At 34.5% G+C, this 142701-nt stretch overlaps 15 protein-coding genes and 1 long non-coding RNA gene across 30 annotated transcripts in view; 11 read left to right on the top strand and 5 right to left on the bottom strand.

Moving 5' to 3' along the window:
* Positions 1-5022, top strand: part of LOC108202900 (acyl-CoA-binding domain-containing protein 4) — a 13950-nt gene extending 8928 nt beyond the window's left edge. The window contains exons 11-18 of the mRNA XM_017371504.2: positions 200-326; positions 434-548; positions 796-884; positions 1667-1750; positions 1833-2018; positions 2150-2305; positions 3146-3205; positions 4544-5022. Coding sequence (XP_017226993.1) covers positions 200-326; positions 434-548; positions 796-884; positions 1667-1750; positions 1833-2018; positions 2150-2305; positions 3146-3205; positions 4544-4729 — 1003 coding nt within the window. The 3' untranslated portion in view covers positions 4730-5022. The remainder of the gene's footprint in view (positions 1-199; positions 327-433; positions 549-795; positions 885-1666; positions 1751-1832; positions 2019-2149; positions 2306-3145; positions 3206-4543) is intronic.
* A 516-nt stretch (positions 5023-5538) lies between these two features.
* Positions 5539-6093, top strand: LOC108201157 (protein SRC2 homolog). Its single transcript, XM_017369458.1, has one exon. The coding sequence runs from the start codon at positions 5539-5541 to the stop codon at positions 6091-6093; it is 555 nt and encodes a 184-aa protein (XP_017224947.1).
* A 15461-nt stretch (positions 6094-21554) lies between these two features.
* On the top strand, positions 21555-26308 carry LOC108202881 (respiratory burst oxidase homolog protein B). Its single transcript, XM_017371479.2, has 12 exons — positions 21555-22271; positions 22355-22514; positions 22641-22689; positions 23111-23224; positions 23312-23740; positions 23890-24273; positions 24375-24470; positions 24561-24676; positions 24778-24880; positions 25069-25145; positions 25212-25729; positions 25996-26308. Exons 1-12 carry the CDS (start codon positions 21746-21748, stop codon positions 26103-26105), a joined length of 2682 nt encoding a protein of 893 aa, XP_017226968.1. The 5' UTR covers positions 21555-21745; the 3' UTR covers positions 26106-26308.
* An 18697-nt stretch (positions 26309-45005) lies between these two features.
* On the top strand, positions 45006-53877 carry LOC108202573 (uncharacterized). Of its 2 annotated transcripts, none has more exons than XM_064084260.1 (8): positions 45006-45576; positions 46965-47042; positions 47194-47336; positions 49805-49875; positions 50336-50431; positions 52975-53067; positions 53164-53258; positions 53424-53877. In XM_064084260.1, the coding sequence occupies exons 1-7, from the start codon at positions 45076-45078 to the stop codon at positions 53244-53246; spliced, it is 1065 nt and encodes a 354-aa protein (XP_063940330.1). In that variant the 5' UTR covers positions 45006-45075; the 3' UTR covers positions 53247-53258; positions 53424-53877. The 2 variants fall into 2 exon arrangements, with proteins under 2 accessions (XP_063940330.1, XP_063940331.1); XM_064084261.1 differs by having other exon boundaries at positions 53449-53588.
* Positions 53878-54205: 328 nt separating this feature from the next.
* On the bottom strand, positions 54206-61949 carry LOC108202574 (serine/arginine-rich splicing factor SR30). 4 transcript variants are annotated; one of them, XR_010287496.1, is made up of 15 exons: positions 61800-61949; positions 61113-61203; positions 59863-59928; positions 59601-59675; positions 59397-59502; positions 59255-59301; positions 59094-59160; positions 57348-57397; positions 57071-57127; positions 56890-56993; positions 56587-56685; positions 55291-55417; positions 54793-54826; positions 54623-54697; positions 54503-54534 (listed from the first exon to the last, which is right to left on the bottom strand). XR_010287496.1 is itself a non-coding variant. In XM_017371035.2 (14 exons), exons 1-14 carry the CDS (start codon positions 61868-61870, stop codon positions 54520-54522), a joined length of 957 nt encoding a protein of 318 aa, XP_017226524.1. In that variant the 5' UTR covers positions 61871-61949; the 3' UTR covers positions 54206-54519. The 4 variants fall into 4 exon arrangements, 2 of the variants coding, with proteins under 2 accessions (XP_017226524.1, XP_017226525.1); XR_001803150.2 differs by having other exon boundaries at positions 56587-56682; XM_017371035.2 differs by lacking the exon at positions 55291-55417 and having other exon boundaries at positions 54206-54534.
* Positions 61950-72371: 10422 nt separating this feature from the next.
* Positions 72372-76412, top strand: LOC108200385 (uncharacterized). Its single transcript, XM_017368509.2, has 3 exons — positions 72372-72647; positions 72767-72857; positions 75978-76412. The coding sequence occupies exons 1-3, from the start codon at positions 72572-72574 to the stop codon at positions 76117-76119; spliced, it is 309 nt and encodes a 102-aa protein (XP_017223998.1). The 5' UTR covers positions 72372-72571; the 3' UTR covers positions 76120-76412.
* Positions 76413-78752: 2340 nt separating this feature from the next.
* Positions 78753-81095, top strand: LOC108201925 (high affinity nitrate transporter 2.5). Of its 2 annotated transcripts, none has more exons than XM_017370267.2 (3): positions 78753-79097; positions 79571-80310; positions 80393-81095. In XM_017370267.2, the coding sequence occupies exons 1-3, from the start codon at positions 78810-78812 to the stop codon at positions 80877-80879; spliced, it is 1515 nt and encodes a 504-aa protein (XP_017225756.1). In that variant the 5' UTR covers positions 78753-78809; the 3' UTR covers positions 80880-81095. The 2 variants fall into 2 exon arrangements, with proteins under 2 accessions (XP_017225756.1, XP_063940174.1); XM_064084104.1 differs by having other exon boundaries at positions 80407-80557.
* A 114-nt stretch (positions 81096-81209) lies between these two features.
* Positions 81210-82930, bottom strand: LOC135149149 (uncharacterized). Its single transcript, XR_010287310.1, has 2 exons — positions 82443-82930; positions 81210-81390 (listed from the first exon to the last, which is right to left on the bottom strand). It is a non-coding gene; the product is annotated as an uncharacterized LOC135149149 (long non-coding RNA).
* Positions 82931-84745: 1815 nt separating this feature from the next.
* LOC108200580 (high affinity nitrate transporter 2.5) lies at positions 84746-87081 on the bottom strand. 2 transcript variants are annotated; one of them, XM_017368785.2, is made up of 3 exons: positions 86668-87081; positions 85612-86351; positions 84746-85301 (listed from the first exon to the last, which is right to left on the bottom strand). In XM_017368785.2, the coding sequence occupies exons 1-3, from the start codon at positions 86953-86955 to the stop codon at positions 84815-84817; spliced, it is 1515 nt and encodes a 504-aa protein (XP_017224274.1). In that variant the 5' UTR covers positions 86956-87081; the 3' UTR covers positions 84746-84814. The 2 variants fall into 2 exon arrangements, with proteins under 2 accessions (XP_017224274.1, XP_063941134.1); XM_064085064.1 differs by having other exon boundaries at positions 84746-85287.
* Positions 87082-89177: 2096 nt separating this feature from the next.
* LOC108200954 (protein PHOTOSYSTEM I ASSEMBLY 2, chloroplastic) lies at positions 89178-91660 on the top strand. Its single transcript, XM_017369230.2, has 4 exons — positions 89178-89370; positions 90825-90921; positions 91088-91142; positions 91252-91660. The coding sequence occupies exons 1-4, from the start codon at positions 89233-89235 to the stop codon at positions 91448-91450; spliced, it is 489 nt and encodes a 162-aa protein (XP_017224719.2). The 5' UTR covers positions 89178-89232; the 3' UTR covers positions 91451-91660.
* Positions 91661-92305: 645 nt separating this feature from the next.
* LOC108200740 (uncharacterized) lies at positions 92306-96026 on the top strand. Of its 4 annotated transcripts, none has more exons than XM_017368990.2 (2): positions 92306-92458; positions 95521-96026. In XM_017368990.2, exon 2 carries the CDS (start codon positions 95523-95525, stop codon positions 95865-95867), a length of 345 nt encoding a protein of 114 aa, XP_017224479.1. In that variant the 5' UTR covers positions 92306-92458; positions 95521-95522; the 3' UTR covers positions 95868-96026. The 4 variants fall into 4 exon arrangements, with proteins under 4 accessions (XP_017224479.1, XP_063941690.1, XP_017224480.1 ...); XM_064085620.1 differs by lacking the exon at positions 92306-92458 and adding an exon at positions 93846-93911; XM_017368991.2 differs by lacking the exon at positions 92306-92458 and adding an exon at positions 95172-95415.
* Positions 96027-102611: 6585 nt separating this feature from the next.
* On the top strand, positions 102612-104535 carry LOC108202958 (dormancy-associated protein homolog 3). Of its 2 annotated transcripts, none has more exons than XM_017371600.2 (3): positions 102612-102829; positions 103154-103324; positions 104135-104535. In XM_017371600.2, exons 1-3 carry the CDS (start codon positions 102712-102714, stop codon positions 104257-104259), a joined length of 414 nt encoding a protein of 137 aa, XP_017227089.1. In that variant the 5' UTR covers positions 102612-102711; the 3' UTR covers positions 104260-104535. The 2 variants fall into 2 exon arrangements, with proteins under 2 accessions (XP_017227089.1, XP_017227090.1); XM_017371601.2 differs by having other exon boundaries at positions 102613-102829; positions 104149-104535.
* A 9787-nt stretch (positions 104536-114322) lies between these two features.
* LOC108200555 (folate-binding protein 1-like) lies at positions 114323-121250 on the top strand. 4 transcript variants are annotated; one of them, XM_017368751.2, is made up of 5 exons: positions 114324-114484; positions 117507-117865; positions 120112-120425; positions 120711-120865; positions 121066-121250. In XM_017368751.2, exons 1-4 carry the CDS (start codon positions 114397-114399, stop codon positions 120835-120837), a joined length of 888 nt encoding a protein of 295 aa, XP_017224240.1. In that variant the 5' UTR covers positions 114324-114396; the 3' UTR covers positions 120838-120865; positions 121066-121250. The 4 variants fall into 4 exon arrangements, with proteins under 4 accessions (XP_017224241.1, XP_017224240.1, XP_063940386.1 ...); XM_064084316.1 differs by having other exon boundaries at positions 121033-121250; XM_017368752.2 differs by having other exon boundaries at positions 114323-114484; positions 120714-121171.
* A 1073-nt stretch (positions 121251-122323) lies between these two features.
* LOC108200186 (serine/threonine-protein phosphatase PP1 isozyme 9) lies at positions 122324-125051 on the bottom strand. The gene is made up of 4 exons (XM_017368241.2): positions 124670-125051; positions 123235-123794; positions 122895-123080; positions 122324-122801 (listed from the first exon to the last, which is right to left on the bottom strand). The coding sequence occupies exons 1-4, from the start codon at positions 124860-124862 to the stop codon at positions 122775-122777; spliced, it is 966 nt and encodes a 321-aa protein (XP_017223730.1). The 5' UTR covers positions 124863-125051; the 3' UTR covers positions 122324-122774.
* A 5567-nt stretch (positions 125052-130618) lies between these two features.
* Positions 130619-139302, top strand: LOC108200418 (lysine-specific demethylase JMJ29). 2 transcript variants are annotated; one of them, XM_064084947.1, is made up of 14 exons: positions 130619-130990; positions 131116-131231; positions 131842-131941; positions 132048-132189; positions 132488-132551; positions 132636-133371; positions 133986-134315; positions 134597-134890; positions 135952-136024; positions 136109-136194; positions 136577-136696; positions 137076-137137; positions 137796-138012; positions 138123-139302. In XM_064084947.1, the coding sequence occupies exons 1-14, from the start codon at positions 130889-130891 to the stop codon at positions 139005-139007; spliced, it is 3327 nt and encodes a 1108-aa protein (XP_063941017.1). In that variant the 5' UTR covers positions 130619-130888; the 3' UTR covers positions 139008-139302. The 2 variants fall into 2 exon arrangements, with proteins under 2 accessions (XP_063941017.1, XP_017224045.1); XM_017368556.2 differs by having other exon boundaries at positions 137760-138012.
* Positions 139303-139447: 145 nt separating this feature from the next.
* Positions 139448-141067, bottom strand: LOC108201900 (uncharacterized). Its single transcript, XM_017370237.2, has 3 exons — positions 140399-141067; positions 139956-140197; positions 139448-139842 (listed from the first exon to the last, which is right to left on the bottom strand). Exons 1-3 carry the CDS (start codon positions 140861-140863, stop codon positions 139596-139598), a joined length of 954 nt encoding a protein of 317 aa, XP_017225726.1. The 5' UTR covers positions 140864-141067; the 3' UTR covers positions 139448-139595.
* Positions 141068-142701: the final 1634 nt, after the last annotated feature.

Here is a 142701-nt window from a genome sequence, read left to right as displayed (position 1 = left end):
ATGACTAGGAGCTCATCACATAATTAAGTTTTTGCAGTAAATAGAATTATACATTTAGTTCTCCACTGGTGAATCATATTTAATAATTCTAGTACAAGGACATAAAGTTATTATCAGCACCACTTTGCAAAATGACTTTTTAATCTTGAGTTGCCAGATATTTTTTTATTAATCTGTCATTGTTCTCATTATTTTGTAGTGGGGTCCCACCTTCACCAAGATCTGATCATGCTGCTGCAGTCCATGCAGAGCGATACCTTCTTATATTTGGTGGGGGTTCACATGCTACCTGTTTTAATGATCTGCACGTCCTGGACCTTCAAACTGTGAGTTATTTGTTTCTTTTAATAAACTTTTCTTATTGGATGCCTTCAATTTGATTATTAAACATAAATAGATTAATATTAAACTTGTCTCGTTAATGTATCTACAGATGGAATGGTCAAGACCTACACAACAAGGTCCGGTACCAAGTCCTCGGGCTGGCCATGCAGGTGCCACAGTTGGGGAAAGCTGGTTCATTGCTGGCGGTGGTGACAACAAGAGTGGTATGTCTTTCTGTGTTTCTCTAATATTTGGACTCTATACTGTTTCAATAGTTGGAAGAGGGGTTAATTTCAAGGCTTATTAGTTGTTTTTTTTTAATCTCCCATTTGGATGATCGGTTCCTCATTCCACTCAGTGCACTATTGCTTTAAATTTCTAATTTGAACTTTGGGCAACTGATATTAATTGATTCCATGAATCTTCGTGATTGTCTTTAGTGTGCTCTTATTTCCCTCCGATTTGTTTCAGGTGCGTCAGAAACTGTTGTCCTTAATATGTCTACACTGGCCTGGTCAGTCGTAACCACAGTTGAAGGACGTGTTCCCCTTGCAAGTGAGGTATTTACATCCATTTAACAAGTTATACCTACTTCGGTTTTCATGTCTGTGCCACTTCCTGGGAAGGGCTGGGGCAGGGGGTTTAACTTGCCAAGCAAGGGAGAAAGCTATGCCAATCAACAAATAGTATGATTCAGTTTTTGAATCGCCATCATATATTTTCTTCTTAAAGAAGTACACTACAGATGTAGCGTAGCTCAAGTGATATTCTTAATTTTAAGTAAAGAAAAAAAGTGAAATGAAAATTTAAAATATATCCTGGTATCCTCAAAAGCCCAGTATAATTTGGCTCCTATGGCCCAGTTTACACAGAAAGTGCATCTGTGACCTTACACCCTGATGAAACAATTTTTGTCTCTTCACAAACTTATTTTTTCATGAATGTTGTTGCAATGATGCAGCTATAAACTTTTACTAGTAAACATCTTCTGTTTAAAATATGGTGTATGGAAATTGTACATTGTCAATTCCAATATTGGATTAGCTCATTAAGCAATCTGAGACCAGCTCTTTTTTTCCTTTTCATTTGATCGAATGGGCTTTCTCAAGAATAGTCTTTCTCTTTGATATATGCATTGTAGTTACGTTGCTGTATACGATTTGACGGGTAGTATATGGTTGGTGTATGTGGATGTGCTTTATATTTCTTTTCTTCTTAAGCATGTGCTAGCTTTTATTCTTTTGACTGTGGTGTTGTGCTATAATTGTAGTCTATGAATATCGACTTTTGTGAAAGCTCCAGTTGACTTGTAGCTCAAACTTTAAATTTGTTTTCATCACAGGGTCTGAGTTTGGTTCTGAGCTCCTATAGTGGTGAAGATATATTGGTATCTTTTGGCGGATACAATGGACGCTACAGCAATGAGGTTGGAAATAATCTTTTTACCTTCTTTTCATGGCTTCTCCTTTATTGTTGGCATCTCAAATTTAATATTATATTGTTGATAGGTTAATGTTCTTAAGCCAAGCCACAAATCGAGCTTGCAGTCAAAGTTGGATACACCAGTTCCTGACAGCGTTTCAGCCGTTAATAATGCTACAAACGCAACAAGAGATGTGGAATCCGATAATGAGGCGGGCCAAGAAGGAAAAATAAGGGAAATTGTAATGGACAATGTTGATTCAGAACCAAAGGTATTGTAATATTGAAAATTTATCTCCTGAATTGTCAATGTAACACAGAAGCAAATATTGATAAATCAATTCTATGTTTTTTAGCCTAATAGAATATTATACCAGCTTTTCCCTAATATGTCATTACACAGGTAAAAAATATCAAACAAACCAGCGAACAGATGCTAGCCGCCTTGAAAGCAGAGAAGGCTGACTTGGAATCCTCTTTGAGTAAAGAGAAGTTGCAGACAATACAGCTGAAGCACCAGGTAGAAGAAGCAGAAAGTCGCAACACAGATCTCTACAAGGTAACTTCGTTGCTATTAAATCATAAAAGTTGCAAGTTTTTATTCTCATCTAGGAGAAGAAAAGGAAAACAAGAAATTTCGGAATCTGCGGTCCGACTTGTCTACACAGGAGATGGATTATATGGAATTTTATATACTTAGATGCAGCACTCAGGAACTATATATGTTGTGCAACATAAATCATTCAGTTCAAATTTTAACGAAAGCTTGTCTCCAACAAAACCAATATATTTTGAGTTAAATTTGCTGTACAAGTCTCTTCACACGGCCAATATAGATCCATCATGAAATTTGTTATATTTTTTTTTCCATATTCACACTGAGGGTGGTTGGGATATTATGATGTATATTGTTTTTGTTCTTTTTTTTGGGTGTATATTCTGCATCATAGTTGAGAGACTATAAGTAGCATTGACAGTGTAAAGGTGCCGATGTGTCCTAAGTCTCTTGTGATTATTATGAGGTACTATGGTTTAGCACTTCATGCTTATGCTTTAGTTAATCTCTGTATCACCTAGGCAAAGTGCTGAAGTATAAATGTTACATGAGCCACTTACCCTAGAAATAGCACATTATTGGTCTTCTAAGAGTTAGTATCAGGATGCGAGGCTTGTATTAATAATGTAATGTTTAACAATTAATTTTATTGATGCTGTATTAGAATTAGTAATTTCCATTGTCTGGTCCTGTTCTCATCACTCATCAGACTATACTAATTGCTTTTTTCCAATTCAAAGTTGTTGATATTTAGAATTTTTTAATTTCACCAAAAACTGTACCTTTCATTCCATTATGTTTGCGCCTTTATTTAAAATATTTTTAATTCTTTTGACACTTCAGGAGCTCCAGTCTGTACGAGGTCAACTTGCTTCTGAGCAATCCAGATGTTTTAAACTAGAGGTATCTGTTCATATGTTTTTTTGCCTTCGTCTAAAGTTTTGATATGTGCTTCCAGTTTTATTAGCAACAAGTAGTTTACATCCCATACAATGCACAGGTATCTTTAATATTTTACTTATCAGTTATACGTATTTTTGTTATTTCAACACTTTATTATATCTTATTTAATAATATATGTAGATATATTATTACTATACTTGTAATCATATTAACTGGCTGTATATATATTTGTTTCAAGTATGCATGTTATAAAAATATCTCAATATTGTTTTGAATGTGTTCTTTTTAGTTATTTTTTAATTTATATCGCATTTAACAAAAACTTGCATATTTATCATCTATTCTCTATTTTTACTTTTATTCTTTAATCTTATTTTTTAGCTATGTGAGTATGTATGTGGGACCCAAATCCCTTAAAACATTTTTTTTATCACATAGGGCTGTCAGACGAATAATTCGGATACGGATCTGCCTATATCCAAATCTGAAAATGTGAATTTGTATACGAATTGTATCCACATTCGGAAATATTTTGAAAAAAATACGACTCCGACGGATAATATTCGGATCCGTTTTAAATTTCTTGATTTTTTTAGTTTAATGGAAATATATTAAATTATGAATAAATATATATATTATTAATTAATTATAATTATTATATATTAACGCCAGAGCTCAGATGTACCTACATGTACCTTTAATGTTCATTCTGAAAAAACTGATCACATTCATATCTAGAGCTGTAATTCGAGTCGGGCGGCTCGCAAGCTCGCCCAGCTCGAACTCGTTTAAGTGGGCTCGACTCGACTCGTTAGACGAGCCGAGTTCGGGCAAAGGTTTCGGCTCGTTTAATTAAACAAGCCGGCTCGACTCGACTCGTGAAATAAAACGAGCCGAGTTCGGGTAGAGGTTTGGGCTCGATTAAGTGTAAAATTATACGAGTTGGCTCGCTCGACTCGTTAAAACCGGCTCGTTTAGCTAAACGAGCCGGCTCGACTTGAGTCGTGAAATTAACCGAGTCGAGTTCGGGCAAAGATTTAGGCTCGATTAGTTAATCGAGCCGGCTCGGCTCGACTCGATTAAACTTAGCTCAAATTAGGCTCAGCTCAAAACTCGCCCGGCTCGGCTCGCATTACAGCCCTAAATCACATCTATTCAACTTACCATCTTTTCTTCGCATACTTAAAAAATGAATATGCTCAAGTTCACAACATCTACGATTATTCAGTTGGAGGTAAACAAGACACTGTTTTTCACTATTCTGGTTAAATCCTGTAGAAAACAATTTATTGCCGTTTACCTGAAAAGGACATGATGGTTCCTTTTATGTACCCACAGGTTGATGTTGCTGAACTAAGGCAGAAGCTACAAAATATGGAGACACTTCAGAAAGAACTTGAACTTTTACAGCGACAAAAGGCCGCATCCGAACAAGCAGCCTTAAGTGCAAAACAGAGGCAGGGTTCAGGTGGTGTATGGGGATGGCTAGCTGGATCTCCTGGTCCAAAAGCTGATGATGCGTGAGAAGTAGGATATACATAGAAATCACCAGATTTGGTCATTTTTTTTGTTGAATATATGTTAGTGTTTTCTCAACCTTCTTTGAAGAGATGGAAATAAGATATTGAGTTGAATTTTAGCCGGAGGGAGCATAGTGAGTTTTAGCACATATACATCAGCTGTGTATCAATTTGTTTATTATCCGTTATATATTGTTGCTTTAGAAATTGTATTTGGACGAAAAATTATACATGTGAAACTAGAGATGCTTTCTTGTCATATTTAACAAATAATATTATACATACACAATACTCTTATCTTGTTTGGATTACCGTCGAATGTGAATATATATAGTCAATTGGATTGAGGATGATAAAGGTAAAGGTGAACTACCAAGTAACTTGGACTTGTGTATTGCAAATTAGACTCAAATGGCTTAATTGTTGTAAACATCTTTTCAAACATTTGAAATACTCTGTTTAGGACCAAGGATTCAATTCCTCAAGATATAGTATATCGAAAAGATCGATGGTAAATAAATATCTTCTAGCACACCCATCTACCGTACACGTTTAACTGTCATTAAAACTTGAGCATACTGATTACTACCATGATTATGACTCGATTAGAGTCCTACTGATTAAGAAATCCCAAAAATAAATGCCAACACATATAATATTATAATAATTAGGACTCTGAAATCCACAACTAAATTCATGAAATATCAGTGTTTGAGTTTGAACAGGAAACTTGAGAGTCATGATCCATTAAGGCTCATCAAACATTCAAACATGTATATAAAGATAAGAGCAACTAGCTTCTTTTCAAACGCCATGGATTCCATTCCCTTAGAAATCACTGTAAAATCTGCATGCATTTTAAAAACTGTCAATTTCTTCAACAGAAGGAGAATTTACATAGTTGTATCACTCATTGACAGCAATTCAATCTCTAAACAGAAAACAAACGTGGACTTCCATAATGGCTCGAAGCCATGTTGGTGGTTTAAGATGAAGTTTCACGTGGAGGAGTCGAAAATGCATGCAAACTCATGCATGCTTGTGTTCCAAGTAAGGTGTAGCAAGGCCTTGGGTGATAAAGACATCGGATATCTTTATATTCCGGTGAGAGAGCTTTTTGAAGGCGTTCGAGGTGGGGAGAATGCGAGGGATGTTGCCTATACGGTGACTACAAGCTCCGGTAAGCCTAAAGGGATCTTGTATTTGAAGTATCAATTTGGAGAAAATTTTATGGGTAGGAGTGTTGAGAACGAGATCATTAGGGTTCCTCTGCCTCCGTCAGCTCCGCCTTTGGAAGGTTTTCGGGCTGGTAATCCTTCATTAGCTCCCTCAGCTCCTCCGTATGAAGGAGAATTAGAAGCCATGTAGTTTTGTAACTTTGTTGAAGAGAGTCATAAAAATCTCTTATTTCTCTTAAGAGGGTTAATTATTGTAATTTATATAAATTTGAAGCTGTTGTTGATCTCCATCTTGTATTTGGTCCTTTTTTAAAATAAATCTTGTAGTTTGCACAATTTGTTTGGGTTGATAGTGGTAACTTTGGGTTCACAAATTTCACATATTCTTCGATTCTACTTGACATAACTTAACAAGGATGAAATTGAAGAGGAAGAGTTGTGTCCAGGGAAAGGTCTTTCAATTAAGCCGAGGGCAGAGTCGAGTACAAAGTTAAAGCAATTCGAAATCAAAAGTTAGTGTGCGTTTTATGATACTTGGAGAGTAATGTTTACACAAATAACTCTAATAATATTCTGGGAACTGATAACCGAGGTTTGGGCTCTAACTTGGGCAGAGCGAGCCAAGTTTTGAGCCGGACGTAATTCGAGTGAGCCGGCTTAACTTAATCGAGCCAAAACGTCTGCCTTGTTTAATTTAGGATTTTAATTTTAGAAGTCGAGCCGGCTCGTTTCAAACGATCCAGCTTTAACGAGTCGGTCGAGCCGGCTCGTTTAATTTTACACTTAATCGAGCTGGCTTGTTTAATTTTACGCTTAATTGAGCCTAAACTTCTATGAGCAGAGCCGAGCCGGCTCGTTTAATTAAATGGATATGAAATTTTATTCAGGTTCGGCTCGTATACGAGCTGTAGTCGGGTTGGGTCTTATTAGTTCGAGCTCGAGTGCTCGCGAGCAGCCCGACTTGAATTACAGGCCTAGATGTATGATATAATAACGAGTGATTTTGCTAAGAATGCGAAAATTAAACAAGTTGAAATGTAAGTTTGGAAAACCATATGAGGCTGATGCCAAACAATTACTTGAATAAATAATTTGAAAAGTTTTTATACCCTGAAGAACCTTTCTGTATAATTGGTTTTGCACTTTGCTCAGGCAGAAAAGAAGATTAATTTGTAAATATGCTGAAAGAAATTTCAAGGATTAGGAGTGAAGCTCAGTATCAGAAACTCAGCATCAAACTGTAAATGGATCAGATAATTAAGAAGTTCTGCAGGACTAGGTGAACTCGTTGTCAAAGTACGTAATCCTCGTGTAGATGTAAGTTAATTTCGTTCCCCTGATTAGCTGATATGCCAATTTTTTATTTGCTTTTGTTTTTCTTGCATCTGTGAAAAACCTATTTCAGTGCTTTTTATGGCTAATGATAAAATGTGGTTGAGGTTCTAGACTGTTAGAATCTGATTCAGTGTTTCCTGTTCTAATGTAGCTTCAAATTCCGGTCCTGCATTTTCACGGAAATTTTATTTCTTTACTCCTGTAAAGTTAGTCGGATTCTTATGCAACTATAAATGTGGCTGATAGACAATGTATTTCGTTTGTTCTGTGTATACAACTTAATTGAATAGGCCAATTTCACTTTTATAAACATCTCAGTGACACATTCAGAAAATTGCAGTGATTATTAGTTAAACTTGTTTTAATTGAATCGGCCAAATTCTAAATTCTGAAAATACTTTTTGAATTCAAATATTTCAGCTATCATAAAACATGAATTATCAACATTTTCTATTTATTTTTCATAACTTACAGATTTTTTTTACCAAAATTGGATATTCAGACAGGCAGATATTGAAAGATGGGGTAGAAAAGTTTACTATGCAGTTTCATGGAACGTTAATTTTGCTTGGGCTGAGGTAAATACTCGAATCGAGTTGGCCAAACTAACATCATTTTCTACATACCCCAGATTATGATATGTTACCAGCGAGGTTGGACAATGATCCACAAGTACTTACTTCGCGGGCCGCTTAAACAGGCCTTGAAATCCCTGTACTAAAGTTCAATTTTGTTTATACCTCTATATGCCATCATATTGATTAGGTGAGTGCCTTATAACACTTTACAGAAACCCCACCATGCAGATTGCATTTGTAAAATATGGTGTACTCTTTTTGTTTGATACATTTTTGGTTGCTTGATAGATATCAGGCTGCAATTTCCTATTTTTACTGCTGTCTCATAGCCGTTCTTGTCAAACAGTATGCTTATTTGGACTTAAACTGTAACTCGCCAAACTATATCAGAATTTATTTGTTTAGATAGCATTTGTGACACATAATCTGCCCCGATGCACTTCTTAGAAGTTAAATTTATACCTCGCTAGTACTCTACAGCATGATCAAACCTCCAGCTATTTAGCTACTCAGACAACAAGATGAGAATTTTTGAACGAATCTTGTGGTCCTGCAGTTGATTCAAATCTTATAATGTGAATAGTATGTGCCTGAACATCTTTCCTTTTCCTTGATGCAGATAAATATGAGAAATGCCTAACTATGAGCCCCCTTTTAAATGCATCACACGTTACTAATAGGGACCTGTATTTATCTTTCTTCGCACTTGTGCAAAGAAAACTACAATGTCTAGCTAGTATGATTCCATTAATATTCTGTGACATGATAACCAAAGGTTTTGCTCCTCAAACTAGGATGTATGATATATGAACGAGTTTTGATAAGACTGGGAAAATTAAACAAATTAGAGGGCTTATGACTTTTATACCCTGCAGAACTACTTTGTATGATCAGTTTTACACTTTGCTCAGGCAGAAAAGAAGGTTGGATAACTTGTACAATAGAAGACTAATAAATAAATAAGCCGAAAAGAAATTTCAAGTAAAAGTAAAAGTGAAGCTAGCATTATCAGAAACTCAGCAAGTATCAAACTGTAATAGATCAGTTAATCAAGAAGTTCTGCAGGACGAGGTGAACTCATTGTCAGAGTATGTAATCTTCATGTAGAAGTAAGTTAATTTCTGTACTCCTGATTAGCTGATATGGCAAATATTTTTTTTAATCACTTTTATTTCCTTTGTATCTATGATAACCTATTTCAGTTCTTTCTGTAGAATATGGATGTAAGGCTTATCTATGCCTGCTGAAGTTGATTAAACCATACCTTCCGATTAGTAGACATTTGGACACACTCTTTACTGTCCTGCAGTTGCTGGTACACAATTGTAAACTATAGCTCAGCTTTTAGAAATATAATTCTTCTACTTCAAGGCTGGCATTTCATCGCATACATTCTACACCCTCAGTAAAAGAACCTCTGCGCATCATTATTCATTATGGCTAATGATAAATGAGGTTGAGGTATTAGAGTGTTAGAATCTGATTCAATTTTTCCAGTTCAAATTCCGGTCCTGCATTTTCGCAGAAATTTTACTTGTTTACTCCAGTACATTTAGTGGGATTCTTATGCCCATGAAGGCTAATAAGCAAAATGCTTTCTTTCTTTTATGTATACAACTATACGAGTGGTCACTGCAGATCCAAATATAAATAAATGATAAAGACCTATTCTGCAGTAGGGACCTGCAATATCCCAATTTTGCTTTTATAAACATGTTAGCGACAAATTTAGAAAATGTCAGTGTTTATAGATACCTTATTTTCTGTCAGAATTTTATTTAAGCTTTTATTTATCTGTATTGGCCAGATTATGAAGTCTTCTTTAGTTTTTCGATTTCAATAATTCACATCTATTACAAAACATGGATATCAACAAATTTATATTTTTCTTTTTCTCAGCTTGCATAAATTGTTACCTCAATTGAAATTCAGACAGGCAGATATTAACAGATTGGCTTGGGAAAGTTTAATTATGTTAATTTTGTTGGGGGTCAGATGAATACTTGAATTGAGTTGGCCAAAGTAACATCAGTTCCTACGTGTCTATCGGATTATGATATGTTACCAGTGAGGTTGGACCATGATCCACAATTACTTATTTGGCGGTTGGCTTAAACAGGCCTTGAAATCCTGTGCCATGCAAAGTTCAATTTTGTTCATACCTCTATATGCCATCATATTGATTAGGTGAGTCCCTTATAACACTTTACAGAAACCCCACATGCAGATAGCATTTGTAAAATTTGGTGTACTCTTTTTGTTTGATACATTTTTGGTTGCTTGAAAGATACTAGGCTGCAATTTCCTGTTTTTACTGCTGTCTCATATCCGTTCTTGCAAACAGTATGCTTAATTGGACTAAAACTGTATTTCGCCAAACTATTTTAGAACTTCTTTGTTTAGATAGCGATAGCATTCGTGACACATAATCTGCCCCGATACACTTCTTGGTAGTTAAAGTTATACCTCGCTACTCGCTAGTCCTTTACAGCATGATCAAACCTTCAGCTATTTAGCTACTCAGATAACAAGATGCGAATTTTTGAACGAATCTTGTGGTCCTGCAGTCGATTCAAATCTTATAATGTGAATAGTGCGTGCCTACATCTTTCCTTTTCCTTAGTGCAGATAAATATGTGAAATGCCTTATTATGGCCCCTTTTAAATGCATCACACATTACTAATTGTGACCTGCATTTATCCTCAGCTTTTCACGCTTGTGCAAAGAAACTTAAATTTGATAAGCTAGGATTCTTAATTCATAACTTAGACAAGTTTCATTTATATGAAACATATTAAATTGCATCATGCTCTGAAGTTGCAATCTATAAGTTTCCTTGTTCGTTTATTCAGAACCTTTTTTTTTTGTTGCAGTATCGAGCTAAGAATCAGGAATTCTTTTATATAATTTTGCAGCATGTATTAATCTCTAGGTTAAAAAACTTGCGTGTTCTAGTAAAAATTGAAGACTTCTCAGTTGTTTTTACGTGTTTTAGCTAGGATTCCTGTTTGCTTGAAGTCATGGAATTTTCAAGCTTTCGTTGGCTAGTGTTACACCGCGTAATTCTTAGTAAAAAACCTAATTTCTATGTGAAAAAATATGTTCACAGGGGAAAAAGAGTTTCTACACCGAAAACCAGAAATAATAATAAGAAACGTAGTTTGCGGCTGGCCTGGTATTGAAAAAAATGTTTCTTCCCAGAAGAGGGAACTGCCCTACGTAGGAAGCTTCGTCGATAACAAATGGAGATTACTACATTTTGTCGTTAAGGTTGTTCATGTTTTAGTTTACTGAAGAATCTTTGTTGTTTGGTTAGCATTTTGAAAGAACTGCAGACTGCAGTTTTAGGTTTTACTGTTTTTATTTAACAGTGTCTTCTTAAATTCAAATTAGTCCCAGATAAAAGTGTCTAGGAACTTTATTAAAGTTAAACTTCCCAATTGTTACTCATAAGATACTGGGCGTTTGGGTGAGCTTAAAATAAGTGCTTCTTGCTTAAAATAAAAAAATGAAGTAGAAGTTAGAAGCAAATTAAGACTTATAAGTGATTAAAGTGTTTGGGAAATAAGTAGAAGTCCTGAAACAAAAGTTAGCATTCCTAACTTTTTATAAGTGCTTCTTGACTTTCTACACAAAAGATATGAATAAGTGCTTCTAACTTATAAATCTAGAAACTGGGCTTTTAAGCCGTACACAAACACTCACATTGTCTTTAAAACCTACATCAACCCCAATTCATTATCATCCCTGCACATGCTAAGACAATAAGTCATCAAATTCCATAAGATTGTTTTGAAACATTAATTTTATTTCAAATTTTGAATTTCAAATAACATGATTTATGGTGTCAATTTTATAATACTCCCTCTATCCGTTCCTTTGTAATAGACGTTTTTGATCATTTTACGTATATCAAGAATGAGTTAATGTTGCTATATAATTACAAAACTAGCCTTTTGATTAATCCATTAAACATGAATAGAATTGAAACAGAAGGGTTTTTGATATTAAAACTTTTCATTAACTCCATCTTGAAACTAGAAAGCAATAAATAAAAAGGAATATAAATAAAAGTTGAGTAGTCCTAGACAGACCATAAAATAGTAATTCACCAATTCAGTGTGTGAAATGCAAACATGTTAAGAAGAGAAGAATAAGATAGTCCTGATATATAATACAAAAAGTTCCATGACCTTGTTGCAGTTTCTGGGCTTTTGTTTTTTTAATGTTAATCAAGTCTTCTCCTTTACCTTTTCATGACTTTGTACTTATTCACTTGTGACTCTACATTCACCAGCAAGGCCTCCTGCAGTTTAATAGACTGATACTAGAGTAGGGGTTAAAATTATAGGGACAAAAATTGACAGGAGGGCTAATCAAGTCAAAAGGAAAGAAATTTAGTTCTGTGTTGTCAATTTTTCAGACACAGATTTTCCACAGCACTAGAAGTATGATGTTTCACCAAATTAATGATTCCAAAATCATGTTTAGGCACCTCAGAATACCTAATTACTTTTTCTAATCTCTTTGAGATTTTTTGTAATTAGGAGAATATATGTATGGGATAAATTTGACCAAAAAATATGAAAAACATGAAACATGTAAATGTAGCAGAAAACAATTTTGATGTTTGTGGGAATATGTGTGGATGTGGATAAGTTTTACTATGATATTTGCAAATTCACATGTAACTAAAAAGCCAGCATCTTTCTTTAAGTCTTGAATTTTCAGCTAGTCAGGGGTAATGCTAAACCACTGGCCTCTTGAAATGACAGATTAAAATGTAATATTGTGGTTCAAAATTCATGAGCCCAGCCTGGTTCTAGAAACCAGGGGTGGTGGTGCACAGTAAACTCATTTAAACAACAGCTTGCCTGCTTATTTTGGGGGATTCTGATTATTATCTTTTGTTAATACCAACCCATGCATGCTAATCTCAAGTATAGGTAGAAGCGGGTGAACCGGGCATAGTACTTCCCGACCTAACTCCGCTATCAAATTAGGGATATTGAACTCGCACTCATAATAATAATAATAATACTCCCTCCGTTTTTATAAATATAGGTCGTTTGATTTTTTGTCACACACTTCTAAGTCCTTTGACCGTATAGTTAAAATTATTATTTTTAAAATTTTCTTTTTCTGAATTATAATATTAATCATATATTTTTATTCAGAAAACGAAAATTTTAAAAATAATAATTTAACTATACGGTCAAGAGACTTAGAATTGTGTGCCAAAAAGTCAAACGACTTATATTTCAAAACAGAGGGAGTAATAATTACATCACGAAATGACCAAATTAAAATTAATCATTTATTTGTCACATGATTTGAGAAGAATATATAGAAACAGAATTTGGGTTATGTGGCATAACTTCACGGCCTTTAGTCATGATTTTAGAAATCTGAAATCAGAGTTAATTGACTAACATGCCAATTTAAAATTTATCAAAGATTTTATTGATAAATTAGAAATTTTCTTCAATCTAAGTATTATCTGTAAATTGTAAATTAGTAAAATATTTTTTGAAGTGGCTTAGTATTTGAATCAAAATTTGCTGCTGTACATGAGACTAGGAGTATAATACTCGCCCTAATCAAATTTCTAAGTTTGCTTAAATAAAACCATAAAGTAGGTCTTCCCAATTTAGGTCAAATTTAGAGGTTGTTTATGATTAATGTCAAATTCGTTGCCTGACAAAAATATTTCCATGCCAATGAGTTACAGCTGACAGAAATCAATAATATAATATGTAAAAAAAATTCCCTGCATAAAAACAAAACAAGAAAAATTATTTATTGACTAAAAAAGGTCTTGTCATGCATGAGTTTGGCGAGTCTTTGGATAAGTTTATTAATTTAGTTGATGTTTTTAATAGCATGCGCCTATGAATCAAGTTGAATATATGAACTGTTTTTTTCAATATAGAATATTTAATTCATATTTAAGCTCATATAATATACGATTAAATCATATTATTAAAATTTGATCCTCAAAGTTTTATGATATTCCTTTATTTAATTTTATTTAATGACAAAGAATTTTTTAAATATTTATACTACAAGAAAACGGGTAAATTTACATGCTTCTACAGCGGTGCTAGTTTACTAAATCTAAAATTGAGTTGTAACATATTAAATTTAAACATGTGTAATTATTTTTATTATTATTATAAATATTATTATTATGGTATGTATAGATATTTTAATAATAACATATATCTTTATTCGATCAGAAAAAAGAAAAACATATATCTTCATGTTAAAACATTATTATTAAATAATAAATATAAAATAATTAACATATATAGATATGTGCTAAGAACATCTCCAACTAGAGATGTCAAGAAAATGTGAATTCTTATATTCGATCTGGAAAGAAATCTCAAAAACTGATCTGAAAATATTCGGTCTGTCTCAGCCCGATCCGAAGGCCTAAAACAGACCTATTATATCTGGATTTTATGAGGATTTTTGAAAAATTCAAATTTTTTAGAAGTAAACCGTGTTTATTATTTTCAAAAATTTCCGACCCGGTCTGGCTTGATTTTAAAAAAAGCTTCGCCCGGACTGCTTTTAAAAATCTGAATTTTATTTTGCCCGATCGGGATCCGGGCGGAATAGATCTTTTTTACATCTCTATCTCCGGTCATAAAAAGCTTTTAATTAAAAAGTGAGTTGTCATATAAAAAATAAAACTTACAGCCAACTCTCTTGAAAAAATTACACTCCAACCATACTCATCTTTTATCAATAATTTTATTTCCATATTGAATTGATATATTATTATATTTTAAAATTTTAAAAATTAATAATATACTGTTTTAAAGTATAACCAATTTATATAATTAATAATATTGAAACACAATATGTTTAGAAGTTCAGCAAATTTCACATAGTATTTTACCGGTCTAATTTAGTAAGATGAGATACACTAAAACATTATAATTTCGTCCTCATTCTTATTTTTTACTATGACCTAGGCGCACACATAAATAGAATGTATTTGTGTCGTACCTGGATAGCACGTTACTCTTTTTTTAAGGCTTTCTATACTTTTAATTTTTGTATTGACCTGCATGCTCTACTGAAATACTCCCTCAATTCCAAAATAATAGTCGCTTTGACTTTGTGCACGTAGTTTGAGGTGTAAAAAAACATATTTGTACATATTATTTTTGAATTTTCTTTTTCTGAATAAAAGTTTAACATATTTAATTTTATTCAAAAAAAGAAAATTTGAAAAATAATATTTAAAAATATGTTTTTATGCATCTCAAAATACATGCAAAAAATCAAAACGACTATTATTTTGGAATTGAGGCTTATTTCAAGTTTATGGTGAACTTTATAAAAGAATTCAGGGAGATGCGATGAAACTCATATTGAGGTTAGGTGAGTATGTGAACTCCTTTTGTTGTTAGTTCCGACTTCTAAGCATATAGTCATACTTTATATGTTTATTTAATAGGAGAATTGTAGCCCTCTAAAATCTTAGGGTGTTGGAAAAGATCTTATACTTTATATTTCAACACTCCCCCTCACTCGAAATCCCATTATTTGGGTTGAAGAGTGGATCATGGGCGTTCATCTTTGGAGTATAAATTGACTTCATGTCCATTTTAAATTAGGAGAATATTGGGGGTGGCAGCGGCTCGAACCCGAGACTTCCCGCAAACCTCGCTCTGATACCATGCAGAGAACCATTCTCTCTAAAACCTTAAGGGGATAGAGGAGACCCCTTTATGGATCTTATACTTTATATTTCAACAAGAATGTTATATATCTGTTTTCAAAATATATTGTTATATGAAAAAAAAAGTTCTATAAACATTATTATTTTATCCAAATCTCATGAATCATATTTCTGTATATGAATTATTATAAAATATACGCTTTTGTAAAAAATGTCTAAAGAAAACAAATATCTCTTAATAATCTTGAATATTATGTATATGTTAAACGTCTAACTTGGTCTAACTTGAATTATGTATATGTTAAACATCTAACAAAGTTTCTTTTGCGGCACTTACATGATTTTAAATGTTTTTCTTGTATGACATATAGAGACTTGAAGATTTTCACATAGTGATATTTATTAAATAATCATTTAAATAATATGTTTTAGAACAATTTTCTTGCAAAACATACAAGGTCTCCAATATAATAGTTGTCTTCTAAAAATTGACTCATGTATAACTTTTATTTGAAATTTTTGATTTTAAATTTTTGTGATATAACAAAGTTTCTAATATATAATATTTAATTCCAATTTTAGAGATAATAATTCAAATATATCTAAATAAATAGATTTATCGATGTGTTAAAATTAGTACTCCCTCTGTCCCATTTTAGTGGTCACCTTTGGTATTGTGCCGGTCAAATTGACCAAAATTTGACTGAATTTTATTAATATTTTATCAATTGAAAAAATATGTCACCGGGAGCAACTTTTAATCTACTTTAAGATGTGATTTTCAGTTTTTTAAAATAATGAAAGAATGACCTATAATTTTTGGTCAAAAGTTAGTCAATTTGACCAACAAAAATAAAAATGTGACAACTAAAATGGGACGGGGTAGTATATCAAAAGAAAATTTATAGTTAGGTTCACTGTAGTTAACTTAAATAGAAATAGGTCTAGATAACGTGTTTACATTATCACATTTTAATTAATTTTGTTAGAATGAAGTATGTCTCGCAGAAAGTATATTAAAACAAAGAGTTAGATCAGCCGATCAAATTGATTAATTTTTTTGATATTTTAGTTATTTTAATTTTTTTGAAAATATTTATAATGATATAATATAAATATACATATTTTTTGATATTTATATATATATATATATATATATTATAAATATACGGGTGAGTGACGAAGTCTTCATTTGAGCCGTACAAATTAGAAAATGGAATCTTCAAATCATTGGCACCTTTCCCTCAACCAATAATGGAGAAATGATTTGATAGAAACTTGACATATCACGATTACGAGTTCAGAGACTAAAACAGCGAGTAAACTATTACTCCCTCTCTGTCAATGAATTATGTACATTATTTTTAACACATTTTTTAAAATTTTTTTAAAATATAGTTTTGTAATATTTTTTTTTAATTTTTTTAATGGAAGTTTGAATTTTAAATTTTTATTCAAAAAAATGAAATTCTTAAAAAATCATTATAAACTATATTTTATAGAATCTTAAAAATGCGTGTAAATAGTGAACGTGCACATCTCATTGAGATGGAGGTATAATATAAACAATTAATATTTATCGAAATTATATAAGAAAAATTAAATTCTAATGAAATTATTATTATTGTTTATAGTTTCAGTGAATCTCTTATTTTTGTCATATTAGATCAAACTCTGAAGATTCGTAAAAGAAATTTCACGTCATCTCTTATTATATTAAAACAATAACCTGAAATAACAATAACGTCAAATCAACGTATACGACAGTTTATCAAATTTTACGCAATATCTTAATGATCCAATTTAACCTACCATTTTTTTTTTATTTTTTTTTTTACGTAGGAACCCGCAGCCGCTACCCTTCGGATGCGCACTGGGTAAACCCACGAGCTCACGCAATAACCTGCAAACTACGTAGAGATTTTCTTATGACTTATAGTGAGTTATTATAATTTCTCTACTCAAATTATATGTTTGGATAATTTTACATTATTGATAACGTATTCGAACAAATTTCCTCTTCAGTTTCCCGATCTGACCAGCTAATTTTTTTGGCACTGGCTGCTTCATTGTTTTCTCCGCAGTCATCGAGGAATTCAATAGGGAAGTTTCTATTCCGCCATAGCAACAGAAGCTTCTCGAATCTAGGGTCTCGCGAGATTCTAAATTACTTGCGGGCGGTGAAAATTTTTTGAGTATCAGTTTTGTGACCTATTGAAGTCTCATCGTCCAGTTCTTGTTGAGTTTGTTACCACTTGATGGGGTCCTTGCTAACTGATTTTTCCGGTTATCAAATGGGTTGCTAACTGATTTTTCCAGTTATCAAATGGGCGGCTAAGGTTTAATTTCTACCCTAGTCAATCGATTTCATTGAATTAAACGTTTTTCTCAACTAATTGTCTGGCCATTGTGTTGATTATTTGTTAGTGAATGTGAAATGTAGTGTTGGTTTAGGCTTTGCAAAATTAATTAACAGTGCTAATTACAAACTAATCTAACGCCGTTATGTTTCAAGTGTAGGATATGAAAGCATGATATTAAAAGTGGTGGAACGTGTGAATGCGAGTACATCCAGTGCACCTCTCTCCTAAAATATTTATCCAAAAAATTTGTCGTAGAGCCGTGGAGTGACAGAGGTAACAAATAATATGCATGTCCATCCGGAAGGATGGATGTAGCTCACTATTTAGTGAGATACTCATGTTATGTAGCTGATCGTAGGTGGAAGGAGGGTGAAGCCTATCCGGAATTCGTTTCTAATGTTGAATGATTTGAGAAGTCAATGAAATCGTTTTGTTCTCGTGGCAAAAATAAAAATAAAAATGCATGTCCTCAGCGAGTTGTTCCTGAATGATTTGAGAAGTCTATGAAATCGTTTTCTTCTCGTGGCAAAAAAGCATGCACGATGATTCGTAATATTTATAATTTTATGTTTTATATTTGAAATTAAATTGAAATACAAATCGATCATATTGATTGAATTTTTAATTATCTTGACTTTGTTGATAATAAAAAGATGTATTAGGATATGACCAAAAAAAATGTATTAGGACACGTTATATTAAGGACACCCGTAGAATTATATCGACCGGCTGATAAATCTCGACTGACTAATAAAATTATTAATATTCCAGTTTTAATAAAATAATGATGATGATAATAATAATAATAATAATAATAATAATAATATTATTATTATTATTATTATTATTATTATTATTATTATTATTATTATACTATAGTATAAATAGATAGGATAGATCTATGATATCACTTTTAAAGTGATAGAATGGAGTAATTAAAAATAATATTAACGTATTTAGTCGAAACATAACATTGTTTATATATTAATGATTATATATAATAATATTTTTATTATATGTATGTTGCATGTGTTATTTTTTCGAAAAATCGATTTTTTAGATAAGAATCTGAAAAAGATAATGTGTTTTAGTTAAAAAGAGTAATTGTATGCTTTCCAGTTAATGTTAATTTTAGAAAATTGAGCTCTTTTAGCTAGAAAATGTAAAAAAGATAATAATTCTAGTTAAAAAAGAAAATTAATTATATAAGTAAAGTAGATCCATAATTTGGTCCAAGTACCGACCGACTAATTTTTTAATATTTCACCTTCCGACCAAATTTTTAAAATTTACCTTTAATATAATATAAGTATAGATTATCGAGCAGAGTTGACATCATAACTTATCATACTAAAACAATAATTAGATTTATTATAATTTAAAATGATTTAATGCATTATTTCTAAAACTCTTTTAATTAATATTATTGAAATGTAAAATTTAATAAACTCAATAAATTTTATATGAACAATATTTCATATCATTTAAATCCAGAAACCCTCTTAAAATTTATAAAACTACTGAATATATACAGCTTTCATCAGAGAAGAAACTATTCCTTGAACGCATGAAATGCACCGCGTGAACCTCTCCCGTTGGTCAGAGTAGAATTTTATGTTAGGTGGTACTTTTCTGATAATGAGGAACAAAATTTGATTTTTAATACTAACGAATAATGTATATTTAATAATGAAAAGATAAATTTTGAATTTTCTTATTAATAATTTAACAATTATTTAAAATTATTAATTTTGAAATACCGGAGGTGTGCGGGATCAGATCAATCTCACGTATTCTCCGATATTCGGATTTTATAGAAAGTCATTATATATTATAAGTCTATATATATATATAGGGTAGCACTCCATAGCATACCCTCTTGTATGGAGTTATATAGCACACTATTATAAATATACATAATATATATTCTATTACATTTTTTATGGAATATAATTACAAATTTTGATTATTAAACAAAAAACAAAGTTATACAATTTTTTTATTTCAAAAATCATCTAAAATTATGCAATATCTCAACATGATTCTATAATAGAATAATAATCATTCAGAATTATTCTGTTGTAGAATCAGTTTTGAAAATATACTTTTTTCAACAAATTTTAAGTGTTAAATTACTTAAAACATATATATGTTATAGTATTTTATATTAGAATAACGTTTTATATGTATTCTATAATTGAATCTATAATAAAATTGATAACTTACAATAATGTACTATGTAACTTCATATAAGGAGTCCCTCCCTGGAATGTTGGCATATATATATATATATATATATATATATATATATATATATATATATATATATATATATATATATAAAAGTTGGTTTCACGGAAAAAGTTGTCATTTTAAATTTTGTTCAAGCGTTTTTGATCCATAAAATCGTTTTCGACCGAAACTAGTCGAAAATAACTGAATCAAAACTAAAAATATGGTCGAACTTTTATAATTTCAACAACTTTTCTTGACTGTTTTTCAATCAAAAACACGGTTGAAGCTATCTGGGGCAGAATTTTGACCATAATTTCGAGACTAGACAAAATATTGATAATTTAAATTGGATACCTAAAATTTGTTGAAAAATTGAATCTCTTCCCCCATTTTAATTGAAATTATAGTTTCAAGAAAATGAAATTCGAGATCCGGCGCGTAGATATTATTTCGACTGTATATAAAATTCAGATAGAGAAAATTATATGTTTGACTAATTTTATATTCGACCGGATAAGATCGTTTTTAATTAGTTCGACTGTTTAAATTTGATCGTTCTTAAGATTGATCGTATACGATCAAAATAGTGTTCGGTTAAAATTAATCGATTTTCTTCCGACGCTTATCGTTGAAATTTAACTTAAGAGGAACAAAGCACAAATTATATAATACTTTGGTCGATTAAACTCAATTCGCGTTATTTACAGTAACACCGTTACAACTTCTGACTAAATTACTTGGTAGGCAAACACATATTTAAATTTACACGAAGCGGCTCTCCAGGACAAAGTCACAGAGATTTGTTGAGTTAGTAGTGATTTGCGAGGTGATGAATCCTCGACATGCATCTGAATTAGTAACATTTGAATCCATTGCAATTCTGCAATTCCTGCGTATACCATCCATACGCAACAAATTTACGCTAGTTCAATCAAGCTACGACCAAGAAATTTACGCTAGTTCGGCTGCTTCAATCATTTCATGCACATTTCTTAAACCTCAATGCATACGCGTATATGTAATCCCAAAATCACTAGTACTCCGATTCTTAACTCTGAACAGAACTTCTGTTTTCTCGATAACAAGAGTTGTAAATATCACAATTGACCGATATGTGTGCGTGAGTATTTAGAATATGTCTGTTTAACTATTTTTCACAAAATTCTCCTTATATATTTGTTTAATCCCCTTCAACAATATACTCTGACACCCAACAATATTGTCGATGAAAATTGAATGAAACAAAAACATGCATGATGAAAAAATGAGCTAAAAGACCTTCTTGCCTCATGTGCATGCAATTTGCATGCAGACGACTTTGCCAGTTGGAAAGTTGGTCATGATATTTTTTTTTTACATATTTCTCACTTATTTTTTTCTCTTTTGGTGGGGGTTTCACTGCAGAATCTTGTATAGGGGGCTCACTTATACAGATTTTTTGCTACATAAATTTGTTTGTCAACCCTCTTTCTTCTACCTAATCTACTCCCATCAACTCTTTCACCTTATATATATCAAACTGATATGATCACCAGCTTTTACTTTTAACTTTAGAAAAACTACAAAGCCAATAATAAGGCTAGCTATCATTCATAATTATCAGAGAAAATCCTCTTCTGAGAGCTTGAAAAATGGAGAATAATCATGACTCTCAGGTGAAGGATTCAGAGAGCCGAGGGAGCTCTAGGCGAATCTCGTTCAGTGGTCCTTTAGTCTCTGGCAAGAAATTATCAGGGAGCCGAAGAAGTGCAAGGTTCAAAGATGAGACTAATGGGAACAATCCCTACATTGAAATAACTCTAGATGTTGCCAATGATTCTCTTTTGGTACATAACATAAAGGGCACTCCTGATCAAGAAGCGGCCTTAATAGCTAACCGAATAGAGAAGCATCCTTCATCCTTGTCGACTCAGCTCTCCTCTAAGCTGAGACAGATTTCAAGAGATCTAAAGAGCAGCTTTTCGTCGTCTAAGAGAAGTACTCACTCGAATAACAAGGTTAAGCATAGTGCTTCAGGAGCTGCACAGGCCATTATGGGGTTGAGGTTTATGCACAAAAATACAGGGAATGGTGATGGATGGTCTGAGGTGGAGGCAAGATTTGATGAACTCTCCGTCGATGGCCTGCTGCCTAGATCTTCCTTTGGAAAATGCATAGGTATCGTTAAGTACTTTTTTTTTATTGGACTAATTAGATTGAATAGTTACTTAATGTGTGCTTGTTGGTGATGTTCTGATCAGGAGTGAAAGAGTCTGCTGAATTTATGGGGGAACTGTTTGATGCCTTGGCTCGAAGACGGGGCATAACTTCATCCCATGTTACCAAGGATCAGTTGCATGAATTCTGGAAACAGATTACAGACACAAGTTTTGATGCTAGGCTGCAAACCTTCTTTGACATGTATGTATTCAGTTTCTCCATTTATTTCGAGATTAATGATCTATTTTTTATCAAAAGGACTATTACCATACAATATTGTAAGCTCAATACAGATTAATTGAGTGAATTTAATACCAAATGTTGCAGGGTGGACAAGGATGCTGATGGAAGAATCACCCAAGATGAAGTTAAAGAGGTAAAAAACCTGCATACCTACTCAACATAGATATAAAATTTGTTTTCCATCGCCCAAATATTTAAGAGCTAGATATAAAAGATTTATAGATATTTAAACCAAAACCAAATATACACAGTGTATCCTGCTCTTAGAGTAGGGTCTAGAGAGGATAAGATGTACGCAGAACTTACATCTCTTCAAAAGAGCTAGATTCACATACAATATATATGATATAAACAAATTTTCAACTGAATGATTCATCATTCTCAGTTTTTATAAGAACTGTATTTTTTTGACAATCTATAAGAAATTTTCAAATATGTTTAGTTCCATGAAGTTTCTCTTTTATTTATATCCATTTGGTTTCAATATTTAGTGAGTTATTTGAATTACACACACACATGACATATGATAATGATTAATGTGTTCACTACTCCAGATCATTACATTGAGTGCTTCTGCAAATAAGCTGACAAAAATCGTAGAGTGTGCGGATGAGTATGCAGCTCTGATAATGGAAGAACTTGATCCTAATAATCTTGGATACGTCGAGGTGTGTAACATGAACAAACTCATGTGTGTTACAGTACTAATTTCAAACAGATCACTGGACTAATTAATTTTCCTCTATTCTGCATAGATGTACAATGTGGAAATGCTCCTACTGAGAGCCCCTCATGAGGCAGCCTTCTCTGGAACAGAAAGTAGGATGTTGAGCAATTTGATAAGCGAAAAACTTGTCCCACCAAAAGATGAAGGCTTGATCAGAAGAGGTTTCCGGAGAATTGGCTACTTCATACATGACAACTGGAAGAGACTTTGGGTTCTCTGCTTGTGGCTTTTAATCTGTGTAGGGCTATTCACATGGAAATTCAATCAGTACAAGAATAGAGCAGTGTTTCATGTCATGGGCTACTGTGTTTGTACTGCTAAGGGTGGCGCAGAGACATTGAAATTCAACATGGCTCTCATTCTTTTACCTGTTTGTAGAAACACTATCACATGGCTGAGGAGCACGACTAAGTTGGGTCGTATTATTCCATTTGATGATAATGTTAATTTCCACAAGGTAAGTTTATCTTTGGTAGTTTTTAATGATTAGATAGTCATTTGATTCGTTTGTTAGAAAGCAAATACCTTTTGCTTGCTTGTGTGCTTGCACAACTTTTATGTATTCTAACATGAAGCTAACTAATTAATCTGGATAAATTTAATCAGGTAATTGCTACTGGAATTGCTGTTGGAGTTGGCTTACATGTTATCCCCCACTTAACATGTGACTTCCCTCGCCTACTCCATTCCACAGACGAAGAATATGAACCTATGAAGCGTTTCTTTGGTCATCATCCACGTGACTACGAGTGGTTTGTCAGAGGCACTGAGGGTTGGACTGGCATAACAATGCTGGTGCTTATGGCCATAGCCTTTACATTAGCCAACCCAATGTTTCGACAAAATAGGCTTCAGCTCCCAAAAATGATCAAGCGCCTCACAGGATATAATGCATTTTGGTACTCTCACCATTTGTTTATCATTGTCTATGTTCTCCTCATCATACATGGAACTTTTGTTTATCTCTCCAAGGAATGGTACCATAAAACAGTAAGTACATTTAGCCAACATTTTACCCTTTTCTTAGTGAGCAACATTAGGACCATTTCATTTTTTTCCTGCTAATTTGCCTTATATATGGTTGATTTTAGACATGGATGTATGTTGCTGTTCCGATGATCTTATATGCTATCGAACGATTAATCCGAGCATTTAGGTCTGGCCACAGAACTGTGGAAATTCTCAAGGTAACTAAATTATTCTAAGCCTATATATGTGACACTATAGCAACATCACATATATGAGGAACTGATGCAGTAACTTGACTCGAATTTCAGGTTGCTGTATACCCTGGAAACGTGATGTCTTTGCAATTCACTAAACCTCGAAAATTCAAGTACACTAGTGGCCAATATATTTTTGTCAACTGCTCAAAAGTTTCTCCAGCTGAATGGTATGGTAATATATTTAGTAATCAGTTTACAGACTCTTTAATCCTCCAATTCCAAATATATCAGTCCTTTAGTGATGAATATGTGAAATGCATATGTACAGGCATCCATTTTCGCTTACTTCAGCTCCACCAGACGATCATCTAAGCCTTCATATCCGAACAGCAGGTGACTGGACATCACAGCTGAAAACAGTTTTCTCTCAGGTACTTAAACTCAAACTGCACTTGTTAATTACTCTGCATAAGCTATCGCCATTTAATAAGTAAAAATGTGGGATTGTCCTTGTCCAACATCAGTTTCTGAGGGCCGAATTTAGTTTTGTGTAATTATTGTTAGGACAGAGTGCCACCTCTTAGATTTCGGTTTCTTACTCAGCTTCATATATCATTAGGCATGTCAACCTTCTGGTAATGATCAAAGCGGACTCTTAAGAGCAGACATTGCACAACAGAACAATAATATACCAAGGTACATATTCAATTACCTCTGTTTAAATTCACACTTCAATCATAAACTAATTTGTACAAAGTACAGGTTGCCTAAGCTCTTAATCGACGGTCCCTATGGAGCTCCTGCACAAGACTACAAAGAATACGACATCCTCCTCCTCATCGGCCTTGGTATCGGTGCAACCCCTTTGATCAGCATTGTCAAAGATGTTCTTTACCACATCAAACAACAGCGAGAAGAAGAATTGGGAATTATTGAAAGTGGCACAAATAATCATAAGGCCAAAGAGCCATTCAACACTACAAATGCCTACTTCTACTGGGTGACTCGTGAGGAAGGCTCATTCGAGTGGTTTAAAAATGTGATGAATGAGGTCGCGGAAAAGGATACAGAGCACGTAATTGAGCTGCACAATTACTGCACAAGTGTCTATGAAGAAGGCGATGCACGGTCCGCTTTGATTGCCATGCTTCAGTCCTTCCAGCATGCTAAAAATGGCGTGGATATTGTATCAGGCACGCGTGTCAGGACACATTTTGCCAGGCCTAATTGGCGTAACGAATTCAAGCATGTTGCAGTTAAACATCCTGATAAACGAGTTGGTAAGTATACACATGAATTAGTACTTGGTCGCGGAGTTTAATAAAACCAGTGATGGAATCAGGATTTTAAATGATCCGAACTGAACTAATTCTAAAATTTTAACCACTACTGAAAAAAAATTGGACTCATTCTTAAAATTTTGCTCGGGTATACTTGACTCTTTTCAGACAGCCTAAGCTAGCACTCAGTTACCAGTAAACTCGAAAACGAAACAATGCTGCAGTTTGGTAAATCAAATGTTTGATGGTAAGTATGTTTTGTGCAGGAGTGTTCTACTGTGGTGCTCCGGCTTTGATTCCGGAGCTGAGGCACTTGTCCCATGACTTCTCTCGAAAAACAACAACAAAGTTTGATTTTCACAAGGAGAATTTCTGAAAACTACATATGTACAAGTACATTCTATCTCTATTTTCATTGATATCATGCATGTAATATTAAAGCATGATATATATATGAGTTAGCTTATTCATGCCTTGTATTGGATTACATACAAGTGTGATCAAATATAAATTACTGTAAAATACTAATATGAATTATCGTAAATGTTTATCCAATAAGTATGATATAATGTTCTTCTTTGTACTGTGCTCAGCAACAATGTTGAGATCTTGCTAATTGCAATGCAGACATTTTGAGTTTGATAGGAATATTGAGCATCCATTATGTAAAAGAACACTTGATGACAACAAAAAGTGGCAAAGTATTAATTTCACTGCAGTTCATAGATCTGTCTTTATTTGACTAGTTTCAAATGATGCCAAGACTATGCACTATGTATTACTAATATTTAATATTATTTGTATAATTGCTTATTATACTATTTTGAAATATAAGATTTGGATGGTGTTTCAAAATTTCTTGATGTAGTAGATTGATGACATTACCGGATAATGATGTTGGGTTATTTTTAACTTGGTGATGCAGTGATACCAAAGTAAGAGAACATGTACGAGATTGTTTTAGCTAAATTTACAGTGAAATTGGAATTAATACTTCAAGTAAAATTTTGTTGGAAGGAGATAAAGACGGAAGTACCAGTAACTTGTTTAAAACCTAATTTGAGTTTTTATTCTTACTAGCGACTCCTCTCAAAATAGCCCAAGTTCAACAAAATTTTACTAAAATATGAATATTAAGTAGAAAGAGGCTCCAAATATACACAAGATACTTCACTATCGTAGGAGTACCGGGATGATGATACGCCACAACCAGTTGATTATCAAAAGATAATACTCCACTAGAGGGAGTGTGGTACTTTGTGACGTGTCTTCCCAACAGGAGGACCAACGTCCCAAGCGCAAACTTAGACCATCTGTTAGGATACAGGGATATCTTTGAAGTGAGGTCAGAATTAGTCTAAAATTTGGTTGGCAGTGATAAATACAAGATAATTAGAATAGTATTAGTTGTTCATCTTAGATGTTTGAAGTATTAGGTTAGGTGCTTGAAGTTATCATATTAGGTTTTTCATTTATCAAATCACTCTTATCTTTTATAAATAGGATTCTTTTAGGCAAGATGATTATGGTAAATTTAGTATTGTTTTGTCTTACATATTTCCTTGGAAAATAGTTTTCTCGAACGGACAAACCTGACATTGGTGCTTTCATTGAGTTAGACAAACCTAACACTTTGTTTATAATATTTTAAGAACAACTATTTCTAACTCAGATTAACGATTAGTGCATCGTTCAAACAATAGAAGACATGTTTGCACCGCACTACAGAACAAAGACCCAGACCTAACACAACAATAAACTCTCTATCATTTGCATTATCGGATAATGACAAGACTAGTAACATGCATCCATATATGCGTATGTGAACATGCTCGTGCCTCGCATGGGCTACAGTGCTAGTTCTTTTTAATATTGTAACTGAATATCCTTGTTTCTAAATTTCATTTTCTAAAATTGTGAATAATAATGAAAGAGCGAGTGCTTAACATTAAACACTAAACTTTAAGAATGTAAATATGATGTTTTGGAGTCACTTCTCCTTCGCAAGATTTATACAAATAATCAAATGATGCCAAATAAGCTTTTAGTTCATAATTTAGCATCCTCACAATTTCTTACGTATTATATATTGTAAAATGTTAAATATATAAGTAGGGTTGTAATTCGGGCCGAGCGAGCCGGGTTTCGAGCCGGGCGTAATTCGAGCCGAGCCAAGCCGGCTCGTTTAACTAATCGAGCCTAAATCCCCGCCCGAACTCGACTCGTTTAATTTCACGAGTCGAGTCGAGCCGGCTCGTTTGGCTAAACGAGCCGGGTTTAACGAGTCGGGCGAGCCGGCTCGTTTAATTTTACACTTAATCGAGCCTAAAACTCTAACCGAACTCGGCTCGTTTAATTTCACGAGTCGAGCCGGAACTTTTGCCCGAGCTCGGCTCGTTTAACTAAACGAGCCGAGTCGAGCCTAGTTAAAGGAGTTCGAGCCGGGCGAGCTCGCGAGCCGCCCGACTCGAATTACAACTCTATATATAAGATAACACATTACTGTTCCACCTTATTAAATAATTTTCTAATATAAATATATGATACTAAATTATGAAATAATTTATAACTATGATTATCTCTTGATATATTTTTGTTGGAGAAAGATCATAATTTGAGAAAAGTATGATGCCACTATCATGACTTATAATAAAAAATGATCATGTATAACATGGCGTAATTATTTTAAACTACTTAACTTAGAAAAGAAATAGTAGGTCAGAGCACAACCAAAAGATGTTGTTTACATACTGTTTTTAACTAGCTTTATAGCCCATGCGAGGCACGGGCATGCTCTAAACATTTCTATATTTCAGTTTATACAGTTTTTTTGTATGTTTTGAAAATGTAATGCAGAAACAGCCAAAAAAACATCTATCAAAGTGGATTTAAAAAATCACCACAAACCAGTTGCTTGGATGATGCCTCCGAAAGAAAATTAGAGAAGAACTGATGATATTATATACTATACTGTGAAATAATCTTATCGACAACAAAACTCTAACTACACTAAATCAAATCAGCATGATCAGAACCCTTAACATTCATGCATGCAACCCTTAACATTCATGCATATGAAAATTCATGGAACAATTATCTATTATTGTAATTATGTGTGCATAGTCCTTTTGACAAGATAACTAATTTAATCTATTAAGAAATATGATAACTACTTTATATCAATTCTTTACTAATCATTAAAAATAACTACAGTTGCCTAACTACATCATATCAATTCTTTAGTAATCATAACATATAACTCGAAATGCCTTTGACGATCGTATATTGGTTCATTCTTTGATTTGAGTGCCTTAGCTTGATGAATTAGATAAATTCTTTAGTAATCATAACATATCACTTGAGTTGCCTAACTACGTTAGATCAATTCTTTACTAATCATAACATATAATTCGAGTTGTCTTAATCGTAACTAAATCAAATTAACATGATCAGAACCCTTAACATTCATGCATGATGAAACCCTTAAGATTCATGCATATGGAAATTCGTAAAATAATTACCCATTATTGTAATATTATGTGTGCATAGTCTTTTTGGCAAGACACAGTAATTTAATCTATCAAGAAATACGATAACTACATTAGATAAATTCTGTTAACGGAGGAATCTGGTGATAACAAGATTCGGGGAGGGTTGCTGGAATTAGTGGTGGTTGATAACGGTGGACGACGGAGTAGGGGTGTTGATTTTGGGTTTGGCTGAGATCGTTCGAGGAATCGGGGTTTCTCACAAGATCGAAGGAGTATTCGCTCTTGCAAGGGTTGTGACTTATCCCCAAACGATGTGCCTACGTACCCTATTTATAGGGATCAAGCCAGACGTAGTTCTTGGGGAACAAGTAACCTAATCAGAATAGGTTTCTCATTCCTTGGTTCCAGCGTTGGGCCACCGCCTTAGATCAGACGGACGTGGGCTTCTGGAGCCCAGCCTCCTCCGAGGAGCATGGAACTAGGTGGGCTGACCAGCACTAGCCCACGTGGACCTCCTCAGACTCAACTGTATGGGCTAGCCCTCCGTCCTCTCTTAGGGCGAGGCTGATGGTGGGCTTGGGCCCAAGATAAAACAATAATAATCAGGCCTGCGGACCAGGCGTATCAGGTCCTTTCTGCATTGGGCGAGGAAGAAGCATATTGACCGGGTCTTTCCTGACGCTGGGCCTTGTGCCCTGGACCATGCTAATGGCGAGGAAGGTAAGCATTGGGCGAGGCCTCATTACAGAAAGCGAGGACTCCTTGAAGACTAGGGCCTCCAGTCATTGGGCCGCGAGGTCTGACACGTACCTAGGACGAGGGTCCGTATCGGGCGAGGACCCTTACTGGGCGAGGATCCTTCTGTTGACCCGGATCCATCTGTTGTTGGGCCTTATGCCCTGGACCATATAGATGGCGAGGATCATGAAGTAGGCGAAGATGATCCCGAAGATCGAACTTTCCCGCTGATTAAGGCGAGGTTAACGCAATCATCTTCCGAGTTGATATTTGGCCATAACAACTACCCCCCAAGCCCTTGAAGCATAAGTGCGAAAGGGTTTAAAGAAGCTTCAGACGAGGAAGATGGTTAGTTGACTGGTTTCCGGTAATAGTACTCTGGTGAGCTCCATCCTTGGGTGAGGACTCCATCAAAGAACCAAGTCGTTTAGATAATCAAGTATCACGTTCTGGACATGACTCTAGGAAAGAACTCATTGAAGGCAAGGATGGTATAAGTCTTCCACTCCGGTTAGCTAATTGCTAGAATCAGCAACGGGCGAGGACGCCCCTCAGGCGAGGACTCCGTTAAGGGGTCAAGCTGAAGGTGAGGCTTAGCTGAGCGAGACGATCAGTTGAAAAGACGGTCAGCAGCTGAGTGAGAGGACGATCATCAACTGCGGTAGACGAAGCTCATCAGCTGAGTGAGAGGACGATCATCTGCTGAGGGCGAGGACGATCATCAGCTGAGGTAGACGAAGCTCATCAGCTGAGGTAGACGTTGATCATCAGTTGAATAAGAGGACGATCATCATCACAGGGCGAGGACGATCATCCGCTGAGGTAGACGAAGATCATCTGCTGAGGTCGAGGACGATCAACAGCTGAGGGCTAGGACAATCATCCGCTGAGGTAGACGTTGTCTTCGAAGGATGACACAAAGTTTGGCTATAACGACTACCCCCCAGTTTCTTGTAACATAAGTGCAAAAAGGGCTTCCTGTAGTCAGGAGAGGAGTATGATGAAATTCTCGCCCCATGTTTGCTCAAAGAAAGAGAAACAGAGATGGCGAGGCTCCTACTCCTTGCGCTGTATCTGTGGCCTTCGGCGCTTTGGCTGAGGACCACTTCCATCCCGAGGACATCAAAGTTTGGTCTGAAGACGGAAGCCTCCTCGGCCGCTACCAAGGCGAAAAATCTTCAGAAGAAATATGACGATGAGGATCGAGCAAATCAAAATCTTTTCAAAGTCGTTGAATGACTTCAATACTTCCTCCTCCAGAGCTCTCAATCAAGCTAACGAGACTATTTCTTTGCTTCAGAAGGAGTTAGAAGTTGAGCGGGTCTCTAAAGGAAAAGAACAGAGCGACGCCTTTACTACCGGGTTCTTAACCTATCTTGTCAACTTCATAGCGGCCGACCCTGAATATGATTGAGAAAGCCCTTTGGTCCCGCCACTCCTGCATACATGGTAGACTTCAAAGTGGCCGGGGCAGATGAAATAGAGGAGGCGAGGATCGATCCTAAGGCGAAGATTAAATCCGACACCGAAGCTATGGAGGAGAATAAAAGTAGTGGTGTCGAGGTTGAAAGCGAGGATGTTAACCCCGGTGGCGAGGAAGCTCGTTCTAATGATTAGAATAATTAAATTTAAGCTTGATCTTTTGAAGTACATTTGGAGTGCGAGCCCTTCGTAATTGGCTTTGCCAGTTGTATTTGAATTCTAACTCTTTTGTTGTTGTGGTCCCGTGCTTTTAATTTACCTTGCTTCATCGTCTTCGCCATGTCTTTTTGATAATTTTTATATCTGCTTGCACCTCGAGGGTTCATCCTTCCCTTGACCACTCATCTTTAAGATAGCTGCACAGGGCGAGGATCCATCCTCGGGCGAGGCTCTCAGCCTCTTATTTTTATTCTTCCTTGTACGCTCATAAATGAAGTCGAAGATTCACCCCTCCCTTGACCACTCATCATTAAGATAGCTGCACAGGGCGAGGTCTTTGATATCAGGCGAGGACTTTTCTTGTCCTTGGTTGCTTTCCTACGTTTGAGATAGACAGATATGGCGAGGACCTTGATGGGGAGCGGACTTCAATCCTCTTACTTGCGAAATTTAAGCGGGCGAGGACTGTCCTTCCCCTTGTTTACTTTCATTCTCACTTCACGCATCTCCCATATCCGAGTGTCCTCGTCCTCGCCTTTAGCAAAAGGTGAAGTTCTCCCTTGTTCTCATATGCAGTCGCCGTCCTCATGCATCCGAACATTGCTTCGCTACCATTCAGGGCGAGGACTCTTCCACGGGCGAGGACTATGTCTCTGGTCCTTGCGTCTTATTCTTGCTTACTTACTTCATCTTTTCCTTTGTCCACGCCTGTAGCAGGGGGCGAGGTTTTTTTTTTTTTTTTCGTTTCAAAGCTTCTCCGAGCTACTCAACGGTTGGCTTCCCTTGAAGAGTCGCGACCTTTCGCTGAAAACGAGTTCAGAATACGAAGAGTTCAGCCGTACCTCCTCCGGGACAGTAGGGACCACGTCTATTTAAATCCCAGGCATCGAGGACAGTAGGGACATCATCTACTTGAATCCTAGTCATCCAAGGAGGTGGGTCGTCGCCCTCCATCTTACTTAGGGACGAACAACCTCCAGGACAGTGGGGAAATCATCCACTTAGATCCTAGGCATCCAAGTAGGTGGGTCGTCGCCCTCCACCATACTTGGGGACAAACATCCTCTGGAACAGTAGGGAAATCATCCACTTAGATTCCAGGCATCCAGGACAGTGGGGACATCATCCACTTAAATCCTAGGCATCCAAGGAGGTGGGTCGTCGCCCTCCACCACACTTGGGGACAAACATCCTCTGGAACAGTAGGGAAATCATCCACTTAGATTCCAGGCATCCAGGACAGTGGGGACATCATCCACTTAAATCCTAGGCATCCAAGGAGGTGGGTCGTCGCCCTCCACCACACTTGGGGACAAACATCCTCTGGAACAGTAGGGAAATCATCCACTTAGATTCCAGGCATCCAGGACAGTGGGGACATCATCCACTTAAATCCTAGGCATCCAAAGAGGTGGGTCGTCGCCCTCCACCACACTTGGGGACAAACATCCTCTGGAACAGTAGGGAAATCATCCACTTAGATTCCAGGCATCCAGGACAGTGGGGACATCATCCACTTAAATCCTAGGCATCCAAAGAGGTGGGTCGTCGCCCTCTACCACACTTGGGGACGAACAACCTCCAGGACAGTGGGGATATCATCCACTTAGATCCCAGGCATCCAAGTAGGTGGGTCGTCGCCCTCCACCATACTTGGGGACAAACATCCTCTGGAACAGTAGGGAAATCATCCACTTAGATTCCAGGCATCCAGGACAGTGGGGACATCATCCACTTAAATCCTAGGCATCCAAGGAGGTGGGTCGTCGCCCTCCACCACACTTGGGGACAAACATCCTCTGGAACAGTAGGGAAATCATCCACTTAGATTCCAGGCATCCAGGACAGTGGGGACATCATCCACTTAAATCCTAGGCATCCAAGGAGGTGGATCGTCGCCCTCCACCACACTTGGGGACAAACATCCTCTGGAACAGTAGGGAAATCATCCACTTAGATTCCAGGCATCCAGTACAGTGGGGACATCATCCACTTAAATCCTAGGCATCCAAGAAGGTGGGTCGTCGCCCTCCATCTTACTTAGGGATGAACAACCTCCAGGACAGTGGGGAAATCATCCACTTAGATCCTAGGCATCCAAGTAGGTGGGTCGTCGCCCTCCACCATACTTGGGGACAAACATCCTCTGGAACAGTAGGGAAATCATCCACTTAGATTCCAGGCATCCAGGACAGTGGGGACATCATCCACTTAAATCCTAGGCATCCAAGGAGGTGGGTCGTCGCCCTCCACCACACTTGGGGACAAACATCCTCTGGAACAGTAGGGAAATCATCCACTTAGATTCCAGGCAACCAGGACAGTGGGGACATCATCCACTTAAATCCTAGGCATCCAAGGAGGTGGGTCGTCGCCCTCCACCACACTTGGGGACAAACATCCTCTGGAACAGTAGGGAAATCATCCACTTAGATTCCAGGCATCCAGGACAGTGGGGACATCATCCACTTAAATCCTAGGCATCCAAGGAGGTGGGTCGTCGCCCTCCACCACACTTGGAAACGAACAACCTCCAGGACAGTGGGGATATCATCCACTTAGATCCCAGGCATCCAAGTAGGTGGGTCGTCGCCCTCCACCATACTTGGGGACAAACATCCTCTGGAACAGTAGGGAAATCATCCACTTAGATTCCAGGCATCCAGGACAGTGGGGACATCATCCACTTAAATCCTAGGCATCCAAGGAGGTGGGTCGTCGCCCTCCACCACACTTGGGGACAAACATCCTCTGGAACAGTAGGGAAATCATCCACTTAGATTCCAGGCATCCAGGACAGTGGGGACATCATCCACTTAAATCCTAGGCATCCAAGGAGGTGGGTCGTTTCCCTCCACCACACAAACATCTTCTGGAACAGTAGGGAAATCATCCACTTAGATTCCAGGCATCCAGGACAGTGGGGACATCATCCACTTAAATCCTAGGCATCCAAGGAGGTGGGTCGTCGCCCTCCACCACACTTGGGGAAAAACAAATAAAATTTAAAATAAATAAATAAAACTCCAACCCCTGAGGGTTCTCCAAAGCTGCACCCCTGAGGGTCTTCCTGATGGTTTACCGGAAGTACGGGCCATCAGGGCATAGGAATTCTTTCGAACCATCTTGTGAAGATGGTTGTCCAGGCATCCCGAGGGTGTCAAACATGTGTCTCGATTACACATGATGACGAATTCCAAAGCAACAGGGAGGTTGTCCCTGGTCTTCACGCATTGCTACCCCCGAGTCTTGGGAGTGATCTTGTCGGTTCCAGGACTGTCACGCAAATATCAAAACAGAAAACATATAGACAAATTTAAAAGTAAAAAAAATAAACATACACTTGCTCGATAGTACTTCTTCTGACGTCCAGCGTTTCTTGTCATCTTTTCCTTCAAGGACTTCCACATAAGAGGTTCCTCAAGTCATTTTTAAAATAGGAGCGGCTTCCACAAATATTTTTATTCCGATGTCATCTTCTGGAATTTTGGATATCGTCCGAGGAAGTCTTCTCACAATCCATCTTTCCGTTTAATTGTATATATTTCTTCCTCTGATCTTCTCGACCATCTTTACTTTCCTAATCTTGACATGCTTGGACGTACAAAGTGAACACATGATTAAAAATATCAATGAGTCTTCAGAGCTGACCAGTAATGCGCAAAATTTGGCTGTATATTCTTCTTTTTTATTTGCCCAAGCTAACCTCTTGCTCGTGACTCTTCTTACCCTCGGTTGTCAAAAGTGCCTGGCCTCCATCTTTTGATAACGTTGTAAATGTGATCTAACTCTACTGTGTTGGACGCGCTTTGTCTTCTGTTTATATAATCACAATTCACACATGCCTTACTAATTACAAGATTAAAATCCATCTACCCTTGCGATTATATATGTCTGCTTGAGTACATCTTATCACTGAATAAGCCTCGCCCCGTAAACTCGTCTCGCCACTTTGTGCATTACCCAACATTGTCTTACCAATGCAGCTCGCACCTTTGTCAACATAACTTTATCAGATGAAGGCAACCTCATTGTTACCACGTATTCACTAGTCACGTGTCTTCGAAGGCATAAGTATATAAAGTTCCTCATCTGACTCTTTCTTCCTTCCCTGTTTTAGAATTTCTATAATGCATACGATGACAAGTCTTTATCTCTCAAATTTCAGTTTCATGTTGCAGCCTCGCGATATACTCAAGCGTGGCGTCTTCTTTTTATCAGACCCTCTGCTTGATATGGGCGTATATTACTTGCTTCCTTGGGGTGATATATTATATGCGAAATAACAGCTACTACGTTCCATCCTTGCTAGTCCATTTTATATATATGTATATATGGCCACCAGCGTCGCCATCTTCCTTTCAACAGCCTACATGTAGTAGTCTCGCATGTACCAATGCCCATGCTCCAACCCTGTTGCTTCTTGACCATCTACAGCTTTTATAAAATTTTGGCGTGCTTCCATGTTCTCAGCTTTCCAGTTTACCTTTTCTTTCAACAGCCTCGCCTTCATTGCTAGCTACGAGCTGACCAGTCTGCCTTCCCTCTTTTATAGCATCGCATTTGCCTTGCATGTAGGCTGGCTTCCGTCTCTTTTATGTCTATGCACAGGAAACTAAATAGCTAGTGTAGGCTTCTTGTCTTCAAGAATATATGTGTAAGTTTAACATATTTACAAAGCTCTGCTGTAACAGATATGCCCTTTCCTTGTTCAGCAACCCATATCTTTGCCAGGTCACCTTTGTCATCAAGACAAACCTGCTTGAAAAATTAATAACTTCCCTCTTTTTATCACCTGTAGTTATCACATCCATATCAACATATTTGTTTTTCTTTCTTTTCAGATTTTCCTGACGACACAATATTAAGAGCATGCCTTGATTTGTAACCTCGCCTAACTCTCACAGTCCCGGTTCATATATGTATGTCTTTAGCCTCGATTCATGTACAGTGTAGTATTGCCCTCTTATAACAATCCAATGCATACTTTATTTTTGCTTTCTAACTAGCGTCACCTTCAACTTCATCAGAATAGCCATGCCTATTATTAGGCTCGCCCAAAGCGTTACACATAACCTCTTATTCATTTCTTTCATTCTTGGACATAACAATCAGACACAATAATATGAACACGTCCCTGTGTTCTGAGCTATCAACCATCATATGCCACCCTTATTATTTGTGTACATCGTCTGTTTGATGTTCTAGATATATAGCCTTTTGCTTCAAACTCCAAATTGTTTCGTGTTTCTCGCTCCTCGGGTACGGTCCAGTTATATACAAAGTTTCATAGGAACTCGGCTCCGTATCCTTCCTCTGTATTTGTCTCAGACTAGCCTCTTGCTTGTGACGCTTCTCACTTAAGCTGTTCAGATCGCCAATAACTTTTGAAAAGATTGTCATTATGACCTCATTCTTCTACTTGGTGCGACAATTGTCCTCTGCTCTGTTGATGGTCTTACTTTTCGACCAGCGTCGCATTCATAAACTTCAGATATACATTATGATTTCTTCAGGTTGTATTGAGGTTATAAACTTCTTATAGCACAAACCCCCTGAACGTCGCCTTTTTACACGAAGTTAATCGGTGTAGACCTCGTGCCTTTATCTTCTCACTTTACACTACTGCGGACCCCGCCACTAACATTCTGAGTGTTTGAGATACCCCCTTTCCTCAAAATAATTATATAGTTTTTTTTTTCAATATATACACTATGATGGAGAGATTTATAATCCACACGTGATAATAAACATACAATTATGCATGAAACAAAACTGAAAATAAAAAGGGAGGTAGAAAAACTTATCTCTTGTAAGGCTGTGACATCTTTAGTGTGGTCCATCCATGCATTTTAGTCGCATGTAGCTTAGCCTGTACATACTCCCATCTACGCAGTCGAGTCTACTGATAATACTCCCGCGGTCTCTCTTTGAGATAATTTTGCACCAGCAACGCCTACACTGTAAGCCTCTTCATGCTAATTACCATTTTTATAGATACTTCTACTCTGTCACTAACTCTTTTCTCGCCGGTCGTTCACTTGCAACTTTATCTTTTTGAATGTATCACTGCGTCTCGGCTATCTTGATACCCATGATGCAGAGTACTGAATCCTTCTCCATTTAAATACTAGCGTAGACACCTTTGTATTAGGCCAGCGTTCATGTGTGGCTGTTTATCCTCGCAATTCTTCATTCCTGTGCTGCAAATCTTGTAAAAGAGTTGAACTAATTATTATATTTATGACAATAGTTAGCTGATGAGTTGGTCTCTATCTACTTCGCTTCCTCTTCCTACGTCGCAAACTAATATTTCATTTCTTACAACTTCGTAGTTCTGGTTTTTGTTAACCAGCAGCCACCCAATATTATATTCTTTGCTGGTAAACTTTATACATATATCTGACCAGAGTCGCCGTCTTCCTTTAAACAGCTTCGCCTTCACTGCTCGCTACAAGGTGTCCAGTCTGTCCCGCCTGTATGTGTTTATCGCACCTTCAAATTTTGAAGTTCATCCTCGCCTTTAAGTATAATAACAGGTTCCATTCCATCCTTTTTACAAATTAAGGAGGCTTTCAAAAGTTTAAAATCCTTTTTGGGTTGATTTTGAATGCTCCTCGCCATCTGTCTTCGATTTGCATGTCACCGAGCTAATTCTTGTGACTTGGTGTTTAAAGACAAATTGTTCCCTGGCTTTCCTGCTTTTATTTCTGTGCTTCTTCTTGTATATATGTAAACCATCTTGTCCCCACTTTTGTTTTATTCCAGACGAGATATACAAAATTTTGTGTCCAGGTATTTAACTTTTTAGCCTCGCCGTCGGTTGCTATGAATATGCAGCAGCTTGCAACCACCTAACTAGCAGGCTGATTTCTTCCTCTTTTTTAATTCATTTGAGGCCTCATCATGCTACGCAACTTCTCATTGATATCCTTATGCCTATACACCACCAGAAATTAACTAGCGTAGACTTCCTGATTTTGTCTTCCCACTTTACAGTTTACACTAATATTATCAATGGACCCCGCCACTAATACATTGCATGCTATCTTTGTACAGTATAAGAGAAAGTCTGGCCAGATGGTGAGATACGTCCTCTCACCATCCTCTCATACATACAATAGCCTGGCATATGTCAATACTCCTTGTAGCTTGAATATATGATTCCACGCATGTCGAGAACATGGCCCACCAATTGTCCCATTAAATCTCTATCAACCTCGCCTGTAGTAGCTCCTGCTATTGCACATATCTTCGTTTCTTTTTAACAAAGTTTCGCCTTCTCAAACAATTCACACATATAATATACAACTGAAACAATAATCATATTATTTCTGAACACATGCACCACACTAAAATAAATCAAAATGCATGAAATAGGCGCATTAGAATTCTATTCTGGAATAATAAATTTAAGAGATATCACATGCGTGATTATTCTAGCATGATATAATCAGAAATTAATTATAAAAGTCAAAATAAAAGTGAAGGAGAGAAAACTTATCTCCTGTGCATCCCTCTTCGTTATTTTGGTTTTCTTAACCATGTGGGGACCACCATGCAAAGAAACCCAAGTCATGTTCATCGTCAGTGGATGCTTTTAATGTTTCTCGCCTTCTTTCTTTTTTCTTTTCTTTTTTACTATTTGTGGACCCCGCCATTAACACTTTGCTTGTAAACTTCTAAATAGTCTCGCATGCTTCATACCTTCTCCTGTGTGACCAGACAACTACAGAATTCTTTCGATATATATATATTTATGTTAGCATGAGATTTAATACATACGGATAACAATCATGTAAGAATGTATAAGAAATTCAATTTGAACGGCTAATCTTAATGACTAAATCATAAATATATGTACGATTTAATTATTCATAGGTTCTTGAAGTAAATAAATAAAGACTAGAAAAACTTATCTCAAACAAAGCCTAGGTCTGATTTAGGGAGAGAGAATGGCGAGAATATTCTCTTCCTTGACGCCGGTTAAATCTTAGACGTAGGCTGATCTTTAGCACAGGCTGATGTCATGAGTCTCCAAACAGTTCCTCTTCCATCCTCCATCTAACGTTACTTATCAACAATTTTGTCTGTGTCGGACATCCTTCCTCCAATAGATGTCAAAAAGCCCCTCCTTCTAGCGCCAATTGTTAACGGAGGAATCTGGTGATAACAAGATTCGGGGAGGGTTGCTGGAATTAGTGGTGGTTGATAACGGTGGACGACGGAGTAGGGGTGTTGATTTTGGGTTTGGCTGAGATCGTTCGAGGAATCGGGGTTTCTCACAAGATCGAAGGAGTATTCGCTCTTGCAAGGGTTGTGACTTATCCCCAAACGATGTGCCTACGTACCCTATTTATAGGGATCAAGCCAGACGTAGTTCTTGGGGAACAAGTAACCTAATCAGAATAGGTTTCTCATTCCTTGGTTCCAGCGTTGGGCCACCGCCTTAGATCAGACGGACGTGGGCTTCTGGAGCCCAGCCTCCTCCGAGGAGCATGGAACTAGGTGGGCTGACCAGCACTAGCCCACGTGGACCTCCTCAGACTCAACTGTATGGGCTAGCCCTCCGTCCTCTCTTAGGGCGAGGCTGATGGTGGGCTTGGGCCCAAGATAAAACAATAATAATCAGGCCTGCGGACCAGGCGTATCAGGTCCTTTCTGCATTGGGCGAGGAAGAAGCATATTGACCGGGTCTTTCCTGACGCTGGGCCTTGTGCCCTGGACCATGCTAATGGCGAGGAAGGTAAGCATTGGGCGAGGCCTCATTACAGAAAGCGAGGACTCCTTGAAGACTAGGGCCTCCAGTCATTGGGCCGCGAGGTCTGACACGTACCTAGGACGAGGGTCCGTATCGGGCGAGGACCCTTACTGGGCGAGGATCCTTCTGTTGACCCGGATCCATCTGTTGTTGGGCCTTATGCCCTGGACCATATAGATGGCGAGGATCATGAAGTAGGCGAAGATGATCCCGAAGATCGAACTTTCCCGCTGATTAAGGCGAGGTTAACGCAATCATCTTCCGAGTTGATATTTGGCCATAACAAATTCTTTACTAATCATAACATATAACTCGAGTTGTTTAACTCATTAGATCAATTCTTTATTAATCAAAACATATAACTTGAGTTGTCTTTAACTACCGTATATTGGTTCACTCTTTGATATGAGTGCATTAGTTTGATGAATTAGATAAATTCTTACTAATCATAACATATAACTCGAGTTGCCTAAAATCAATTCTTTGATAATCATAACCTGTAACTCGAATTGCCTAACCGTAAATTGGTTCACTCTTTGTTGTGTTGTGAGTGTATTAACTTGGTGAATTCCTCGAAAAGAATATTTTTATTTTGAATATGTAGTTATTCGTAATTAATAATGTATAATGATTGACGAAATGAATGATATTTATGAGTATTTTATAAATATATTAAGGACACATTCATTCAAAAGTATTATTTTATAATAATGTATTAGATATTATTATTAATAAATATTATTCATGTATTTATTAGTAATTATCAATGTATGATGGAAATGACCTAATGATAAATGAATTATTATTGTTAGTATTTGTTGGATACTCCATCTATCCCAAAATAAGTGTCGTTTTGATTTTTTTCACGTAATTTTAAATGTAAAAAAAAAACTTTTACACATTATTTTTCAAATTTTCTTTTTCTGAATAAAAATATAGATGTTAAACTTTTATTCAGAAAAAGAAAATTTCAATAATAATATGTCGAAATATGTTTTTTGTGCACCTTAAATTACGTGAAAAAAGCCAAAGTGACACTTATTTTAGGACAGAGAGATTGATGAGGATATAATAATTAGATATAATTAATAACATATATTAAATATGTAGTTATTAGTAGTTAATAATGTATAATTGTTGATGAGATGATATAATGATAAATAAATTACTCTCTCTGTTTTTTTATTTGACGTTTTGACTTTGGGCACACACTTTTAAGTTTTTTGACCAGGTAGTTAGAAATATTATTTTTTTAACGCTCCTGCAAAGTGTAGTTGTGTAAATTTTTTTTACAAATTTTCTTCTTCTAAATTAAAGTTTGGGATATAATCAATAACATATATTAAATTAGTAGTTAATAATATATAATGATTGATAAGATGATCTAATAATAAATAAATTATTCCCTCTGTTTTTTTATTTGACGCTTTGACTTTGGGCGCACACTTTTAAGTGTTTTGACCAGGTAGTTAGAAATATTATTTTTTTTAATTTTTTTTCTCTTAATAAAAATATATAACTAAAAATTTTATTCAGAAAAAATAATTCAAAAATAATAATTTTTACTACCCGGTCAACTCATCTAAAGAAGTGTGCCAAAAATCAAAACGTCAAATAAAAAAACAGATGGATTATTGATATTTGCTACATACTCCCTCCGTCCCCTGATAGTTATACATTGAGGGACGCGGACCCAAACACGGCAATGACTATAATGCTCCTGCAAAGTGTAGTTGTGTAAATTTTTTTTACAAATTTTCTTTTTCTAAATTAAAGTTTGGGATATAATCAATAACATATATTAAATTAGTAGTTAATAATGTATAATGATTGATAAGATGATCTAATGATAAATAAATTACTCCCTCTGTTTTTTTATTTGACGCTTTGACTTTGGGCACATTTTTAAGTGCTTTGACCAAGTAGTTAAAAATATTATTTTTTTTAATTTTTTTTTCTCTTAATAAAAATATATAACTAAAACTTTTATTCACAAAAAAATAACTTAAAAATAATAATTTTTACTACTCGGTCAATCATATCTAAAGAAGTGTACCAAAAGTCAAAATGTCAAATAAAAAAACAGAGGGATTATTAGTATTTGCTAAATACTCCCTCCGTCCCCTTAGATAGTATACATCGAGGGACGCAGACGCGAACGTGACACGGCCTTTAATGCTCCTGCAAAGTGTAGTTATTTTTTTTAAAAATTTTCTTTTTCTGAATTAAAGTTTGGATGTTAAATTTTTATTTAGGAAAAAAATCCTCAAAACAAAGTTACGGATCTATATTTTATAAGAGTATTGAAATGCGTATCAAGCAGTTGAAAATAAACGTATAGAATTAAATGGGACAAATGGAGTATTAATTAAGACATAATAATTAGATACAATCAATGACAGATATTAGATATGTAGTTATTAGTAATTAATAATGTGTAATAAATCAAATGAAATAATTATTAGTGTAGATATTAATGAGAATATTAATGATTAAATTGGCTCACCAAAACCTATGTTGTAGTATTATATATATAATAGATGCGCAAGTGCATTTTAATGCATGTTATAGAAATTATAGAATTATCCTTTAGGAATACCAAGAAGGTGATCCAGTGGAGCATCATCCTCATTGCACACGAAAGTAAAATGAACTTGATACTTGATCGGTTTCCATTGTAATTCTTGGCTTCCATCCATAGTGATTCTTTGCAAATTTACCTAGTATATCTAGATCATCTGCTCCTAAATCAGTATTTTGCTTTTCCAAATGTTCCTTAAAAAGCTTAAAAAATACACTAAGCTAGGAGTATCGCCATGACTCATTGTCTTGGATTTTGCTTGCATAAGATCTTCAATCTGCTCAATTGGTTAGTTGTTTACTCACCGGATCATTATTTTTAAGGGTGATCAGGACACTTTCGTCAACACGACAGCTCACCTGAATTAAAATACATATAGAATTCATCAATCTGTCGAAATAACCATAAATCAACCTATCTAATGTTAACAACTACCTCCCAAAAATCAACATCATTGAAAAATAAATTACCGATTAATCCTTAAAAAATATTTTACCGATGCAACAATTACACTACGATTTGATTAAAAATTCCTAATTTATAAAAATAAATCCAATAAACCCTTGATAAATCCAGAATCGATAGGTCAACCGATTAATTCTGAGTTTCGATTAAAAAATCCATAAGCATAATTAGAAATCAGAATTTGAAGCAAGATTATGTGTGTACGTGTGTTAGGTTATAGCTTAACGGAGGCAATAAAAGACTATTTTTATTATATTTTGAGTTTAGCTTTTTTAACATATATAGAGATTGGGATTCGAACTATGTGCACATATGATTTGTGTGTTTGTAAAACAGATTATTCGCATTAACATTCAACTTTTTATTTAAAATAATGATGACATGGAAAATGTAGCAATTAGTAGAGAAAAATAAACAACGTAATTAAGCATAGAATTACTAACCTTCTTACAGTACAAACTACAGACTAAAATTAAAAAATCTCCAAATCACATCGAAATATAGACGTATGGTATGGAAATTGATCGTTGGAAGATGAAGAAAAATACAATGAAGTCGAATTTCGAAAAAAGTTCATCGATTGACAGGAAAATTCAAACTAAAAACGGAGGGTATTATGTGGATCATGTGTGGGAGTGTGTATATCAATTAGTGTGTGATAACTTATAGGAGGCCGCATAAGTGGTTGGCCAACGCATGTTAGTTTGTAATAGTAGTCAAAAACCCTAGCTCTCTCCTGACAATGGCTTTTCGAATGTTTGCGGTGTTGGCGCTAATCATCCTGAGCGTAATTGCTATTCGCGTTAAGCTCCCTTTTCCGACGGGAAATTTCGCTGCTCCGATGTTTCTCACTTCTCCAGCGGCTTCTACCGACGACGACGAAGTCCACGACCTTGTATCAAATGTCATCTCTGAAATAACTCCATTTCAGGCAATATCTCCGTTTCCGGTACCGTCTCCCGACAACAACGATAACGACCTAATCTCAAGGTTATCTCCGTCTATACTACCTCCATTTCAAATTAGATTACCCTTTTGAGAAAATTTTTTATCCCAAAATACTTAAGCCTCTCTCTTTTCAACGCACATTTATCTACAATCTTCCATACTTACCCTTACTTATTTATCATTTCCAATATAACATATAGCTAATACAATTGAAAGTCAAAACAATAAATATGGGTAGAGATGGAAAAACGAAGAATCATTTAATACTCCTTAATATGTGTGAAATGAGTAAAAGACTTATCTAAATTGGGATTGAAGGAGTAATATATATAGATCTATTTGCTTCGGCTAATAGTTAAATCGGTTTTTCTATGGTGTGCCCATGGGCACATGTTAAGCACCAAAATCTATGGATTTAGAGGGTTTTGATTGGCTTACACTCTTCAATAATGATGGCCCCCCTGCATTTACAACAACCACACCAATCAAAACCCTCTAAAACTATAAAATTCTGTGCTTAGCATGTGCATTTAATAATATTTTACTGACTACGCTACATTTAATAATAATAGTCGAATTAGTGGAAGGTTAAAAATGTAACTTCTCGTTAAAAATTTACTGCATTAGTCAATTCCTGCCGCTCCATCTGCCCTTTCCAGAACATGGCTCCTAAAATACCTGTTTGAGTTTGTTTGGTAGTCTCCTCTCATTGAGCAGTGAAATGAGAAATCATCTTCACCACCACCCATCTCTCTCCCTCACTCTCCTCTTCTCTCTCTCCGTCGCCGCCGGCTCTCTCTCCAACCCCAACTCCAAACACTCTCTCCGTCGCTTCAGACCCGTCTCCTCCGCCACCCCTTCTCATCTCATCTCCCTCCTCGGCTCTCCTCAGCAAGCTTCCTCAGTCAACGCTTACGAAGCTCGCCAGCTCCAGTCTTGCTTCAAGTTCATTGTTCCCTTTGACCCGACCCGACCCGGATTGGATTTTGGATCTGGGGTTGACCCCGTTCGGCGTGTGCTGAGTGGGGGAGGTGTGGAGAGTGGACTGGTCGAGGCGACCCGACCCGGGTTTGGGTCGGGTTGGCCGGAAATGAGGAGGGAGGAGGAGAATGAAGCTGTGTGGTGGCCACCGGAGGCGGTGAGGGAGCTTGCGAGAATTGCGGTTGATTCGGGCGGGGATGTGGGGGCTATACAGTGGGCCTTGGACCCAAGTATTATACCTGTAAGTTTGTATTGAGTATATAAAGATTAAAGTGAGTTCTGTTAATGTAATGGGGGCCAACACCCAAAATGTGGAGGCCAGAGTAATGTATATTTATAAACATTATATCAGCAAGGAAATGGCACAACTGAAAATAGATAAAGATGGGATAAGTAGTGCCTTGAAATTAACTAGGGAAGTAAGGCATAAAGCACCCTACACTACAAATTACTCTACCACTGCCATATCCTTTACATATACTTTAGCAAACGACCGTGTAGACTACTAAGAGAACAAGCAAGAAATTATTGGCAATATGCAATAGTTTACGCTTGTTCTTCGTTACATTTTCCGAAAGTAGAATTTGAGTTCTTTTCTGTTAGTGTCAAACTTAGATTTGTTTTTAATTATTAAATACCGAGTAAAATGAAGTTCCTGATATTATAATACTCGATCACACATTCTGATTAATTATTAAATACCGAGTAAAATGAAGTTCCTGATATTATAATACTCGATCACACATTCTGATTAATTAAGCATTACCCTATTGGACTTTCTTTGAACTAATCCATGTATTGGATATCTTAAAAATTATGTATGCACCGTTGCATTTCTTGATGTGAACTTGTATTGGGACTGGCTTGTTGACATTAATGAGAATATAAGGATGGATGAGCGTGTTGAAAAACGATGGAGTTTAATCATCTCATAAATAAGATTTGTGCGTAATAAAGTAAATTTTCATTTCATTCCATTTCCACAAAACTCTCTTCTGTCCAACCAGATATAACATCCATCTGGATAGAATGGCTAATAGGTACCATATGATAATATTGACGTGTTACGGTTTTAACTGATGGTACGTCACATGAAACATTTTTGCTGTTGGTATTTATCTGTTTCGTATATATTACTTGTGCTATTTGTTTCTTATTGTTCAATGGTCGAAACAATCACCTACAACTATTTTAGTCTAAAACGATCTTTATCTCTAAAAACAATTCTGCCTAGTTGTTATATAAAGTACGTAGTCTATATAAATTACTTTTTGTAATATCTTATTCTTGTATCTCTAAATAAACTAATTTCAAAGGCTAAAACTTTTTATATATGTACCATGTAGTAGTACGTGCCATGGCAATCAAAGTGCTAATATCAAGTCCAATGAAAAAAAATAAAAAAAATCTTTAAGTATTTTGCTCTTGGCATTTTACATTTATTTTTCTTTTTTGAATAAAAAGGTTTAACATGAAATATCACCAATCATAGGTGAAGCACAACGTTGTTGAATCTGTTAAAGAGGTTTGACAAAGCTGATAAAAGCATTTAACTGATTTGCTTGGGATGTAGTATGATATTATACCTTTTTATGTTGTCCGTTATGTATACCTAGGTTAATTTGATAGGTACCTGATATTGAAGGATCAAAGGAAAACCGATGTGAGCTAACAAGAACCCCTTATGGACTGCAGTTTATAAGTGAGGTTAGTTTCAAATTATATATTCAAATACTCACTTCTAGTTGGTAGCAAGTTGTGCACAAAAATGTGTTCTGTATCATAAGTATGTTTTGTGTTATTTTGTAAAATAGTTGCTAAAATCTTGCTTATTATCTATCTTTTTCTGATCATGTAGGATTTGAATTCATACCTAGAATTTTTATTCAATCTTATTGCTGTTCGAGGTCCTGATGTGGGGTTGAATGTATCACTTAATCGCTATGACTTCTTTCATGGTCACATTTTTCTTGCCTCTGATTCAGGGAGGCTTGGTATATTGTAAGTCAGTGTTAGACTGCCTGCATACATTTATATGACTGTATTTGTTACTGTTGTTATGTATAATGTGTAAAACTGAAAAGGAGATTTGGGGAAACTGGCATGTTTGGTTTTTACAGATACTTTATATGACTTGCAAATAATATGGCTGTGTAATAAGAGTCGAGAATTACACTTTTATAATAAGCTTTCACTTTTTCCAGTCTATTTATGAATAATTAGGATATTGTTATTGAGTCTTGGGACTACAACTAGGGGCTTTGTTACGAACTCCGATTACTTTTCTGCCTAAAGCCCTTGGAAAACCGAAAGTGTTGCCCGACACCCGAAAGCCCAGAAGTGCAACACTAGCGTAGCCAACTTGACAACTAGCCCATTATCATTATAGTTGATTGGGGTTAAATTCTACAACATTTCATAGCTTATACAACATTGATGTGGTACTAGTGTTGTTAAAGGCGATATGCGCACCGAAGCACAAAGGCCTCACAGGGCATAAGCGCAACGCCCGTATTCATCGAAAACATGTAAAATTACATATATAGGCAGTAGATATTGTAAATTATTATATACTTATAGATAATAAAACATTTATAAGCAAAAGTCAGTTATCATAAATAATAATGCAACCAGATTACATAAATTCAAAGCCTAGAATAGTTTAAAGGTACAGTGGCAAAGAAATGCGAAGTTATCCACTAAATCACTAATCATCTTCTTCAATATTCACAAAATCATCTTCTTCTTCATTATTTTGATTCAGATCCTTAACAAATTCAATTTCTTCTTCATACTTGTCCTCATTCTCGATGATTACTTCATCAATCAAACGTCTTTTAGATGATGATCCCAGAGAAGTATGTTTCCCTTTTGAGGATCCCTTCGAGGCACGCGACCTATTATTAATATAGAATACACAAATAAATATAATTTCAAGTTATTAATATTTTGGAATTTTAAGAGTTGGGATTACATCTACAAAGTCCTAACTTCTGAATTTGACCTAGCGAGTAACGAGCCTCTCCGGCTCCGGAAGCAATTTCAATATCCTTGTATGTTAATCCGTCCACTTCCGGGAAAACATACTCGTTCTCATTATTTTCACCATATCTGTCAAAGCTTCCAACCAACCATTCATTGCTTTCGTCAATTACGTGCAATGAGATGTGATCAATGCAGTTATAGAGTTCATATCTATGCTTCAAAGGTCTATTGTACTTGAGCTTGACAAACCAAATCATTCAATTTTTGTTGTTCAAGTCGGTTCTTTTTTTTGCTATGAAGGTACACAGAGTAAACAAACACTTTGGCACTTAAATATCATAGCATAGAAAAGTTACCGACTTGAACAACAAAAATTGAATGATTTAGTGTTTGTCAAGTACAAGACCTTTGAAGCATAGATATGAACTCTTTAACATCATTGATCTCATCTCATTGCACGAAATTGACGGAAGCAATGAATGGTTGGTTGGAAGCTTTGACAGAGATGGTGAAAATAATGAGAATGAGTAAGTTTTTCCCGAAGTGGACGGATTAATATACAAGGATGTTGAAATTGCTTCCGGAGAGGCTCATTACTCACTAGGTCAGATTCAGAACTTAAGACTTTGTAGATTTAATCCCAACTCTTAAAATCTAAAAAATTAATAACTTGAAATTATATTTATTTCTATATTATAATAGGTCGCATGCCTCGGAGGGATCCTCAAAAGGGAAATATAGTTCCATGGGATCATAATGTAAAAGACGTGTGATTGATGAAGCAATTATTAAGTATGAACAAGAATTTGTTGAGGATCCGAATCAAAATATTGAAGAAGGTGATTTAGTGAATAACTTTACACTTCTTTGCCACTCTGCCTTTAAACTATTCTAGGCTTTGAATTTATGTAATCTAGTTGCATTATCATTTATGATAATTGACTTTTGCTTATAAATGCTTTATTATCTATAAGTATATAACGTTTTATAATATGTACTGTCTATATATGTATATCTTACATGTTTTTTATGAATCCGAACATTGCGTTTTGGTGCGCAACACTGTTTTAGCCCCAAATATGTTGTCTAACTTTACAGTTTTTTACTCTGATCACGGGGCTCATTTTTCATTCTGGTCAAGTTGCCTAACGAGGTTCAGGATGTTGAAAATTAGTGTTAGCGGAAGAAATATGATGTAGTTGTGGAATCTTCTTTAAAAATTGAGAGGAGTTTTTATTAATGCGTTCCATATACTCATTATCGCTATAGCATTAGGATATAACATGCACAGATGCACCTCTTTGTGGACCTCTTTTATGCTGGTATTAGTATTTCTGACCTATTGCCAAACAATACAACAATAATAAATAGATGCATTTGGTTGATGAGCAATAAGCTTCATTGATTTCCTATATCTCTTTGACTGGAAATAAATTTACTTACTATTATGATGATCTAATATATTTCTGGTGCCAAAATGTCAGGTTTCATGCAAAAGAGTACCCAGCCTTTGACAAAAATACATTTCCCTACAATATGGGCTACTGTCAAGCAGGTACTTTTGGCTTCTATTGCATCTATAGTCTATTACTCTATAGTCTATTACCCTGAAGTTTTGAACATACCTAAAATCATGAAGGCGTGATGTTGACTAATTGAGTTTATAATGCTTGGTTCTTGCAATATATGTGTGTTCATATATAAACAGTTAAACTCTCATTGAATGAATATCCTTCGGACCAACAAATTTTATTAATTTATCGAGATTACCAATATATTGATTATTAGATTGTCGAGGTTCCACTTATCATGCTTTTCAAGAATAAGAGAACGAAAAACTAAAGATGGGGTATCTGTATAGCCACCCCTTTCCTAGAACTATATTTTTTTACTTTGTGATTCTTAAAAAATTCACCAAGTCATAAAGTGTTGACTTTTAAAAGGCAAACTATTCATTCAATATAAAATCTGTATGATGAACAAAATTGTTTTAAATTCTATTATTTAATTGTCAGGGTCAAATGTGCAGTACGATGAATCAATGAACCTTCGGAATATTTTGTGGCTGGCTCCATTGCCTGATACATCCACTACAGCTTGGTTGGCACCTGGTACCTGTTCTCTTCATTTGGTTCAACTGCTGCAGATAATTTTTTGGCTCTTGACTCTGTTTATTGATAGTCAATGTTCTCTAGTATTATTTAACAATAAGGAGTAACCTATAATGGACTATCTTCAAGGATTGTGAATGCGGTCTTGCCATTTAATTATTTTTACAGTGTATTATCAACTGCCTTAGTCAGTTATTTGCACACTGCACTCACAATTAATTGCTCACTGGACTTGAGATAGTTTAAATTATACACACTCACAGAAATTACGATAATGGCCAAACTCTTCAGGTAATCCCGAAGAAAATAAACCAGAAAGAGTCTAGCTCCTTTTCTCACTCCTCGTTGAATAATGGTTTAAGAATGCCTAGCAATTTGACTAGTGACCTGGGGTGTACTCAGAAGAAGGGCCTGAAGAAAATTTAGGACTTTTAGATTTGACAACATGGACACATGTGGTTAATGCTACATAATGCTGGGGTCAAGAACCAGCTGCTGTCTTTTCTTCCTTATCAATACTGAGTATAGAAATTAAGTGATGTTAGAATATATGAAGGAATGAAACGTAGAATACTTGAGACTAAATAAATGACGAGCGTAATTTAAGCATGTGTGTATTTGTGTGGATGAATTTAAGTTTCGACTGCAGTTATGAGCTTTATTGTATTCACATTAGAGCCAGTACAATGCTCTATATACCAAATACCTATTGCTATTGCTAAAATATAGCATCAAAAAAGTGTTTATTGGTGCTAAAATAAAAGTTGCACTCTAAAGCTAGTTTCAAATTTAATTAACTTTTTTAACTTTTATCCAATTTAATATGCTTTTGGTATTTAGTGATGGACAATGCAATATATGTTTGACTCAACCTCAATTTGTAGTTATTTAAGATGTGCTTGGATCCATCCTTGACTTTTATAGACCAAGAACCAAGGATGCATCCAAATATGAAACCCCTTTTATGTTGGTTTATTTGCAATTGTTGCCATAATATAGCAATAGATGTAAGTATAGCATTGCATTGAACTAGCTCTTACACAATCGAATATATAAAATTCTGGAGTGTCAACGGGCATTATTCTTATTCTTTTGAGATTTGAAGTCATTATAATTCGAATTTAAATGTTTTCGTATGCTCATGTATATTTACTTTAGTTCATCATTAAAACTGTCACGATCTTGTCTTCGGTCAATATCCCTAGTACTTAACAAACCAACCAAATTTTTAATCCTTCGGCTTTATTAATGTAGTATAGATAGTTTAGATATAATGGGTAGCACTCCATAGCATACCCTCTTATATAGTTCCGTAGTACACCACTATAAATATATACATAATACAAATATTTTTTATATTTTTTAATGAAATATAATAACAAATTTTAATTAGTAAATCGAGAACGAAATTATACAAATTTTTTATTCCAAAAATCATTGAAAATCATGCAATATTCAACATAATTCTGCAACAGAATAATATTATTCAGAATTATTCTACTTTAGAACCAGTTTTAAAAAATCAGCTTTTTTGTTCAAATATTAAGTGTTAAATTATTTATAATATATGTATGTCGTAGTATTATATTAGAATAATATTTTATATTTATTCTATAATAGAATTTATAATAAGAATAATATTTTATATGTACTACGGAACTCCATATAAGAAGGACCTCCATGGAATGTTGGCCTAGATATATATGCTAATAATCAATAGAAACCTTTGTTAAACTAAAAAGTATAAATTTATCACAACCAGTATTATTTTAATTTTGAAATATCTGGACTACTCATTCTTGTTACTCTTTTATCTCTCTAACTTATCTTTGTCACTTCCTGAATTAATCACATGCCTGCTACCTCCGGCTACCATGTTTATTATTATGTGTATATGGTGTATGTATATACTTTTATAAACTATTTTTTTTTTACCTTTTCTACTTCTCTTTCCATTAGTCTCCACCCTCTAAAAATAACCATAAAAAACCATCGTTGACAAAGCAGTATATTGAAAGAGTTTATACAGCTTAGAGAAATCAAAACCAGAAAAGAGAGAAGACCTGTTCTAGTCAGAATGGTCTGTCGCAATTCAGGAAGATAGTAATTGTCACAGGTAGGAATAGTTTTGGAACATTATAGAACCTAGGGCAAATATGAGAACAGATGATTGGGGAGAATGTAAGGGGTAGTTCTGCGCTTGTGCAGAGATAAGAATAGGGAAGTCCACTTAGAGTTAATCAGTTACATAAAGTAGATGAAATATAGTGATGTTATCAAACATAAGTGGATAACACAAATTCGGGTCAATTTTCATATATGTATTGTTTTCATTAAAAGAAAGTGTGTTGTCACCACTCTCCTTAGTTCCATGGTGTGTGTGTCCCTGTTCCTGAGTCTGTAATTGTGCATGATTGTAATTTGTATACTGCAATCTCAACTTTTCCTGGTTGCTTTACTTTGTTATGATATTTAAAAGTTTGGATTTTGCATATGGACCAGATAATTGGCCTCATTTGGATTTTTTAATATTCTTTTTATAGGAGTCCTGGTAGTCTTGGATGCACGTCCAGATGGTATCATTTATAAAGATCTCATCCCTAGATATGCTCATTACGTAAGGACCTTATATGAAGGTATTTATTCTTCTTTATTGCCTCTTAGAAGTTCCGTCAAACAATTATTATAAACAACAGATATAATCTTATATATTCATATTATTTCTCTGCCAGAGGATTTTGGAGAATGTGTAGCTGATGTCAACTACCTGAATTGTGGAGGCGCAACGCCAGAATATAAGATATTTATATGTTGACACCCTTGAAAGGTATGGTATACTTTCTTTTTGTTGGTAAAGCTTAGTTACAGAAATTCAAACACACACAACCCTCCCACTAGGGCTTTAAACTCCCCTACTCGAAGCAGATAATATAAAATACTTTTGAGTTTGTTTATTTATTCAAATTTTGTCTGATTATGGTTTCATCCTCAGGGATGTAATTCAGTTGTGTTTACAGATATATGTGTACGAGACACCAACTTGTTGCTGACTGCTTGTTAAAGATCATTCGAATCTCAAACTCCTGGAAATGTACGAGTAAAAGGGAACTATGTTGCTGAAATATATAGCAAAGGAAGCTGTTTCCAGAGGAAGATGTTTGTCGTCTTTTCTTGACCTTCCAACATATGCAACATGTATGCAGGATGGCTGAGCTCTTGAGCGACAAATGCGACGAGTTTTAGATATATATAAGATTGCAAGAGGTTCAAAAACTGTTGGACTGCGCAATATGAACAAGATAAAATTATATATGAACTCCCGACTAAAGTTTGAAATACAGCAAGGAAAGTGTAAAGAATGTGAAAAAATGGTAGTACTTGAGCGTCCATCTCGGCGATGGTACACATTTTAAAACTTTAATGACAATGTAGGTGGTATTTACATACATGAGTTCAGATTGTGTGGCCACATGAAGGGAGATGTGGTACAAAACGAAGACTGATGAAGTGAGGGAGCTTTTATACAAGGAAGATTCAAGAAGCTTTGCGTCGGTTATCGGTTGTGATAACAGTAAATAGAGATACTAAAACAACGCTTGCTTTGAATCATTCCTTCGAAACATATTTTCATATAAAACAACTGCCTCTTAACATGTTTTTATAGCAAACATATCAACTGGGAATTCATGAAATCACATTCATGCAAATTCAAGACATCTGCAAACTCAACATATAGCATCAACAAAATTTGAATCCATAATTGTATGCCACTGATTAAAATATAATAATTCCATCTCCAACTCTTGATTATTTCTATCCATTGCACAGTAAGTAAACACAGTCCTGCTCTCTAGCAAGCACAGTCGGGAACAATATTCAAAGTCTAGATCTGACCATAACCTCCGGTTCAAATTTTAACACAAACGCCTCAAGTATAACCACCAAAGTGTAGTACCCCTAATTGTTTTTAAAATCCAAGTCATACATACTAATAAGGCTATTTCTTTCGCTCCTGAAGAAAGAAACTAAGAAACAAAGACAGAGATCTGTCCTACTCCATAAGCAGCCACTCATGTTAACGTCTTGGTTCAATCAGATAGCACCTGCGACAAAGTATAACACAAAGGAGTTACAAAACTAGAAGCGTGCATGATGAGACCCACTGCTTGCAGTTAAGGGCAAAAAACATACCGAAGGTGAGCGACGGGATCGGGAAATGCGTCTATCCCTGCTTGGACTTCTGCTAACCGATCTGCGGCGACGAGACTATAAAGCACACCATGTTCAGACACAGAAAATAAAACTAATCCAAACAACAAATATATTCGCATCTCTTCTACAAAACAAGTAATTTGACTTACAGCATAGGCTGGAGATCTAGATCTTGAGCGAGACCTGCAAAAGTTCGAAGAAAAAACCCAAATCAAAGTCCATTTTCTATAGAAATACTTCAAAACCTCTTATCCGAGGAATCTTCTCTCATTACACAAGTGAAAAAGAATTTTTAATCTTTGGCATCGTTCTAAAAGAGAAATGAGCGTGTTTGACAAAGATCAAGACATTTCTGTTTCTAGGTACGTTCTATAAAATGCCCAAACTAAAAAGTAGGCACTCAAATTTCAGTACCATGTTACAGAGAGAAGTAATCAGCATTCACATGTCTCACCGTGGTAGAGAAACACCAAGCCAACTAAAAAAAAAATCGAAGGGATCTACTGATTCATCCAGCTTTCAACATTGGTCCTAGTAATTAGATCCTAATCATCGATCTTTACAGAACAGTTTATTGTCTTTTAGTTTATTGTGTTCAGCATGCCCATTAGAGACACACACCGTATTACATATAAGAAATAATTTACCATAAGGGGATCAAGGCTGGCTAGAGCTGCCCATCCCTTAACAGCATAGCGCCACAACCAAAAGTCTGAGCACCATACCCATCAAAATCCTAACATGATATCCCCAGATCGCCGCAGAAAGCCAGATCTAGAAAACAAACAAGGGAATTCTTTATAATCGTGGCAGCATAACAGGGCAGTTTTAGATCCTTTCTCAATTAGGCCCATCTCACTCCGAATACTATTAAGAACTGTGTCGTGGCAAAACCATCCCTCTGTAGTCGTCATACCATTTTTCAAGGAACTTATTAAAAAAAATGGTGGTTCAAAATCTAACACTCTTGGGAATAATTATTTTGGCTAATTCATATCAGTTCTTAAAGACCATGTTACTTGCAGACTAGTTAAAGATATACTGACCAAATGTCTCGGAAGCTAATAACTATTCTCTCATTTGACATTTCCCAATGATGAAAAAGAGTTGGGGAACAGAAAAAGGAAGGGAATAAATTAATTCCTCCAGTATCTACTAGTGACTGTAGTTATTTGGAAATAAAAAATAAAATAAACTGTTGAGAATGATGTATTATCGACTTTTCTCCATGTTATTGACGATATACAGGAAAGAAGACAGATAGGCAGTATATATCTGACATTCAAGAAGAAGGTATGTGTGCAATTCCTGTAGTGTTTTCGAGTAAACGACTTGGGGAAAAATTATAGACATGAAATCAACCTTCACACAATCAAGAAACGATAGTTTGGCCAGAAGTCAGCTTAAAATTAATAATGTGAATGTGACGATGGATTACACTTGACTTTCAACCCAATTACATGTCAACCTTCAAAGCATGCAACATTTAAAGCATGTGCCACAAAGTGGCTATGACCCGGCTATTAAAAATAGCATTCGACTTGCAACACATTTTCAACTATCGCAAGTATTCAAACATCAAATCGATTTGTTCCGATGGTGTACATATTAAATTTCAAATGAGGAGCATATATTAAAAAAATAAGCTAAAGAATGAATTCGTAATAGCATTTGATTTTATGATTATTTAAGCATATCCATCAACGAAAGCAAAAATCAGATACTAAAACAAAGTAATGTGTAAAAATGAGAAACAACAGTATTTGCCTCACAAAAATCGACAAACTTAAAGGTCATAAAACTCATTTGAGCATAAATACCAAAAAGTTATGTACAAAAAGATATATATACTTAATAATCAGTCAACAGATGCAATAGGTGAAAAGACTAAAATTTGCAACTGAACGCAGGGAAGATATATACAAACATGGGTGAATACATACCGAGATATTGAGCGAGATGATTCAGAACGAATAGACCTTGAACGAGACCGAGTCCTGGATCGAGCACGACGAGGATGTTTTGCCCTTGGAGACTCGCTGCTAAAAACCCAGTTTTAGTCAGTATTCAATAAAGAATAGAACATCCAAGAAACTACAATATAATAGCAAACCCCTAACTCACTCTATACAATTTAATTTTGGGTATGCTGGTATTGAACTACATCTACAAATATATTAAAACAATTTTTTATGTATAAAAAATGTTCTTAATATGTTTAGTTCACAAGTGTAAAAAAATTGAACCTTCTGCTCCGGCTGCTATAACTGCGGCTCCGGCTTCTGCTTCTTGAATACGGACTCCGACTAGGACTCCTAGAGTAACCACGTCTCTCATCATATTCCTCAACCTATAATTAGTTAAAGAAAATTAATCTAAAAGCTTTGAAAATTTTGGAAAGAACTTGGACCATCCAGCACTACTTACCCGTATGTAGGCCTTCGAAAATTGATTTTTAAACAGAGAGTCGTCGAGTTTCCTGATCTGTAATATGATACGGTGAAGTTCAGATTAAATATATATTTGTGTATGTAGCAAAAATTTTAGGAACATGCAATACTAAACTTATGCATATTTCTTTTACAGTACATCTATCAACAATAAATAATTTCAGACACAAAGGTAAATGTAATATGCATAGTTACATTATACAGATACGTACTATGCCTAATTACATTATACAAATACAATGTAGCTAACTTACCGCATATTTCATGTCATCATAGTTTGTATAGTCTACAACTCCGCTGACACCTACAATTAAGAATAATAAACAACATCAACAACATTAAACAGAAACCTAAATCAATTTTAGTACTTCGATTTCAATGGAGAGCAAACATTAGAACCATGTAAGCTTCACTTCTCTATATGTAACAATCTTCTCTTTCTGCTAGATAAGAGTAATTGATTGCATTAATGGAGCGCCCCTGGAGTGATCTAAGCATGGACATCTACCAATAAAATTTACTTGATTAACCATTTATATATCAAACAACAACAACAATTATCTCTGACGAACTGCTACAACATCCAAATACTGGGCCAATACAGAAAAAGTAACTTGTTTGTATTTGAACTATGATAGAACAAAACAGGGAGAATACTTCTTTTATTAAAGAGATGAAATGAATACGTTTACTGAAGCAAAATAATAATAGTGCAATATATCTCTCACAAACTGTAAATATTTTGCTCTTCTATTTTTTTTGGAATCTGCCAAATCTTAGAGAGTACATAACAAAATTACAAAAAAGAGATAGTTCCCAAGTATACCAGAAAAAAAGTCATTGTCAGACTTGAACTCGGGAAACAAGTTCACAGAACTATAAACACAAGACAACAGATTTTTTTTTTTCCTAAAATTTGGTCGCTATGAACTACACTTACAAAATTTTAGATCCATTTCTTCGTCAAATCACCATAAACAACTCTGTGGATCTTATTTGAGAAAAGTCAAAACCAAAACAGAAAAATAGCAAGTCAAGAAAAACAGATTTCAAACAAGGATTGAAGATCAGTCTTTCTACGAAGCAAGCTTATTATTGTATATCTTTCTTCCTATTATCTTCCTCAATATGCATATAGTTCTAAAAAAAAAAAAAAAGACATGCAAAGCTGGCCAATTTATAGTTCGAATATTTGATCTTGTTAACGCAGGCCAACACACTTATATAACTGTATCACATTACTATCAATTACAAAGTATAGTCCGACCATATCTCTATTATGACATTTCATAGAACACCATGTGTCTTATATTTTTATGAGGAACCTAAATGATCTAAATATAGATTAAACTTGGTGAAAATTTTAATTGGATGGAGAACCTGAAAATTGAAGTCAGAGGTTGATTTGTAAAGGAAACAATAAAGACTTCTTTCTTTTTTGCAATTAATGGCGTGTCACTTGACAAATTATGCACACGTGTATGTCCAATACTGATTACAGGCATGCTATCCAGTCGATCAATTTTATGCCAACACACTCAGTCAATCAATTTTATCATGAATTACGACAATGTTAACCATTTGACTATGAGCCATAAATCATCATTAACTATCAATCATGACTCCATTACTAAATATGAACGTCTAATTCTAGATCAAATAAGCAAAGTACCGATAAAATCCTATGATGTATAGTACCCACTGTGTAAGGCAAATAGATGACCCGGTATTAGCATACATCATTCCCAAACATGTTTTCGACTGACTTTGTAAATTTGCAAGTTTAACAAAACTTTCAAATTAAGGAAGTTCCAAATATAAGCTACCCTTAAAACGTGATAAAAGGAGTGGAAAATTAATATCCAGCACTAATCTCATTTAGTTTTACCCTGAAATACATGGTCAGTGTCCTTCGCATAGATCCGCATACCCGAAAGGCCAATTTACAATTACAAAAGGAAATATTACTATCTACAAGAATTTTGACAAATTCAACATACCGCGTCCATGACCACGTTCTGGGTAAACTTGAGAGAAGCAAACATCCCCAGCACGACGCATGTGATCCTACAGTTAGATTTTATGAGAGAAAATTCAAATCCATATACCCAACAATATGGCCAAACAAGCTAGTCCATGGGACAGGAGCATCCATCCTTACCTTCAAGTCTTGCCACGAGGCAGAGGAAGGTAATCCAGTGACCAAAACTGCGAAGTAGAGGACAGGAAGTCTTTAGCACATGCATTTCCACCGATACCAAAGACAGCAGGTTATATAAACATGAAGCTCAAAATGTGCTTACCGCGATACTCAGACCTTCGAGAAACCCCACCACGGCTCCCACCACTACTGTAACTACTATAGCGATCCCCTGATGATGATCCTCGGCCACCATGTGCAAATTCAACCTTCACATAGACCAGAGGAACATGAACAAAAAAAAAGCATTTATAACCATTGTAACATTAGAACAGAAAGCAATAAGATCTGACATGCCAACACTAACCCTTAGCCGTTGCCCGTCAAATTTGTAGCCATCCCGACCTTCAATAGCATCTTCAGCATCACGGGCATCTTCAAACTGGATATATATGAAATGCAAGAACACTTAGAAAGAAGGATGACCTTGAAAAGTTAACATGCATTTTATTAATCAAGGTCCCCGTAGCAACTTTGCACTGCATATTCTTATTACAACGCAAAATCTTTCCAAATACAAACTTAACAACATAATTAAACCATATGTGAGCAGAAAACAACAGTCTGACCTCAACAAAAGCATAACCAGGCGGTCTGGGTGGGATTTTCAGATCAATTTCCACTATGTGCCCATACTGCACCAAAAGTAATTGAGACACAAACTTATTAAAGTAAGATTATTGAACAGTCTAAACAACTAAAGAAAACCATATGCTAGTCATCAAATCGTCATATATCACCTAGAGTAGCAGGAAATATATTTTTAAAAAGTTAGAATAGATTGTTGACTACAACTCTCAAATAGTGCAAAGTTACAGATACATGTTCGTATAACAAAAGTGATTGAACTATATTCTTATATGCTACGTTACCCGGACTCTTCATTTTGCCTCGAGTATCCGTGTCGGACACTCGACACTCGGACATGGGTATGGACACTCTGACACTTATTTTAGGCCAAAACATGTAAAATTTTAAAAATATTGCCGAATCCGACACTCGGACACGTATCCAGTTTGGACACTTTCAGCCGAGTCCGGGTAACATAGCTTATATGCAATTCATATGGCCAACAAAAATGATAAGGTTAGTCCTCTCATCTTAAGAATAATGCAATGCTTTACCAACCATCAGGATATATCCACCCCACTGAATTACAGACACAACTTGACCTTAAGCAGTTCTTTCTTATCATTTTCTCAATTCATCTGATGCATCTGGGGGTGACAGCAAATCACCAGCACTGTGTCCAGCTGTGGAATAACTAATAATATCAATTGACTTCTTAACATGTAGGAAGGCATCCAGTTATAAGAATGTGTATGTGCTTCTTATGTGCACAGAGATGAGTTAAAAGTTAAGAGACCTTGATATGCCCCCCTGCCTGCAAAACTACGAGACCTGGCTCGATGACATCCCTTATATGCCACATAATGCTTTAGCATGTGACATTAACTTCTAAAAAGGGGCCACCAAAGACGCAACTCTAGTTCGAAACTTTAAAGAGGCAGACCACGAATGTAACAAAATTTTGATATTTTGGTACCCCCGCTGTTAATTTTTTATAAAGTGCTTCAGTCCTTTTCACTAAATTATTAGGAAACCAAGATATACATGGAATAATATAAAATTAAAAAAAGTATAAAAGTGATTTCAGACGGAGTAGGGGTAAGACCATTATCAGGCATATAAAGCTTGAACCTTCATTGTCATATTAATATACATCAAAACACTGAGATGCACTTATCAGATATGTCAGCTACAGCTTAGAAGTGTATCAGACTAAAAATGAATGTAAATAATTGATTGAATAAATAACCTTGTAGAACAAATCTTCTACTTCTCTCTCCCGAATATCACCAGGTAGATTGCCAACATAGATGGTTCGACTTAATCTTCCACTCATCTTCCTGCAAAATTCAGAGTGCACATTTGTTAAAAAGCGCAACTTTAACATGAAAGCTAATTCTACGAGGAATCGCATTTGTTAAGGAACTGATTCTTGTTTTGTAAAACTGGTAGTCTTGCAGCCAAGTAAAATTGAGCATGCTCTTTAACAAAACCCTACTTTGGAAAAAAAAATCATAACTTTGAAAAACAATAGCAACAAATTTCACAGCACACGCATGCATTATTTTACGGAACATATCAGTTCCACAAGAACCCCTATAAAATTAACTCCAATTTGAACCCAAGTCCAGATAAACATAAACAGTATATAAATCCACTGAAAAATCTACAACCATGCTCATAATTCCCACTCATCAACACAAACCACAATCAAATAACAACAAATAAACATACAAACGCAAAACCCAGATCAATAAATATAATTACGCATACAATCATGCAAAACAGAAGAAGCCCAGATCAAAAGATCTGATAAAAACCTCAAAACATCAAAAAAAACACAGAATTCAATCAATTAAGATAAAGAAAAGTGATTAAAAGGCAAAAAGATGATAGCTTTACAGATATATAGAGAGATTTGAATGAGAATTGTAACCTGAAAGTGTGTGCAGGAGAGCTTTGTGATAGTTTGGGAATTCTTGTATGAGGCTCAAACGTAAGGAACATTCGAGAGTGAGATATACATTTGTTATATATATGTACACACACGTGTACACCAGATGTTGGGTGCAGTTGGGCTCGGGCCTTTTACTTTTCCCTTTTCTTTTTTGCTAAACTACTTTTCTCTTTTCATTCTCAACTAGCTTCTTAACCCGTGCAAAGCACGGGTTGCTTTAAATCACTTTCTTCAATATATGTTATATCTCGTTATTTATCTTTTTTTATATTTATTTGTATTTTAAATCATAGTATGTTGATGTCTGTATATACACATATCCTCACTTTTATGATATTTATTAAAAATATAAATACAAAAAATATATTAAAATTCGGTTAAATCGATGACTAATTGGTCGAAAATTGGATTAATAGGGTCGAAAATCAGGTAGAATATTAAAAATTTACAAAAATTTTGGGGAAAATTTAAAATTTTAAAAATGATTATATATATATATATATATATATATATTATTTTTACATATATAATATTAAATTAATTTTGAATAATGATCCTATTAATCATTCTGATTAATCGTTGATTTTCTGATTCCCGCTTTTTACAACACTAAATATTTATTTATTTATTATTAAATCATAATTATATATGATATATCCAAAAAATTATAAAATATACATTTTTATAAAAACAAATAAACATTAAGGCTTAACTTTCGTAGCCAAACATAGCCCCATAGATACTTAATTCCTACATTATACATCAAGCCAGTCCATTGACTGCAATATCAAAATACATATTTTTATATATAGAGAGGTCATTATTGACTTTTAAAACTAACTTATTTTATTAGACATTAATGTCCAATCATTAATATACATTAATTATAACATGATTTTGGAATTAATTTAATATTATACATATAAATAATATATATCTAATCATTTTTAAAATTTTTTATTTTCCCAATCTTTTCTTTTTTTTATAGACGTACGTTCAAATTTTGTGAATGAAAAATATCTTCTTCTTTTTTTTTGAAACAAAGGTGTTAATCTAATAATAGAAAGTCATACGGCATCTACACCAATGATCGAGTCGAACAAACTGAATGTATTTTGAATAAAGGATAGTTTAGTCATTTTGGATTAAATTGATCAAGATTCGATTAGTTACCGGCTAATCACTATTTCAGGCTTCTGGTCATTAGACCCTGTACCGGGATGCTTGGCCAAACTGCTTCTTTTATCATCAACTATGGTATATATTACATGATGTTTAAACACAATTGGAAATATAACATCTCATTATGTCAGCAGCCAAACTGCTTCTTTTATTATCAACTACAGTATATATTACATGATGTTTAAACACAATTGGAAATATAACATCTCATTATGTCAGCAGCCAAACTGCTTCTTTTATCATCAATTATAGTATATATTACATGATGTTTAAACACAATTGGAAATATAACATCTCATTATGTCAGCAGCCGCGCAGCAATCGTCAGCTTAGAGTTTTGACTATGACAAAATAGTATACCTTCACCTACGATCGAACATTAAACTGCTCAGAAAAAATACCATCATTTTGACTCTGTTTTACATAATTTAAGGGTCTATTTTATGTAACTTTTCGCAAGGATTTCAAATATACAATTTGTTTTAAGTTTGTAATCAATAGAGAGTAAATAAAAAGTACACGAGTGTACCATAGAGAGTAAATTAAAAGTACGAACGTACCATCGGTTGAAGTCAAAAATGCGATGGTACCATTGAAAAAAACCACTTCTACGAGGGTACCATCAAGAATTTCCCTATATATAATTTAAATTTATATTTACTTGTATTTTAATTCTTATTATCTTGATGTCTAAATGTACATATATCCTTACTATGATGATATTTATTAAAATGTAAATATAAAAAATATACACTATTTAAATTTTATTCTATAATTAAATTATCATTCACCTAAAATTATTGAAAATTTGATAAAAACAAATAAGATTCTTGTCGAATCAGAGTCTTTGTCGTATAGTTAAAAAATCATATATATGATTTTATTAAATCATATATATAATTTTATTAAATCACAATAATTAAATATTCTAAAAATCGGCCGATTAACCGAATAATCGATAACAGACGAATTTTTAATACGATTTGGTAAAATTCGATTAAATCGATGATTAATTGGTCAACATTGGATTAATCAGTCAAAAATCAGGTAGAATATTAAAATTTACAAAATTTGTGGAGAAAATTTAAAATTTTAAAAATGATTAGATATATATTATTTATATGTATAATATTAAAATAATTTCAAATAATGATCATGTTATAATTAATGTGTATAATAAATACATTGCTTAGACATTAATGTATAATAAATGCGTTAGTATTAAAAGTCAATAATAACTTTTATATATATATATATTAAAATATGTGTATTAAGAGAAGGGTATATTAGTCATATCGAATTAATTTACAATGATTAGACATTAATGTCTAATAAATACATTAGTGTTAAAAGTCAATAATAACCTTTATATATATAAATATTGTATAATGAGCGAAGGGTAAATTGGTCGTTTTGAATTAAATTAATGTATCTCATATTCTTTTTTCATCTTTTTTAAATTGAGATTATTTGTAAATTTAATTTCAATTTAATATTTATTTGTATTTTAAGTCATATTATGTGTATATCTGTCCTTGCTTCTGGCTTTTTTTCCTAAAATAGTCATATGTTTTTTTTGACCTGTTTGTGTAAAAAGTCACAAGCACACATAGGAACTTCAAATTCTAACTTTTTTTGAGGACTTCAATTTTTTTTCAAACACTTTAATCACTTATAAGTATTGACTCACTTCTCACAAATAGTCCACTTTTTTTATTTTAAGAAGTAAGTCACTTTTCATAAGATTTACCCAAATACACTCTATATTGATGTATATATGTACACATATCCTCACTATTATGATATTTATTAAAATATAAATACAAAAAATATAGTACACTGTATAAAATTATATAATTAAATTACCACTCACCTAAAATTATTGAAAATTTAATATGAAAAATGAGATTCTTGTCGAATTAGAGTTTTGTCATATAGTTATATATATTATTTATAGTTATTCTAATACATATGTATATAATTTTATTAAATAATAACAATTAAACATTCTAAAAATTGGCCGAGTTAACCTATTAATCAATAGTCGGACGGATTTTGATCCGATTTGGTAAAATCCGTTTAATCGATGTCTAATTGGTCAGAAATTTGAATAATGGGTCGAAAATCATGCAAAATATAAAAATTTACAAAATTTTTGAAGAGAAATTAAAATTTTAAAAATGATTATAAAGTAATTAATGCATATTAATGAAGAGACATTAATGTCTAATAAATAGGTTGGTATTAAAAGTAAATATTAATAGTGAGTAAGGGTAGTGTGGTCTTTTTGAATTAAATTATGTATAATGAGCAAGGGTAGTTTAGTCATTTTGATTTAAATTACTCATAGTTGGTCTATTAGATATATAATAGATTTAACATTAATACTAGCATAAAAGCCCATGCGAGGCACGGGGCTCTAGTATATCATTATGGGGTCGTTTGGTTCATGGGTATGTGGAATCAGGTATGGGGTTTGTCCATTCCAAACCCATACCTAGTGTTTGGTTGGTAAAAATATAATCTCAAACCCATACCTTAAACCCCTAAGGTATGAGTTCTTGATACCTAGGTGAGGAGGTGGGTATGAGATGGAGATATGGGTATCCATTCATTTTTGATTTTTTTGTCTCTATTTAAGTAATCAAATATTAATGTTTTATACAAAATTAAATCAATGATGCAAAAATATATAACAATAATAATTTTATTAATTTTTTCAATTAATATAAATTAATAACTTATTTTTTACAAAAATTGCATATATTGATTCCGGCACTCAACCAAACACATGATATCAGATATGATACCTCAAACCCATACCAGATTAACCCGATTCCTCATTCCAACCCGATACCACTATTCGAACCAAACGACCCCATTGTTTTTGTACGGACCTTGAGTTTGTATTATGTTTTAAATAATATCCGTGTGTCATCATATTGTTTCGAGCGTAACTATTACGTTTTACTTTTTGACAAAATATGTAAACATGAAAAATGTAATATATGCAACCTAATAGCATTAATAGTAATAATAAGTACTATTCTCTTCATTCCATTTTATATGACCCTTGTTCCTTTTTGAGACATCTCTAAAATAATGAACTTACTATACTTACTATTTTTAAACACTACTTATCACTATTACACACACTACTTCTCTATTTTATACTCTTTTATATTAAATAAACACTATCACACTCACTACTTATCACCACTATCTCAAATCTATTATTAAATTTTGATATATTCCACCACTTTACCCACTTTCCAACTAAATTTACTCTTTTTTACTACTTTTTTCTTAATCTCCGTGAAAGTCAAATACGGTCACTTAAAATAGGATGAAGGGAGTATATTTTAAAAAAAATTATAGATCAAAAACTACATTTGAACTGATATTTCCATATTCAAATTCGTTAGGATATAGAGACCATTATCATATTATCTATGTTCAAAATTATATTCGAAATTAATACTGAAATTTTAAATTTTAAATATACCTCATTAAAAGTATCTGTAATTTATTGTTGAAATTATTAAATTATTTCAACTAATATACCATGATTTTGATGAAAACCTGTTTTTGATATGTGAATTACGATATCCTAAATCATGATTAAATGAAGATGTGTGGTCCGCGTTGCCCTACATTTATTTCTTCTTTTTTGAGCGTACGTTTGCATAATTGTTAAAGTGATACATGATGGAGCAGATAATCAACACATTCTTTTTAGCATATGTTGCACACATTTTGTATAAATAAAAATTGAAACATATGTTGTACGTAAAAAGACACGTACCTTATTTTATTATAAAAGCATCAATTGAACTACTAACCGTATAATTGCACCCCAAAAATTTCTGACACCTTTTATGTGTCTTATCCTTTTATTTTTCATATCAATTATATAGTACTTCAATGTATTATATTTTTATTGTTAATTTAAAAATATTAGATGAATATTACTTTGATACAGTATGTTATAACATTATCTCGTTATAAAATTTTAATTTTCTATAATTAATTTTTTGAGCTTGTCTATTAAGACTTTTAATGATTTTTCATGTAATCGTTTTTTTTTTTGCTAACTGATTTTTCATGTAATCGTTATAAAACAGATCTCAAACAAATGATTTTATGGAATTTCAAATAGCAAAAAGAGAGTAGATATGAGTTAGGCATCATGAAGTTCATAAGATCATAAAATATTTAGTTCAATTAGTCGTGTAGTTACTTTTTTAGCTTTGTGCAAACTCACATTTTTAATATTTTGATACTCGTATTTATTAGGAGTAATCAATGTGGCATATCATGTTCAATTGTTAAAGATCAAGTTATATATTCGATATTTTGAATCATGAAAAAACTATTCTTGTTCTAGTCCCGTTTAATAAGATATTAGTTTCACCGTATCGCGTCAGATTATCCAGTTCAGAATTAATTATATTTTATTAGTTTAATTTGTAAATGATTAATTTAACTATAGTTTGAATCATTTTATTTAACTGGTATGTTATATATTAGATGATGGCTTATTAAAAATTATAGTTTTAAGACTTTAATATATATAACTTATTTCTCTGTGTTATTTTATTTAACAAAATAAAATTTATAACTCAAATCTTTTTAGTAGTTCTCGTAAACGCGTTTTATTATTATGTGGTTGACTTTTGATTAACAATATAAAATTTCCTTAAATTCACCTTCATATCACAAGTTATAGTATTTCAAATACATATATCATCAAAATTATATCATTTAGATATATTTTCCGACACCAAATTTGATGTATTGTCACTATCCTTATATCTATAATTTTTTTTAAAAAAGATTTAGTTACACATCAAATTCTGAATTCATAAGTTTAAAATAAAAAAATATTCTACATAGGAATATTCTTTCAGTCACCTTATTTCGTGTTCTCCAAAATATTATAATCTCTTTATAAATTGCCTTTTATAATAAAAGAAATTAATATGACATAGCCCATGTTGAAAACCCATCAATTTTTCTTTTCAAAGATGCTCGCTTAAACCTCAGTTTTTGTGCTTATTTCTCACATTCATGACTTAAAATTTCTATAATATTGTATCGGTGCTCGTTTAAACTATTAAGTTATATTTGAATTCGAATACGAATTATATCTATTTTTTGAAATCTGAATCATGGCACGAACCCGATTATTCATATTTTTTTTAATTTTAAATTTATTTATGTAAATAATTAATTTATAGATATTAATCTATCATGTAAACAATATATGAGACTTAACTGAAATAATAACTCATCTCAAATAAATAAATAAGATATTGAGACGAATATAAATACAAAAGTTTTAAAGTATGTCATTAATGCTTTTGAATAATAAACTAATTGTTTGTGTAGCTCAAGTGGTTTGAGTGATGTATTTGTATTGCAGAGGTCCCGAGTTCAAGCCTCATGAATAACATCTTTTTTTTATATATATGAGAAGATGTTAGGTTCGGAGTTAAGCTCAGGTTCGGAGCTAGGTAATTTATTTGCTCAGGAGGGAGGCTTGACACGAACCTGTTGGGCTACTATATATATAAGTAGATAAGTAGATTTAATAAATTATTTAAATTTTTAAATACTTAAAATATGAAGAAATATAATTAATCAAATATCCTAATATTTTTTAATTTATTTTATTATTATAATGATGAATGTTATCAATTATTGTTCATTTTTATTTTTCTTTATTTTTTATGACAATTGATTAAGATAAACCTGTCCGAAATATATTTAGTTGAATATGTCGTGATTGAAAAAAATTGAATAATTAAATAAATTTTAATATTAAAAAAATTATTGGAGACCTGAATTATTGATATTTCAAGACTTTGATATTATAACTAATATATATGAGATAAGCTGTTCATTACAAATATATAATTATTTTCTTTCTTAAAAATAACAAACTTATATTACAATAAAAATTATATATGTTAATAGTGAACTGATATTTACAATATTTATTTTGTTATTCCAAAAATTGTAATTATACTCTTTCAGAAGATAAATTTGAATGATTTATAGAATTAACAAAAAAATCATATTTATTATTTTTTTCTATTGTATCTAAATTTTGATGTAATAATATTAGAGATTCATGGTCAGATATTGGCTCAGTTGACTAGGTGGTGGTGAATTAAGATTCATGCTATCAATTTAATCAAGTTTCTGTGTCGAAGAAATAGGTTCTAAAAAGAGCTTCTTGACTGATAAGAAACCTGTTTGAGAACAATGATGTTGAAACTATCTAAAAAGTTCCTTAGAAGATCATAGAAGCTTATTGGCGGGCCTTTATAAGGTCAATTTAGAGATGCATAGCTTAATTTACAGGGATGTTTTGATAATTAGGAAACCTATTTAGATTCCATCATTAGTGAGTCGTTTGATTAGCTCCCAAGATGGATAAAGGGGCTTATTTTGGAGCTCCATGTGATCAGTTTGGAGGTTTACAACTTTTCTAAGAGATATAAAATCAGCAGCAAATAACTTCATGCAGGACAAAGAAGCTGTTGACAAAGTCTTACTAAAAGGCTTATTCAAAGACTATGATAATTTTCTAATTTTTAGAAACGTGTTTTTGATGATATTATTTAACATATTTATCATTGATTAGATGATAATAATGAAAAATTAATGATATACTTGGAGACTAGAGCTTGGGTGTGTCAAGAATGCTAAGGTTCACGGTCCCAGTTTCCTAGGGACTCTAAAAACTCCGCAGACACTATAAAATCAGTGTTTGGATGAGAATTAATTGCTAGAAACCTGTTTTTTGAGGATGCAAAATCATAAGAAAACATGACTTTGAGGATAAGTCATAGAGATTTGATCATATATAACTATATTAGCTTGATTTCCTGCATAAAAGGGTATGCAGACACTTTACGGAGGATGATTAACTCTTGTGAGGTTGAGAGCATCATAAACTTGAGTGAAACACGGTTTCAGTAAAATTAGAGTGACTATGCAGAGTATTGCATCGCTCTATTAACTAGAATTCGCAGCTCATACTGTTTATCAAACACAATCGTATTCAATAGAAGGGGTCGGTGTTAACCTATCTTGGGTGGTTATTCTCTTCCTTTGTACATTCAGTTAAAAGTGTTGTATCATTCTTCTATCAATATTTTAACAACTTAAATATGATATTTATTAATTGAGTTTTATTCTCGGACATAAATTGAATTTTATTAATATTTATGTATTTTATTTATGTGTGTAATTTGATATATCTTGGATTTTGGATATTCTATTTCACCTTTTAGAAAGAAAAGAGCTTAAATTAAAAGTCCAACCAAGTAAGGTGGCTCCGCCTCTAGCGGAGCTTTCTCAACCCGATCTCCCAATCACACATGCGGATTAAAAGGCCTCGACTTGCTCGGCCAAAACACCTTATGACGATAGACCATTTTGGTTGAATATCCTTTCTTGAATCCTTCTTCTCCAGTGTACTCACGAACTTTCAGAATTGCTCTTCGCCAAACGTTTATCGGCTTCACGAGATCATTTCCAATTGGATGCGGGCGATATTCCCGCCAATGATTGAGATGTTCAGTAAACACCCTCCTTCTTTGAGGGGTCCGGCCCCCTATGAGTGAACAGAAAAGGGAGGAGGAAAGAGGTCTTGGTAAATCGTTATAATTAATATCAGTGAACAAGTGTAAGCTTTGCTGCCCAACAAATGAAATACTCACATACCGAGTCGTTAGCGTTCATCCTGAGTTAGGATCGAACTCTCATGAGATTCATAGTTGCATTACTTATATCTTACTTTTTCGTAGACAAAGTGGATTTAGAATTGTCTAGAATTGTCTTTGTATTCAAAGGCCTAATTTGTATCCATGTGCTTCATATTCCTCCGGAGTTCGCTCCCAGAAATATACTCATCCCTGTCCCTTCAAGTCAATGCCACAAGCCTCTTTTTCGATTCTCTTTCAATCACAACGGGGAGCAATCAAAACAGAAAATTTTTCATTAAATTTAGAGGTAATCAAACCCGAGTGGGCCCGAGTAGACGGGTCGAGGTCCTACGGGTCCCTAGTACTCGGAGTACCCTCCCAAAAGGAAAGAGATGTGTCTTTTAGGTTTGATTCTTCATAATTGAGTTGGGCGGTTTTGATCAGAAATGCTATGCTAACACACAAGACTACCCTTTTTAAAAAAAACTTCGCGAATACTAATTTACGATGATGGACGACCGTCCGCTGGGGTTAAAACACAAGGCCCCTGAGAAAAAGTTTTATCTCAGCGAACAGAAGATGCTTAGCTCTGCATAACATCAAGATTGGCACGCTTTCGGGGAAAACATAAAACAGTAGAGATTTCTTATATATAATTATATATTAATTATAATAAAATAATGAAATATTTATTTTTACTGAATTATCCCAGTACCATAAAAACTAAATTCTCCATATAAACTCATTACTGGTCCACAACAATCTTCCTCTCAATAATTGTCAAAATCATTTTTGATGATGATAGCTTTTCGAATATGTAGTATTAATCAATCTCCAACTTTTGTAATCGTTAAATTCATCGAGGCTAAACTAAACATGTATTTAGGATTGCTATCAATTTTTATCTACGTCTAATTAATTTCACGATAAAATCATAAATTAAAATATTACATTTTTATGATTATATCCTTACCTCCATTGTTTATCATATTTAAACTCTATTATAATTGTTAAATTCAATTTTAAGCTCACACCCCTGTATTAAGGTACTATTTTGCATTGGTGGTGCAGACTACAATATCAGTTTTTTTTGGTGAAAATCATGTAAAAAACTATTTGGTAAATCTGAAGACAGTTTTTCTGAACAACAATTTTTATCTCAAAAATATGCTTTTGTAAAAAACTATTTTTCAGCTTTTGATATCATAGATTTCGCTATCAAACCTCATCAAAAATATTAATTCTCTTTTATATATTCTCAAAATATGTAAATTTCAAAAACTTTACCAAACATCTATCCGATTTTTATGACAACACTTTTTTAACAGCACAACAATTTTTAAACAGTACTCTCAAACAAACCTAAATAAATTTTCACTTAGGATGAAAATTCGGACTAATCAATTCCATTTTAATTAAACAATTTAATGATATATATAGATAAACAATTAGACAAAAATTATTTAAAAAAAATAAAACTAATAGAGGAAATTAAGGCGGCCAAAGACACTATGAGCCTAGCAAAATTGAAAACAAATAATTGCACAAAAACATTGACCAAAAGATTTTAGACCAAACACCACAACATTAACACATGTATGAGCTAACACATGTATGTACACATACATCATACATCATACATTTGTACACGCACCCCCCTTGCCAACTCCACGCGGACACTCCCGCCCACAGGATTGTCCTTGTAGTCACCCCTGTATTGTTATACTTCAACATACATATATATACACACACAAACACCGCCTAACCCTCTTTGTTATTTCACGTATAAACCCACCGTTTAGCTTCTAATTTTTATAATTTCATCAAACCCCTAATCAAGAAATCGACTAAATGGGTGATTCCAAGGCCAAAACCTCTGTAGAATCCATGAGAGAGTGGGTCGTTGAGCACAAGCTTCGCGCTGTTGGTAAAGTTTTGATTTTTTCAAGATTTCAAGAACTTTTTTTTATCAAGTTGTTATTTTTATTTTGGGTTTTGAGATCTGGGTTTTGGGTTAATTTTATGTTTGATTTGATTGTGTAAAAGGGTCATTGTGGCTAGCTGGGATTGCTGGATCAATTGCTTACAATTGGTCTCAACCTGGTATGAAGACTAGTGTCAAGATCATCCATGCTAGGTATGTGTGTATGTTCATATATGATTTATGTGCTTTTAGTTCAGATTTTGCCTCTTGTTTGATTGTTTGTAGATTGTTATTGTTTTTTATGGTCTTTTGTGATATGTTAGAACTTAGAAGTGCTTCTTTTGTTTAAATTGGAGATTGTGGGTGGGTTTGGAATGGAATTTAAGATGTGGGTAGTTTAGGAAGTGATGAAATGAGCATATTGAGATTGTTTTGTACTTGCTAAGGAAGTGTGGGTGCTAGAGAAATGTTTCTGAAGGGTTTGTGTTGTGAATTCGTAGTGATTATGTGGTGAATGGGATGAAGAATTCGAAATTTAACTAATTTAAGGGAACTTTCTCGGACCATGAAACTATTTACAGACACCAATGGATTTAAGATCTGGGTAATTTAAGAAGGGATGAGTGAGATACTTTTGTAATTGCTAAGAAAGGGTCTGTGTCAGACAAATGTTTTTGAGCTGGTTTGTTTTCTTATTTCATAATTGTTTTTGTATGGTCTTTTCTGTTATGTTAGCACTTTTTGTTGGTTAAATTAGGGATTGTGGGTTGTATTGTGTTATGTGTAGGGCTTAAGACAATGAAATTCTACAAATTTGGAATGATAAACCAGCAATATTTGCAATGGAGTGTTTTAGTCTGATCTTGAAACTTATATAGGAACACTGCAGGCTTAGCTGTGCCATACACAGTGTATGGGACCCTTCAATCTATTCAAATATGATGTTTAAACATTAAGCAGATATCACAAGGGTGTGATAATTATATGTGAAGTGGATGCATAAATGTTGATATACTAAATTTAGATTTTGATAATGTTTGTTGCACAAATGACAATGTGGTTCATCTTATGATATACTTGATTGTCGTATGATCTTGAGCATTAAACAAATACTCTTTGTTGAAAGAATATTCAGTTTGAAAGTTGGAACTTGATTTGTCTCGTTAAGCTTGGACAAATTGATTAAGAGCTGTAGTGAGGAGCTTAAGCAACTCAATTTAAAAGATCAACTTAACGCATTAAACATGTGCACACTAGAGCATGGCAAGAAAAAATTAAATTTGGTTCTCCAAGTTTGTAGTTTGAAGATATTGATATGGTTCTGCTTGCATTTTTGCACATTCATGCGATAAGAACACACTCTCTCTAAATGGACTTAAAAGTTCAGTGAATCTTTGTAGGGATTGTTTGTCCTGTTAGAGTTTCTTTCAGGGATATGGCCCTTAGAGCATACCTTTTTGGGAATCCGAGGAGTCTTTAGGTCATAAAAACCTCTTTCGGACCTGTTTTTTCTTTGGCATTTCTGGCTTCAATATGTGTCAGAGTGTGTTTATGTATTTTTTTGCTCTTGTTTGACTGCCGGTAGTCTCTTAAAATCAGCTGGTACTATTTCTGCTTTTTTGGCTGTACGTGTTTTCAAAGACTTATTATTACTCGAAAGAAATTTTTTGTCAATTGTCTTGTGAGTTGTTTATCACTTCAACAGTAGCATAGCTTCACATTGTTGGTGTGTCCTTTCAGTATCCAATGCTATTTGATGATATCTAAAGTAGAATTCTTTCTGGAACTTCACAAAATTTGATGACTACAAGCTTATAAACTCGTAAAGTATTAGATTGGAATTAAGCAGTTAAGTGTTGAGATTAATGGAACCGCAGTTCAATTATATGTTGCATAACTAGTCAAAATAAACTTCAATTGTATTGAAATAGCCCAAATTTATATAATTATACAGTTGATTACACAATACGAACAGTCAATGATTTGGGGGACGGCCTTACATTTAAATTCTATATCTAACATAAACCTCTGCATAATAATACTTTGTAAAGGAATAGCCTCCTTATAATGAAATTTATAGTCCCAATTCTATATTCTATGTAAAAATAACATGTATTTCTGAATAAACTCCTTATAGTAATATTTTTTTCCGTACCCAAGAATATCACTGTATGGAGTATCAGATTAGCTTGCCTTCTTGCTTGTTCTCAATATTGAGACCTCCTCTACTATCTCTACTCTTGTGTTCTGCTTTTTTCCCTCTTTTGCCCAGTTGCCCCCATCTTTTTGCGACTTTGTCTATATACATGGAAAAGTAATCTATGAGCTCTTACATTTACAATGAATTGTTGAAATTTTTGCTTATGTGTGATCTTAATTACTTTTAGACTTATACTTTAGGGTGATGGGATGTTTTTAAAGAATATTTAGTTTTGCTTAAGTAATTTTTTTTTGTTATTCTCATGACTTGGAACCAAATACTTAAGGATGGTGTAGTCTAGTAATCTGTTTACTTTTGGCATGCTTGTCAAAAATATTTCATCACATTACAACTTGGAGACTGAAAACGGTTATCATATTGTTAAAGTTTGGACTTGTTGCCATCCCAGAGTGTAATTATTAGCTTTGTTTCATGCTGTTTCATTGTTTCCTCTTTCAGCATGAACGATGAAGTTGTATGTGTACTTGTAATATTTGTATTGGGACTTCATTTATCATGCCAAATACAGTGCATTTTTTATGTTGACTTTGTGATCTTGTAACAAATTCACTTTCTGGTCTGTTCAGTTTGAACTAATATTTCAGTTCAGTTCAGTGCTGTCATGCTGTGCTATATTCTTTGAAATCTTGATGCTCGCAGCCTACCCTTATAGCACATGCATGGGAGACCTGAACTTGAAATATAGTTACCTGAGCAATTAACATGTATGAACTTGATTAAGAAATGTTGGCACCACCATACATCCTACGGAATGAGATATTACTCATGTGTTCAATGAGGTTAGAGATTGTGTTTTATCTGCTTGAGAGCTTCTTAAAGAATAAGAAAAGACCAGCATGCTTATACAGCAAAACAACAATTATTTAGCTGCTTTTGCATGCAAATGCCTTGTTTTTGAGCATAAATCTGTTTTCCCTTTCAACATTGATTAGGCATATTGTATTCTTTTAGCTGGTTAGACTGCCAGTCTGAAACATTTGTCTGCATCAAAATTATTGTCAAAGCCCGTCTGCTGCAATGATTTAGTATTTTAATATAACATTGCATCATTGCTGATGGTTTTTATCTTTTATTGAAGTATAATAGTTAATTACCTGATGTATTCATTGCAGGCTGCATGCGCAAGCTCTTACTCTAGCTGCACTAGCCGGAGCTGCTGTGGTTGAGTACTATGATCACAAAACAGGAGCAAAGGCAGAACGCTATGCAAAGTTCCTTCCTCCCATGGACACTTATTCATCTCACAAGGAATGAAGTTCTGGCAAAAAAGAAAAAACAACACTGGGGAAAGTTTATGGTTATTCATTATATAGTTCACATATATGTTTTTACAGTAGCGAAGTGCTTTGTGCTACATCTTCCCAATCCCCTTCCCCCCTATGGATAATAAGTCGGAACCAAAATTAGAATTTGCAGTTTTGGTAGCGGAGTATTTACCAATCAATTGCTAATTTTGAAACTGTGCCCTTTTACTCAATTTGTGGCCCATTTTATTTTTTAATGTAAAAACATATAGGTATTTTATATCATGGTTTCTGATGTCGGAATTTGGGTGTTCTGTTAAAGGTGTGTATAAATTTGTTGGGGAACACTGGAATGTCAGTGTCCAAACATGTGTTTTTTCTTCGAAAGCTTCAGAAGTCATCTTTGAAATTGGGTATCGACTCATTTGGATATGTTGGGTGCTGAATTATTTAGTTATTTGTTATCATTCACATGGATTTAGGTAGGGTTGTGCATTCGGTAAACTGAATTTTAATTGTGTTAACCGAAATGAAATGTCAGAAAATCGAATCAAAATTATTTTTGTTTTAAACCGAACCAAAATTATTATTTCTTTTTATTTTTTCTGAAAACCGAATTTTAAAACCGAAATGCAGTGAAGTATAAAATATAGACTACTCCCTCCCTCAAGCATTTACTTTTCTAGAGACCAACAGCCGGGGGATAGTGTGGGCTCTGATCAAGGACCTAACGGTTTAGGTAAATATTTGATGCGTTCTCTCATCGGAGAAGTCATTATTGGAGGAGAAACTATGCGTTTTTAGGATTTACGTGCCTCTTGGTTAGAACCTCTAAAGGGTCCAAATGGGTTGGACTTGAGGAGGCTGAAAAAAGACATACAACCTTGACGAGAACGGCGCTCTGCAGAATATATGACTCATGCCCCTCGAATCTAATCTAAAAAAGGGATGCTTGCTACTGGATATGATCCGAAGAAAGTTCTCTAGTTATGGAGAAGCATCCACATTAAGTGTGAGGCACCTTTACTCAAACTCAAGGATAAGATGAAAAACTTGATATAGGGTAGTGAATGGGCAAATAAAAGAAAGATAGCTCATGGGGGTTCTTTTCATCCTTCCCTCACTATTGAATCATCGTGGTTCAAGTCTGAATCTGATGTTTTAATCGATTCATAGGGTCTTAATAAGAGAATTCCTATCAATAAATAATAAATAAAGAAAACAACAAATAAAAGCTAGATTATATACAAAAAAGTAAAGAAACAAATAGGGAGAAAGAGGATTCAGAATGCCTTTAAGAATTAAGATAAAAACGAATGAGCAACTTGATATTTTGGTATTATCTCCATAAAGAAAAGCTTTTGGATTTTACTTATCTCCCTTCCTATCTTCAGATAAGATTGAATTAGAGATTAAGAAAAGAAGTTTCAAACATTATATTACATATTCGTTAGGGAGACGTGCCACACACTTTAATACTCTATAAAATATAGTGGTGTAATTTTTTTAAAAAATTTTATTTTTTTAGAATAAAAATTTAATGTTTAAATTGTTATTCAAAAAAAAAAGAATTTTTTTTAAAAAACAACTATGTAACTATGTTTAACAGGCACATTAAAGTGCGTATTGAGTAGCGGAAAAAGATGTTAAAAAATGAGAAGGACAGAGGGAGTATAAAGTAATATACTAATATCATAATATGTATTTATGTTACTTACTAATATTAATACATTAAATATTTATAAAATAATTCGGTTAACCGAACGGTTATTGGTTAATCGAATTTAAAAAAACAAAAACTGAATAATTGAAATAAAGATTTTTTACTATCGAAAACCAAAACGAAATATATATATTAGTTAACCGGACCGAAGATATTTCGCTTATTCGGTTCGGTTTTCGGTTAACCGAACCGAATGCTAACCCCACCTCTTGGCCCTAGATTTAGATGCTGAAATTACATTGGGATATATTTGAATTCCTGAAACGGATTAGTAGGTCATTATATATTCTGACTGAAGTAAACAATCAAGGTCGCATGTGGAGGGTAAAAAAGGTTTGGAATCATCTTATTTTTTGAATTGTTATTATTTTATCTTTTGTCATGATTATTTTTTGAATTATTAAATTGTTGTTTCCATATAAATTTGAGTACAAATATTATTGCTACTATTAAAATATAATAGCATCTCCTGTTGGTTACATGGTTGGATTATATTAATCAGATCTCTTCCCTCTCATCTTTTCCTTTCACTCTGATTATAATTCAAATATAGTATTATTTTAATCATAAGACATACTTCCTCAATACCTCTCGATTCTATACGTTTACTATTTGACACCCACCTTAATACTTCTATAAAATATGATTCCATAACGTATTTTAAGATTTTTTTAAAATAAAATAAAAAATTCTAAAACAAGTTATAGAACTATATCTTACAAAAACATTAAAGTACATACCACTCTCTGGGCATATACAACTCAGAAGACGGAAGAAGTATTGTTGGAATTAAAATAAAAATATCATGTTTTTCTTTATTTAATATTTTATTATATTTATAAGATAAGTACAGTGTACAACTAACATTGTTGTACTTAATTTAATGATGACCAGCTAAAGTATTAAAGTAGGACCTCTAGAAACTTAAACAGATACTGTCAAAGTCCACACTCATGAGCAACTAACTCAAGTGCAAAATGAGATCTGAGAAGTTGACTCTGATAATGGTGAATCTGGCCGGAATAATGGAAAGGGCCGACGAGTCTTTACTACCCGGAGTCTATAAAGAAGTTGGACAAGCCTTTGACATTGATCCAACTAGCTTAGGCTCACTCACTCTCTTCAGATCCATGGTCCAGTCTGCTTGCTACCCTTTGGCTGCTTACCTTGCCCTACATTACAACCGGGCCCACGTCATTGCTCTTGGTGCTTTTCTGTGGGCCACTGCCACCTTCTTAGTTGCCTTCTCCTCATCTTTCTTGCAGGTCCCTCTCAGAGTCTCTACTTAAATGTGTCTGTGGGACACCTCATGTTGTTGTACTTGTGTCTGTCAGTCAGCTTATGCATTTAACTTTACTAGGATATGCTTTTGAGTTTAGGTTTAGACTAGTGTACAGTTTTAATTTTAATTTTCGGGTCGGCGTGGATCTCGGGATTCTAAATTTCATTTAATTTAGTGTCAGTCAAGTTATCAGTTCTGCTAAAATTTAGTTTTAAGATCGTAGGAAATGTGTTTGTGGTATAAAAAATAAAATTCCCGTGTTACTTAATTTTTGAGTATATCTTATGTCCGGAGTCTAAATTTCATTTAATTTAGTGTCAGTAGATTTATCAGTTCTCTTGTAAAATTTAGTTTTAAGGTCGTAGGAAAAGTGTTTGCAGCATATAAATACAGTAAAATTCTCATGTTACTTAAATTTTTAGTATATCTCATGCCTAATATGTGTTGGTTGTAAAGGTTGCGATTTCAAGAGGATTAAATGGAATAGGGCTTGCCATTGTGATACCAGCCATTCAATCACTTATTGCTGATTCAACTGATGATAGCAATCGCGGTGTAGCGTTCGGATGGCTTCAATTTACTGGAGGCCTTGGATCAATTATTGGTGGATTTGTTTCTGTACTGATCGCTTCAACGTCGTTTATGGGAATCCCTGGTTGGCGAATTGCATTCCATTTAGTCGGATTGATAAGTGTTGTAGTTGGTATTTTGGTCCGCCTTTTTGCTCATGATCCCCGGTTCTCTGATGACAAGCCGCGAATTCCACCCCAGTCATTTTGGTCTGAAACAAAGAACATGTATGCAGAAGCCAAGACGGTTATCAACATTCCATCTTTTCAGATTATTGTGGCACAGGGAATCTCAGGCTCGTTTCCCTGGTCAGCATTGTCATTTGCACCAATGTGGTTAGAACTGATTGGCTTTTCGCACAAAACAACAGCCCTCTTGTGGACTACCTTTGCTGTGGCTACTTCAATTGGTGGTCTTTGTGGAGGAAAATTAGGGGATACTCTGGCAAAACACTTTCCTGATTCCGGGAGGATAATACTTTCACAGATAAGCGCGGGATCGGCCATCCCTTTGGCAGCAATACTGTTGCTGGCAATTCCTGATAACCCTTCCACCGCTTTCACTCATGGTCTAGTCTTCTTCATAATGGGATTGATCATATCCTGGAACGGATCAGCTACAAACAAGTACGTCTCAAATGCATTATTCCTAGAATACAAAAGAGTTTTCTGTTTTATTTTGTTAACATCGAATTATTGATAATTACAGTCCAATAATGGCAGAAATTGTTCCTGAAAAATCCCGGACAAGCATTTATGCACTGGACCGTTCATTTGAGTCCGTGTTAGCATCATTTGCGCCCCCTACAGTTGGAATACTAGCTCAATATGTTTTCGGTTATAAGCCAATCCCAAAGGGCTCGACAGGGTCACAAGAAACTAAGGCTGACAGAGAGAATGCTGCGCCTCTAGCCAAGGCTCTTTATGCAGCTATTTTCTTTCCAATGGTAATATGTGTATTCATCTACTCATTCTTATACTGTACATACCCCAGAGACAGAGACCAGGCAAGAATGGATGCCATGGGAGCATTAGAAATCGATAATTTGGAGTGTGAAATTCGAGATTCAGGAAAAGAATACTTGCAGCTTTCTGTAACAAGATCGGATGAGTTGCATGAAAAAGACAGGGACAATCAAGTAGAAGGAAGTATTGATTATGATGAGAATGATACCAAGACATTACTTCCCCAATAACAACAAGTTTTCACATACCATCCCTTGCATGGATTGTAATTGGGTGGAGGAGTTTCTTGTGAGCCTGTGAAATCTTGAATTATTTGTGACACCGAAATGTTGCTGAATTCTTGAATTATTACCAGTTGTTATCCTTCATAAAGATGTGGGTGCTGAAATATTTTGGGATAGACTTGAATTCCTGGAACGGATTAGTAGGTTTACTTCGGCCGCAGGAAATAATCAAGGGGCTATACGAGGTTTTGAAATAATTCAAAGAGTATTAAATTATGTCATCCATATTTTTAATTATTAAATATTGTTTTCGAATAATTTTTAGTAAAATTATCATTGTTAAAGTATTGAAATTTAATAGCGTTATAATAAAAGTGGAGTGATAAATTTTTTTTTTTTTTTGACAATGAGAATGAAAGCTTATCATCTAACCATCGGACATGCAAGATGACCGGGGAAATTTAGACAATAAAACTTTAATATTTCGAAAAGAAAAACTCGTCTTCTTCCAAGCATCCTGAAAGTGTAAACAATGGAACAAGAATAATATAAGTCAATATATATAACAACTAATATATATTACAAAATTAAGGATAATATATCCAATAATAAATAAATATCAAAAACACTTGTGTATTATTCGGGAAGTGAAAATGAAATAAAATGAAATAAAATCCAACCAAAGATGGATCTTTGGTTAGACACTAAGAAAAAAATAAAATATGGAGAATTTAATAAATCAGTCATTAACAAGCCAACAAGGTGGCACGTAATTGGTCAACAAAGTGGCACGTAATTGGCTCTTACAAGCCAAAAAAAATCATCAGGTCACTCATAAATGGTACAAATTAGTCATCAATGAAGGTACAATTAACATACTAATTAACAAGTAAATGAGAATAAAAATGTTTCCAAACAATTTCAAAAAAATTCCATTTATACAAAAGAACAAACTTTAATGTGACAAAGTAAATACTAATTAAGAGTAATAAAACCTTTATACAAAGGTCAAAAATTCTAGACAAAACATCAGTCAATATATCTTATATAATCATAACTAAAAAGGATAATTTCAAAAGAGGATAATATCAAAATTTAAAAAATTAAACTAAAAATTCATTCACTATCAAAGAAAAAATTGCATGAAACAATTAGCCTCCATTACAATTAAAATAATTAAAAAAATTAAATGCAGACAATTAAAAAATGAAAATTAAATACAAAACAAAAACTGAAATCGTAACCTAAGCCAAAAATTAAGTGAAAAAATCACAACCACAAACCACTACTAAACCACCATCAACAACCACAAACCACCGTTAAACCACCATCATCAACCGAAACCACCGTTAAACCACCTATCATCTGACCGATATCTAATAACTTGCAGAATCATGTTAACACCAGATCAAAACCAAAATTTAAGCATGGATACGAAAAGTTCATACTAAAGCAAGCAAATATCAAAATACAATGAGTATATTCATTATATTTTATGAAGTAAAAAAATTAAGAAGTGATGCATATATCTACATAAACAAGTATGATCGTGAATTAGAAAAAATACACCTTAATTTTTGTGGAGTATATTCACACAAAATGAATCGTCTTCAGATTTAATCAGTTCTTTGAAGATGTCCGATTCCGCTTCATATATGCTTGCGAGACTAATTTTTCAACGACCGCAGTAAGAGGATGTATTCGATCTTATATGAATCAAGGATTGTATACATGAAATCGTAAGAAAACTAACCATCCGGAGGTTTGTGTGTGCTGTTGCTTGGAAATTTTGCAAAGCCCCTACCACACTTGAGTTGTTGCTTGGAAAATCAGAATGATGTGAATTTTTATGCATGAAGGAGGCCATTATTATTATCAAGATTGGAATTAGTAGGAATGCGACACCTACTTAAAATATTGTTGTTAGTGTGGCCATTTTAATATAAAAAAGAGAAATAGTAGATAAAAGAAAGATGAGAAGGGAAGAAAAGTGAGAAGGTGGTGTTTGCATAGAGGGGCAACAGCCAATTCCCAGCTCTCTGCTTTGTAGCCTCTTTCGTCGTTCTTGAGCGTTTTTACGCTTCCCTCTTCACAAGTGGAGTGATAAATGAGCACGTCTAATTGACCCAAAAACGGTCTGTTCAAGTTTTTTTTTTCTTTTTTTTTTAAAATAATGGTGTTTTCAAGTTGAATTGAACCGTCAGCTCAAGTTTACTTGGAGTCGGATTAAGTCCAACTTCTGGACTTTTAAATTAGAAATTTTTATTCGACTTAATTTTTGATGTATTTAATTGATATTTTGAGGGATTTTTTTATTTATGAAATTCGTGGATATTCAAGTTAGATTTTAAAGAATGTATCAAAATTTAAAAAATATCATTTTTTTCAAAAAAAATTTGCGATTTTACTATCTTTTGAAATATTTTCAAAAATACTAATTTTTAATATTTGCAAAAATATGATCTGCAACTAAATACAACTAGATGCAAGTTAAATTAATTGGTCCCGTACGGGTTGCAAGTACGTTTGCATACAATATTTTTTGTAAATATTTTCAAAAATTTGATATTTTTGTAATATATTAGAAAAAAATGTAATATTTTTGCAACAAAGAATTTGGACTTGTGTATTCACGGGAAAACTCAAAAAAATTTATACAGACAAATCAAATGGAACCATCGATAAGTTACCCAAAAAAACATAATAGAACTATGATAATGTAACCCGAGCCCGATTCAATCAAAAAAGAGATCCTGTTCTAAATTTAAATGTGGGCCATTTTATTAGAGAAATGCACATATTATAAATCCTGTTCTACTTTAAATTAATTTGAATTCACCTGCCCTGATGCAGAGGGTGTTTGCATGGCTTAAAACCCGGGCTCTAAGTCATCTCTAGTTTTAAGCTTAAAAATATCTGTTTGTTTAATAAGTCAGAAGCCAACTTAAAGTCAGAAATAAGCCGAAACTGACTTAAAGCCAAGAGTTAGTTTGAGGTACTTTTTTCGGTGGCTAAATAATTTTGAACTTTTTTTTTTGATAAAAATTACTCCTAAATCATAAGTTACTCATAAATCACTTTTATTTTTATTATTATATTTTTAATAACTCATAAGTCATTCATAAGTCAAAATTACCCAGACAGACAGTTTAAACTGTCAGCATATCAGATAAGCCACGTTAAGTCATAAGCTAAACAGGCTCGTAATCATGGTACTTTTATCTAGACCTAGCAATTCGTGTCATTTGTGTACTTTTCGTGTCGCGTACTTTGTTGGCGTGTACCTAGTATCCAAATACAAACACGACACGAAATGAATTCGTGCACCTGAAATCCAAACACGACCACGATACGGAAAAGAAATGAAACAATACGACACGACACGATGTACACAAAATTTTATGTGTTTAAAAATACACGACATGAATTGTACACGAAATGAAATATTATGTGTTTAAAAATACACGACATGAATTGTACACGAAATGAAATATACACGAAAAGTACACAACACTAAATGTACACAAAAAGTACACAAAACGAAAAAATAGAATATTAAATTACATTTTAATATTTTAAAAATTGATATTTAATTAAATTTTATATATTATTTGATATTATACCTATGTTATTTACAAAATCTACTATTAAACTTAAATTATATACCATACTCTGTGTTTTAAAAAACGAGAATCGGACTTAATCGGTGAAGTCAAGGAAGAAGCATTAATCAGAGATTATTTGAATTGTTCGAGAATTAATCAGATTGATCGTGATTAGTCGGATATTTAATCAGTTTGGCGAGCTAGTGAACAAAGATTAATCGGTGATTAGAGATCGTGAATAATTACCGACTTTTAGAACACAGATCGTACCATTTACTAAGAAAATAAGTATACAAATTACAATCCATGCAAGGGCTGGTCTGTGAAAACTTCTTGTTATTGGGAAAGTAATCTCTTGGTATCGTTCTCATCAAAATCAAGACTTCCTTCTACTTGATTGTCCCTGTCCCTTTCATGTAACTCATCCGATCTTGTTACAGAAAGCTGCAAGTATTCTTTTCCTGAATTTCGAATTTCACTCTCAAAATATTCGATTTCTAATGCTCCCAAGGCATACATTCTTGCCTGGTCTCTGTCTCTGGGGTATGTACAGTATAAGAATGAGTAGATGAATACACATATTACCATTGGAAAGAAAATAGCTGCATAAAGAGCCTTGGCTAGAGGTGCAGCATTCTCTCTGTCAGCCTTAGTTTCTTGTGATCCTGTCGAGCCCTTTGGGACTGGCTTATAACCGAACACATATTGAGCTAGTATTCCAACTGTGGGTGGCGCAAATGATGCTAACACGGACTCAAATGAACAGTCCAGTGCATAAATGCTTGTCCGAGATTTTTCAGGAACAATTTCTGCCATTATTGGACTGTAATTATCAATAATTCGATGTTAACAAAATAAAACAGAAAACTCTTTTATTCTAGTAATAATGCATTTGAGACATACTCCCTTTATCCCCTTTTACATGTCCATTTTGGTTTTCAAGAAGTCAAAACATTACAAATTATCGATTAATTATTTTTAAAATCTGAAAGTAGCATATTAAAATAGACTAAATATACTTTCTAATGATATAATCTTTATTATTTTTTTCAATTATATGATGCATGCAAATTTCAGTCAATTTGATTGGTTAAAAGTCAAAATGGACATATAAAAGGAGACGGAGGGAGTACTTGTTTGTAGCTGGTACGTTCCAGGATATGATCAATCCCATTATGAAGAAGACTAGACCATGAGTCAAAGCTGTGGAAGGGTTATCAGGAATTGCCAGCAACAGTATTGCTGCCAAAGGGATGGCCGATCCCGCGCTTATCTGTGAAAGTATTATCCTCCCGGAATCAGGAAAGTATTTTGCAAGAGTATCCCCTAATTTTCCTCCACAAAGACCACCAATTGAAGTACCAACAGCAAAGGTAGTCCACAAGAGGGCTGTTGTTTTGTGCGAAAAGCCAATCAGTTCTAACCACATTGGTGCAAATGACAATGCTGACCAGGCACACGAGCCCGAGATTCCCTGTGCTACAATAATCTGAAAAGATGGAATGTTGATAACCGTCTTGGCTTCTGCATACATGTTCTTTGTTTGGGACCAAAATGGCTGGTGTGGAATTTGCGGCTTGCCATCAGAGAAACGGGGATCATGAGCAAAAAGGCGGACCAAAATACCAACTACAACACTTATCAATCCGACTAAATGGAATGCAATTCGCCAACCAGGGATTCCCATAAACGACGTTGAAGCGATCAGTACAGAAACAAATCCCCCAATAATTGATCCAAGGCCTCCAGTAAATTGAAGCCATCCGAATGCTACACCGCGATTGCTATCATCAGTTGAATCAGCAATAAGTGACTGAATGGCTGGTATCACAATGGCAAGCCCTATTCCATTCAATCCTCTTGAAATCGCAACCTTTACAACCAACACATATTAGGCATGAGATATACTGAAAATTTAAGTAACATGAGAATTTTATTTTTATGCTGCAAACACTTTTCCTACGACTTTAAAACTAAATTTTAGGAGAACTGATAACTCACTGACACTAAATTAAATGAAATTTAGACTCCCGTGATCCACTCTCGACCCGAAAATTAAAATTTACACTAGTCGAAACCTAAACTCAAAAGCATATCCTAGTAAAGTTAAATTCATAAGCTGACTGACAAACACAAGTACAAGAACATATCCCACAGACACATATAAGTAGAGACAGAGTGAGAGGGACCTGTAAGAAAGATGAGGAGAAGCCAACCAAGAAGGTGGCAGTGGCCCACAGAAAAGCACCAAGAGCAATGACATGGGCGCGGTTGTAATGCAGGGCAAGGTAAGCAGCCAAAGGGTAGCAAGCAGACTGGACCATGGATCTGAAGAGAGTGAGTGAGCCCAAGCTAGTTGGATCAATGTCAAAGGCTTGTCCAACTTCTTTATAGACTCCGGGTAGTAATGACTCGTCGGCCCTTTCCATTATTCCGGCCAGATTCACCATTATCAGAGTCAATTTCTCAGATCTCATCTTGCACTTTACTTGAGTTACTTGGTCATGGTTTACTCTTCTGTCCTGATCAATTTCCAGGGTCCTACTTTAATACTTCAGTTGGTCATTATATACGTTTAGTAAAGTTTATCCAACCTGCTGGAATATAAATTCAGACCCTGCTCATGAGAGAAAGCAATATAAATGAAAGTAAACGTGTTTTTATTTTTATCTCACTTTTGAAGAGAAAGTATAGTATAATTAGATTTATTTGCATTTGTTTTCGTCATTTTAAAAAAACAAATTTATAATTTTATTCCTCCTCACTTGCTTTACTCACTGTTTATAAGTTGGGAGCGTTATAAATTAATTTAACTTTTTATAATAAAAACTTATCATTTATATATATATATATATATATATATATATATATATATATATATATATATATATAGAAGAAAGTTCTATGGAGACTGGATTATTTGGAGACTGTAGAGACCTATGGAGACTGTAGAGACCTAATCCTGGCCATCCAATCATTAAACATCCAACGGCTGCATATATTTTGTCCTGCACGTTTGTTTTCTCTCCCTATCCTGTCCTGCACTTCTAAATCGATGAACAACAAGCAGTATTTCTAAATCTTGCATAACATAAAATAATAATTCCATAATATTGGTGTTCAATCACCGAAATCCTAACAAATAAAAATAATAATTGCATACAAAACAAAGATGTAGTTGGACACTGCTATGATTGGCACTGAACTCATTGTCATTGTCCTGCAACGAATTGAATTTGTTGCAAGACAAAATAACACTTAGATATATCACAAATATGCGGGACAAATTATTAATATTACATTACTAGAAATGCAGGACAAGAATAGTGTAAATTACAAACATAGTTTTGAATTAAAACTAAAAACAAGAAATGCAGGACAAGAATATTAATAATACATTACTAGAAATGCAGGACAGGAATAGTGTAAATTATTAATATTACAAAACTAGAAATGCAAGACAAGAAATGCAGGACAAAGAATATTTAATTATGTCCATTAATTGCCATATTATTTAACGGTAGATCTTGTAGTCTCTAATGACTCCAAAATTTTTGGTCTCCATTGAGCCCAACTCTCTCTCTCTCTCTCTCTATATATATATATATATATATATATATATATATATATATATATATATGGGTTACACTCCACACAGAATACTTTAGAAAAAAAACAACAAAGAACACTATGATAACAGTTTATTTTTTATAAAAAATGATTTGTTAAAATTATAATTTCATAATTAAATATAATATATGAAATCTAACATCCAAACTCATCCAAATTGTTAATATAAAATATTATAGAATCCAGAGTAGAATCCAGAACAGAATCCATAATGGAATCATGTATATATATTTTGCACGATTAATATTACATAGAATCATATTATTTTTAATCCATATTTATTGTTAAACATGTTAGATACTACTCCCTCCGTCCCATTTTAACAGCCTTTTTAGAATTTGGTTGTTGTCCCAAAATAAGTGATTTTTTCTTGTTTTCGTGAACTATTTGGTAGGTGAATTTCAATTCTACCCCTCATTAATGCACCTTATATTTTCTATGCAATACAAATAGTGGTTTAGTTTGACTTTACTAGGGGTAGCTAGGTAAAAGTATTCAAATAAACACCTCCATAAATGTAAAAATTGGTTTGTGTGCATCTCTCTAAAAAGGCAGGTAAAATGGGACAGAGGGAGTATTATTATTCATAATAAAAGGTTAATTAGCTTAAAATTAGAATTTATTCAAGTTTTAAATGAGACTCTGTATGCGATTCTAAAGTGTTCTTCTTTGTTCTTTTTTTAAGGTGTTCTTCTTTGAGCAATGCCATATATATATATAAGTTATAGGAACAAGTACAAGACATATATTATAATTTTAATTATAATCTAACTTTAAGTTATTTGTTAAAAAAAGTTGATCTAGCAGTATTATATCATTGAGATAATTGTTTTAAATTTTATTTTTAAGACATTAGTTACTTCTTTACTTCATATATAATAATTTATTATTAAAATTAGTTAAATATATTTTAAATTATCTGAATAATTTTTTTATATTATATTTAAAATTAAACTCGGGACACAATGGCGTTTTGTTTGCGGTAAGCTATACGTTGTGTGATTCTCTTTTAAAAATTTAATTTTCATAAGTTAAAAAACATGAATATACAAAAAACTATGAAAACGAAAAAAATAAACTCTTTTCAATTGTTCAGCCAAGAACAGAGAAAATTGAGCGCAAAAATGGCGGCGATAACATCTACTCTATTACACAGCATTAGATGCGAAGCCGACAGCTCCTCAAGCTCAACCACTAATGCTGCGCCCAAACAGAAGCGTCTTCTTTCTGTAACAAAGCCCTCTTGGATTGTTAGAACTGAGGTACATATATGTGTTTGTTCTCATTCTTTAATTTCGTTCACATGATTTATTTTCATGCTTGTTTGTTTAGTTTCTAAGTTGTATGATCAAGATTTGTGAATTAAAACAACCCCATGAAGTTTTTTCTGGGTGTTACTTATTAGGACAACCCCATGAGTTTTTTATGCTTTTGCTCAGACTGATCTTCGAAAATCAATGAATTGTTTTATTAAGCCCCGGGCATAATTTGCGAACGTTGATGCTTACTGTTTTAAGTTGCCATTGGAGAGTAGTGAACAACTATAAAGATCTTTAGGGGTTTTCGTTTGTTAATAAATTTGTTACTTGTTAGCTGGTTTTGATCGAAAATTGGGGATAATTGAAATTGAATCTGACATTTGACTCGAGGACACCCACCCAAATACCCTACAGTTAGCTTGGGTAATACTGATATCACTACTAAAAAGTATTATTAATTTGGGTAATCATGATGCCAACTCTAATTTCCCTATAAAATTAGATAAATGAATTTTTATTATAAGAAATGAAAGAAGGCATGCATAGTGGTGCCTTGAGATAGCGCATGAGATGAATGTTCTATCTTTTTAAGGCGCCACTAGTACACATAGCATTGTTTTGCGTGAAATTCCTTATAGTATATTAACTTCGGACCTCTTTTAGCTACACTCTTGGACTTGCTCTAAAAAGTATGATTAACTTAACTTATTTCCATGTTCCGTTCCTGCTGACTATTTTCTTGTGGTTGTAGCTCTTTTATTTCCTCTGTGAATAGATTAGATAGTTATGTTCAACAACACTAATGTCTTCTCTGGTCGTGTGACTCGTGTCACCTAACCCTTTCTTGGTCCTTAATTTCATCACCTGCTGAAGGGAAGGGCTTACCTACATTAGGTAAAATTTACAAATTTTTTTTTTCTGAATTGAGTAAACTGTAGAATTAGGAAATTGGTGAATAGAAGAAATAGAAAGCACAAAAAGGCTTATTACAATCTAGATGACAGAACCCTCATCTTCTTCCCCACGCGTATTTGCCTAGCATCATACAAATTCGCTACGAAAGATGCTTGTAATTTGTTTTATTCATGGCTATTCCTCACACTCGAGGTGTTCCATAGCCAATAACAAGAATGCCATATTGACCAACTGCAGACTTTGTATCCAAAATCCGGGGTTATAAATTACAAAACCATCAAGTTGAAATTTTTTTCTCATGTATTTAGTATTGAAAGTTAGACATAAAATTTGTAGATTCTTTTAGCAGCTTAGATATACATTTTCTATGTACCTGGAGTAAATTTAAGTTGTACTATGCTTTTGCTAATTCTTTTTATTCAGATGACCTTTGTCAATATAACTGTTCTTATACAATTTGCAATGTTGAAGGGTAACACTGTGCATGTTGCAAAATAATTTAGTCTTGCAGATAATGACATATTTTCGCTCATTTGTTGCAGTCAAATGTTTGGAGGGAAAAGATAAAGAAGCCAGACCCACCTTGTGTGGTCTGCAGAGGCTCCGGTAGAGTTGATTGTACCCAATGTCGTGGAAAAGGTTTCTCTTGGTTATGCTTGCACAATTCTTGATACTTTTAGTTGTCTATATGTTTCTAGATCAAATAGCTGGTTTTTTGGCTACTCGAGATAATTGTGTTTTGCTACAACAATGTCTATTCACCTTCATATCTTGTACTTTTTTATAATATTCGGTGATATTACAGGTAGGACTAATGAAGTTCAATCACAAATGCTACCTAAAGGGCAGTGGCCGAAATGGTGAAGTTCTGATATCCTCATAAAGGGACTCGGCAGTAGTTTATAACATACAGTTCCAGGAATATCAATACTAATATTAACTATTCCATTCCCCATCACCCATATGCAGGTGTAGGAGTTGTGGTGGAAGTGGTCTTGGCTACTGCCCTCGATGTGTTGGAACGGGAGAATACAGATATATAATGGGGTTTCATTTCATGAATAGGGAAAACAGTACAGCCCAGAATTCTGAGAACAGTCAAGGTCGAGACACCCGTAGAAAAGTTAGTTTTGAGAATTTCCTTCACAATGACGAATCAGAATCATGAAGCTTAGCATATAAACATTGATGTTCTGTATCCTGCAAAATTGCTGGTGTAGGATGTTGGCCAACGGCTTGTAACCTTAGTCGTATAGCCTGTAGGATACGCCACAATCACATGTATATTATGTATCTGTCAGCCTTCCCAGTCACCAGTGCTATTACAACAAATCTTATGTAACAAAAGGAAATAAAGGTAGTTTCATTATATAGTCAATCACTTTACATCATGAGAGCAAGTCTAACAATATTCTAAATTGATGTCCTAAGTTAAAATATAAGGCAATTGGATGAAATATATGCTCCAACAATGTTCTGGTGGTGCCTTAAACCACTAGGACATCCAATAGGACATCCAACAAGTGCCTCATTTGAGGCACTTCTAGCATATCCTAAACCAATTTTCTCATTAAAATATTAACTTCACACAATTTTAACAATTTTACTTCCCTCTATTATTCTATAAATATACTAAAAGCAGGTTAACATGTTTAATGAGGGCCTAATTTTGAAATAGTTGGAGTCCTTCATATGGTATTAAAATGTCATTTGGTGAATTTTTTCCCCTCGTTTTCCCAATAGCAGTAATTCTCAAAACTGGCAAATGATATGGATTTGTAGAACATACCGGTACTTATTGGCTCAACTTAAAAAGAAGTGATTAGTATTTATAAGTAGAAAAATTATATATAAGTGAAAAGTTATTTTTAACTTTATTTATAAATTATTGAGTATAAAAACTATTAGTCTAAAAAAAGATATTGTAAATTATATTTTTAAAGTGATACTTTAACATTTATAATAACTTATTTTAATAAGTAATTAAAATAAGTCCTAAATTCTAACTGGACTAGTAACTGGAGGTCCATTTTATAGAAAACCCGGCCCATGTCTCATCCCAAGACCCAAGTGGGCCCTTTTTTTTCCTTTTTTGTCAGACATCCCAGTGGACTTAAACCAGACAGTTCATCCTAAAACTTATACCTGGGAACTCAAGGGCAGAGAACATTTACAGGTTAGTTTCTGTGAATCTATATATACACACAAACCACAACCATGTTTGTATATGTCACTCACAGTTTACAATTGTTAGTCTAAACTAGTTGTTTAACAGTTTTTGTGGGATAATCATGTTGTTTTCCGTGTAGCTCACCAACTGTTTGTTGAAATGTTTCAAAGAAAAATACACTATATTTTTGGACTTGATGGTTTTTAACTGAACCCACTAGTGTACTTAAGCTGAAATGTAGTAATGTAGTAATTACTCGAACAAAGTTTCTCCCAACTGGGTTTCTGGATGTTTTATTTCCGATATATGTGTGTTTAGAATGAATACGCTAAGACTCTTATATGATTTTTGGAATTTTTGTACTTGTTGAAATTCGAGTGTCATGCAATAATGCTTCTCTAATTGTTGAATTATTTTATCAGTTGTTGGTAGAGGAGAATGTTGTCCTTTAATGTCCAAAAGCCTCTATTTTAGAAGTTCGATAAAATTGAAAATAAAATGTTGTACAGAATGTGGTTACAGAAATATACTAGGAGGTTAGTTAGTTAATTGGATATCTGTGTTGTAGGCAGGGAAAAGATGTTGAGTTACTGCTGATGTCAATTGTTTAGTAGAACTGTCTATTAGAAATTTGGAATAGATTGAATGCTTACCGACATTCATTCCAGTGATGTCTTTAGCCTTTTGGTACCAAAGAAAGATAAAAAGAAAAAGTATGTTTAATAGGATTGAAGTTAATTCAACATTGTTTTTTGCCTGTCGATAATGGCAAACGATAATGTTCAATAAACTTAAGTCCTATAAAATGCTTTTCCTTTTCTTTTTTTCCCCTTCCTTCAGTAAAAGTCTAACGACATCAATTGGATGCATGCAGATAGCCATTTAATCTAAGGAAACTAATGCTTCCGCCCTTGCCTACAGTACAAGCACCTAATTTATCTTGTAAATTCTGATTGTATGGAAGGTTAATGTAACCTCATATCCTAAACTTTGTTATTTAAAGAAGCATTGATTAAAGCAACAGGAACCGTATGTGTAATAGTGTAAGCGTGTTCATTACCAACAATAAATATACTGAAATTATATGTACACTTTGCAGATTATGTGTTTTTTTCTGTTCCTTTTCTTCTGAACTACCCTCTCCTTTTTGTTCATATTCTGTTTGTATCCCGACGCTCAAAGTATTCAAGTTTCAGTCGAAGGATATGACATATAGTTAGTGCTGTGTTCAAGGGTTGGACATAACGCTTACCTCAGTGTCCTAAAGTTACCCTATGCCATATGGCTCAAGTTACAACTTATACAATTATTACCCCTCCATGATATGTCTATGTTCCTAAAAGATTTATATTTTCTGCAAGAAAGTGACTTGCGGTGCTGTTATTTACCATAGATCCATAACTTTTTACAATACAAATGGCAGTGCTGACAGTCCTCAACAGATTAAGTTGACAAGCAGGTCTACCTTTACCATGTTTGTTATATTATTTGATTTTACTTCAAATCATCAGTATCACTGCGTGATCTTTTGATGTTATTGATTTGTCTCAAACATGTGAGCAAAATGTATCCCGCCATCTCTCATTGCTTATTGATATCAACTCTAGGCCTCGTTTGGTTGGATGTAACCCAACGTCGTAACTCACACTTCCCTGGAACTCATTTAAGTTACAGTGTTTGGTTTTGTAACTTTTATTTCAAGTCATGTAACTCAAACTTCCCAGGTACTCCAACTTGCACCAAAACACGGTAACCTAGTTGCTGAGCTTCAACGTGGTTTTTGTGGGTTACGGTGTTGATGTCTTTTATTTAAACTTTTATTTCCAACTATTCTATGAGTATAAAATATTATTTTTAAAAAAATATTTGTATATAATTATTTATATATATTGATTTTAATTTAATCTTACTTTATATTATATGGTATTTGTCATTTATAAATTATCCGTATCATATATTAATTCATATGTATATAAATTTATAATTTAATATTATTTTTACTATTATATATAATAATATTAATAAATTGTAATAATTTTATTTTACAATTTTTTGTATATGTCAATTATATTTAAATTCATTTTGAGTTATATGTATATAATATTTTAATTTTATATTCTTTTAATATGATTATAATTAATATTTTATATTTCTTCTAATATAATAATAAATATGATTAATTGTTTTTTGTTTGTAAGTTGTTTTAAATAATGTACATATATATAATTTTATTTTTTACTAATTTTAATACAATTATAATTATATACAACTATTTTATTATATAATTAAATTAATATATCATAATATATAAATTTTTATAAGAAACACGAGTACAAGTGTGGTTACATAGTTTAAACCAAACACGTGATCTAAAATTTCCAAGGAAGTCTGTGCAGTAACCTAGTTCCAAGGAATTTCAACTTACATACGTAACTACATTGAAAGCCTGTTAGTCGATCCAAATAGATCAAAATGACAAAATTTTTATATAGCAACTTTAATATATCATAATATTTTACTTACATAAACAATATTTCCGAATAAAAAGTCAGTCGATAAACTCATAAACTGAACAATCAAATCAATATATATATATAGGCCAAAATTCTAGAGAGGGACATCTTATATAGAGTTACATAGTAAACTTTAAATTTAATATCCAGCATTCATTTACATCTCATCCAACGGCTGATGACATTTGAATAAAAATAGAATTCTTACCCATTGCTGTTGTGATCAAACACGGTCTTTTCTCCTGTACTTTCTCTCTCTACACTCTCTCCCCTCTCTCCTCTCTCTGTATTCTTGCTCTCTGTGTTGCTTCTTCCTCCACTTTCGCTTGCTACCAAGGAAGTCTGTGCAGTAACCTAGTTCCAAGGAATTTCAACTTACATACGTAACTACAAAACTCGTGTACCAAACGAGGCCCTAATATACACTGGGATAATGTTTGTTTCATAGAAGTACTCACTGTGGACAACTGATTTTGTAATTCCTGAGATTTTCTTAAGTTTATATTGTCTTACAAACTAATTTACTAGTATCTAATTCTGACTTTTTGTAAACAGATATGGTTATTCCTCCTCCACTCAAAACTGGCAGAATTACAAATTTCCTTAAACCCTATGTACTGCGAATGCACTTTACAAACAAGTATGTAAGTGCTCAAGTAGTCCACACTCCAACTGCATCAGTAGCATCCTCTGCAAGCTCACAAGAGAAAGCCTTGAGGCCAACGATGGAAAATACTCGGGATGTTGCCGCGGCTGCCAAAATAGGCAAGATCTTGGGAGAGCGGTTAATACAAAAGGATATCCCCGCAGTCACTGTTTTCTATAAGAAAGATCAGAGATACCATGGCAAGGTAAAAGCAGTAATTGATTCTGTACGAGAAGCAGGTGTCAAACTAATTTAATACCCAAATATCGGAATTATCCTTATTTGCTTGCATAATTTTATTACGGAGTAAGGTTGTTGCACTTACTCAGACATTTGCTTTTATGATTTCGGGATGTAAGATAATTCTAAAGCAGTATTTAGAGATCAATGCGATGTGATCTATGTTTTGTTTTTACATGGATATTCATAATTTCTTTTTGTTCATATTATTTCTTGGATTTTGTTATCATCGACATGATCTAATGTTAAAAAGTGAATAGAATACCTAATTCTATTCCAGAATACAGTTCAAGAGATAAGTTGATTGCATAAACCTATCACATCTGTTACCAAAAAATCAGGTACGTTCTTGACCTGCTTAGATAAGGCTAATAAGTTATAACATCTTGCGTGCATCTCTCATTTGTGGAAATTTTTGGATAAAGTGTGACCCTAGATGGTGACACACACTGTGACATTGATAAGTAAGGCATGTATCTACCTTTTTCCCACTAAAACAGTTGAGCAATTTGTAACATTTATATAATCTAATAGAAAAATATTGATTATATCAAATACATATTGTCTTAATTTTGTCCGTTGGGTGTGTTCTAAAGATTTTCGATTTATTTATAAATTCTTGATTAATTCTTCAAAAATATTTTATCAATTCACGGATTTCACTCCGATTTCACTAAAAGTTCCTGATTTATCGTAAAAAATTCTTCGATGAATCCTAATAATCATATTATTTGTGAATATCAAAATAATCATATGTTTAATATAATTTTATTCTATGTATATTATTTTTGTCAGGATTCTATATATATAATTTGTATTTATATACTGACTACTTGTGTCCCCTTTTAGGTTTAATAAACAAGTAATAAAAAAAAGTGCATTTTAGGGTTTTCTTTTCTCCTCCCGTATTAGGGTTTCAGCCGTTACTTCTCCGCCTTCCCAATCTTCATCTTCTCACCAATTAATCTCTTCGCTCTCTCATCCCCTCTATTATTTTACTAGTTTTCAATAAAACCAAGATCTAATCTTGTTTGAGTACCTTGTTATCAAGGTTGTGTGCCCATCTTTTTGGGATGTCAGTGTGTGTCTTTCTTTTTGGGATGTCAATGTCTTATGTTTTCGTATTAGAGCTTACTGCACTTTGCAACCCTCTACTTTGCTCGAAAAACACTTTGATACATAGACTTCTAAACGTGTCAGTTCGCCGTCCAAACTTCTAATCCGTTAGCAGTTTGCCCCATTCCGTTAAATTTTCCGTTAACTTTGATGTTAAAAATAGTTTACAACAGTTTGCACCCCTAACTTTATATTTCGTTTTAGTTTGCATCCTTGAAACATTTTTTCATTAAAATCAATCATATTTCGTTAAAAACAGAATCAAGTATATTTTAATTTAATAGTTTGTATCTATAAAAAGAATTTTTATAATACAATAATATCAAAAAAAAATGCTTAAGTTTGCTAATTAACTAATTGAATAGCTGAGCAAAATATTTGAAGGAAAAAATCGTCACTAAAAGTACGAAATAAAGACTAAACTTTATTTTATTATATTATTTGACAATGTAGACTAAAATTTATCTGTTATAATACTTTTCGGATGAGCCAGAGTCGAACCTGGGGTCTTCCGGGACAACAGAGGATAAACCCACCACTTGAGTCACTAAAAAGACGATTTGAGAAAATGTACACGAGACTACAATTAGATAACTCAAGTGGTGGGTTTATCCTCGGATGTCCTGGGAGACCCCAGGTTCGACTCTGGCTCATCCGAAAAGTATTAGAACAGATAAATTTTAGTCTGCATTGTCAAATAATATAATAAAATAAAGTTTAGTCTTTATTTCGTACTTTTAGTGACGATTTTTTGCTTCAAATATTTTGCTCAGTTATTCAATTAGTTAATTAGCAAACTTAAGCATATTATTTTTTTGATATTATTGTATTATAAAAATTCTTTTTATAGATACAAACTATTAAATTAAAATATACTTGATTCTGTTTTTAACGAAATATGATTGATTTTAATAAAAAAATGTTTCAAAGATGCAAACTAAAACGAAATATAAAGTTAGGGGTGCAAACTGTTGTAAACTATTTTTAACATCAAAGTTAACGGAAAATTTAACGGAATGGGGCAAACTGCTAACGGATTAGAAGTTTGGACGGCGAACTGACACGTTTAGAAGTCTATGTACCAAAGTGTTTTTCGAGCAAAGTAGAGGGTTGCAAAGTGCAGTAATCTCTTCGTATTATTATGCGTCTTGATGTGTCGTTCGATTATCAATCTGAAAAGGATTTATACGGTATTTTGGGAGATCGGTAAGGCTCGCGTCGATTTCGGAACAATGGTGGATACCGCAAGAGCTCACATTTCACAACAAATAATTGTTCATGTTTTGGGGACGTTTGGTGCTCCAGTTGCAGTTGATTTGACTGATAGTTCTGAACATTGGGTTACAGATGATGCTTATGTGAAGGTCAACTGCGATACTATTAGTTTCATAACTGATGTAGGTTGGATTGCTCGAAATATCATTGTAATACTTTTTAGATCAAAGAATATGAATATTCTATTTGTTAAGCGATCTGAAAACAAAACGCCTATTTGTTTAGTTCATTTTTGTTTCACAATCAGATTGTAGTTGACAGTTTGGGGGTTTGTCCTGGCTTCGTATTAATAAAATCCTTTATTTGCTAAAAAAAAATAAACAAGTAATATATCTTATAAAGCGAAGAAAAGTTTATCGATCTCATAATGTTCATCCAAGTTGAGTAGCGGGTAGGTCGCAACGAAGGGCCCGGTTAAGCACTTTTCCAACTTATCTATTGGTGATAATAAACTAAAATCACTTTTCTCAATTCTTAGTGCCTGTTTGGGGTTGTGGTTCCAAACCACAACAGCAGCTTTTTCTCAAACCGCTATAAAAAAGTGTTTGGTAAAATCTGAAAGAGCTTTTTCTAACCACAATTTTTGTCCAGAAGCAGCTTTTACAGAAAGCTGGTGTACCCCTGCTTTTCACAAAAGCAGCTGTTGCGCGCAGTTGTTACAGACCCCAACATCAAACCCTGAAACAAACAACTATTTTTTATAAAATATATTGTAGCCCTTAAAACAAAATAACAAAACACATATATAACACATGTTTTATTATATTCTGGGATTATTGTTGGTACACATGATGGTTGTTGAATTTTTTCTAATAAAAATTTAAATGAAAATATTTGAAATAAATATTGTTTAAATGAATTTTAAAGTTATATCTTTTTGGTGTTATTAAATTTTGTCCAAAAAAATTTCATTATAATATAGAGACAGAAATTAAATTTGTTGAGTAATATATATTAATAGAAGAAAAAAATTATATATTTATATATAAAATAAACGTAAGTAGTATATTTGGTAAATGTTATAGATTTTTATATAATTTTTAAATGAATATAAGAATTAATATTGGTGTTCCAAATAAAATAGAAGTAATCTAAATCACATAAAAAAATATTGTATGTTACTAATAAGGAATTGCTTTTTTTTATATTTGTGTGTAAAATATAAATGATGCGTTACTGTTGAAAATCTTACAGAAATTATGTAGTTTTGTAAATAGAATATCGTAATTTTATAAAAAGCCATAAATTTTATTGGTTATACCAATATGATTTTCTATTTTAAATATGATTTTTATATCATTACTTAAAATTATATATATTAATAGCATATTTTTTTTTAAAAAAAACCTCATACATCATACAAAATAATCAATTAAATTTTAAAGAAAACAGTATTTTATAGTTTTACAGCTGTCAATAGAACCCCAAAACATGTTAATAAAATATTATTTTATTTATAATTATAACTCTAAACAACAGTTTAACAAAAAATTTACCAAACAATTTGTTTTCAGTTTTTACTCAAACAGCACATTTGAAATCAAGTTTACCAAACAGTCTCCGCTTTTGTAAACAGCACTTTTGTAAACCGCACTTTTACTCACAGCAACAGCAATTTTCAACAGCAATCCCAAACAGACCCTTAATATGATATTGGAATGTCATTTTCAGAAGTGAAAGGTGCTATCGCCTCAATTATTCTGAATTCATGACACTAATAATACTTACTGTGAAATTAAGCTATAAAGCTTAAGGTTTTTATTTTTAATTTGGTTCCGGTTGATATTTAATTAGCCACTGTTTAAGGAAAATAGTAATGTATCCCGATCAATTCTTTAGGTAGGTCAAGAAATATGTATAAAATAATAAAAAAGAAAAAAAAAGTGGATGAAATGATGATACTTATTGATTTTTAATGTATAAAAAGAGACAGCAGAATAAAATTAGTATGAAAAGAAAATATGATTTTCCAAATGATTTTTTTTTTTTTTTGACAGAGTGATTTTCCAAATGATTGATAAGCTAATGTTAATATAATCTACCTTAGGAAATATAGATATAGATATTTTTGATTCGAAGGAAATACACGAATTTAGAGTTAATCAAAGCCAAATTCATTAATTTGACCGTAGATGATAAGGAAATACACGAATTTAGAGTTAATCAAAGCCAAATTCGTTAATTTGACCGTAGATGATATGGATGAGATAGGGTTGGACAAATCAAATTATCCCATTTGTTGACTCAGTTAATTGAAAAGTCACTCATTTTTTCTTCATACGGAATTCAAAAATTCGATGATATGTACACATGGCTATTATCAATCCAAACAAAAATCCCACAAATTAACAAGCTTAGAGCAAGTCCAATGCAATTCCCTATTTTCAACCCCTAAAATATTTTATATTAATGGTTACTTAAAATATTGGGGATCAAAAAATTATTTTGCTCCAACGGTGTTCCCTATTTGATTTCCTATATTTTGAATCTATATATACAACTCAAGGAGAGAGAAAGATTGCACTAATAAATAACTGGAAAAATAAGAAGAGATATGAGCTAGTGATGACATGGAGCACATAGGGAGTTGCTTTTTCATCCCTCAAATAAGGGGTTGAACTTTCTCTCACCTAAAATTAACAGGGGATAAGGAGTTGCGTTGGAGGAGCTCTTTTTATTCTCAACACTCAAATCTTGTCCATGTTGATCAAATATAGGTAAGGAATGAGTGCATTGGAGTTGCTCATTGAGCAACTCCAAGAAAACATCTCCTTTACCTATAATGAATTTATGTGGATGAAAATAGGTGTTGAAATAAAAATTGTTCACTCCAACCCTTTTCTCCTTACCTAAAATTTTTAGGTGAAAGAAAACAAAACACATTATTTAGGGGATAGAAAAATAAGCCTTATTTTTTCCACCTCGTATCTCTCTCAATTTTTTTCATTTTTCATTTTCCCTCCCTTTTTATCTCCCCCATCATAGTAGAAGTTTTAATAAAATATCATTTTTTTTCAAATATAGCGATGATTATAGGGAATACCGTGGGAGTAAAACAACTTTTTGTTTACCTATATATATATATATTTTTTTTTGGCCAAAATTTAGAGCAGATTTCATTAATACGAAAGAGACTCAATCGGGACAAACCCCCAATTGATCATGCAACCAGGTTGAAAAACAAATAAACGAGCTAAATAATTAGCCGTTTTGTTTCCGGATTGCTTAACTAACTGAATACAAATATTCTGAAAATTAAAAATGAAGATGATGGTTTCTTGTGCAATCCAACCTGCATCTCCTCCGAAATCAGTAGTTTCACAATTGACCCTCACAGTAATTTCATGAATAGTACAATGTTCAGAGGACTCGGTTGGCCTCATGTTATGAACAAATATATTTTGTGAGAGGTGAGCACATGCGATTTTCACTACCGTTCCAAACGCAACCCAGCTATCTATCTGCCGGATACCAGCTATAGACCTGCCGAAAGTGTTGTTGATGCGAGTTCTACGGATCTCCCAATACACCGTAAAATTCATTTTCAATACAAACACGTCGCATAAAGCGAGACGCATCGCACAAAGCGAGACACTCAAACACACAAATAATGACTCAGACAGAAGACAACGAAGAACTCAAATGAGTTTTCTGAATTTTGTGGACCAAAACTCGATTTTATTGTAGAAAAAACATACTAAGAGGATTTTTGATTGAGAATTGAAAAGAAGAGAAGATATGTTGTGTGAATGGAGAATGGGCGGCTAGAGAATTGAGATGAGAGGAAGGGAGATAGATGGGGATGGATAGAAGGGGTGGAGAAGGAGATGGAGGAGGCTAGGGTTAGAGGAAGATGGAGCGGCCGACTCTCATGAGAGAAAGAGAATTAGGGTTTGGTCTAGATTTTCTAGTATTGTACTGTTTACCTATATATTAAGTAACCTTTAGTATATTATATTTTAGGGGTCCAAAATAGGTAACACCCTCTTATAAACTGAATTAAATATTTTCCAAATTCGATTATTTACCGAACATAAAAAGGTCATGTTGACGATATTTTAGCTCATGTCACCCTCTTCTATTTCTCCCTCATTATGGGCATCGAAATACACAGAATTTACGCAAGGGCATTTACGACATTTCACGCAACCTGCCAGTTAGCCATCACATGATTTATCCTCCTCACCCATCCCTAAACTCAACGTGTCAATCTTACCCATAACCTAACCCTCTAAACCTTATCCCTTACGTGTCCCCATCATCCACCGTCCACATCACCTGATCCAAATCAACGGCCCAGATTCAATCTCTCTCCCCAATATTCTCGATCCACTTTAAACCCCCGCATCCTTGTCCTTAAATATCTGTCTCCCATTCATTTCCCATATCTCACTCCAACTAACACTCCAAGCTTCCCTTAACCTACGCACCACTTCTTAACCTGCGCACCTCTCTGGCTAACGTGCACCATGAGCTTACTTGACCAGCTCTGGGACGACACCGTCGCCGGACCCCGGCCGGAGACCGGCCTCGGCAAGCTCCGGAAACAATCGACGTTTGGGTCCCGCTCAAATACCTCCGGCAAGGGTACGCCCTTGTAGCTAACTTGCGCCGTATGCGCTGCTTAATTATCCTGCGCCTCATCTTTACTTGAACAATGAACCAAAATATATTAACGGACTCCTAACTGAATAAATAATTTTTCGTTAATTTTTTTCGAATCATCAATCATATATCGGTTACTAACATATAAACATTGTATATAATTTGTCTACCATTTTATTACGATTATCTTAACGTTTTAGATGAACTGGTTTCCCGTATTCATTCCGAACATATTCACAGTTTTACACCAAATTATCAATATGCATGAAATTTTACGAAGTTGACGAAATGAATTTTTGTGAGCAGAGTTGACGGAAGGAAGCGGGAGATCAGGCGGCGAAAATGCGAGCGTAGAAGCGGTGAAAGTGACGAGGAGTATAATGATTGTGAAGCCGCCGAGTACAAGTCAAGGAGATCAAACCGGGACCCCACCAGCATCGCCGGCGGGATCCACACCTCCGGTGTCTCCACTTTCCGGTAAGCTTTTACATGTTTCCTTGTTTCTATATTATTATTTCCTTAACCTAATAGTAGTAGCTAGGGTTTTGCACTGAGGTCTCCGAGAATAGTGGAAATAATTATTTCGTGCTTGGTGCTTGGTGCCTGGTGGTAGTGTCTGTGCTTTAGTTGTGGATAACGACATTTTGGTTTAATTTATTTTAATTTTTGTTGCATGTAAATGTGATATAATGGGGCCGTTTGGCTGAGCTTCTTGCTTAAAATAAATAAGTGGAGTAGAAGTTAGAAGCCAGACAAGGCTTATAAGTGATAAGTGATTAAAGTGTTTGACAAATAAGAAGTCCTGAAACAAAAGCTAGCATTCATAGCTTTTTATAAGTGCTTCTTGACTTATTACACAAACAGTACGAAATAAGTACTTCTAACTTATAATCCTAGAAGTCGGCTTAAAAGCCGTAGCCAAGCACCACCAATAAGTCGTGACTTAATGATGAAAAAATGAAGTGCACTGTAAATAATGTAAATAATGTGAGGAAATTTGTGTCATTGTCAAGCGGTTAAAGAAGATGTACATTCTTGGATCAGGAATTTATTTTGATCAGATTTAGCCGTGTTTATCCGTCAGAAATTGACTTATTTGTTTTAGTGTATTGATTATCCGTCGTAAAAAGACTTATTTGTTGTGGTGTATTGATTATGTGTCGTAAAAAGGCTTGTTTGTTGTAGTGCATGTGCATGTAAATGAAAAATGTTATTGTTTTGATTGATGAGAAAGTGAATGGGGAAGAATGAGTTTGTGTATAAGTCTGGATTACAAAGGAATTGCAGTGAATGATTTTCAGGGGGAGGGGCATTTCGGTTTCGGAGAAGGTCTACGTCGGATGCGTACGAGAAGACAAGCGGCGGGGCTGGATCAAGGAGCCCTCGTCCTCCTCATGACATGTGAGATGTGAATCATCAGACCAAGATCTCCAAGAGTCCGGAACTCAGGGTTTTGTTTTTGTTGCATAATTTTGATCGAGCACTTTGTTGGTGTTTGAGAGTGTGGTCATGTGCTAGGTAGTATGTTCCACATTTAGGAGATTGGGTGTTTTGGTTGTGTTTTGTAAATATGATGCATCTGTGCGTAGTAACAAGTATCATCATCTGTCTCATATCCGTGAGTTCTTTGTAATGACTGGCGTCATTCTGTATGTAAATGCGTTTTGTTCTATTTTTGCCTTGCTTCAGTGATCATGTGTCGTTTGTTGTCGTTCATTGTGGGTGCTTCGTATTCTTGCGATGATGATCAGAATTCAGAGCAAAACAATCGTGTCATTCTTAACATGAACCTAAGTGACCGGTTTTGACTATAATTGTTTGGGTCTTGCTGTTAGCTAGTTGAATAATTCTGAAGCAATTGGATCATCATGGTCTATTTCAAAGTTTGTGGCCCAACAACTATATATATAGAGCATAGTCATACAAAATCATGGAAATCAAGAGGCAGTTTCTCAACTAATATTTGTCCGAGATATCCTCGATTCGACAGTCGGAGACTATCTCAATTCTCTTCTAGCAAATATTAATGTTAAGAACCCGAGCACCCTTCTCCTTAGATACGTGTCTGCTTCTAATGATTGAGTGATGAGAATGATGATGAGCTCTCTCATGGCTGTTAGTTCATGAAATGAGGTTTCGGTGTATTCTCTCAATATTGCTTTTGTGCAGATATATTTAGCCTGTAATCTGGAATTAATGGATTCTCACTACTGTCATGTTTAGATAATAATGTTGGAAATACTGATTATTATAGCAACATAGAGGCAGTTATATATCATATTAAACAAGCCAAGGCCAAGCAAGTTGAAACAAAACGTGAAGGTAAAATACATGCATGTCAGTGACTGTAAGAACAAAGGAAGGAAATAAGTTGTACCAGTAGCCATAGCTTGAGCCAACAACATGTACAACAAGAAAACACAAGAACAGCTGAGTCGTCAGGCCTTATACGAAGACCTGACTGCTCTTGAAGAGATTATTGCCCCCACCTGCTGCACTGGGGATGCTTGCAACACCTCCTCCAGGATAAAACAGCTCAGAGCTTTGAATTACAGCACCTTCGAAGCTCAAACACGACTAGCTCCTCACTCGCCGGAAAACCAACTACTGACTGACTTGTGTTTGGGAGAGAGAGCAGAGAGGAAGAAGAGAAGAGAATGTAGGGTGTGGTGTGTAAAACTCAGCAACTTAGTCCTCTATTTATACTAGAGGCTAAGTGTAACTGACCACCCAAATTTAATATAAGAATTTAAGCTGCACATTAAAAATAAATCGTAACAGCTGATTTATTATAATGTAACAGCTGATATATATTAATCCACACATTAAACCAGCCGTTTTATATATATATATTTTAATTTCTGAATATATCATCAGTTACAAGTCCAGGTTCATTGTATCTGACTTAGCCCACAATTGTATAATCCGACCCAGTCCAATTGAGCCCAACAGACACAACCCAGCCCAACTGATAAATAAATTCTAATTAAAATATTATATTAAACCAATACGAAATAAAATTCCCCGCCCAGGTCGCCTCGCGTACGCGAGACGCCGAGACATTCGCCCAAATCGCCCTTCGACCCGACCCGTCCCGTCCCGTCCCGTGACGTGACGTGCCGAGCCGAGCCGAGCCGAGCCGAGGCGTGGCGGGGCGGGGCGGCGGCGGCGGCGCGCGCGTGGGCTCGTGAGAACACCACGCACCATAACACACCTTAGTAGTTATGCACTACCCATGTGTGTTATACTATATAAAGCCAACACCCCCCTTTATTTCTTTCAATGTGGGACAAACAACATTCTCTTTCAAGCTCTTTCAAGCCACTAACTTCAACTTCATTTCTCTTATGGATTTCCTTAAGAAAATTCTTAAACCCATACATGAAAGTTTAAGTTCTAATATCTAGAAACAACTTCCAATCATTAGATTATGGAATTAACAACAAGAACATAATAAAATTATGAACTTAAAACACCATTTTCTAACAATCCCCCACAAATCCATACAGAAATGCGTTTCAGGTTTCTTATCATGACTTGTTTTTCAGAGTCGGTACCCTTCCGGGTTTGAACCCTCCTAAGTTCTCTACTTCAATGGCTACCGGATTCAGATGGAATGTTTCACCTTGAATCTTAATCCGTTGGGTGTAACCACTTTCCATAGACAACAACAAATCAACGGCTATGGAGCCAATCTACGGCTTTGAGACATTAATGGTCATGTCTCGATCCTGTTCGTCGAATGCTTCAAGGAATAACCCTTTCCTCTAATTGCGACCACACAATTACATTCGCTTAGCTGGGCATCTCTAGAGATATACTGCTAATATCTCGTCTAACGACTTGATCCCATTCAGAGTTTGTAACACTCTTACTATCTTAGCAGTCACAGTACCTTCTAGGTTTACAGGGGATAGACTCAGATACATAAGTATCATCTATGTAGCAAAGGTACTACCAATTCACCCTTACAGCTTGTTATTACCACATTGAATACACTTCGAGGGATCTCCTCTCATGTGTATTGGGTTCCCACTGTTGATGAATTATGATGGGTTGACAGTCCCATCCCCAACCTTGACTTAAGGACTACTGCAGGTTCCAGTCCTTTAGTCAAAGGATCAGCTATATTATTCTGAGTTCCTATGAACTCTATAGCTATAATCCTGTCAGACACTAACCCCCTTATAGACTTAAGTCTAACTTGGATGTGTCTCTTTGTTTTAGCATTATGCTTTTTACTGCTAATCTTGTCAATAGTTGTTCGACTATCACAATGAATAGCAATCGCAGGAAGCGGTCTGCTTACTACTGGTAACGTGGACATAAGCCCATGTAGCCATTCAGCCTCCGTCCCAGTGGCATCAAGTGCACACAACTCAGCCTCAAACGTCGACCGAGTCACAATAGTCTGTCTAGTCGACTTCCAGGATACTGCTCCACCCGCAAGGGTAAACACATATCCAGTCACTCCATTGGAACCAGACTTCTTAGCTATCCAACTTGCATCACTGTACCCTTCAAGTACACCAGGAAACCTCCTGTAGTGTAAACTAAGGTACATTGTGCCTTTCAGATATCTAAGTACTCTATCAAGAGCATCCCAATGAGTTCTGTTTGGACAGCTTGTATATCTAGCCAACTTAGACACAGAATATGAGATATCTGGTCTAGTACAGTTAGCAAGATACTGCAAGCTCCCAATAATCTGAGAATACCTTAACTGAGACACAGGAACTCCAGAAGTATTCTTGACAAGGGCAACTTTAGGATCATAGGGTGTACTAGCGATTCTACACTGTGAATAACCATATTTCTCAAGTATAGATTTCTCTATATAATGAGATTGAGTCAAGGTTATTCCTTCAGTTGACTGAATCAGTTTGATTCCAAGAATCACACTAGCCTCCCCCATATCCTTCATTTCAAAGTGCCTTTTTAAGAATGCTTTTGTCTCGTTAATAATCTCAATATTGGTTCCAAACAATAAGATGTCATCCACATATAGGCATAAGATGACATACTCACTGCCTTTAACTTTGATGTAGACACACTTATCGCTTTCATTAACTTTAAAACTGAATGGCAATACAGTATCATCAAACTTTTTATGCCAATCCCTGGGAGCTTGTTTCAAGCCATAGATGGACTTGATTAACTTACATACTTTCCTTTCATTGCCAGATGCAACAAATCCCTCAGGCTGATCCATATAAATCTCCTCTTCAAGATCACCATGAAGAAAAGCCGTCTTTACATCCATCTGATGGATGATAAGACCATGGACCGAAGCCAATGCTATAAGCATACGGATTGTTACCATCCTAGCAACCGGAGAGTATGTGTCAAAGTAATCAATTCCTTCCTTTTGCTTAAACCCTTTTGCCACCAGTCTAGCTTTGTACTTATCTATTGAGCCGTCAGGGTTTAACTTCCTCTTGAAGACCCACTTGCACCCAATAGTAGAGCACCCAGGAGGGAGATCAACCAACTCCCATGTTCCATTAGAAACAATAGAGTCAATTTCACTCTTTACAGCGCCCTTCCAATGTCTAGACTCCGAAGAGTTCATAGCCTGTCGGAAAGTTAAAGGTTCGTCCTCGACATTGTAAGTGATAAAATCACTTCCAAAATCCTTAACTACCTTTGCACGCTTACTTCTCCTTGGTTCCTCTACTTCATTAGGAGTAGAACTACTACCAGGTTCCGCCCCCACATTTGTCATCTTTTCCACATGATCGGGAATAGAACTTGATGTGTGAGTGGGATCCTTATCATAGGTCTCTTGAGGTATACCAGTCTTCATAGGGTAGACATCCTCAAAGAATGTAGCATCACGAAATTCAACTATCGTGTTAGCCACTATACCATCTATGTCAGATTTTATTACTAAAAATCTCATAGCTGTAGTGGTCTCAGGATAGCCCAGAAAGATACAATCAACAGTCTTTGGTCCTAGTTTCTTTCTCTTGTGTTCAGGGACAAGTACCTTAGCAAGGCACCCCCACACACGAAGATACTTAAGACTAGTCATCCTGCCTTTCCATAACTCTAAAGGTGTCTTATCCATGTGTTTCAGAGGAACTCTATTCAAAATATGGCAAGCCGTATTTAGAGCCTCTCCCCACATGTATTTAGGCAACCCAGAGTTAATTAGCATACTATTAATCATATCTTTAAATGTTCTGTTCTTTCGCTCAGCGACCCCATTAGACTCAGGTGTGTATGGTGGAGTAACTTCATGAACTATACCATTGTTTTCACAAAATTCATTAAAGGAGTTACTTGTATACTCACCACCTCTGTCAGATCTCAAACGTTTAAGTACCTTACTAGTTTGTTTTTCTACTTCAGTTTTATATATAATGAATTTACTAAGTGCTTCATCCTTATGTTTAAGTAAATAAACATAACAATATCTACTACTATCATCTATAAAGGTAATGAAGTATCTAAACTGGTCCTTAGTCAACACACCACCAAATTCACAAATATCAGTGTGTACTAAATCTAACAAGTCTGAATCCCTAACAATGTTATGAAAAGGTTTCCTTATTTGTTTAGCTGACACACATACTTGACATTTAGAATTCTTTTCTATGGTATGTTTTGGAATCAACTCTAAGTTCATCATATTCTTAAGAGCACCAAAGTTTAAGTGACCTAGTCTAGCATGCCATAAACTTGAGGATTCAACACAATTCACAGAAGGAAGAATAACATTATTTAATGTACCCAAAACGGGTTCAGCATTAATTACAAATAAACCATTTGACAAGTAACCCTTGCCAAAAAATGTACCAGTGTGAATAAGAACTACTTTATTACATTTGAAGGAAATTTCAAAGCCATTGGAAACTAAACAGCTTCCACTTATTATATTTCTACGCATGTCGGGAACATAATGCACTCTAGTTAGGGATAGAATACGTCCAGAAGGGAACTTCAGATCCACGTTTCCTATTCCATGTACTTGAGCAGCACTAGCATTCCCCATCGTCACTGTCAAGCTATGACTCTGTTGATAAGATACAAATAAACTAATATCAGCACAAATATGCACATTAGCTCCAGTATCTATCAACCATTCATTTGACAGATAGGTAGAAAATAATACAGGGTTGTAGGAAACATACCGGTCTGCGTTGGTTTCAGAAGCCGTGGCCTCACCAACAACCATGTTCACTACAGGCCCACTTGTAGTTGCAAGCACAGCATTCGCTTGTGCTACCACCTCAGCCTTCTTCGCCTTCTTTGTAGGGCAGTCCTTACTCCAGTGCCCAACCTGCCCACAAGACCAACACGGTTTGTTTGCCTTGGGTTTCTTGGCCTTGTCCTTGTCACTCTTAGGTTTATTAGCGCTAACTTTCTTAGCCACACCCTTCCTTTTCTGTCCTACAGTAGCTACATTTACCTTCGAGCTCCCGGCCTCAGTTGGCATCACATGTCCTTGTTTGGACTTGTGTTGTTCTTGAACCGAGATGTCCAGCATAAGGTTGGTCCAGGTGATCTCTCCTTTCTGTCTTTTCAGGGAGAGAGAGAACTCCTCCCAAGACTTCGGAAGCTTTTCAATCACACTCATAACCTTGAACTTTTCAGGGAGGTCCATTCCGGACTCCTTCAAAGCATGCACTATCATCTCGAATTCATGCACTTGCTCAGTCATGGACTTGTTGTCCACCAGCTTGAATTCAAGGAACTTAGCCACAGAATACTTCTCAAGACCCTGAGAGTCAGTATTATGTGTCTGGTCCAGCTTCTCCCATAAGAGTTTTGCAGAATAGGCATCAGAGGAATACACATCAAACAATGTGTTAGTGAGAGCAGCCAGAATGGCCGCCCTGGCCACACCATCCTTCTCAGCCCACTTCGCAAAGCCCTTTACAGTTTCAGCTTTCTCTTGATCCACCACTGGTTTCTCATACTCCACAACAGGCCACAGACCCTTTACAGTCAACCACAATTTCATTCTTTTCTGCCAGCGAGAAAAGCCTACACCACCATTGAACTTCTCTGGCAAGCCAGTTAATTCAACGGCTTGTGGAAAACTGTAAGTGGTCCAATCAATGGCCACCACAGATGCACCAGAACCACTACCACCACCAACAACGGGAACCTCAGTTTCACTGGACATTATGCTAAATAATATATAACAAATAATCTCTTCAAGAATGTTGGAAATACTGATTATTATAGCAACATAGAGGCAGTTATATATCATATTAAACAAGCCAAGGCCAAGCAAGTTGAAACAAAACGTGAAGGTAAAATACATGCATGTCAGTGACTGTAAGAACAAAGGAAGGAAATAAGTTGTACCAGTAGCCATAGCTTGAGCCAACAACATGTACAACAAGAAAACACAAGAACAGCTGAGTCGTCAGGCCTTATACGAAGACCTGACTGCTCTTGAAGAGATTATTGCCCCCACCTGCTGCACTGGGGATGCTTGCAACACCTCCTCCAGGATAAAACAGCTCAGAGCTTTGAATTACAGCACCTTCGAAGCTCAAACACGACTAGCTCCTCACTCGCCGGAAAACCAACTACTGACTGACTTGTGTTTGGGAGAGAGAGCAGAGAGGAAGAAGAGAAGAGAATGTAGGGTGTGGTGTGTAAAACTCAGCAACTTAGTCCTCTATTTATACTAGAGGCTAAGTGTAACTGACCACCCAAATTTAATATAAGAATTTAAGCTGCACATTAAAAATAAATCGTAACAGCTGATTTATTATAATGTAACAGCTGATATATATTAATCCACACATTAAACCAGCCGTTTTATATATATATATTTTAATTTCTGAATATATCATCAGTTACAAGTCCAGGTTCATTGTATCTGACTTAGCCCACAATTGTATAATCCGACCCAGTCCAATTGAGCCCAACAGACACAACCCAGCCCAACTGATAAATAAATTCTAATTAAAATATTATATTAAACCAATACGAAATAAAATTCCCCGCCCAGGTCGCCTCGCGTACGCGAGACGCCGAGACATTCGCCCAAATCGCCCTTCGACCCGTCCCGTCCCGTCCCGTGACGTGACGTGACGTGCCGAGCCGAGCCGAGCCGAGCCGAGGCGTGGCGGGGCGGGGCGGCGGCGGCGGCGCGCGCGTGGGCTCGTGAGAACACCACGCACCATAACACACCTTAGTAGTTATGCACTACCCATGTGTGTTATACTATATAAAGCCAACACCCCCCTTTATTTCTTTCAATGTGGGACAAACAACATTCTCTTTCAAGCTCTTTCAAGCCACTAACTTCAACTTCATTTCTCTTATGGATTTCCTTAAGAAAATTCTTAAACCCATACATGAAAGTTTAAGTTCTAATATCTAGAAACAACTTCCAATCATTAGATTATGGAATTAACAACAAGAACATAATAAAATTATGAACTTAAAACACCATTTTCTAACAAATAAGAAGTGTTTGTTCCTGTCGTTTTGGAGTCATGTTTGTTAGCTGATTTGTTTGAGTAATGCAATTTGCTTCCGTCAAAAAAGATAATAACAAGTGTATTGTTCAGCTGAGAAAAACTTCAAACACAATGCATTTAATTTATTTAAGCTACTTCCATTTCTGGTTACAATCTTTATAAGCTGCAAGACGTGAGTGATCTGATTTCACATGAAAAACAACAAATTATATATACAACACATTATGATTAGTAAACTAGCTTTTCTTTTTAAAGAAAGGTTGCATCAACACAATGTCTAGTTCTATGTTAACTTTGAAAGATCAGCTTAGTAAAGAAGATGAACTTCTATTTTATGGTTCATCGAAAGGAAGAGTTTAATCTAAGAGGTTTGGCTCACGCATGGGAATGTAAACATATCATCGTAAAGAAAATTAGACAACTTAATTCTAGACGAAAATTGCTTAATTTTTTTTTCTAGTAAATAAATGTCTAATCTAACGGACTCACACTCAAATAATTTAATAATTTAAGAATTTAGGGGTCGTTTGGTTCGTGGGTTTCTGGAATGAGGTATGGGGTTTGTTCATTCCAAACCCATACCTGGTGTTTGGTTGAGAAAAACAAAATCTGAAACCCATACCTTAAACCCCCAAGGTATGGGTTTTTGATACCAAGTGGGGAGGTGGATATGAGATGGTGGTATGAGCTATATTCATTTTTTATTTTTTTTCCCTCTATCTAAGTAATGAAATATTAATATTTGATACAAAATTAAATCAATGATGCAGAAATATATGACAATAATAATTTTATTAATATTTTTAATTAATATATATTAATAACTTATTTTTTTATAAAAATTAAATATATTGATTCCAGCACTCAACCAAACACATGATATCATATATGATACCTCAAACCCATACCAGCTTAACCCGATTCCTCATTCCAACCCGATACCACTCCTCGAACCAAACGACCCCTTAAGAGGTCTGGCTCACGCATATGAATATCGAAACAGATCATCGATTAAAAAAAAATAAACAACTTAATCCTAAAAGAGAAATTGCTTAATTTTTTTTCTAGCGAATGTTTGGGTGCGCTTAAAATAAGTGCTTTTGCTTAACATAAAAATTGGAGTAACTTAGCGGAAAAAAAGTGTGGAGTAGAAGTTAGAAGCAAATTAAGACTTATAAGTGATTAAAGTGTTTGGAAAATAAGTAGAAGTCCTGAAACAAAAACTAGCATTTTTAGCTTTTTATAAGTGTTTTTTGATTTTTTACACAAACGGTACGAATAAAACTTCTAACTTATAAATCAGAAGCTGGGCTTATAAGCTGTACACAAACACCCACATAATAGACTCACGCTCAAACTCAGATATTTCGATTTTAAGTTTTTTATATAAGAATCATAATTTTAGTGAAAACTCAGAATAGATATTTAAATAATTTTGAGTTAACAATAATATTATTTATTTATGAAAACTTCAAAATATATTATTTCTAGCCGAAATATCTATATTATAATAAAACAGAATTTGAACTTTAATAGATTGATTTGAGTGTTTTCATTTCAATATATAATATTATAACGGAACACATGCTATAATTTAAATTGATTAAAATAAAAAAGAAGAATGTCCTAAAAGTGCGTAAAACTCCAAAAGAAATTTTTTCCCTTTGCCCAAAAGTATATCATAGTAATTTATAAGAACTGATAACAAAATACTCCCTCCGTCCCTCCCATTTCTTATCGTTTGGATTGGGCACGGAGGTTAAGAAATATGTATAAAGTAATGGAAAAGAGAAAGAAAAGTGGGTGAAGTGGTTGGACCCATTGATTTTTAATGTATAAAAAGAAGATAGTGGAGTAAAAGTAGTGTGAAAAGGAAAGAAAATGAAGAAGTGGCGGGACCCGTTGACTATTTTGGGTAAGTTTTGAAATGTAAAGAATTGGATGAGACATAAAAAAAGAAAGTGTAAAGAAATGGGAGGGACGGATGGAGTATTTAATTAAAAATTGGTATAATAAAGGAAATAATGGAAAATGGGGGAAAAAGACTGCTGGGCTGGTGTTGTAAATCAAGTCGATGAGAGAATGTGAGTAGAAGGAACGATGAGATTGTACTATATCTATATCTATCTCTGTATCTATTTCTTCCTGTTGCTCGCTTCCCTCAATTCTCTGCTCTCATATGCATCTGGTACTTTCTTCTTCATCTTCACTCATCATTCTTGATTTTTATATATTATTTTTTATATATGTAGTTTAATTTCGGATTCTTGGTTTTTGAGCTGAAATTTGAAATGGGCTATTAAAATTTGATGCTTGATTGTTGTATGCTGTTTTTTTGAGGTAATTGAAGAACCCTTTTGATGGTTGATTGCATTGTAGACTGTGGAATGAGAAATCTTGATTTTGTGGGTACAATATGTGTAAAGGTTTGATTTTTATGGCAAGTAGGGAGTAATTTTGTAGTTATTGTGCCCCTTTGAGCTCGATAAGCAGCACGTTGATTTGTAATATTTCTTGTTGATTCTGTCTTGATAGAGAGTACAGACTTAAGTGAGTTGATTAGCAAAAAATAGAGCCTGATCTCGGTTGATTTTTGAATATTGTTCCTTTTGATTGTGGTTGAATGTCTTATTTTCTTGTGGGGTAGCATTTTTTAGTAATTTAAAGAAGGTGAATGGCTTGGTTAGTCATTATTACTTGTTTCCTATTGTCCTTTCTAATATTTCAAATATCTTTGATATTCACAATATTGTTATTCTTGTTGTTGTTTGCCTGTGAGTGAATTTTTTCAGAGGGAAAAATACTCTAGTATTGTGTTACATAGATCATTTATGTAGGTATCTGTGCACGTTGCGCAATTTGTATATGTCATGTGTGGTACATGAGCTTTTAGGAGTACGACGTGATTTGTGTTTCATCTCTTGTCAAGTCTCCTCTTCTTAGTCATCCTAAAGCTTTTCCTAATTCATCTAAAGGCAACTTCTAACTCAACGCCATCATTATTTATTTGATTTATCTATAGTACGACTGATGCAAGATGGGAGTAAAGCACAAAAAGTCACAGAATTAATACCAAGAAAAACAATCTAAAAAAACCTGTTTGACGGTAGAAAGTCATCCTTGTCATGCATTCTTACCTATTTCCTAGGGATTTTATAAGGACTACAGGGGTATTTAAAGATAATGAAACTGTGATTTTAGTTGCAGAATAACGAAAATACTAGTTGTCACTTCAATCTTACTGTCAACTATAAAGTTGATATTTTTAAATTCTTTACATTAAGTATATTATGAAAATTATAATAAAAATGTAAGAAGTTGTTATCTTCACTTACATTTATTCTTCCTCATTAACTGTGTGAAAGTTCATATCCGTTTTTGTCTGTAAGGTCTAAGCCTGTAAACAAAGGACCTAACAAATTGATTTTGTGAAATTTGATTGTTGAGTGGCAAGTAAGAAGTTATTATCTTCACTTACATTTATTCTTCCTCATTAACTGTGTGAAAGTTCATATCCTTTTTTGTCTGTAAGGTCTAAGCCTGTAAACAAAGGACCCAACAAATTGATTTTGTGAAATTTGATTGTTGAGTGGCAAGTAGAATACTTTGTATACTTGCACAGTTAGTTTTTTTTGGACGCGGCGTTATGAGTGGCTTTGCCAAAGAGTTTTTTTTTTTTTTTTTCACGCATGAAAAAGACAGGAAGATGGGAGGTGGAATAACTTGTTTACAAGCACTGGAGTGCTTTTCTTGTTAGTTGTAACATATGGATCCGAGTGAATGGAAGAGCAGAATATCTGCTGAGTATATAATATCCGCAAGATAAAAGTTTTCTTGATCTAGGGAACAGATAAATGTGAGGGAAATGGGGAATGATGTTTCAGGAAGGCTCAATGTCTTTAATCATATGATATCCGACTTCTTAGTTCTAACTACAATACAGATTGTATTAATCCTATACTAGAAACTGAAAAACACCATAACATAGTGTGGTAACAGATAACTGTAGAATTTTACTGGAATTTCATGATCTACTTCACAACAAAAACCGTTATATTAGAGATTATATTGGGTTCAACACTTCAACCACAGTAACTCTTTTACAGATAGACTCAGGAGGTGAAATATTGATAGTCTTCATCCTAATTTCAGCTTTGACAAAAACTGTACATAGTTACTGTTCCAAATGTTTTTGGTTCTCATGTGTGTGACAAGTGTAGTGTATTTCTCAGCAAGCTAAAATAGTTGATATTGAAGGGAAACTATTATATATACTAAAAAACATCTAACAGTGTTATTGTATATAAATACTTTGTGAATGTGCACAATCTTATGTGTGTGGGTTTCAATTCACAAGTACTATTAAATTTTGAGATGATCATCTAACACCTCTGGTTTTTGTTTGACCATAAAATGTCAAACTCTTTGTTCTGAAACTTCAACAAAGCATTTCCATTTCCCAATGTTTGACATTGAACTAAAATTTGATTGCTTACAATTCTAAACGGAAGCATATTTGAGCAGTACCTTATTTGATGCTAGTTTTGATATATGGTGTGTTGTGTATGCGTGGCTGCGTATGCATGTGCTTTCGATCTTTAATTTTTTCCCACGGGCTTCCATAATCTGCTCTTTATGTGTCCAACGGGATGATTGATGGGGTATATAGTGTTACTTAAGCAACAACTTTCAGCAAAGTCTATGTTACAATGTTAAGTAGATATATTTTATTGTAGTCCGCAGGTAATAGATAGTAATATGGTTTGTAGAAGTAATGCTTAGCTTCATTGGGTAGGAGAGGGGGGTTGGAGATAGAGATAGATTTCAGGGTTTTTAAAAAAACCGAGCCACTCTTAGCGTGATGAACACCACTGGGGTTCATGTGTGCGGGTTTTGATTCACACGTACTATTAAATTCTGAGACTGATCATTTAACATGACTGGCTTTTATTTGACCATAAAATGTCAAACACTTTGTTCATAAATTTCAACAAAGCATTTCCATCATCCCAATGTTTGACATTGAACTAAAATTTGATTGCGTACAATTCCAGACGGAAGCATAATTTAGCGTGATTAACACCACTGGGGTCCATGAATTTATCCTAGATAGTTTTTATGAAACTCTTTGCTGTGGTGGCCTCTATTCTAATATTCTATTTTAATTATATTCCGAAAGTTTCATTAGTTTAACCTTTATTCAAATGCAGGAAGCACTGATGAAGTTTGTCTTTCTAAGGGTGGTCGTTTTCCACCGTATTCAAACCAAGGTAAACCTCCAAGAAGTGTAAGCAAGGGCCCTAAAGATTTAATCCTTTGTAGGATGTACCGCAAAAAGACTTGTTGTGATGTAACCCAGACACACCCTGCTTTTATGGCCATTAGAAAATTGGCGTCAACAGGGGAGGCAAATGCAGATTGCTTGCTGTTGTGGGAATATTTGGAGTGTTCCATCTGCGATCCACAAGTTGGTGTACAATCTGGACCACCACTTATATGTGCATCTTTGTGTGATAGAGTGTACGATGCCTGTGCTAATGCCTACTTCTCCATAGATGCTAAGATCCAGGTTAGTGGTAATTGCAAGACCTTGATGGATTTTTTTTTTGTGTCCAGATTTTATCCATTTTAAAATGCATAAAATTAATCAATAGTCTTTTGTGTTAGTGGTTGAGTGCTGAGACACGTGGTAATGTTTGACTAGAAAAAAAGAAGAGGAAGCTTAGTATGCTCACATAATAAACTCTGCTACTATATGTAGATTTGACTGTCGTATTGGGGAAAAAAATATTGGATATATGTCTTATATGTAATAAAACTTTATGTTGGATTTGTGGCTGTAATATTTATTGGAAAAATGTGCATGGACAGCTCTTTGTCTTTCAAGCTTTCAAATGTATATAAATCTGTGATAAAGGATTATTTATGGTTGTTACTCAATAGCAATAGTATTATTTAATATATATGGACCATTTAAACACGTATACTGCAGGAGTTGAGTTGGTAAGACTTACAGTGGGGTTTAGTATTACATCAATTCCAGATTTCCTGGAGTTGATTCTCTTGTTCACCCTTTGCACATTATTAGTATTTCCCTAATGTATATAGTTTGTTGATTTTCCTATGTTAATTGAACATGTTACTAGCTATGTTACTCCGACTCTTCTATTTAGGTTGCCGTACCCGTGTCGGACACTTGGACACTCGGACACGACACTTATTTCGTGTCGGATCCTTTGACTAAAGGAGTAAAATAGGACTTACTAGTTTTATATTTTAGTATAAGGGTCCCCATCAAACCGTTATCTTGGTCCACCACTGGCATCAATGCCTTTAAGCTAATTTCTGTCCTTGCATGAAGTGAGTCCGTGCTGAGGGTTGAGGATAGAGGTGGCCAATCGAGCGGTTTTGAACCGTTCGTTTGGAACCGGCCCGGCAAAAAATTCGTCAAAATTCGATTCGGGACGGGCTTGATTCGGCCCGGATCGGCTCGTTATATTTTACGAAGCGAATACGAATCCTAATATTAGAAACCGGAACCGGCCCGCGAATTAACGAGTCTGTGAGAATTATAAAATATGTTTTTAATTAATAAAATTTATACGAGGTATCGTCCTCTTTTATTTTATTTTAATTTAATTAATAAATATGGTAATTTAAGATAACTGAACACGAACTAAATTCCGAGAAAAGACGCGAATCATTCGCGATTCGTGATTTGATTCGTGATTCGCGAATCATGAATCAATTCGCGAATCACGAATGATTCGCGGTTTAAGGCTGGTTGAGTGGTATGTCTTGTCTCGAATTTTTTTTGTTTTTTTTTATTTTGACTTCTTTTATTTACAAAATAATGAATTTATTTTAAAAAATATTTTATTAAATCAACTGAAATATGAAAAAAAATAAAAAAATAAAATAAAAATGAACCGTTTCAACTCGTGAACCCGCGAATCGGTTCACGAGTTGATTCGGTCGAATTCGGCCCGGAACCGAACCGGCCCGCCTTACCAAACAGGCCGGTTACGAATCATATTCCTGTAACCCGGCCCGATAAAAATTCGCCCCGGCTCGCCCCGGCCCGCCCGTTTGGCCACCTCTAGTTGAGGATGTATAAGAAGTTGCATGGCTTTGTTCTTGGGGACATCCCACATTATAGTCTGCTACTATTAATGACCATGCTGGCTTATCTGTTGTACAACTAGTGATGCTTGACAGAAGTAATATGAAACTATTTGGAAACTTAGAAGATGCTGTTGAAGCCTATTTAATACTCCCTCTGTAATTTTTTTTGGTTATAATTTAGTTTAGGATGATGTTGTCTTTTTCACCTATTAGAATTTGATATGTATTAGGAAAGTACTTAAGGTTTATTTTTATAGAAATATTAGCTCGTAATCTTCAGAGTTTTATCACTGGATTAATACATTTTTTTATCAAAAATCAGCCCCCGTGCCCATCACCTGTAGTATCAACATCTTCTTTCCATTTACTTGAGTAAATCGTTCACATTCACTAAATCATTCTATACTTTTTAGGTCATCTAAACACGGAATGGGTCTTTTATTTTGAATGAATTCTATATATTTGTGTACCTACGACAATGCATATAAAAGATTACAACTGCTTATTATATATGTTATCTTTACTAGAATTACTGTATATAACATCTCTCTCTCTCTCTCTACATATATATATATATATATATATATATATATATATATATATATATATATATATTAAGAATTTGCATTCCTTCCACTCATGCATTTTGATATATTGTTGATACATTTTATTCTTACTATCACATTTCAGGCCCTAGCACCTTGTGGAGTGAACGACTTTGTGTGTGGAAGAGCCTCTGAATGGATATCTAATGGTACTGAGCTCTGTCATGCTGCTGGTTTTGCAGTAAAGCCATTTTATGATATTCAAGGCACAACCTGTTATGGTGGGAGGAGTAGTCTCGATGCCATTGCAGATGCATGGAAGTCTTCAAAGTTCAACATTCCACAGAAAGCTGGAGTACTGGAAGATTTCAAACAGTGGCTGAGGGAAACTTCATTCAATGAAAAAGTGTCTTGGGCAGTTGCGGGTTTGGTTCTTACCGCAGGGCTTATGTTCAACAGGTTAGGATACACTCTTACTTTCCAACCTGACCATTCCCCTTGAACAATCATGTACCTTTCTATTCTTTTATATCATTGAACTAGTAATAAATATTTAATGTTTGTTCACATAACATTATGCTTAGCTTTATAGGTAATTTGCTCAGATAAATATAGAAGAAAATTCGTGATAAATTGAAGACATAGCCTGCCTCTGTTTACTGTGTGTGTCTGTGTGATATTGCTCTATTATTATCTTTGGCTTACGGTGGACCTTATATATCTTCATTTTGTTGGAGTATGCAGCAGAAAAAAAAGGCGTAGTCAGGACAATATACAAGCTGTTATTCAGAGGAATGCAAGGTTAAGAAAGCTCGACATAAAGAAGAACACAAGTTTGCCTGCTGATCAAGCAAATGCACATGGAAGATAGATAACCTGTTTTTCCTAGTAGTACTCAGGTTAGCAACACATGCGTGAGCAGCGGCTGGTTCAACTCAGCTGTCATTCTTACTGTTTTTATGAACGATGACATACTTGATGAATCTCACACACCACAGTTGCTTACATATTTTGAAAGGTCGTAATTTTAGCTTCCCTTTTTTATATAAATTTTGTTTTGTTACAGTTTTGACATGTTGTCCCTACTGTTCCTACATAGGTCTAAATTTCCAAGAAAAAACTGAACTAGTCGGTATATGTAACAAGAGATAGACAAGAATCAATTGTACCAGTCGGAAACTAAATTTGTTGAAGGTTCCGTGTCAGATTATGGCTTTTGATTTGTAAATTTACAGTGGAGCTCTCTTAACCATCACAAGTCACTCTGCATAGTTCCTCCTGAAATATGAGTTGGTAGAATATCGAAGAATCGAGTTATGTCTGTTAAAAGACACTCTTGCTATATTCTGATTTCTGGATCAACTAGTAACTAAAGTAGTGAAGTACTTGAGCTACTTTGCCACACTTTGAACCAGATTTTGAGATATAACATAGTAAAAATTGCAGATATCATTATAGAAAAAGAAAACGGACACTGCTTCCATTTATTCACAAACAAAAAATATTGAAATTAATTGGTTTAACTATGTAATCTATTTTTTTCTATAGAGGTTTTAACTTTTAACTACGTAATGTAATCTAGAGGCCTTACGTAATTTGAAGTAGTGAAGTCTTAAAAGTGTGCAAAAGTTTGGGATTTCGAAGTGTCTGGAAAGTTTAAGCTGCATGTATACGTAAAAATGGTTTATCATTTTACATTGTATGTATCTGGGATTGGTGTAGAAATCGAGAATGGTATACGGATTCAGAATTTATCAGAATTTTTTTAATGAAATGGAGTTTTTTCAGTTAATCAGATGGTAAAATTTACATATTGACATGCATTCTTGTTTTCTTGTCAAATAAAACCAAAAATGAAGCCTTATCCTAGAAAGTCAAAAAAGAAAAAACCACTTAATTAAAGTAAATTCCGATGATTATTAACGTGATGAAAAAAATAACATATTCTTTTTAGTTATTGTATAAATACATGTAAAAATTGACTTAAAAGAACCGCTAAACATGTTAAGTTTGGACATATAATATGTCGTTTAATACTTAATTTTGTAAAATAATGTCGTTTAACCTGATTTTCTTATATAAGGTTAATCTAACTTCCAGTTTACTCTTTAAATTATACTCATTATTAAACCAAAAAGATTATTTTCTAAAATATTATATATATGATCTTTTCTCCTATAAATCTATTAATTGTGAAATTAAGAAATTCTCAAGTGATTTTATAAAAGTTCTCAAAAGAAGCATCATGCTAATGTTCAGAGGGTAAAATGTTCTAATTATTACCCATTCCAATTTTGAAATTATTCACACTTTATTTCTTTCTAGTGCTGTTGAAAAAAAAAAAAAAAAAATAGGTATGCAAAAAACCAAGCATTTTCTTTCACAAGGCACTCTGCTTAAGTAGTTAAATCCCTAAATTACACAGTTCATCCATCCTTAGGGCCGTCTCCAAAGCATGGGATTGTCAACACAACAAAACAAATGCACAATGAGCAACTCAAAACAGAACATAAGATGAGAATCACAAACGATTTACAAATACACAGTAAAAAAATTATGGGTCACTTAACACCTCGAATATTCTAATTACTAAAAACTGGGCGCCCTTTCAATGAACTTGAAAATTTTGGGTTACTGCACAGATGGAAGCTTGTTACTGCACAATCTTCTCTCATCTTTATCACTAATCAATCTCACTCTAGATCCAAGCCATGATTGATAAAGAAGGATAGATTCTATGTGATATACGGCTCATCACCGAAGGAAAAAATGACAAGTTGTGTAGGACTAATTTTATTTACGCTTCTGTTATGCGGACGTTCCAATTTTGGGGGGCTGCTCAATAGAATTTACAAACATAGTAAGATAAGATTATTTGACAGATGAAAATAAGTAAATATAATATAGCAGAGGTTAATTCCTAATTACCTTTCTAAGAGGCATCTTTGACGTGCCTGGCTTCTCAACCGGTTTCAAAATCTCAAAAGAACACATTAGGGATTCATCTACACTCAACAGTGCACCTGCATTGTCAAACTCGCCCCCATAGTTTGGAGCAGAAAATATTGTGACAAGTTTACGTTTAGCAAAGAACTCATAGCCATCTTCCACAACCTGCAATTGCTTACAAAATTAGTTATTGCCACTTGAATGAAGTACAATAGCCCGAAGGTCACTAGACAAATTCAAGGCCAAGTTAGAAGGATAAGTTAGTTGTTCGAAGACAAAAGGAGTATGACATTTGTGCTATCAAATACTAAATATTCACCTGATGAGCACGACATATTAGATCCAAGTCATTCCTTTCCAAAAATTCAGCAACTATGTCAGCTCCAAATGTACATGAGACACCTCGATCGCTATCTCCCCAACCCTCAACATTAGGATCAGGGTCTGACCAGAGCAAATCACATAAAAGTCCATTATCTGGAATTTCAGTGGGCCTCTGAATATTTTTAATTTGATCCAAGGTCTCCAATTCCGGCGAAAGTCCTCCATGCATGCACATTATCTTATGATCAATAATTGCAGCAATAGGCAAACAATTAAAGCAGTCGGTGAATATTTTCCAAAGCCGGATATTAAATCTCCTTTTACATTCATCATAAAAGCCATATATCCGATTGATTTTTGCATCCTCATGGTTTCCCCTCAACAGGAACACTTTATCAGGATATCTTATCTTATATGCCAAAAGCAAACATATGGTTTCCAAGCTTTGCTTGCCACGATCTACGTAATCTCCAAGAAAAAGGTAGTTGGCAGCAGGAGGGAATCCTCCATACTCGAAAAGTCTCAATAGGTCTTGATATTGACCATGTACATCACCTGAAAAATCACTTCGAGTATCAGTCTAAAAAATGTTCAGAAGCATTTACAAGATGCATGAGTTAACAAGGTATCGTGCATTGATCATAAAATGACCCTCATTTAAAGATCTAATGTTTTCAGATAACTGTGATACAATGGGTTAAACTTTAAACGACCAGATATATTCCTAAATTTCAAGATTAGGTAATAATCGCGTATAAAATTTTAGACAAACTCTTGCCATAAAAGAGTGGCCGAGGACAGAATCAAAATTCTAACTGAAAGTACGTTAATTTTCATCAATGTTAAACATTTCTAAAATAATTCCTGCACCACCCAAAAAACTCCAAAGAGGCAACACCATCTGTCGGAATCTAAATTCCCTCCCAATTTTCTACTAAAATCAAGAAACCTTATCACCTAATTTCATGATCTTACACAAACACACACACATAGAATACTTAAATCAATTCAAACACCATAATCATAACTGCAGTCCGCATATAATTATTATTGATAAGAGATGCAAATACACACACACAAACATGTCTCCTCTTGCAAAATTCCTACAATAATCAACTCAACCCTCATAATTTTGCTCTTGCAAATATAATAATTCAAATCTAAACAAACACCAAAATCATACTCACATATAAATTACAAGGAAAAAACACAACATGCTATTATATAACAAAAAACCATAATCATCATCAAATCTTATAAAAAAGATACAAACATGTTTGCATATACAACACAGAGAGAGAGGGAGGGAGAGAGGGAGGGGAAGGGAAAGGGAGGGAGAGGGAGAGAGAGGGAGAGAGAGGGGGAGAGAGGGGGAGAGAGAGAGAGAGAGAGAGAGAGAGAGAGAGAGAGAGAGAGAGAGAGAGAGAGACCACAGATCCTGATGGGAGCGCTGAGTTGAAGAAGAGAAGGCTGAGAAAGAAAGATTTGTCTAGCGTTGACACAAAGCTGTCTGATTTCTCCCTCTGACAGCTGAACTTGTTTGCTCCCACCTTTCCCTTCCAACAATCTCCTTATTATATCATCCAACACCCCTCCATCCATCATCCCTTCCATTGTCATCATCTTTATCACATATACACACAATCTTGTTTCTCGATCAAATCTGAAATTTCAGAAATGGGGTCGTGAGAAAAGATGAGATTTTTAATGGGCTTTGATTAGATTTTGATGTTGATGATGGGGTAAGGTTGATTTGTGTTTGCGTGCTTTGCTCGTTTGCTTTTTTGCTGTGATTTCAACAAAATGATATGTTTCATTTAATATTCAATCAATATATGGTTCGAGTTGATTGCAAAAACAGGGATTATTGCCGTGTAGTATTTTGGTCTACTTAATTTTACCAAGTTTACACGATGATTAATTTATATTACATGCAAATTATGTCTTTGCAAGTAAAAATTAAAATTTAAAAATAAATGGGAAACAATGCTTCACATGATGATAAATTAAATTACACATACAATCCCTCCATTTTTAATATCTGTTTCTTGACTTTTTTGACACATTTTAACGTGTTTTGACCACAAGATGTGTTATTTCCAAATATTTTTTTATGAATATAAATATTGATATAATATTTTTATTCAGAAAAAACTTGAAAATAATATTTTTAATTATATAATCATAATATATGTATCTAAAAAAGTCAAAAACAGATATTTAAAAATAAAAGGAATATATAATATAAGATGGTATGATAATAATTTTATGTTAATCTATAAGACTTTTATAATAATTCACCAATAATTTTTGAACATACATGTAAAAAGAAGAAAACTAACGGATCAATAAGCTTTATAAAATTGTGTTGAGAATATAACAGGTTGAACTTTTGAAGAGTTGTGTTACTTGACTTGGTTTGGTGGTTGACTAAAAGTCTTAAAAAGTGACTATATATTTTTACATACAATTGTTAGTATCTTACGGTATTTAATTTAATTAATTTAAAATATGCCGGGATTACATTAGTTGGTACATGTACCAATACCTTTAAATTGGCTGGTGTGGAGTGGGATAGCTTAAAATATGTTTATTCCAAAATACATACTGTTTGAATGGATTCATACAATTCACCCCGGTTGCACAACGGTTCGTTCGAGTGGATCAAAATTCACACTGCTTCGAGTAACCAATATCAATTTGTTTTGAGAAATTTTATTAGATTTTGTTGAGATTTTTTTATTTCATTTTCAAAGAGATGAAGATGGTTAAAGGAATTTTTAAAATCTATAACTAAATTATTATTGACCGTTCTCTCAAATATAATCTTGCGTTGATGATCAACGCAGACTCGGATTGAGGAGGACTAATCACAAATTCTGCTCCCTTCGAGAGTGTGATTAAGAGAATACAAGTCTCCTTTTTTAACCAGCTGAATCAACCCTCGCAGACATGATTATGTATTTTATAATCTAGCTCAATCAAGAAACTAATAATATCACTCCTAAACTATAAGAGGATTAGGTCTCATATAGATCATTTATATTTTCATACGATTCATAATATACCAAATATTCATATTTATCATAACCTGGTCAAAGGTAATTTTTAGTTCAATCAAAATATATCGTATAAAATATAATGATTTCAGATCTAAAGATCATTACATCATTATCAATGAATATTTATGACACTTTCAACACATAGAATCTCACGGCAGGTCAATCCCATACCATATATATTTACATATGCTTATTTTTTGACTTTTTTTTTTGACAAAAATTATTTTTTGACTTTAGTATCACTATAACAATAATTAATGAGATGATCAAGATGTGATCATCTGTCAACAAACATACTAATCTTCATGTATTATTAGTGTCCTTTATAATTGTACTCGACTAAAGACCTTAGGAATAACAATGCTATTCCATAATCTCATTTCTAGTTCATGTGCTTAGAGATATAGAATGCATATCATGTCCAAGGACATTTATTAATCTAATATTTATATCACAGTAAAGACTTAACAAATAAATAAATAATAATAGATATAACATATTTATGAATACTCAAAATGTCTTAACTAAAACATAATAGTGTTGTCCCGAGGGCACATACACTAACACATGGAGCATCCAATTATGTGAAATTTCAATTATGACGTCCAAGATGTATCTCATCAAAGACAAAACAAGAATCACCAACATGCATCCAGGATGAAGTTTTAAGCCAACAAAGTCTTAAAGTAAAGATCTCCAAAGCCTTTGCAAAAGCCTATATTTGCACTCTCCAAGAAAACTTCAACTACGCGTCATCTCCATCAGGATGGTTCAAAGACTGAAGTCCACTATCACCTCAAGTGGATATACCCCCTAGCCTCAACACACAACAGACTGCCAAGTTCAAACTCTTCTCTGTTAGTAACAAAACAAAACACATGGCTCTCACAATTGATTTCATTTCAGAGTAACACTTAAAGCACCTTACTGAGTCCCTAGGTCCTCACATTCTACAAATTATCTACAAATGTATTCTCTTATCATTGGACATATACTCCACCAAAGCCAACTTGCTCATAGGTCCTTACTCATAAGAGCCAATATACATCAAGAAACCATAACAATTCTTCGTCACAAAACTCAGTCTCATGCATACATCTCATGACAAAGCTAGGACTTTTCAAGAATTCATCTCATTCAAGAATCTCTATTATGAATGGACAAAACAGTATAAGGGAAAATAACCATATAAACTAAAAATCATGACTCGAAGTCCTCGAAAGAAGGACTAAACACTGTTGTGAAGGGACTCAGGGACCCCGACACGTTTGAAATACATACATCCTTACACTCAAAACATCCAAAGACAACAACTTTAAGACTAAACCTAAGCAATATCACACAAGCAACTCAATCCTTCTGGAATTCACGATCTCACGGTACTAACGCTAGAACGCCACCTGCTATAGATAAACGGTCACAAAATATGAGTCCAAAATTTCATCACCTCAATGACCTCAACGGACCGACATGTCCCAACTCTTTTCATGAGGTCTTATGAGGACACAAAACCAAATCAAGATTTATAATAACGGTTAATAAAAATCTGTAATTAACAAAATCATCAACAAAATGTTATTTAGTTCTCGTGAAATTAATCTAAAAGATTATAAGCCAAAATATCAAGAAGATGGCTCAACAACTTTAAATGAGTCTTAGATATTGCGCTCCAAAACTTCATCCGCCCAAACACATATCTCCAAGACAAGCCCACTTCACATACAAGCTAATATGGGAAACAAGGCATCTACACGAGGAACCCAATTAGCTTTCTTATCCATATACTACCGCCCACCAACACTCTTTAATATATGTCAAACAAGAACCCTAACAAGGGCATAATCCATAGCTCATGATAGCGAACTCTCACGTCTAATATCTTTATATACACATTAGATGAAAATTTAGAAATCTCCACAAAATTAACTTCTATTTATATATAAGTCAATCATCAAACCCAAAAATTAGATTTAACAGTGCTGATATCGCCACCAAAGATGTTTCTCAAAGTTAGCTCATGACCCCTCAGTTTCACTTGGCAATTTCTTCTTTTAGCCATCATATTCTTTCCGTAATCAATTACAATTGTCATGATTAGTTATAGTAGAAAGTATATAGAATGGAGAGACTCTTTGTCCGCGAGAATCACATCAACCTTCACTGCATTTTGTGGCTCCTCGACTTCACTATTTCTATCATCTCTTTAGTTCAGTACAATATTTTCTACAAGTCAATAATCTTCGTCACAATGATCACCATCAACCTCATTATCTTATGTACTTCCATACAGAGAAGACTTATCCCGGCTTCCTACCATCAGAAAATTGACAAACAATAAAAATGACATGTGACAAACAAATTCCAAAATAATCCAATCGATATTAAAAGATTCAACACTACTTGAATGCGATCAATGTTAGGCCTCTAATAAAAAAGAATATAAATATAACACATATCCATGAGACAAAGCCCATAAAAGATCACATGTCATCACCTATTACCGTGTATAAACCTGAAAAAGTTATCACAAAAATAATGATCAAAACTTGAACTCTTACAAAATTAGAAATAAGTGATAATAATATATAAATTCCTTCTTATATCACAATAGATATAATAAATGAAGACCGGTTACAAGCCCTATTTTTGGGGTACATCTCTCCTTGCCCTATTAATCTATATTTTATTATAAATTTTAATCAACACATCTCTTTCTCTCTCTACTTTTATATCATGCTTTAATAATGAAAGAGAGTCATTAATAATAAAATATTAGACATATTGTGAGAATAAGGCACATTGTTGGAGTTCAAGTTAGTAAAATATGTCTTAAGTTACTAGGAAATGATATTTTATATTATATTTGGGGCTTGAATTAGGAGAGAGCAAGTCCAAGAGTGTCCTAATTCAAGGCCTAAATATAATATAAAATATCATGTCTTAGTAATTTAGGACATATTCTCCTAGATTGAACTCCAACAATGTGTCTTATTCTCACAAGATGTTTAATATTTTATTATTAAAGACTCACTTTCATCATTAAAGCATATAAGTAGAGAGAGAAAGAGTGTGTTGATAAAAATTTATAATAATATATGAGATAGGGCAATGAGAGATGTGCCTCAAAAATAGGGCTTGAGGAGCATGTCTTAGTGATATAAGGCATCACTAGGACATTGTTGGATCAAGTTTTTCCATAAAATGCCCGAAATAATAACTTAGGACATGATATATGGCATCTCTTGGACTTGCTCTGAGGAGCTTGTCCTAATGATATAAGGCATCAGTAGAACATTGTTGGATCAAGTTTTTTCATCAATGACCCTAAATTATGGGGCCATTTGGCCAAGCTTAAAAAAAGTGATTCTTTGCTTAAAGTAAAGAAGTGGAGTAGAAGTGAGAAGTAAATAAGTTAATAAAGTGTTTGGAAAAGAAGTAGAAGCTGTGAGAGAAGCTAGCATTCCCAACTTGTTAAAAATGCTTCTACTTCTTTACACAAACGGGTCAAGAAAAGTAGAAGGCAGAAGCAGAAGCAACTTCTGGTTTCCAAACAGAAACTATAACTTAAGAGCATCTCCAATGGTCTCTTAGTTAGCTCCTATATATAATATAAAATATAAAGCTCCTAGGAAGTTACTCCCTCCGTCCCCTTTTACATGTCCACTTTGAAAAAAAAATTTGTCCCAAATTACTTGTCCACTTCTCTTTTCAAAGCAACTTTTTGTATGTTTTTTCAAAAAGTAACAACTTCCAATGTTTGACTAGCATATATATATACACAACTCTATCTAATTCATTACATTTATTAGGGATATGTATGAAAACAAGATATCCAACTAACATTTTCTTAAAATGCGTTATTTTTTCAAAAGGGACAAGTAAAAGGGGACGGAGGGAGTAATACATTACTAAGAGTTTGAACTCCAATAATGCTCTCTATACACACTCCTAATATTATATTTTATTATTACTTAAACTCCACTATGACAAAAGTTCAAGGTCACATGGGTGAGAGTGAATATTAAATTCTAAAAAACAAGTTAAGAGCCATGTAGTGGCTAGAGGAGAGAGAAGGGGCTCCTAGTATTTTTAGGAGCTACTAAGAGCCTATTGGAGCTCCATTTTTTATTATCCTCCTTATTTTTGGTTTTAAGAGCCAACTTAAGAGGTTATTGGAGATCATCTAAGACATTGATATAAGGCATTTCTTGAACTTCCTCTTAGCATCTCTATTAACATAAATAAAATAGTTAATATAGTTAGACAAGGACTAGTTATCCCCGTTAAGACAAATAAAAGTCTAGTTAGAGCATGTGAAGCTAGACAAATGATAATGACAGATGTTTTTCTGCCGCCACTAAGCTAAAACTCACCCTCATAAATACATTCCTCGATTCGCGTGTGAACAAGTGCAACCACCACCATAAGGTCCCACATTTCCAGTCAGATGAGCTTCACGTTTGGCATGCACACAACGCTAAATCTGTCCAAACTCCCACATATTTTAGGACATTTTCTCTCTCTCTCTCTCTGGATTTGAAACGCAACACTTTATCTCCAGTTCAGAGCTCACAAATTCAAGTAGTAATGGAAAGTTCTAGTGCGAGAAAACGAAAGTATGGTGATGGAGTTGATGGATCAGATAGCTCATCAGGAGCTTCAATTAAGCGCCAGTATAGTAGAACTACTGTATGTGTTCTGCTTCTCCTTTATAATTACATTTGTTTTTTTGTGTATATAATTGAATTGTGACTTGGTAGGAACAGAAGCTGTTCTGATATGATGTTTTGTGCATGTTTGGAAATTATGAACAGGGGAGATCAGGTAGTGAATCGAGATGTCATCAGTGTCAGCGGATTAGTTCCGGCCGTGTTTTGTGTTGTAGTAAGTGTGAGAACAGAGTCTACTGTCTCCGATGTGTGACTCAATGGTAATCTCTCTCTCTCTCTCTCTCTCTCTCTCTCTCTCTCCCCCCCCCCTCCCCCTCCCCCTCCCGCTCTCCCTCCCTCCCTCTCCCTCTCTCTCTCTCTCTCTCTCTCTCCCTCTCCCTCTCCCACCCTCTGCAGCAAGCTAGCCTACACACTTACAAGTTAATGAATTGTATTTGTAATGTGACGTTTTAGCAAGTTTATGTGTGATTCCTACATGTGATTTCATGTCTTATGGTGGATCACAGTTCGTAAATTATATTTTAGTACATACTAATTTGTGTTTGTAGTACAACTTATTTCGTGTATGTGTGTGGGTGAATGTGTTTAAATGGTTATGTTTTGAAATTTGGTTTTGGGCTAGTTCCTTGTAGTGATTTACATATAATTAAATTGAAAGAGAGGAGATTGTAGTTCTGTTCCTGTTTTTTCAGTAGAGTTAAAATTTAGTGTTTATGAGTTTGTGCTCTTATGGGTTACTCTTCACTTGAAAATGTTGGTGTTCTGTATTACTGTTATCATTTTAGAAATCGATATTTTAGTTCATTCGTTTTGCGAGCTGTGTGTATTTTGTGGTGGGAGCACATCATGATTTAGTTTTCTGCTGTACAGGTATCCTCAGATGAACGATGAAGCTTTTATTATGGCGTGTCCTGTTTGTCGAGACAACTGTAATTGCACAAGCTGTCTAAGCTTAGAAATGCCGTTACAGGTTAGTTTCTTTAGCACCTTAACTTTTGCTATCAATTATATTTATGTATATGAGACTTGTGATGTTTATACAACCATTACACTCATTTTTGGATGTTTGGTTTTAGGACACTACAAGAGTTGAATTACGTTTCACTAAAGATGATAAACTCCACCACTCGAAATATCTCCTGAAACTACTACTCCCTTCTGTGGTACGGTTTAATGAGGAGCAAATTACAGAAAGGGAGATGGAGGCGAAGATTCAAGGTACTAATCATACTGGCTGAAAGACAATAGTGTACACTGGAAAATATTGAGATACTTGGATGAACACTGCAGTTTGAGATAACATGGTGGGAAATATGATAAATTTCTAAAACACAAAAGCTAGTGTTCTTTCTATTGCTAAATTCTTGTTTTCATGTACATACTGCTAGCAAAATTTTACTATTCGCTGATTCAAATGGACGGCATTAGTGTTATTGTGTAATTGAAGCTGGTTTTGTGCATGTCCAGCCGTTAATACAATTTGTAGCGGTTGCTGATCTTTGTTTGTTATGTTAAGGGTTATCACTTCCAGAGGTTAAAGTGCAAGTAGCAAACTGTGATGTTGATGATCGATTGTATTGGTGGGTTCCCAGACTTGAATATTATTTTTGACACCATTTACCTCAGTATTGTTTATAATCCATAACCTTGCATGTCCTATGCAGCAACAACTGCAAAACTTCTATTGTTGACTTCCATAGGAGCTGTACACATTGCTCATATGATCTTTGCCTTATTTGTTGCCGGGAATTGCGCACTTGCTCTCTGCAGGGAGGTCAGGAGGAAGCTATTGTGCAATACTTGGACCCTGGAATGGCTTATATGCATGGTCAACAACCAATATATCCGCTGGTCACTAGTACTGGGACTTCATGTCTGGCTGCTAAAACAAAAAGTAATTATCACGCGAAGTCGATATCTGAATGGAAAATCGACGAGCATGGCATGATTTTTTGTCCCCCAGAGAGTATGGGTGGCTGTGGTCAAGGAGTATTAGTATTAAAGCAAGTCTTACCAGACAATTGGGTCTCAAACATGTTAGCAAAAGCTGAAGAGTTATATGAACTTTATGGGCTGAAGGACATGCCAAACACTGAGCAACGGTGCTCCTGCTCCCATTCATCTTGTGATAACATTGCCAGAGAGAATTTTTTAAAAGCCGCTTCTCGAGATAACTCAGATGACAATTACCTGTACTGTCCAAGTGCTGTCGACATTAAAGCCGGAGACTTGAATCATTTTCAGGCTCACTGGTCAAAAGGTGAACCCGTGATTGTGAGTGATGTGCTTAACACTGCATATGGGCTAAGCTGGGAACCAGCGGTTATGTCACGGGCAATCCAAGAGATGAAGTCCCAGCCTGTTAATATGATTGCCCTTAATTGTCTAGATTGGTGCGAGGTGATAATATTTCCAACTTCTAACTTTTAATGTACCCATATTTATATTTATACTTACTGTTTTTTATTATATTATTAATTACAAAACTCACTGGCATTGGGTTTATGCTAAAATAGAAACACTGATCTGTTCTGTAGAGGAAATATTAGCTACTACTATGGTCCTTAATTCTTGATTATTCAGGACAGCCTTTTCTATGATACATAAAATGAAGTAGCTTGTTAACAAATGAGCACAAATTAGATAAATGTGACTGTTTGTTCTGATTAATGTTTTTCAGAACCTAGTAGTTAAAGGTCCCAAACTTCCATATACTTTTCCATGAAAACGTTTTCTAATTACTTAACTTGGCCTGTGCATCTTAACTTATATGTTATTCTTTATGATACCGGACCCTGTGGAATGTATGGTTTCTCAGATCTTGTTTTTGCTTGCTATTACTAAACATTTAAAATCGTTTTGTTGCTATTTGAAGCAGATGTTTGCTAATTATGTTCATCTTATGTCTCACATAGAGATCTTACACATGCAGAATACACTTATGCATACAGCTGTATTAATATTCTCATTTATTAATTACTGAACATATCTAATATTTCTTTTGTGTCTCGTAGTTGAAGCTAAATATAAAAAAGCTCTTTAAAGGCTATATGGATGGTCTAGTTGACAAGTTTGACTGGCCACAAATGCTGAAGCTTGATGATTGGCCCCCGTCTGGTTTGTTCGAGGAGCATCTACCACGTCATTATGTAGAGTACATTAGTACTTTGCCCTTCAAAGAATACACACATCCATGCAGCGGCTACTTGAATCTTTCTGTCAAGTTACCTAATGACCATTTGGTGCCAGATATGGGGCCCAAGATGTATCTTGCTTATGGCTTTCCCCAGGAACTAGGACGTGGAGACTCTGTAACAAAGATCCATTGTTGCGAGTCAGATGCGGTATGCTATTCTTCTAAGTCCTTGGTTCAGGCTTCTGTTCAATAATCAGATATTGCATTTATTATATAGTGTGCATAGTTTCTATGTTAAGATGATCAACAAAGTGTTACATATGATCATCAATGCACATAAATTATTGTTAACTAAAGTCAATTGCAATAAGTGTTCCTCGCCCTAATATTTTTTTTTATGCACCAGTCGCATCTTTCGTTACTCACTTTCTTAATCTAAATATAATTTGTAGTGATCATCTTTAACAATAACTATGTGTTCTGTCACAGGTGTATGTGTTGGCACATGCTAACGAAGTAACAGTTACTCCTTTACAACTTGCCAAGATTAAAAATTTGAAAGAAAGACACAATTTACAGGATCAAAGAGAAATATATATTAATGGCCAGATCTCGAACGGATTCGAAGCGCACACGGAATGTAACAATGTTGAAGAATTAGAGAAGAGAGAGGGATGTGCTCTTTGGGACATCTTTCGCAGAGAGGATGCTCCTAAGTTAAAGGAGTATCTCATAAAACATTTCAAAGAGTTTAGGCATATATATTGTGTGCCAGTGCAGCAGGTACTTCCATAGTTCCATATTTGTTTATGGTGGTTTTTACATAGATGATGTATCTTGAACAACTTCTCTAAGCCCTCATTTGCTCTTCCTCGTTGTTTGTATCTCCTTGGACATGAAGTACCGTAAGTAGTCCAATACATATCCTGTATTGGATTGTCATGGAACTGTGATTAATCACAGTTCCCTTTTACGACTGCACCTTATTAGTTAATATGTGTTGGAGTTCTTATGGATGATATGTTGCATGTAGCTTGCCCGAATATCTTTTAAATTCTTATCTTCTTTCACACATAACAATGTCAGTTGTCAGAGGTGGAATTTTTTCGCGGAACTATAGTTAAGTTGTTGAATAGTCATCTCTTTTGCTTCTTGGGCCTTTTCTCTTTCATCCCGTATGTTTCCATCTATCGTCCATTTGAACATAGATAATTCACAAACCCAGTTCACATTTCTTAGTAGTCATATGATCTTTTCCGTTACTATATTCGAAAGGTGAAGAGTCCTCAAAGAGCAAGGACTTTGGCTTTCTGTTGGCACTTGGAATTGTTTGGTACAAATAACTTGCTTCAGCAACATAGACTTGACGTTGTTAGATGGTGTATCATGTGCTGGCAGGCGTTAACCTTTCATCGATTGTTGTCGCTCTATTTGTTGCAAAATATTTGTTTGGGCCTTACTAAAACAAACATCTAGAAGAAACCTATAAAACAGTGCACTTCATTAAACTGTTTCATGGAATCAGAGGCTTTTCCTTTAGTTGTTGACATGTATACTTCTTATATCTTCATTTTTCTTGAGGTATATACTATATTTTTTGATATAATATTGTGCAGAGTCGGCAAATAAATAACTAGCTATTGAACTTGCCATAAAGTATGATTAGCAACTGCTTCCTTGACATGTAGAATATTGTGCTATAATTTTTTCATGGACCCTCCTATTGCAATTACTCCGTATTAGATACTGTTGACGTTCTTTTCATCTTCTTTTTTGCTAATTGTACTGTTGATGTTCTTACCTGTCAAAATATATAAACATATAGTTTTGCCCTTGTTTTACAGGTTTTTGACCCCATTCATGATAGAACATTCTACTTAAGCACGGAGCATAAAGAAAGGCTTAAGAAGGAATATGGCAAGTTTTCATAAATTGGATGTAGAATGGAGTTTCAATCTCTAAGTTACCTTGTGATAGTTTGTTTCAACCCCTCTTTTCTAGGAATTGAACCATGGGCTGTGGTGCAAAACTTAGGAGATGCAGTATTTGTTCCTGCGGGCTGTCCTTGTCAAGTTAGATATATAAAAGTACGTGTACTTGTTGAATTCCTTTCATTTTAACCAACTTATGTTCGATCACGAAATGTACATTCTCTCATTGCATGATAAAAGTATCAATCCTCCATCACCTAACTTGATTTTAGAATTGTAAATGACACGGGTCAATATAAAAAGGGCTGTGATATTGTTTTCCCTTTGGAAAATTGTAATTTTAAATTAATAGTGTATTTTCATTTATATTCCCATATATGCTTATATTATAATTGACCCCATGATAGTTAATATTTTGTGTGAGCTTCTCAGCATGCAATATGTAGTTTTCTCCATGGTGTGAGTTTCTAAACATTTATAGTTTCCATGTATACTAAATCTCTAATCTTTTGTTTATGAACTGTTTCCAATTCGTTAGTCATGTATAACAGTTTCGACGGGATTCGTGTCACCTGAAAATGTTAATGAGTGCATCCGTTTAGCAGGGGAACTTCGTCTTCTCCCCCAGAACCACAGGGCCAAGGAAGACAAGTTAGAGGTGTACCATCTGCTTCAGTTTTTTAATATCTTTGGTTTCTTCACTGTTACAATAGCAATTCTACCATCCAGCTATGTGTGAGATTTAATTATATCTAGCCATCAAAAACTGTTTCTTATTTTCTGATGGGAAAGGAGTAAGAGTACATGTTTTATATCTCATGTGAAGGTCTTGACGTGTTTCAAATAAAATTTGGACTGCCCGCAAGACGAGTCGGAACTAATGCATTGTCCGGGAAATTAATGTGATGTTTTATACACTAATTTATGTGGGATGCGCAGACAGCTGGTCACTATGAGTGCTTGAACTTGTTTTTCTCTTTATGATTACATTACTTTCCTGACCAATATTTTTGCTTTTGTGGGTATTCCTGATACAGGTGAAGAAATTAATCCTTTACGCAATGAGAAATGTGTTAGATGATTTGGAGGAGTTTACCAAGTAAGATAGCTTATATCTTTCACCTTGTTCATGTACCTGTTTTCTTCTTGATCTGCTCCATATTATGGTTATAAGCTAGAATCTTTCTATACGAATAGGACTCACCTAGCTGTCAAAAATATTACATTTTTATTCGGCAGATTTATTCAATCTCTCATGTTACATTTTTGTAGTTACAGTTAAGTTTAAATCTTTTTGCAAGTTATTCTAAATTATTAGATCAATTGTATTAATTCCTTATATCTGTTCGAAAGCCTCAAAACAGGGTTGAGTTTTAAGGTGCTAATAGATTAATGACTGCTCAACCCAGGACATCTAAGATGCAGTTTTCAAGACAAGATATTAGGAGCTTGGTCAGATTTTTTATGTACAAAAGTTTTGACCTTTTGTTTGAAAAGTATATTACTATCTGTTCCTGTGTTTTGTGTTATATTTCTGTTAAACAAAATTATGATATAAAGTTTACTTATAGAATGGAAGACAGAAGTCACTTCAGGAAAAACCTACATATGTTTTCTAACTAATAACTTTCTCCAGGGGACACTTAATTTACTACTCCTATAATTTAGAACTAATATCGTTATTATGACTGCGTTTGCTGCTTGTTCTAATCCTCATGTAGCATTGAGAGTAAGTACTCCTCCTGTCATTCACTCAGTCAGCCTATCAAGACTGAGTGTGTAAATATCAGCTCAGATACAAATTACCTGGGAAGCAGCAAAAAGATGTTTGAGAGGTCTATACAGAAGCTCTCAGTTGAAATATCTAGATATTTTAATCTATCTAACAATAGCCCGAGCATGGATCTTAAGCTTCCTGTACATGATGCTCCCTCCAGTAAAAGAGACTTCCTAAAGGAACCTAAGATTTCTGAGGTGAACTAGCTCAATTGTATCTTTATATTGTGCTTGTTGTTCTAGCTGGCTGTTGCTTCTCTAACTGTTGCTTCTCTAATTCATCCGTTACTATTCCTTTTTCAATGCAGGATGTTTCTTATGCTATAAGCAACAGACAACAAACTCCTTGTTCAGACCATTCTCCAGAATTCTACAGTCAAACATCCGTGTCCCTCGCACCCGACACAGTTAGGTTCTTTAAACATTTGGCAGACCTAATACAAGGAAACAAGTTCGATGAATTGAAGACCCTTCCTCCTCACTCTCAGCTGGATGATCAAATAATTCAGGATTATGAGAAGGTACTCAAAAAGTATTTGTCTGGACGACTTACAGCCCTTGCTGAGGAATCAAATTACCAGGAGTTCCATAAAGTCTTATATGGTTTGCTTGCTTGTCGGAGGATCCCTTCAAGATTACATCAGAAATTCTTAGCCCTCCGTTGGGAGTTGCCAAATTTAACCAGTAGAGCTTACGAGCTTAATAGGGAAGTATCCCGAGGCATGCTCTTGCCTATTGCCAAGGCCAAGGAGAAAGAAGAGTTGGCGAGTATGTTGCGCAAATATTGGCAGATTGTAGATAATCTGGTGAAGTTGGAAAAAGAGAGAGAATTCATCTTGTATGAGATAGTTGAGCTTCAAGCAAAGGAAGAACCAATAGGTGCTGAGGTCACAAATTCTGAAGCTTCTGGAATGATGAATAAGAATGATGCAGGAAAACTGGAGCAAGAGAAGAAATATAAGTCAGATGAGATAGTCAGGCTTCAGACTGTTAACAAAGCTATAGACACGAAGATCATCAAGTTTGTCGATGAAGCTAAAATGTTGCAGAAAGATGCTGCTGCTCAGCATTATAAAGTAACAAGCCTTGAGGCTTTGGAAGCAGTATATAAGGTTAATGTTCTCAACTCCATGGATAAGTTGGCTATCATGGAGCTCAAGTGGAAGGATAGAGTAGCATCTCTGGACTACTGAATTGCTTTCAGTGTAATTACTTATAATGCGCTTTTTGTACATGTTCTCTCAAAGTTGAGAAGAATATCCTATTCCCGCTTACCTCTTAAATTGTTCTTTTGTCAAAATACAAACAAATCAAATGTGCTTTGCGGGTTTGGAAATTTAGTGTATGTTCCATGTCTCTCGTACACTTAAATCCAGATTCTGACGTTTATGGCATAAATATGTATGAACCGCAGGCGTTTACTTGGATAGCCTTGCTTGCATCCACGAATACACAAATGTTTAGGGGAGTATGTCTCACCGTTTTGCTGTGCAGTTTTGTGCATGTTTTTACATATGCATTAGACTTGGGCTACTTGGCTTTGTCGGGGACTTTTGAATCTGATCAAATTGATCATAAGTTGACATAATGGAGTATAAAGTTAGAAAACAGTGTAATATCTGCATGTGTGATATGATACTTGCGTTATTTAATTCTCTGTATTTATTCTGATGAACAAACAGATGCTATTACACATTAAACATTTGGACAAAGTACGAGAGAAGTACTTAATTAAACAAACGTTCAACATTCATGGGCGAGGAAATAGCTTCAGGTACTGATTAAAACTTCTTGAAGAAATTATGAATGTAGGCATTAACTTCTTCTGGTTTTTCTTGGTGCAGGAAATGAGCAACTCCTTCCAGTATAACAATGTCCTCCAACAACGGCACGTCCTTCTTGAAACTTGGACTGTGAACATATTCTTTGGTCCCGGGGGTCGTATAAATCACATCTTCATCTCCAACCATGAATTTAACAGGTACCTTAACTTTCGATCCTGTCCATGGAGCTGTCAACTCCCAGCTTCTGCAAAATTATGATTATAATATATATCAGTATTGCTTCAGTATTAGGATTAAGATTGATGGATTTCCAACTGCACCTATAGGTTTCAAAAATCAGACAACATTATTCCTTACAGATCCAACGTGCGATAGTAGTTAAGTGGTCCGGAGAAGCCCTTGTGCTCAAATTTGTTGACATAGTACTTGAGATCCTCTTCGGAAAACCATGAAGGCAATGTCACAGGAGTATCAGTGTCAGGATTACCGAAAGGGTTTTCCTTTTGCAAGCACGGGGGGCCTGGTTTGCGACTAGCTATGACTTTCTTGATGTAGTTTGCAGTCCCATACTTCTTTATCTCAGCTTCAATCTCAGGTTCCTACATGCATCATCATCATCACTACAGTTATTTATTTGGCTTACTCTGATTTGCTCTTAAACCATTATTACTAAGCAACCACTGTAAGAATAGGCCATTACAAAAAAAGCTGGTATTAATCAAATACAATACAACTGGAATTGCCTGGATATGGCGAAAACATAACAAGGGAATCCTGCGTAGAGTAGTCTGAAACTTTACCTGAAATCTGCACATATAGTAGTCATCACCAAAGAAGGCTTTCATCGCTTCAACAGGCTTCCACCTCGGATTCCTGGGCCGAAAAGGCACAGTAAGCGGAACGAAAGCCGTAACCATATCAGGCCTGAAAAGGCACAAGTACCATCCTATCATGGCACCCCAGTCATGTGCAACCAAAAAAACCTTATCAACTCCCAGTGACTCGATAAGAGCCACTATATCACCCACTACATGGTGACACGAGTACTTTGTGACTGCTTCTGGAGCATCAGTGTCACCATAGCCCCGAAGATCCGGAGCCACAGCTCGGTAGCCAGAGGCCGCAAAGGCCAGGATCTGGCGGTGCCATGTGTACCACAATTCGGGGAAGCCGTGAAGGAACAGGACCACGGGTCCTGTTCCTTTCTCGGCCACATGCATGGTTATGCCATTTACACTCACTAGTTTGTGCTCTATAGTTTCCATTTTTTGTGATGAAATTGTGAAATGAGATGCCCTAGTGATGCTTCACAGAGTGACCATAAAGCATTATGAATATATGCACAAAATTTCTTGAAACGTACGCTAGTCAAGCTTGTGAAGCTGTGAAAGTAGTGCAACACTTAAATAAACTTGGGTAGATCATAAATATCGACGTCAGGGGACAGTTGAAAAGGAGGGGCTTAGTAAATTCGCAAGTTTAGTCAAATTTGATAAATGTTCTTCAATGTCGAGGCAGTACAGTAAGGTTATGTCTCCAAGTGCAGTGTTTACTGTACTACTACTGTAACCGAACACTGTAGAACTAGAAATTTGAAATACTTGTGACTTGTGAGAGACAGATGAACTCTCGGTTCATCAGTATTTTCCTCATTCTCCTTACCAAATGTGAGAGTTCAAATCTTGTCAAAACTTAGTCGAACAATGGGGCTGTGTGGACAAGGTTAAAAAAAGTAACTTCTTGTTTAAAATAAAGAAATAGATTAGAAGTGAGAAATAAATAAGTTAATATAGTGTTTGGAAAAGAAGTGAAGTTTTGAGATAGAATCTACCATTCTCAGCTTCTTAATACTTATTTACACAAACGCGTCAAGAAAAACAGCAAATAAAAGCAGAAGTCTCTTCCCTAAAACAAACAGGCCTAATATCTTCCCCGTTCTCCTTGTTGACTGTTGAGATTTCAAACCTTGTCAGAACTCGATTCAACAGTATTTTTCTCGGTGTCCTTACTGAATGTTAAGAGTTCAAATCTTGTCAAAAATAAGACGTTTGGGCGTGTGCATGTGTTATGATTATCAGAAAATAGAAAAACATGACACTCTTTGAGTTTTAATATTCTTTGTGGTCACACATAATTAGAACTAATTTTCAACACATAATCAAATTAACAAAGAAAGAAATACATAGGCACCGCCCTGCATCTGTTAACAGGACTTTGTGTCCGTGATTAGAGTTGATAAAAATGAATTGGCGGTTTCTACCTGTTTTAAGAAATACATGAGATATATTAATTGCCCAACTAATAACTGTGGCATTAGATGGTGACCTGAGAACACCACAATCCCTGTGACCATGCACCACAACATCAAAACAAAGTACAAAAAGTAAGAAATCTAGTATCTACTTAACTTATAATGTAGTCTACCTACCTTGCCACATCAATACGAGTCTCATAATACCTTGGTCCCGAGGTAACTTAAAAGAGTGTTTATTTGGTATAAATAAAAAATTAATTATAAATGAGAAGTAATATTTGTTATATGTGTTTGGATAGTTTTTTTGGTGTTTACAAATTATTGGGCATACAAATTATAAATATAATAATAATTTATCTTTTAAAGTGGTCATCTATATATTTGTAAATCAAATTTGCAAAATAAAAATAAGTCACTAAAAAAGATGGGGAGGATTTTCAATTTTTCAGATTATGACTTATAAGTCGGAAATTGAATTATAAATTCGTTACACAAATGTTACCCGTAGGTACGAATGTATTATGACCCTATTTTCCACAAATACTTCACTTATTTCCGAAAAATATATGTAAAATTATAGATATACTAATAATTTATCTTTTTTTTTGAAACAAATAATTTATCTTTTAAAATGGTCATCTATAAATTTGTAAAATCAAATTTGAAAAATAAATATAAGTCACTAATTATAAAAAAGATGAGTAGGATTTTTAACTTTTCAGATTATGACTTATAAGTCAAAAATGTATTATGACCTTAATTTCCCCAAATACATCACTTATTTCCGAAAAATATATGTAAATATTTATTTCTTATTAAAAAAGTGATCTATATCTGTAAATAAAGAAT

Source organism: Daucus carota, chromosome 9 (assembly GCF_001625215.2).
Source record: "Daucus carota subsp. sativus chromosome 9, DH1 v3.0, whole genome shotgun sequence".
NCBI lineage: Eukaryota > Viridiplantae > Streptophyta > Magnoliopsida > Apiales > Apiaceae > Daucus > Daucus carota.
The sequence above is the reverse complement of the archived record's forward strand: the minus strand, read 5'-3'. Positions and strand labels throughout refer to the sequence as shown.

Coding starts and splice junctions, on each gene's coding strand:
- LOC108201157 (XM_017369458.1), top strand. CDS start 5,539: ATGGATTCCATTCCCTTAGAAATCACTGTAAAATCTGCATGCATTTTA.
- LOC108202881 (XM_017371479.2), top strand. CDS start 21,746: ATGGAGAATAATCATGACTCTCAGGTGAAGGATTCAGAGAGCCGAGGG. Junction 22,272..22,354: donor TTCCTTTGGAAAATGCATAG/GTATCGTTAAGT, acceptor TGTTCTGATCAG/GAGTGAAAGAGTCTGCTGAA. Junction 23,225..23,311: donor ATAATCTTGGATACGTCGAG/GTGTGTAACATG, acceptor TATTCTGCATAG/ATGTACAATGTGGAAATGCT.
- LOC108202573 (XM_064084260.1), top strand. CDS start 45,076: ATGAGAAATCATCTTCACCACCACCCATCTCTCTCCCTCACTCTCCTC. Junction 45,577..46,964: donor TGGACCCAAGTATTATACCT/GTAAGTTTGTAT, acceptor TTAATTTGATAG/GTACCTGATATTGAAGGATC. Junction 47,337..49,804: donor TCAGGGAGGCTTGGTATATT/GTAAGTCAGTGT, acceptor CCAAAATGTCAG/GTTTCATGCAAAAGAGTACC.
- LOC108202574 (XM_017371035.2), bottom strand. CDS start 61,870: ATGTTCCTTACGTTTGAGCCTCATACAAGAATTCCCAAACTATCACAA. Junction 61,204..61,799: donor TCTCCTGCACACACTTTCAG/GTTACAATTCTC, acceptor TGAATTTTGCAG/GAAGATGAGTGGAAGATTAA. Junction 56,994..57,070: donor TTTCGAAGGCCTACATACGG/GTAAGTAGTGCT, acceptor AACTAATTATAG/GTTGAGGAATATGATGAGAG.
- LOC108200385 (XM_017368509.2), top strand. CDS start 72,572: ATGGGTGATTCCAAGGCCAAAACCTCTGTAGAATCCATGAGAGAGTGG. Junction 72,648..72,766: donor GCACAAGCTTCGCGCTGTTG/GTAAAGTTTTGA, acceptor ATTGTGTAAAAG/GGTCATTGTGGCTAGCTGGG. Junction 72,858..75,977: donor GTCAAGATCATCCATGCTAG/GTATGTGTGTAT, acceptor TATTCATTGCAG/GCTGCATGCGCAAGCTCTTA.
- LOC108201925 (XM_017370267.2), top strand. CDS start 78,810: ATGAGATCTGAGAAGTTGACTCTGATAATGGTGAATCTGGCCGGAATA. Junction 79,098..79,570: donor TCTCCTCATCTTTCTTGCAG/GTCCCTCTCAGA, acceptor TTGGTTGTAAAG/GTTGCGATTTCAAGAGGATT. Junction 80,311..80,392: donor AACGGATCAGCTACAAACAA/GTACGTCTCAAA, acceptor TGATAATTACAG/TCCAATAATGGCAGAAATTG.
- LOC108200580 (XM_017368785.2), bottom strand. CDS start 86,955: ATGAGATCTGAGAAATTGACTCTGATAATGGTGAATCTGGCCGGAATA. Junction 86,352..86,667: donor TCTCCTCATCTTTCTTACAG/GTCCCTCTCACT, acceptor TTGGTTGTAAAG/GTTGCGATTTCAAGAGGATT. Junction 85,302..85,611: donor AACGTACCAGCTACAAACAA/GTACTCCCTCCG, acceptor TGATAATTACAG/TCCAATAATGGCAGAAATTG.
- LOC108200954 (XM_017369230.2), top strand. CDS start 89,233: ATGGCGGCGATAACATCTACTCTATTACACAGCATTAGATGCGAAGCC. Junction 90,922..91,087: donor TACCCAATGTCGTGGAAAAG/GTTTCTCTTGGT, acceptor GTGATATTACAG/GTAGGACTAATGAAGTTCAA. Junction 91,143..91,251: donor AAAGGGCAGTGGCCGAAATG/GTGAAGTTCTGA, acceptor ACCCATATGCAG/GTGTAGGAGTTGTGGTGGAA.
- LOC108200740 (XM_017368990.2), top strand. CDS start 95,523: ATGGTTATTCCTCCTCCACTCAAAACTGGCAGAATTACAAATTTCCTT.
- LOC108202958 (XM_017371600.2), top strand. CDS start 102,712: ATGAGCTTACTTGACCAGCTCTGGGACGACACCGTCGCCGGACCCCGG. Junction 102,830..103,153: donor CTCAAATACCTCCGGCAAGG/GTACGCCCTTGT, acceptor TTTTGTGAGCAG/AGTTGACGGAAGGAAGCGGG. Junction 103,325..104,134: donor TCCGGTGTCTCCACTTTCCG/GTAAGCTTTTAC, acceptor AAGGAATTGCAG/TGAATGATTTTCAGGGGGAG.
- LOC108200555 (XM_017368751.2), top strand. CDS start 114,397: ATGAGATTGTACTATATCTATATCTATCTCTGTATCTATTTCTTCCTG. Junction 117,866..120,111: donor CCATAGATGCTAAGATCCAG/GTTAGTGGTAAT, acceptor ATCACATTTCAG/GCCCTAGCACCTTGTGGAGT. Junction 120,426..120,710: donor GCAGGGCTTATGTTCAACAG/GTTAGGATACAC, acceptor TGGAGTATGCAG/CAGAAAAAAAAGGCGTAGTC.
- LOC108200186 (XM_017368241.2), bottom strand. CDS start 124,862: ATGATGACAATGGAAGGGATGATGGATGGAGGGGTGTTGGATGATATA. Junction 123,795..124,669: donor CGCTCCCATCAGGATCTGTG/GTCTCTCTCTCT, acceptor GTGATTTTTCAG/GTGATGTACATGGTCAATAT. Junction 122,802..122,894: donor CAAAGATGCCTCTTAGAAAG/GTAATTAGGAAT, acceptor TCTATTGAGCAG/CCCCCCAAAATTGGAACGTC.
- LOC108200418 (XM_017368556.2), top strand. CDS start 130,889: ATGGAAAGTTCTAGTGCGAGAAAACGAAAGTATGGTGATGGAGTTGAT. Junction 134,891..135,951: donor ATTGTGTGCCAGTGCAGCAG/GTACTTCCATAG, acceptor CTTGTTTTACAG/GTTTTTGACCCCATTCATGA. Junction 137,138..137,759: donor GATTTGGAGGAGTTTACCAA/GTAAGATAGCTT, acceptor ATCCTCATGTAG/CATTGAGAGTAAGTACTCCT.
- LOC108201900 (XM_017370237.2), bottom strand. CDS start 140,863: ATGGAAACTATAGAGCACAAACTAGTGAGTGTAAATGGCATAACCATG. Junction 140,198..140,398: donor ACTATATGTGCAGATTTCAG/GTAAAGTTTCAG, acceptor TGATGCATGTAG/GAACCTGAGATTGAAGCTGA. Junction 139,843..139,955: donor TACTATCGCACGTTGGATCT/GTAAGGAATAAT, acceptor ATAATTTTGCAG/AAGCTGGGAGTTGACAGCTC.